Source organism: Dermacentor silvarum, chromosome 5, assembly GCF_013339745.2.
Source record: "Dermacentor silvarum isolate Dsil-2018 chromosome 5, BIME_Dsil_1.4, whole genome shotgun sequence".
Lineage (NCBI taxonomy): Eukaryota > Metazoa > Arthropoda > Arachnida > Ixodida > Ixodidae > Dermacentor > Dermacentor silvarum.
The window spans coordinates 17,764,378-17,885,194 of record NC_051158.1 but is presented as its reverse complement, the minus strand read 5'-3'; the positions used below and the strand labels follow the sequence as shown (position 1 = coordinate 17,885,194).

At 47.6% G+C, this 120,817-nt stretch overlaps 1 protein-coding gene across 1 annotated transcript; it reads right to left on the bottom strand.

Moving 5' to 3' along the window:
* Positions 1-6,823: 6,823 nt before the first annotated feature.
* On the bottom strand, positions 6,824-107,297 carry LOC119453974 (uncharacterized). Its single transcript, XM_049667452.1, has 9 exons — positions 106,974-107,297; positions 64,735-65,070; positions 23,398-23,477; positions 20,889-21,184; positions 19,582-19,912; positions 17,473-17,769; positions 15,671-15,943; positions 14,393-14,599; positions 6,824-10,782 (listed from the first exon to the last, which is right to left on the bottom strand). The coding sequence occupies exons 1-9, from the start codon at positions 107,014-107,016 to the stop codon at positions 10,672-10,674; spliced, it is 1,974 nt and encodes a 657-aa protein (XP_049523409.1). The 5' UTR covers positions 107,017-107,297; the 3' UTR covers positions 6,824-10,671.
* Between the last annotated feature and the right edge of the window lie 13,520 nt (positions 107,298-120,817).

Genomic DNA, 120,817 nt, shown 5'->3' with positions numbered 1-120,817 from the left:
GCCAGCATTTGACAGTCGTCTGCGGTCATTCAGTGTGATCTATTCATGTTTGCTTGTGCGCGCTGACACCACGCTTGTTAATTCAGTTAGTAAGCGAATGTGTCCAAGTTTATGCAGCCGATAAAACTACTATCCCTACTCCGAATGGCTCTCTACTAATTTGCTATCGCAATTAATGCTTCGCCTTTCGGGCGAAACAGCGACATTTTTTTTGAGTGACCAATTGTACTCAATGGGTAAACCAATTGGTTGGAATGACCAATTGCACCAACGGTCAATGCCAATACACACATTTACCCCACAAAGCAAACCTAAATAGGATTCCAGCTGTCAGAAACAGGTTTGCTATAGCCTTGGTACTGCATGCATATATAGCTATAACTCATTCCAGTTTGAATGGGTTCATACACTGGAAATATGATTTTCCAGTTGGTTGCATTCTAGTTTATTCCTATTGATAGTCCAATTAGACTTAGTAGTTGGGAATGTAAGGTCCTAGCTGGTTCAAACTGGCAAGTCCAATTGGACTCGATTGGTTGCATCTCTGACTCAATCGTAACCAATTGGAGGTAATGATTTCCCACTTGGTTGGAACCAAGTCCAATTGAGCTCAATTGGTTTCACTTTCACTCAATCGTAACCAGTTGGAACTAGGGATTTTCCAATCGATTCCAATTGGGTCCAGTTCATTACAATTGGAAACTCCAATTGGTTCCTCCCCTGACCCAATCGTAACCAGTTGAAGTAAGGATTTTCCAATTGGCTCCTGTTGGTCCGAGTTGATTCCTGTTGGAAAAGCCAATTAGAGTCTATTGTTGTTTTCTTGCGATAGCAATTATATGGACACTTCAACCGGATTTCTGCCGTCGGCGTCGCCGTCGCCGTGAGGTTCCCTATAGATAAAATCTTCGCCGCGTGCCGTATGCCCGAGCGGAAGCGTGCGGGGACGCGCGCTGCTATCACGGAGAGCGAACGCACTCAATCTCCCACGCGCAAGCAAGGAAGCGGGAAGCCAGCGCCGGAGAGAGCGGGGGGGGGGGGGGGGGGGCGCACTTCCACTCTGCCAACAACCGCGCTCGTCGCTCGCTCGCACCGTCTCTTATCTCCACACGGCTCTGACCTTTATGCGCCGTGCATTCGCCGCTCAGTTTCCGTTGAAGCGATAGACCGCACGTACCTTCGCCGCTGCGGCGTATCCGCTTGCTGCCAGAGTTTTGACGGTCGTTGTCTGCAGTCATTCAGTGTGATCTATTCATGTTTGTTTGTGCGCGCTCACACCACAGTTAGTAATAGTCGGGCCACATTTTCCAACGCACGCTACACATGCAATGCTGCCCGGATCGGCAGTGCAGCGCTACAGGTGTGTCCCTTCGCACGCGCTGCTCACGGGCAGCGCTTCTCATCAACACCACCGTTTCACACGCGCCTTCTCGTGGTCATCGAGTCTCTCTTCATGTCGGTCTACTTACGCCGCAGCACACCTGCTTACTTAATCAGCTCATGTTTACTACAATTCATATTGCTACCAAAGCCGCTCACCTTACTTCGTATGACATTGCTGTGTTGCTATCGCATTCATTGCTTCGCCCTTAGGGCGAAACTGTGACATTTTTGTTTTTTTTTTTTTTACTGGGTTGGCCGCGATGTTGTAGTGATGCCTTAATTCGGCTCGATTTCATGCCACTCTTATCGCCCATTGTTCTCTACCGGCTGATCCCTTTGATGGTATTCCAGTGACCTCGCTGGTCACCAGCGAAAGCGTGCGGGGACGCGCGCTATCACGGAGAGCGAACGCACTCAACCTCCCACGCGCAAGCAAGGAAGCGGGAAGCCAGCGCCGGGAGGAGCAGGGGGGGGGGGGGGGGGGGGGCACTTCTCTGCCAACAACCGCGCTCGTCGCTCGTCCGCACAGTCTCTTATCTCTCCCACGCGCAAGCAATAGGGAGCCTACATGCAACGCCGTTTTAGGGTGGTGACAGCCTTTGTAAGGGCACTTGCCGCCGCCAGCTAAATTGGCGGGTTCATTTTGGGGACCAAAATGGCGAAAGACCAGCCGACAGACCACACTTCCCGCAACCCTTGGTGATGTCAAATTAATTGACTTCTTTTAATAAACTTTGGCCTCAGCAGCCAGAGACAAATGGCGCGTCTGAGCTCCGTACACGGCACGTATACGTTTTAGTTAAACAGACTAGCAAGGACAGTCTTTATTACAGCACACTTCGAAAAGCACCCTTTATATATTATGTACAACTGGAAGACAACGACAATGCTTAATGCAGTTCACATTCTTGGCGTGAGATAATCCTACCACGAGCACGCCATCGTGCCTTATAACTTGTTGCTTTATATGTGTCGCATGACGTGCAATAGAAAAGTAAGTTTGATATGTTAAAATAAAAGGTAAAGACATCTAGTATATTAAATAAGTATGCAGGCTTCTTGTGCGCGTTGGCGCAAAACTAAATTAAAGAAATTTAATAGATCGCGTGCCAACATGAGTACATCAGAGCATGACAAAAAAGGCAGAAAGACTGGGGACCAAAATGGCTACCCGCCAAATTTGGCGGTAAATAGCGGTCAAAATGTTGCTGTTGTCACCACCCTAAAACGGTGTTGCATGTAGGCTCCCTAGCAAGCAAGGAAGCGGGAAGCCAGCGCCGGAGGGAGCGGGGGGGGGGGGGGGGCGCACTTCTACTCTGCCAACAACCGCGCTCGTCGCTCGACCACACCGTCTCTTATCTCCACACGGCTCTGACCTTTATGCGCCGTGCATTCGCCGCTCAGTTTCCGTTGAAGCGATAGACCGCACGTACCTTCGCCGCTGCAGGCGTATCCGGCTTGCTGCCAGAGTTTTGACGGTCGTTGTCTGCAGTCATTCTGTGTGATCTATTCATGTTTGTTTGTGCGCGCTCACACGACGCTTGTTCATTCAGTTAGTAATAGTCGGGCCACATTTTCCAACGCACGCTACACATGTAATGCTGCCCGGATCGGCAGTGTAGCGCTACAGGTGTGTCCCTTCGCACGCGCTGCCCACGGGAAGCGCTTCTCATCAACACCACCGTTTCACACGCGCCTTCTCGTGGTCATCGAGTCTCTCTTCATGTCGGTCTACTTACGCCGCAGCACACCTGCTTACTTAATCAGCTCATGTTTACTACAATTTATATTGCTACCAAAGCCGCTCACCTTACATCGTATGACATTGCTGTGTTGCTATCGCATTCATTGTTTCGCCCTTAGGGCGAAACTGTGAACTTTTTTGTTTTGTTTTGTTTTTTTACTGGGTTGGCCGCGATGTTGTAGTGATGCCTTAATTCGGCTCGATTTCATGCCACTCTTATCGCCCATTGTTCTCTACCGGCTGATCCCTTTGATGGTATTCCAGTGACCTCGCTGGTCACCAGCGAAAGCGTGCGGGGACGCGCGCTATCACGGAGAGCGAACGCACTCAACCTCCCACGCGCAAGCAAGGAAGCGGAAAGCCAGCGCCGGGGGGAGCAGGGGGGGGGGGGGGCGCACTTCTCTGCCAACAACCGCGCTCGTCGCTCGTCCGCACAGTCTCTTATCTCTCCCACGCGCAAGCAAGGAAGCGGGAAGCCAGCGCCGGAGGGAGCGGGGGGGGGGGGGGGGGGGCGCACTTCTACTCTGCCAACAACCGCGCTCGTCGCTCGACCACACCGTCTCTTATCTCCACACGGCTCTGACCTTTATGCACTGTGCATTCGCAACTCAGTTTCTGTTGAAGCGATAGACCGCACGTACCTTCGCCCGCTCCAGCGTATGGGCTTGCTGCCAGCGTTTTGACAGTCGTTGTCTGCAGTCATTCAGTGTGATCTATTCATGTTTGGTTGTGCGCGCTCACACCATGCTTGTTCATTCAGTTAGTAATAGTCGGGCCACATTTTCCAACGCACGCTACACATGTAATGCTGCCCGGATCGGCAGTGTAGCGCTTCAGGTGTGTCCCTTCGCACGCGCTGCCCACGGGAAGCGCTTCTCATCAACACCACCGTTTCACACGCGCCTTCTCGTGGTCATCGAGTCTCTCTTCATGTCGGTCTACTTACGCCGCAGCACACCTGCTTACTTAATCAGCTCATGTTTACTACAATTTATATTGCTACCAAAGCCGCTCACCTGACATCGTATGACATTGCTGTGTTGCTATCGCATTCATTGTTTCGCCCTTAGGGCGAAACTGTGACATTTTTTTCTGTTACCCGCCACGGTAGCTAAGTGGCTATAGCATCGCGCTGCTGAGCTCGAGATCGCGGGTACGATAGGATCGAAACGCAACAACTATCGTGTACTTAGATTGATGTGTATCTTAAAGATCTCAGGTGGTCAGAATTAATCCAGCCTTCACCTACGGTCTGCTTCATAGTTTAGGCACGTACAACCCTTGGATTTATTTTTCACTTTTTCTGTTTTCTCAATTAACGTGGTTAAAGGCCTTAGGTTTTGCATGTTTGCTGCCTTCATTCTAGCACATTTTTTAACGTTTGCTTCATGTTTTTTTCTTCGTGAAATACGTATAGACGCTACGACTGTACGTACAGCGCAACGACACATGTGCAGCTAATGGAAATGTACACCTTACAGGATGGTAAAATGACAGACCAAAAAAGGCAGTGTATGTACATGTTTTTAAGCACAGGCTGTGTGACCAGTATGGGTGCTAGATATCTAACAACCGTATAAAGCAGCAGAAAGAACTGAAATGCATATTTTATGGATATATCTGGATAAGGATCCGCACAGATATCTTCAAGACGTTTTTACAAAACGTTTTCTAGCCGTCTTAGCAAGATGATAGCGCGAAACAGCTTACCAAGACACCTTCAAGCTGTCCTTCGCAAGACGCCTTCGAGACGTACATATAAAGACGTCTTGTAGCCGTCTTGAATGGTAGACGTTCTAGTTAATTTTGGCTGGTCCAAGACGGCTACAAAACGTCTTGTGTTCAGTGGGCTGCAGGATGGTAAAATGACAGACCAAAGGAAAGGCAGCGCATGTACATGTTTTAAGTACAGGTGGTGTGGCCAGTATGGGTGCTAGATATCTAACAACCGTATAAAGCAGCGGAAAGAACTGAAACGCATATTTTATACATATATCTCGATAAGAATCCGCACAGATATATTCGACATTTTTACAAAACGTTTTCTAGCCGTCTTAGCTAGATGATAGCTTAGAACAGCTTAACAAGACGCCTTCACGCCGTCCTTTGCAAGACGTCTGCAAGACGTACATATAACGACGTTTTGTAGCCGTCTTGAATAGTAGACGTTCTAGTTAATTTTGGCTGGTCCAAGACTGCTACAAAACGTCTTGTGTTCAGTGGGACTATATTCGGTTTCTGCACTAAAGTATAGGTCACCGCAGATCGTGCGGCCTCTCAGTGCCATAAAACAGTGAAAGTTGGTAGAATGGTGAGTATATATTCTGGTGTGGGTTACCTGAAGCAAGCCGTTCCAAGGCCACGACAAGTTACACGGCTCAAAATATGCTGATTTCTCTGCAACAGAACGGAGGTGCCAATTGTCCCCAGGCGGCGTTCCGCGCGGCGCCACCATTCCGCCGCAGCGACATTGCGAGCTGCCGGTGTGTGACCATAATCCAGGCATTCATCCCTCGATATCAATTATACCCCTGTCTAGCGCTAGCTGATTCCAACTTGCGTTGTCTATTGTTGGAGTTCGCGCCATCTCAAGTTTCAGAGACAAGTTAAAGTGAGGGGCAGCACGAGCGAACGCTTCGTGCTGCCCCTCACTATTTCGACGTCAATCTCACTTGACATTGTCACATAACGTCATCATTTGGTCATGCGACCTTGCAACTTAAGTTTGTTACTTAGTCACACCAGCGTTGTGATGACTATTCGCGGTCATCGAGTGAGGTGTGCTCGTGTTTGCCTGTGCGTGGGTGACAACGCGCTTGCTAATTCAGTTAGTAAGCGAATTTTTACAGCAGTTTATGCTAATAAAACGACTAGCCTTGCTTCGTATATGTCTAATAATTTGCTATCGCAATCAATGCTTCGTCTTTCGGGCGAAACGGTGCACGCTTCTATAGATCCTTTCGCTGTTTACAAACATGCGCCCTGGGCTGCTTCCGGTTTGGCTCAATGACGTAGTCCGCTAAATATAGCGAGCAAGAAAGGCAATGGCGGGGATATAGATTAGCAGGAGTGTGCTTTGTGATCCGGCACAGTAGACTGATAAGGCCCGTGACCAGAAGTTTCTTGGGAGCGCACTATCATTGCTGTTATCGCGCGAGCGAAATCGTATATACCCGCACACCAGCAGTGCGCAAGTGCAAACAAGGAGGGCATCCACGCTTTTGTTTAAATAAAGATCGATGCCGTAGGGCGGAGAAGTCCCACGAAAAAAAGCAGATAACAATGGCGAGCCGAGTGCATGAGGCGTCCACGAAGCCGCGCCCTACACTGCGTAAAGATAACAGTACAATATAGAGATAAAAGTTTTAATGAAAGAAAAGATCAACTAGCTAGATAGGGAAAATGCTAGATAGATAGAAATAGATACAGTAACATTTGATTAGGTCAAGCAGGCTAGGTAACTATTTGTCGCCGCCCCGTTACGAAGGGGATACCAATAAAAATTCCTAAGAACACACTCGTATGCGCAGAACCACACGCTTTATTTTTGGTGATTTCACCTTTGAAAACGTCATCACGTTTCATTCGTGCTTCGTTGGAGAACTGTTTAGACGCATTCGCAATTTTCAGCTGTCGATGCCGGCAGGGTGCGCTGACGCTGCTCCCTCAGAATGACGTCAGACGGAGACTTGCAGCTCAAAAGTACATTTTCTTTTATTGAGCGCGCATGTGACATATACAAGAGCATATTCCGCTTAGGACACAGGCAAAGAATAAAAAAGATGGAATGCAAAAAGAAACCTTTCACACATAACCAGAGCATCACTGTACTGTACACTCAGGAGACGCACATGGTCAGATAAAAACTATCTTTACAAAATGCCGGAAAGGTCTCGTAGAGAAGCCGCTGCAGTTCACCTTCGTTAATAAAAACCTAAATTCGAGTGGTAAAATAAAACGGCAGGAAGCGTTGAAAAAACGCAAAATAAGTTCTACAGCACTAAAGTTATCAAGGAGCTCTAATAATCACGGACCAGGCAAGTTGTGTGGACGTATATGAGAACGAAAACAAGGACAACTCCAAGTAATCCAAGCCGAGGCTTGAGAGAAACATGCCTTACTTGATCGAAGCCCACTACGCTGCCTCAGCAATCCATTACTGTTTCTCTATTAAAAATATATCTCCTCAGGACAAAAATAAAACTGTTACAACAAAGATTGAAGGCAATTTTGGTCAATTAACACCATGTCAAGAACCTCGCGAAAAAAATAAGTGACGATAGAATTCTTAATATAGTTATGATCGTGTTCCGACTGCAGAACGAAAGTGGAGTGGAAATGTAGAAGCAGTCGGAAGCGACCGCGCCATTGTATGATACACATGTACATGCCCAAAAATGCCAAAAACCTCAGAATGAACACATTTTCTTCGTCGCATACCCAAAGCTCGTCAGCTGACTATTTTATGTTCGCCAACAATGCGATCAAATTTGTATGCTAACCAAATATCGGGAAGGTGCAAGCGAATTTCGGCTTGGACGAGCTCGTGCACGAACTTGCGTGTGAACTTGCAGTCAGAGTATAACTCCAAAGCTGTCTTGAACACGCGAGCTTCGAATTGAGGGCCGCATTCAACGGGAGCCTGCTCGCTGGTCCCACAGTAGTCGCGAAACCGGAGTCGCGCATTGCAGGCGAACATTGACTGGCCTCGCAGCGATTACACCCGAACTTGGCTGCTGAGCGAAAGCTGGCTCTGAAATTTGGTGGAAAGGGAATGGCTGCTGATTCACGAACTTTGAACAGGAAGACTTGATATACCACGCATAATCTGAGCTTTCGATTACCCATCAAATGCCTCTAATCTGGTGTTGCTGTATCTTTTCGATTTACAGCTTGAGTGGGCATCTCAAGCCAACATGGCACTACAACCTTCCAATCCAAATGTTTGTTACGCGTGCTTTTCTCATTAGAGTCTAATTCCCTGAGAGGTTTCGCGTGCAACGTTTTTCCAGTTGATCTTAGAATGCCTCACCTGATTCCTTGTTTGACCTAATGTCACCTCATCTCAAGCACGACAAAAAAAAATATATATATGTTTTCGTCTTTCTTAGTTCGATGCAACACTTACGTATCTGCCAGCAGCAGCCGCATCAAGCTCTGCACGGTTTTCGGTGAAAAAAAACCAACAACGCAGCGGTGACGCAACTTGAAAATGGAGGGCGCGATGAGAGACGAGCACTAACTTGTTTTTGTTCACCGAAAACCGTGATAACGAGCGGGGCCGGCTAGTACGTGTGAGCCAGATAATATCGCAAGGTAAAAAGCCTCGCTAACCACCTGCACACTACTACTTCAAGTGCTACGTCGCAGGCTAACAACGTAAAGACCGACGCTTGACATCGTATGCTAAAGAAGAAGAAGAAGAAGAAAAAAAAAGGAAGAAACTTTGAAATAATCGCGCCTTTCTGCTGCATTACCGTTGCGTTGTTCTCATTCGAAACTGAGCATGACGACAGTCTTTACATCAACCATGTTCTGCTTGCAGTGAAAGAAAGAAATGAGATGTTAAATGAGATGATATAAGGCTGCAGACGATTTGTAATAAAGAAGACTACAAGACATTTTTGTTCCGTATTGCTTGGCCGTGACGTATTAAAAATGCGATTACTGAATTACTCTTTGCGGCTGATTCCATCTCGTTAAAGTGCAGTTACAAAGACGTCTTGCATGTTTTATTCTGAAACCTTTTCTGCTCTTAGTCACTTAACTTAGTGCGCGTTCTTTAGTAACGTCGACTGATTTCATTGACATCGGTCACCCATTGCGTAACAAAGATCACAACGGGATAAGCGAACAGCAATGCGATCACCAAGCTTCACCCTGCGTTTCAAACAAGTAATGGAATGTGATGAAAATGTCAATTTAACCACACGGTAAAACGATCTCACTTCCTCCTGAAACGAGATGAATAAAACGAAAAACCGCAAGCTGCATGGTAAAAGGTAACCTTAATTTTTTTTTAAATTTTAATGTTCCGTCTGCGGTAAATTCATACCAAAGCAATACTGTGTTTGGTTCAATTTCCTCCTGCTTGCCTTCCAGCCTTCTCCTACCCTGTCAATGAAATGACGATGACGGATGCATGACTTATGGGCGTGTATTTAGTAAGATGACTTTCCCAAATCGGGCGAGCACGCGTTTTCAGGAGTTAAGTGCACGTTCTTGTGCCTATACACCCAATGGCGAGTCAGTATATATACTGAGCAGAGAAACCTTGCGGGTTAACGTGTGACTTGTGATGTCGTAGGCCGCGGTGGATTTCCTGGTTAAGAGTGATCGCGGCTCGCTCGTGACGTGGATTCTCGGCTATATGTTCAAGAGGAGAGTTGTGGCATCTCAACCTGCACTTTCGAAGAGCAGGACATCACCGTGATGCTTCACCTGAACCCACTTGCGACACAACTGGAGTGTACGCTGGTGCGCTCTAGACAGAGCGGCAGACACCTTAAGCAGACGAGCACCTCGACGGGAAGGCGCCATTCTCGGCTGGGTGAGACGCCAGAGCAAGGCACTTGGACTTGTTGGAACTTCGCGGTATGTGCTCTTCACAGACGCACATTTTTCGAGAAGTCGAGCAGGTGTGATGATGGTTATGCTCAGTGTCTTAGGCGAGCTTTTGCCACTAATAACCAGAACGCGAAAGCTTGCGAAACATCACTCTGCATGGTCATCATCCCACCTGCACGATTGCATTAAAAACGTGCGGAAAATAATTTGTCAGATTTCTATCTGCCAACTAAGTTTCGCTGATCAAGACCACCACAGCGTGTCATGCAGGTGGTCGACTCCGTTAGCATGTCCTTTTTGAAGCAATATTAACATCGCGGTCCCATATTTACGAGATATCTAGACACCTTTGAAGTATTTTTCGGTCTATTTGAAACTTTTTCTTCTGTGAGCATATTGTGAAGTATACAGTATATCGTCGAAAACACTCTGAGTCGTGGCCAAAAGGGTCGCTTTAAATAAATGTATATCAATACTGGTAGTAAAAATACCTTTGTCTATGATATTTTGATATAATATACCATTTGCACAGTAGTGAGTTCCTGTCCAACCGGTGTCAACAGACATCGTTATGTACGCGTTACATTAGGGGTCGTGAATAATGAACGGCTGTTAATTGGATCGAGCAGTCGCCCTGACGTCCTATATAACGCTGCCTGACACCGAAAGGAATGGCCCAACACCACATAATGCGACAGCAAAGTTTCTGGGCGAACCACTTGTTTGCCGACAGGGCGCCAGGGAAGACGTTTAACTTCATTTTGTGCATAACTTGGTCTATTTTGGCCCTCGGCGTGCCAAGCCTTGCGTTGAGGGCCTCCTCTGTGGTCTCACGTGGAATGCGCTACAGCGCACTAACATCGCGACTAGCGAAGATGGGCATCGCCGTGCTGTGTGCCGTCACTTGTCCAGGTGGCGCGATGCGTAGTGGGTGCAAGTGAAGTGACGTCATGGAAGCAGACAGGTCTGTCGGTGACTCAGTGGTGGTATGCGACTGCGTGGTGGTGCTGCTGTCCGTGCTGGTTGTGACCCAGACCCACGCCCTTCTCGAGCACGACGCCGAACACGACCCGTCCATTGAGGTTCACCTGAAAAACCGCCAGTTCGTTTTACGTTCGCCACGTGGCTTTTTTTTTTCTGGTTCAAAAAAATTGTTAAAATGTTCTAGTCATTCAGACGTTAATCACCGTTAAGAATAAGGAAAGTGACACCGGCAACTGATTTCATTTTATTTGTTTGATTATATTGAAAACGTCGGCAACTTGTAATTGTCTAATAAATACACAGAAATGATATGTAGAAATGGGCAAATAAGAACATACACACACAGTCTATGCACACGATGGCGACAGCCGAATGCGTTTTCATCTATGTGCGTGCTCCTTTACGACTGCCACCGCGCGCTGCATATTCTTAGCGAATGATATGCGCATGCTGCCAGGCGAAATTTTGTAAGATTATTTAGAGACCCCCCGCGTATTTTTATCCTTAGCACGATATCGATAAATTATTATGTGCAATTTTACACTGAGCGAGCGATTAGCTTATCGCTTGCTTCGTTGCAAGGCATCATATATTCTTACAGTGTACTATAATGCTGCTAGTACAATCGTCCGGCACCCGTCTTTAAATTAAGAGGGCTCAGATTCAGTGCCGGTCCAACAGAACGTCTTCTAGCTGTTGTCAAAACATTCCCAAGATGTCCTGCAGGACGTCTTCTAGCCGTCTTTAAGAAGACGTCCTCTAGCCGTCTTCCCAGGACGTCTTCTAGTCGTTCGTAAGACGGGTAAAAGGCGTCTTCCCACCGTCTTTAGGGAGACGTCTCCTAGCCACCTTTAGGAAGACGTCTTCTAGCCGTCCTCGGGAAGACGTCCTGTAGCCGTCCTTAGGAAGACGTCTTCTAGCTGAGTGCCGACGCCGTCTAGAAGAGATCTCTTTCAAAACGTTTTCTAGCCGTCCTGAAGAGACCGACTAGAAGAGGTCCCTTTTAGGACGTCGCCTAGCCGTCTCCAGCATGTCTAGAAGACGTCTTGTAGATGTCTTCATGACAAGGCATGCCATGGCCGTCCTAGAGGCGTCTTGTAAAAGACGACTCTACAAAACTTCCTCAGAGACGTTTTGTAAGACGTATAATATCCCAAATTTGGCGACGCGTTAGACGGTCTTAGAGACGGCTGCAAGACGTTTTAGGACGTCCGACAAAACCTTGGTGAGATATGTTGCCAAAACGTCTCCAAGACGTCTTGTAAACGTTCAATATAGTTTTCAGGACACATTGCTTATGTTGAATGAGCCCGGTTGCTACGTGGCGCATTTCACAGGCCACACGGTGGTCATTGATTGTCATGCTTATCATTACTGAAGACGGCTTATAGACCAATGCATGTTCAGTGGGGTTGTTGCTTCTTGGCATGACGTTGTGTGCAGCGAGCGGCAGAATTTAGGTGCTTGCTATTATCTACAATAGAAACGAGCCTGTTTATAGCACTAATACTGCAATGCTGCTGCTTACAATATCTCAAGCTTTCCATTCGAATTTCGCAACAGAACGCTGGAAAGAATCTCGTCTGTTAAAGAGCTGAAAGTTAGGCGAGCGGTGCTGCACGACCGCTAGAGTTCGCATTTCGGCTGAAGGCCGCGAGGTCACGAAAGCCCGTGGGCTGCGCTTTGTTTTGAATGTTCAGTGTTAAAATTATGGTAACGGACAGCATCGAAACACACGGCCTCACTGTCTTTTATCACTTTTCTTTGGGCCATGTTCCGTTCGCGCTATTGTCCTTTCAGTCATTGTATACCCGTTTTCTTACGTGTCGATGAGCTCCGTGCGCACTACTACTAATAACCTTGCGTGGCGGCCGAAGAGGCTCTTTGTTGAAAATATTATTAATAGATCCTAAGAAGATTTCAAAGCGGAAGAACCATATGCCCAGCAGACTGTATAAATATATATGAACGTGTGCTTACAAATGGTAAAGTTAATTTGATCGCTTTGTCTCTGTTGTCGTTTTCAGAAACATCTTTTTTGAGGACACAGAGCAGGGTTGCTGAGGTTCATACATTGGCACGGCGGGGGATCTTTTCCACGAAAGAGGAAACTTTGAGCTTTCGTAAAGCGTCAGCACTGCCGCAAAGCGGGGTTCCGACGCGCTTGCTGGTCGCGCATCACGCTAAGCTGACACTGCCAAAACACGCGTTTATTGAGTTTTGCCGAACACCATCGGATCAACCGCGTCCCGTTGCTAAGGCGAACACTCATCTCCCTTTTTCTAAATTGAAATTTGGCTCGTCGACCTTGATGCACAGTATCCGTGGAACAATATATCGCAGCTGCTAAGCGATGTCGCTATCAGAGCTCCACAAACCGACGTCGGACACGATACCCTGCGTAGTGACCCTTTCAGCTCGCTGGTGCACAAAAGAAATACAGAGAAAAAAAAAACCTAAGCCAAGAACCGCTAAGTATGCGACAGCATACTTAGCTGCATTTTACGGCCTACATTTTTAAAAGAGACAGCACTGCCTTCAGGATTGGCCCACATTTTTCTTCAGCCGAATACCTACAAAGTGTGTGAGTTCTGCCTAAACAACGATATCGCGTTAAGAGTCCTGTCCCGTTAACCGTTATCCGTTAACCGTCCCTCCCCGCCAAACCCGCCACGCTGGCCTAGCGGCGATGGCGTTGAGCTGCTAAGCACGAATTCGCGGATTCGATTCCGGGCCGCCGCGGCAGAATTTTGATGGGGGCGAAATGCAAAAGTGCTCGCTTACTTAAACTTAGGTGCACGTTAAAGAACCCCGGTTAGTCAAGATTATTCCGGACTCCCCCGCTACGAAGTGCCTCACAATCACATCGGGATTCTGCCACGTAACTCCCCAGAATTTATTTAAATTTTCCTCCCCGTCTCCTTCACAGAGCAGCGTACAGAATCTAGCTACAACCTTGCCGCTTTGAAGCAAAGTGCGTTTGATCCGGCCCAAGGCCCCAGACAACGGGCTGACTTGTTTCGAAAGTTCACAGTGATGATCACGCGTTATGTTAATGGTCAGGTGGGAGAATCGGCTCAACATGCGAAGTTAGACCCCGGTCGAGTGCATTGACAAATGTTTAAGCAACATATGTATGATGACAACATACACTTGACGCGATTTAAATCGGTTGTTACATGAGTGGTGTTACACAGCTTCACCGAATGATGCGATCAATCGGAAGTACGCGTTGTCGCAAGCCTAATAAGAACTGATTGGTTTGATCGTCACGAAATTATAAGTTGATTGCAAAATAGCGGAGGGGATAGCTCGTTCCGTACACTTTTCGACCACCTGGGGCTAGCCGAAATCTCAGCAAAGAGGCATCCTGCATTGCACGCCCATCGAAACGCGGCCTGTCCAGCTAGGAATCCAAAAGGACGGTACGTTGGGCACGTTGGTAATCCATACTGAAACCATTCACAGCGAGAAACGACAAGTGTGCCTTCACATTGTCATTTTTTCTGTTCTTGTCCCGTGCGTCATCGCTTCTTTGTATGTGTGCTTTCAATAAAGTTGTTTGTTGATAGTCAGCGCTTGTCTGTGTATCTTTTCTGTGTAGTTCCTCTCGTTTCGCGCTGTGAATGGCATCAGTAGGAATCCAACCTGCGACATTTTGCTGGGCAGTTCTCTGGGATGGAGACGCGTAGACAGCCACGTTAAAGTGCGCACCTTTGGCTTAGGCAGGAACGGCAGGAACAGGTTCTTGATGACGCCCATCGGACTGACGCCGTAGTCGTGGTGCGGCGACTGGTGGTCACCGCCACCGCCACCAATGGTGAAGGTGATGCCCTTGCCGTGGCCTCCTCCGTGGCCGCCACTGCTGCTGCCGTGGCTGGCGTACGAGTCGCCCGCGTGGATCTCGAACCCGCTGCGGTCCTGGATAAGCAGCACATTCGTCAGGCACCGTCACTTCAGGCAAGTTTCAAAAGCAGACATCGCCAATGAAACTACCCACAGGCACATCGAAGCATGCGGGAATCCGCCCTCTGTCTGTGCAAAAAATACTCCGGCTGTTGGGACTCTGGCCCCGGTAGAAATCAGCTCTCATGGCTCTACTTTTTGTCTATTTTCGCCGTGATCTATGGACTTGCTTTGTTAGTGGTTAGTGTGTTGTTATATCATTCGTAGACTTTTGGCAATGTTTTGTAATTTCATTACCTTTTTTTAAATTGGTTGAACATCGTTGTCTCTTGGCTATACTGTTTTCACGCTCTGTTATTCTGCACTTTTTCTGCTGAAATGTTTCTCTTAGCTAAGGTATTGCGATAGCCGGCCCTTCGGTACTTCCCCAAACTCCCCATAATTTCACCGCTAATAAAGAAGACATTGCTCGTGCTTTTTGTAATTATGTGCCTCGCGAAACACCTTCGATTCAGAGAAAGTTGCGATGAAAGATTAAGTACAATGTTTGCCGTGTTTTACTCCATGTTTACAATGGTCCAGCGCTTGAAAGGGGACCTTCCACAGCTTTGTACGACAAAGTGACTGACGGTAGCTTTCTGCCTAGATTTCATATCCACGGTATAAAGTGGATGTTTAGCACCTCTGTCCGAAAGAAACACACGGCATTATCAGGACCATGCACTAACACCATTTTCATGCTATACTGATGCTTATAGCTCTTATTTCTCTCGCACGTTAACTGAGTGCGATAATGCCACCGAACCTTACTTGCCACATTCCCAATAACGGTACTTTTACTGCATTTTGTGCATTGTTTTTGTTCGTTATGACGCGTTTTTGCGCCATGATGCGTCATTCCTCCCTGCCTTGTAGTGGTCTGAATTATTAAACAAATAAAATAAATGAACCCACCAGATAAGGAATGGTGTGGGAACTATACCGGGAATTCTGCGCATCCGTTTTCTCTCCGTAACATTGTACTTATGTCTTTCCTATTAATAAAATCTCTCTCTCTGCGGACTGGAACTGTCCCGTTGATAATACCTTGTTGGGGAACGCCGACTCCGAGGCAGGGTGCAGCAGTCCCCGCTGGGAGTCGACGGCGTCGTTGTAGCGCGACGGCGAGCCGTAGCGCGAGTGGTGATGGGACACCGGCGGCGGTGGAGGCGGTGGTAGCGGCGGCGGCGGGTTGTACGGCGACTGGGACTGGGCCGCAGGCGCGTACATGTCGTGGTTCTGCGATGCGCTGTAGCCGCCCACGGACTGGAAACCCGGAGCCAGGGGCTCCGGCTCGGGTGGAGGCGGAGCCGGATTCGTCTGCGCCAAAGGACAGCGTGTGCTCGAATGACGCTGGGCTTTCGTATGATCGGGAAATCATATCGCATCAATCGCTCGGTCATGAAGCCGGCGGCTAGATAGAGCCACGTGATAAAGAGCACGGAAGAATGTCCAGAACAGGGCGCTTTGATAAGCAGCGTCTGGTTGCATGAACCGGAAGGTGGCGCAAACACGCACCGTATTTTGAGTTATTGCTAGCCAGGAGAGAGGTTTATACATACTTTATAAATAAAAATATCGTTTATAAATACCAGCGACCATATAAACGTTGACCAGGTGCGTGTGTGAAGATATCAGGCAGCGCAGGAGGGCGCAGTTTATCGAGTTCTGTGTGCCATGCAATCAATTAATCAATCAATTGATCAAACATCGTCATTCGTGTTTGTCACTAGACAACGTAAACGTCTTACAGCAATGTTGCTCGGCTCTAACGCGAACGGGGACAAGTCGTGCCGCGACAGGTAGTCCGCACGCCAGAGGAAACCGCTGTAACCAGTGTTCCTGATGCCCGGTTTAATATACTTTGAAATATTGCAATATTAGGGTAAGTGATCTGCTTGAAAAGATTAATTACAACAAGTAGCAGGCATTGTTACCTAACTAGCAACGCCACCTAGTTCATAATCATGCTCATAATCACGCTGACTTGTGGCGATTGTTGTCTCCATCACTGCCACGTGGCTATGCTACGCGGTAGTTGGGATCCGTCAATGCATAATCCCACAGACACTTATCGGAGAGTATTGACGGTCACCGCACCGTGATATGTACCAGAGTTGGCCGGGTTAGTGGGCTTGTACAGCAAAAGCATGGGGACCGACGTTTTGCGTCCTCCAGCATAACGCTGCAAGATCTCGCAAACGTGGGAGAAAGCATTTCGGGCCCAAATACACTGCATGTGAGAACAAAAACTGTGTAACTTGTTTCCATATATCCTTTAGAGCGCAGTTCTTAGGAGCCCGTTAAGAGCGAACGCGTAGCGCAGCGGGATGAAAGACGGCGATAGCGAAGAGAGCGCAGGTATGTCGAAAGCGTGAGAATAAAAGCGCAAGACGGGCTCCGCGGTGACGACCGCTACGAGATGGCGCCAGAGTATCGTGCCATCGTCTGTTCACCGATGTCATGCGGCGAGCGCGTCCACCGAAACCATATATGGAAACAAAGCGCTGCATGAGCGGAGGTCTATCTGCGGCGGCTGCTGTGAATCGCGCCCACGCGTCACCCACGTGCTGCCTCGCGCGATCTCCCGACTGGCGAGGCAGTCGCGCCACATTTCGCTCCACTTGGAATGTGCCACACGAGACAGATTGTCCGGGCTAGCCAATGTATCGCTAAATGAAAACACGTGTAGAGCTGCGCTCATATTTCGCATTGGGGAGTATCGTAATCGTCGGTGAATTTTTTCGCTCTTTTCAGATCATTTCGCGGTTATTCGAGCTTGGCACGTGAACTGCGTTGTTAGCGTATTTTCATTTCCTGAAAAGCAAGAGCAGTTTTGAGGCCTGTACCTGGAATCCAGGCGGCGGCGGTGGCGCCTGGAAAGGGTTCGGGTTGCTGCCGTTCCTTCGGCTGAGCACCTGCGGCGCCGGCAGCAGGTACTGTTGCCTGGGTGGCAGCGCCGCCTCGTGCTGGTGCGGATGGTGGTGCGACGCCAGAGGGTGGTACTCGTCACGCGGCCGAATCGGCACCCTCAAAGGCACCGGTGGAGGTGGTGGTGGAGGAGGGTGCGACTGGTGCGGGTGCTGCATCGGCGCGGACATCACCTCCTGGCTCACCGGGGCGCCCACAGGGTGATAGCGAGTCGCCTGCGGCACAAGTACCCGCGGAGCATTGTCATCATCCGAAATACCCGCAGGTTGCAAAACAAAGACACCTCAAGATGCACTCAACCTACCACAGTCCGGCGCCAACCTCTGCTGAATGTTCGACTACATCGTTAATCTCATTATATTGTTATGAGCCAGTTGTCCGGCGGATAAAGAAGATGCTGAAGCGTAGAGCAGACAAGAGGAGGAAGAAGGGAGGTCTATGGTTCGTCATCTTTGTTGTTGCTGCCCCACGTTTAGTCTCCTTGTACATAACGTAAACAAATCGCCTTTTCTGTAAATGTTCCCGTAACAATATGCTACACGAAACTAATCCACATTCCTCGGAATTCATCCTGGTATTCCCTAAGTACGTAGTCATCCTCGCAGAAATCCACCAGAGCACCGCTGCACTATTTAAAGACGACTGGACAGTGTGCGACCACGTTTAATTGCAGGGTGAACGCTGCCATGCGTGCGCACGCATCACTTCCTTTCCTTTTCCCTTTCTTTCCACTTCCACTTCCTCCAATGTAGGGTAGCAAATCATGTGCAACTTGCCTAACCTCCCTGCCTTTACTTCTTTTTTCTCTCCCTCTGCGAAATCTAAGCACCAACCTCACGTGTTAAACAGCGCTTATCGCTCGCTTTTGCTATGCATAGGATGTTTGGCGACACAAATGTTGACCGACACGGTATCAACAGTCGAGAAAAAGAACGTTGGTTTGCTGTTGGGAAGCTTGCTTCCCGGTGTGAATAGGACCTAAATGACCGACGGTTATCTGTTCCACGTAAGTAGGTGTCCTGCTAAAGTCAGCTCCTTCCTTCTAATTTTAGCTGGTGCACAGCGAACTAGACTGTTAGTTCGATCTCGCCCCTACGCGCCTCGTTTTCTATCCCTTCATGCCCAATTTTCACCCCCGTTTTCTCTGCTGTCAGTTATCTTTCAAGCGCGCACCATGCTAAAGTTGTGCGGGCATCATCTCCGGTTTTTAGTGATATCTTCAAACAGGCAGACATTTTCTGAGTGAAAATATTGGGGTGGTCCCATCCGACGCTGGCGCAAAAGTCTATTCGCTCACTAGTGCAGTTCTTGGAGCTCATGACCGGCTCGAGTGACCGTTTATGTACTCCTCTTGTGCATACTCCTGCACGCGCTATGCTCACTTACGCTCCCAAAACGGAGGTTTTCTGAGCCGCGCCGGCGTCATACACTTCCATTGTAAACAAGGAGGCAACGGAGGCAGTTGAGGCAAGCAATGGACGCGTCACCACGTGATCAAACATGGCAGCGCCCATGGGATCGCCGCGAAAAGGGTCAATATTTGAATTTAACCAAAGGGGATTTTCACTCACTGGGTGGCCTTTGAAGGCGTGGCCGTTTATATGTCTACACCGTATTCGTTGGAACGCGCCAACACAAAGTGCAGTTCACGAGATTGCTACGGTGCAATGTGTGCATTGTGTGCGATGAAGGCTGGTCTTCCTCCTGGACACTGGCCTGAACTATAAAACATCTAGATGCTTGCTACCGTGCGTGTTTTGTGCTCGTCATTCGTGCATGTTGTGTGCGCATGTACCGAGTACGAGTTAACTGGCTCCCTTCATGCATCGCCAACGCCATCAAGCCAACGTGCTTGATCTCCAGCACCCTTTTAAAGAATGCCTTTATATATCCTTGCTTTATTTCTCTCTCAAACCGACGGAAACCCCTCGTTAGTCTCCTCTCCTCCCCTCCTTCTCGGTTAGCGTGCATGAACAGCATCTTTAGGCAGCTGGCCGCCACCAAGCAATGTTCTCCACGAGGCTCACCTTGGACAAGTGCTCTAGGTGTTGCTTGTTGTGTTCCGTGGGCATGGGCGCGAACACGACGAACTGGGGAGACCGGCCGAACCCGTTTCTCGAGGCGTTCAGGATGTGGTTCAGCATGTCGGCGAATTCGGGCGAGTGCGGGTTCAGCGTGGACGTCGCCAGAGGCGGCTCGCTCGGCGCCTGGCTCGTCGTCGGCCGCGGTCGCCGCGTCGTTGTCGTCGTCGTGCTCGTCGTCGTCGTTGTCGATGTGGTGGTGCTCGGTGTGGTGCGCCGCTTCGTGGTACTCGGCGGCGTGCTCTGGGTACTGGGGGCCGCACTCGAGGCTGGCAAGCTGCAGACGCACGGAAGAGCAAGGCGGGGCTATTTGCTTAAACACGGAGGAGGTTCCACCACAGCAAATCAGCGAGTACAAGAATTCTGCGCTATAGCGCGGAAAGAATGGCCACTCCTCACGAAGACGGAACAAAGGCGAAAACAGGGGCCATATTTTGCAACGATGCATTGTCCGTTATTATCGCCAGTCATCCTGAGTGACCGATGGTTTCCAGGAACATTTCAGGACTCTCTTATCATTGTGACGTTGATAATTATAGATATGTAATGCTAGCTGTAATTGTAAACTGTACAAAAAAACCCCATTCCGCGTAGTGCAAATCCGCGCACGTGATGCATGTGCGCATGATAAAAGGGAGCAGGGCACCGGCCGGAAAATTTTCGGGGATGGCTTAAGCCCGGCAGCCCCCCCTTCCCCTTCTCCCCCTGGATCCGTAACTGGTGCGAGCGTTGAGATGGAATAAAGTCGTGGACGGGTGCATGACCCGCCACGGTAGCTTGGCGTTGCGCTGCTAAGGTCGAGGTCACGGGTTCGATGCCGGTCGCGGCGGCCACATTTCGGTGGTGGCGAAATGTAAAAAAAAAAAAAAAGAAAAAAAAAAGAAAAAAGAAGAAAAAAAAATCACCGCTGGTGTGCTTAGACTTAGGCGCACGTTAAAGAACCCCAGGTGGTAAAAATTATTCTCGAGTCCCTCACGATGGCGTCACTCATAACCAGATCGTGGTTTTGACACGTATGTACGTAATAGCTCAGACTGTAATTTAATTTAACCCGAAAAGGGCGAATTGCTCCTTGCGATTAAGTTAATTCCCTACCTAAAATACGCACACTCACGCACATACACATGATATACGTATATACTGTGATGTACGTGGTGGCAAACCTAACCTCAGAACATGCGTTCGCCGCAGAAAAAAAAAAAAAAGAAGAAGAAAAAAAATGCATGCAACGCGGTATACGGCTGCACACGGACCTGTGGGTCGTGGTGGTGACCTTGTCGCGGCCCTTGGCGTCCTTGTCGCCCAGCACGAAGTGCACCACGTACACGGGCTTGTCGCCGTCGGCGCCCACGGTGGTAGCTTCGACGATGGCGCCCGGCTTGGGTTGTGCCGGGAGCACGGGCAACGAGTTGGACGCGTAGTCCACCGACGTTTCGGCGCTGCCGCTGCTGCTCTCTTCGGGCGGCGACGGCGGAGGGATCGCCTGGGACGGCGGGAGCTTCGCGTACGATGGAGGCTCGTCGAGGCGGTCGTCGTACGAAGACCGATCCTGCGGCGTCGGCAATTGGGCACTTCAATGCGCGTGCGACGCTCGTGTCCAGCAGAGAGAGACAGATAGAGCGTAGAAAGGTTTGTTAATGCAGGTAAAACCGAAATGTCGACCTTCTACACTCTTTACACCCTTTGGGGAGTACCTTTGTCCTACGACGATAATCGTCATCTGTCTTGCTTGCGTTTCCTTTCTTTGAAAACTTTGCGCTCGCTGCTTTCCTGTAAAGAATGCTATGCCACGCGGGTAACACGCATGCCGTTCGTGAGCTGGAAGTAATGGACGCGTACCTTTAAAGGAAGGAAATGCGCGCGCCTAGATGACGATAATTGTTGGGAGAAAAAGATACACCTTAAAGAGTGTAAACTGTCTTTTCAAGTATACCTTACACACAGACTGATTTGTCTTCGTTTCTTTTAAAGGGACCCTAAAGAGACAAATAACTTGAGCTGTATTAGCTTACCTATGTAGAATATAAAAAAAAAAGGGGGGGGGGGGAGCCACTGTCACCACGCGAGGAGGCTGGATAAGCGAGAAAAGACGCATAAACTAAAGCCGAGTGGCGACATCGCCTTCAAGTTCCCGCACCAGCCAGCTGTGAAAGCCGACACATTACGCTTCAAAGGAGCCGAAGACTGGACTGAGCAATTTTCGAGAATTATTACTACTCCACAACGGCCCAATCCCTTGAAAATACTTTGGAATTCGTGACGTCCCACTGACGTACACCGGCGCTGGAGTTGCGGCGAGAAATTCAAAATTGAAAGCTTGGGTGTTTGTTTTTATATTCTAGTAATTACCCCTTATCGAGAAATGAACAAAATTGTTTTTAAGTATTTTTTAAATCAATTTAGACTGTGTTAGTGTTTCTCTTCAGATCCCCTTCAAGTTTTGCTCCAATTGCATTTCCTCGGCACCTGCAAGTCATTGTTCACACGCGCCATTTGTTTGTGTCACAAAAAATACACGCCTTGTTTTTTATCGGCTCAATTTGCTCCTAGATTGCCTGAAGCATGGGGTTTATTCGAGTCGCCTGCACTTTCTGAACTAATTCACGAGGTGCTGCACGTCGCCATTCAGTTTCATCAGTGCAGGCTTCGTGCGGGTAGTTGACAGCATTTCCTGCATCCGTCAGAAATGTAGTGCTGCGTTCGTGCAGCAGGTATGTACCGTGCCGATTCCGCACGAGCGGGAACTGGCACTGAACAGGTGGGAACTAGTTCACGAAATGCAGGGCGAATCGAATAAAACTAAAGTTTCCTACAAACGTTACTAGAAGGAGATGTTTCGTACAAAAATAATACAAGGAATTTGCTATTGATTAGCATAAACTTTGTCCTTGCAACTTCAAACGCCTTCGGGACTTTCTTTGCAAACTGCTCATTTTCAAAAAATACTGCGTTGCAAATACAACATTTTCCAATGATTATGCATGCGCGCAGAGAGTATTTATTGCCTTGCTTGGTTTATAAAACTATTATTGCCTGGAAACTGGGAAAGATACAGCATAACCTAATAACGCAACAAGAACGTTTGTAGCCACATGCACAAAGATCAGACAAATCCACGTACTGTGTGCATCGTACGCATCTTCACGTTTGCGAGCAACGAGTGATCTTTGTATTCCTCCTTCCTCTTTTCGTCCCTGTATATCTCATCTGCCTCAGTGCAGGGTAGCAAACTGGACGTGCATCTGGTTAACCTACCTGTCTTTCCTCTCTTCTACCTGTCTGTCTCTCGCGCTAACTGCTATGGGTAGCAAGGGTATGTATGAAACCGTAAATTAAATACGAGAAACAAAACAAACGAAAAAAAATACGATCATAACTTATAAGAAATGAAAAAAAGAAAACAAAAATCAAGTACATATAAGCACATGTCTCGCAGCCTCTCTGTTTATAACAGCTGCACGAGAACAGCAGGACGTTGTTTCGAAGCCGTCCTAACACGTCGTATATTGACACAGCGGCCGCCAACACATTTATTACGCACATCGAGGCTAAGGTATAGCGCGCCAACAATGTATGAGACTGTAAGTAATTGTATATACAGGATTTCTCAGCTACACGTTTAGCAATTCGTGCTCAATTCAGGCATCCGCTTTCGATACACAAGTAGAAATTCGCCTGTCGTGATGCAACAAGACAGCGTTTCGAAACAGAGAGAAAGAAAAAGGAGGATAAAATCGTTCGTCGCATACTCACGTTGCTCACCTGAATTCGGATGGGGGACTCTGTCCTCTCCATTGCGGACGCCATGACTGTCTCAGCGCTCACTGCCCACGCAACAACCCCTGCGAGGAGGACAAGACAAGAGCTGCAGTCCCGTATCAAGCAAGACATGTACAAGTACTAACACGTCCCCATCAAACTTCTTCCCATAACAGTGGAGTAAGTTACGAATTTCGTAGCATACGCACTGGTGTTACTGAATGCGTTGTTACAAAACCTTATTGTGACATGGCCTTCACCTGGCGTTACCAAGTTATAGACTAGACCCAGCTGGCACTGCTGTCATTCTACTGCCAATTGTTTCTCAAGAGGCATTTAAATTTCATGGCACATCATATGCGCCTAACACCAACAGTGCACTCAATACTCTTCCCTCTGATATGGGCGCTATAGTGTTTGGAGAGCTTACCGCGAACCCCCCAGGTGACACCAACGTATGCGCTGAAGCGATCACCGTTCTGGCTAGCGTGCCTAACGACCTTCTTCTGCTAAGCACTCCAAGAGCTGACTCACTATAATGTGCTGACATGTGCTGACTTACTATAATCTCATGGGTCTGTATTTTTCACCAGTCAACGTGGAGAAGCCCTCCTTTGAGAAAGCCTGATTGACAGCAAACAGAAGACCGAGATTTTGGTTGCCCATGAGGTCTCCTGGAATCTGGATTGCAAATGTTTTTGCTAATTTTACAGTGTTCACATTTAGATATATTCCGTGTTGTTGATACCAAATTAGCATCAGAAAGTGTTAGTTTGAATAAATAAATAAATAAATAAATAAATAAATAAATAAATAAATAAATCGAGAAGCCTTGTGAACGCAACAAAAACAGCTACCTTCTACATCGTTTTATTTTGGAGATCACGCTGTATTTTATCCTGCAGAGAGAGGCGTAGGCTTCAAGAAACGGCTTTATTTTCTGTACTGCATACTGGCAGCGTGAAAGCCACATGTTGACAATAGTACAATACATCAACAAGATATATACACACCAAGATACACTCGCGCATGTGCAACAACATGGTGACATCACTGTAACTTCAATAGCGGTAAACACACGTGCCGCATTCCATATACCGACACAACACGCTGGGCAAGCGTTTTCGCATGCTAAGTTCTTGCCGCACAGCTAATCGGGTATGACGAAAAACGCGTAAGTCTGCACGTCGCGTCACCTGAAGTGGAACAACTCTTTCTTTGGCGTGAGAAACAGGCCGGTACCTCTGCCCGGAAACTTCAGTGCCCCCCGCTGTCATGCAATGAGACAGGCGCACGGATCTCACGCACCACTCGTATAATACGGCTATTCGTATGAAGCAGAAATCCCGCCGTGAGTGCGTCTATAGAAAGAGCATCGGAAACAAAGAAAGCGTTCGGTCGAAAGCCAAGACAGTAAATTGCGTGAATTAGTGACAGTCTAAAGTACAAAGGAGGAAAGGCCGAAGCTTTCGTTTTGAACCCGTGGGTTCTAATCACTTGAGTGGCTTTGTTCTTGTAGCAGACGACTGCGTTCGAGCGGACAAGCGACTCCACACGAAGGGCAGACGAAAAAAAAAAAAGAAAAGAAAATAGACTGCAGACGACAAAAGCGCGAGAAGCAATGACTGTTCGCGTCTCTTTCAAGTATCGTGCTCCGTTTTTCTGCCGCGTCCATGTGAAAGAGGCGGGAGAGAGGCCATTGTTTTCCAGCGGCTTGCTCTCCAACCGTGAAAACGCCAGCCAGCCTTCCGTGCTCGCCGTTTCGGGGTGGTATACGCGTGTACACAACCTCGCTTTCCCGCCGCTTCTCGCATCGCCCGATGCCCGTCAAATGTCTGTGCGTATTTTTTTTTCTTCTTTATTTTACGACCACCAGCTACGCGGTCGTCGATCCTTCTTTTGAATAGATAAAAGATGCGCGTGGCGGGCACGTACCTATATCCGTGCTCTCAAATGCGGCTTGTATCAAATGCGGCTGCCGCTCTATAAATATGCGGTACCTGCGATGCGGTGGGAGGAATGGCTACTCGCGTAGACAGAGATGTGGTTTTACGCCTTTCAGAGGCAGCGGCGCGAGTGGGAAGACCGCGCGGAATCATTTGTTCTTGCTTGTCTGCACTCCTTCTTTTCGTCGCGTTGCCGTTTTGTTTTCGGCCTCACCGCCCAGCCAGATTGTGTCAGTCGGGTGAGTATGCGTTGTCACGGTAAAACCGTGCAGAGCTAGAAGAGCTGGCGCTAGCTTTAGCCAATGACAAACGCAAGTAAGGTAACTGACTGGGCGTGATCCTTGGTGGCCATACTAAAGAGAAAACCGTCTGCTACGTAAAGACGAGTAGCCTATAGCAGACGACTGCATTTAGCAGACGACAACGTGGGCTATATATACCAGAATGCCGTCAGCTCTCGAGAGGAGTTAGCAGTGTCACTGAGCAATGCGTGGTTGGACACCTCGAACGGAAGCGCACGTGCTCACTTGCACTGCGCAACTCTGGTTGACGTTAACTAGTGCAAGGGCTTTCTTGCATGCACACTTTCCGACCCGCTGAGGGATGGGAACGACAGAATAGCCACAGACGCATTTGACGTTCCATGAGAAAGCTTACTTACTAAGCGATTTCACTCAGCGATGCGAAAATGCTCTAATATAAAAACATTTCCCGCGAGGAGCCCGTCAATCGAGCGGTATAGGGTGAAATGGTTCCGCAAACGCCAGCGAAGCCGGGCTTCATGCAGCTTTCAGCAGCGTGGAAGGCGGCGGCCCACTGCTTCTACCACAGTGCACCGTTTTCGTGAGGCGTAGTTGTAGGGGACCGCACTCGCTAGCGCCCGTCTCGGGCGTGTTCGAAGGTCTATGAATAGAGCCGAAGCGAGTCGGTTGCGGTTTCTCCACTCCGTACATGCTTGGTCGAGCGCCGTAGCTGTCAATCGTGAATAGGTGCACCGGCGCGATCGCCACTGGCTCGCATGAACACGTACGCGCTGCTCGCTCGACTGTTGCGCGGCCCAAGCACCGAAATGCACCCTTGTCGGGTTTTTCCCTGCGCTTCCTTGGGCTTTTGCGCAGTGGACAGTGATCGAGGATGCCAGATATGCAACCGCGGCCCGTTTCCTCGTTCCGGAGGTGGCCCCGAACGTGACTGCAGCGGTCTCGTCGTCGGTAAATATTTAGTCTCTCTGTAACAACGCGGCAGTGCTTTCTGACCCCACCATGCAAATAGAGAGGGAGAGATAAAATAAGGGATTGAAGGCAGATAGGTCAACTGTCCGGTTGGCTACTCTTCACTGGGGGGAAGGGTAGAAGAGATAAGGAGGAAAGAAGAGTAGATCCGGAGCTCCGGTTCAGGGGTTCGAATCCTGCAAAGAAATGCAGAAGCGCGCCGTGTGAAAGCAATGCGCCCTAACGCATACTAACAATGCATACCACATGGCCGTACCACTCAGATCGCGCGAGTCAGCTAGTGTTTACAAACAAGGGTGTGTTTTACGCCATCTTAACCTCTGCTGACTTCCACGAGTTAATCTGATCCTCTGGAAGGCTGCAGTCGTCTCGTCTTTTACTCTTTTCTTTGTGATCAGAGGTAATTTACTTATAAGAAAGGACAGTAAGTCGGCATGGTGGGCATTCCTCCGGTCAGATATTCTGTGGTAAGAGAAGAGGGAAGCTCCTTAGCCACAGTCGGATCCCCCCCCCCCCTTTTTTTTTGTGTGTGTGTGTGTGGGTGTGTGGGTGTCCAAGGAAATGTTGGTGCCTGCCAACGGCGCCGGCTACGCCTTTTCGCTTGATTAACATGATTGACAGATGTGCTACAAACGATGAAAACGTTTCAGGAAAAGAATAGAGAATATGACGCAATAGAAAAATACACAAAGGCTTCTGGTCACTGATGAAGTTAAAAGTTAATAGCAATTTATTCTTGTTATTGTTATGCTATCACCGTTATGCTGCTACACCGCGGGTCGCGCACTGAGGGGCAGCACAGCGCAGGCGACCGAGCCAGCCGGAGTGAGTGCCAGAACGTAGAGGTGCCCTGCTCCCACGTGACCACCTCCTGCGCCTATAGACATACTCCTCGTGGGAAACTAAACCGAAATTGCTTCGTAGAAAATGTACCATAGAAAAATATTTACGGCGCTTTGAGGGCTGCCTGCAATTTTTCTGGGATTTTCGAGGCCCCGGGCCTTTATGTAACTAAAATTTGAAATTAAAAATAAAAAAATGTCACAGTTTCGCCCTAAGGGCGAAGCAATGAATGCGATAGCAACACAGCAATGTCATACGAAGTAAGGTGAGCGGCTTTGGTAGCAATATGAATTGTAGTAAACATGAGCTGATTAAGTAAGCAGGTGTGCTGCGGCGTAAGTAGACCGACTTAAAGAGAGACTCGATGACCACGAGAAGGCGCGTGTGAAACGGTGGCGTTGATGAGAAGCGCTTCCCGTGGGCAGCGCGCGTGCGAAGGGACACACCTGTAGCGCTGCAGTGCCGATGCGGGCAGCATTACATGTGTAGCGTGCGTTGGAAAATGTGGCCCGACTATTACTAACTGAATGAACAAGCGTGGTGTGAGCGCGCACAAACAAACATGAATAGATCACACTGAATGACTGCAGACAACGACTGTCAAAACGCTGGCAGCAAGCCCATACGCTGCAGCGGGCGAAGGTACGTGCGGTCTATCGCTTCAACAGAAACTGAGCGGCGAATGCACAGTGCATAAAGGTCAGAGCCGTGTGGAGATAAGAGACGGTGTGGTCGAGCGACGAGCGCGGTTGTTGGCAGAGTAGAAGTGCCCCCCCCCCCCCCCCCCCCCCGCTCCCTCCGGCGCTGGCTTCCCGCTTCGTTGCTTGCGCGTGGGAGATTGAGTGCGTTCGCTCTCCGTGATAGCGCGCGTCCCCGCACGCTTCCGCTTAGGGCATACGGCGCGCGGTGAAGATTTTATCTATACGGAACCTCACGGCGACGGCGACGCCGACGGCAGAAATCCGTGTGAAGTGTCCATATAATTGCTATCGCAATAAAATAAAAATTCTGGGGCTTTACGAGCCAAAACTTGATTATGAGGCACGCCGTAGTGAGAGACTCCGGATTAATCTAGACCACCTGGGATTCTTTAACGTGCGCCCAATGCACAATACACGGGCGTTCTTGCATTTCACGCATCGAAATACGGCCGCCGCGGCCGGGATTCGATCCCGCGACCTCGTGCTTAGTATAGCGCAACGCGATAGACACTACGCCACCAAGGCGGGTTTTATGTAACTCAGAAAATTAAAAGTAGGAAATGTCATATCGCTACTCCTTTAATACCATGACGTGCCTTGAGTACTTACTGGCAACTTCACGATAGCAATGCATTAAGTGGTCAAGTGAAATGTAATCAATGAACTTGGTTTATTGGATGGTTAATAATCTATTAACGCGTTATTACTGATGCCTCCAGACGCGAATAATGTGTTACCGAACGAGTGCTTTCCATTTTTAGCGTACACATTCAGGAACGAGAGTCTTCGCCGGGGCACACGTATGCCGTGTTAATGTCGGCGCTTCTGAAGAAGCAATCGCCGCCACTAGCTACATCCGGGCAGCTCGCGTCGGGACATCTCGAAGCGCCGTTACGGCAGCGCCGCCGCGTTTTCGAGAAACATTTCCCGAGTGCTTTCCAGCTTCGTTGCACGCACATGCATATGCGGGAGTCGTGATTCGAGTGCGAGAGCGCAGCGCTTGTGAGCAGCACGGTGCACTTATCCGCCAGCCGGGCTTATTTCTGGAACAAGGAAATCGGGAAAGAACTGTGTATACTCTCGCCACTAGTTTCTTACACGCTTTATTTTTCTCTTTGCGTTACTGGTCTTTTCTTTTTTTTTTTTTTTTTTTTACTAGCTCGCCAGCGAATGTACCGCTCCCTTTCGCGTGCAGACTTGCACCTAGGTTGCGCGTACGAAGTATCTCTCTCTTATGCATTCTCGCATTTTTCCTCGTTCGTGGTGCTCGCGACGTTTCAACTCGCTCGAAACTGCTCTCCGGATAAGGGGTCCAGTCTTTCCCTCTATACTTCCTCCTCGCTCTCGGCAGCTAAAAAGCCCATTGGAACTACTAAAAAAAAAAACAACAACTCCCAAATGAACCAATAGAAGCGGCGAATTTCAGACGTTCAAAAATGCAGCATTCCGCATAACTTGAACACGACTCGCGCATATATACCGATTCTCTGCGACGGCGCTTCGTGGCGAAGCCCGCTTATAAGCTTGCCCAAACGAAGCGTACGTCAATGCGGGTTGGCGACACTCTCTTGGTGAAACAAAACGGAAGTCGATTAAACGGAAGACGTTTTCCTGCGCGCGAACTGGGACGCGCCGACTCCTTCTTCCGATGTGGGAAACTGATTAGTGCGACTCGTCGTCTCTTTCTCATTGTCTTTTGTTTTTGTTTTTTTCCGCGTCTCTGATTCTCACCGATTTGTCTTTGTGCTAAAAGCGTACGTGCGTTCACGTCTGGAGGAGGCCTCTTCTCCTACGGTTCGAGAACCAAAAAAAAAAAGAAAACAACAGAAGCGGCTCCAGAGACGAAGTGGTGCTGCCTGTGAAAGAGGAAACGTTTTCGGGCTGCGCCGATTGGGCCGATCAGATAAGCAGCGTGGTTGACTGTCCGCTCCCTTTTTTGTGGGCACCGAAGAAAACAAGAGGAAAAATAAGAGTTCTAATTGGAGGAGTTCCGCCACGTGGCTTATGGTGCTTTGGACTCGCTAAGGCGCATGTACCTCTTCGGCTTCGGCATCCACCGACGCGTTTGCGCTGACTGCGCCTTCGGGTGGTGACGAAACTTTATTGTCCCTACCGATAATGTACTTGTCTGGGCGTGTGCTGGTGCTGCTTTACCGTTAAGTGGAAACTGAGAGGGTGACACTGCAGACTGCTTGCTGCACTGTATCATTTAGACGGTGACGAGACGAGGTAAGAACGGCCGCCATGAATGATTGCTGTCTATAGGTCTAAGCGAGACATATATCGGCGACCTGCGCGTGATTTAACTGGTGTAGTCATGAATACACAGATGCACTTTAAGTGCTGCTGAAGAAAGGAAAAATGAGACAACAAAAGAAAACGAGCCGAACTAGAGGAAGAATAATTATAACAGACAGAAATATTCCATCCCACCACCATATATATATATATATATATATATATATATATATATATATATATATATACTTCAGCAGAGCACACACTTCAGCAGGGCACACACCCTGCTTTTGTTATCCTTGAGCCCCACCGTTCACGTGAATTCCGTACAACACCTCTCGCCTACTGGTACATTCACATTTTCCTTTTTTATACTAATTCTCTAAGAGAGCGCATGCCCGAGTCTAGTAACACGGCAGCAGAACGAGAAGATCATCGCAGACGACACACCCTATAGTCGTGCCCGTACTCTGCTTCTAACCAGTTTTCTGTATAAACAGAGTCACACAGACAACGCTGGGAGGGCGTTCGTCCTCCTCAAGTGATCAGCGTAACATTCGACGCTCGCATTGGATAGTGCTTTGTGCGCTTGCGCGAACTATCGTCGTTATACGGCGCTGACGAGTCGTGCGGTCAACGCTCGCGCTCTACCGTCGAAAATTCGGGGCCCTGTACATTGAGACGGACGCTATGTACAGCCTCATCCAATATGAAAGGGAACACCTCATCTGCGTTCGAAGCGCTATTCCTGCATACGTGCGAATCAGAACATTACTCACTGCTATTTGTTATGTTGTTCTCCTGTTGAAGAATCCTGCTCATGGAACGTCTTCCTCATTACGAGAACATACAAGGAAAATTGACGGCTTTGAACACTAATCCGGTGTTCCCCGTCACGTTGGCCGAGGGCGTACATTATGTAACGGCAAAATACTCTAAGTAATCCAGCGCTTCTTTCGTTGCAAATCCAGGCGAAGATTACTCGCCGGACTTTCATTTTGTGAAACCGATGACAGATGTCCGCCTAAATTCTCCATATCAATCAATCAATAAATAAATAAATAAATAAATAAATAAATAAATAAATAAATAAATAAATAAATAAATAAATAAATAAATAAATAAATAAATAAATCGAGCGAGCGAGCGAGCGAGCGAGCGAGCAAGTGAGTACAAAGGGTGCCAAAATATTAGAAGGCTAAAGATGGACAGCTGGAAGAGGCGACAGGATTGCACTAATAAGGTAAAGGGCGGAAGCATTGAATTCGGAAGACATCCAAGACGCAAGGTGGCGCATACGCGCAGAATGCAAGATGACAGGCAGAATGCGCAGAGTGAACTGGCTCGTGCTCTATGGCGAACGAACCCCGAGAGAAGAAGCGAGAACAGGGGAGCGCTCGTCTATAGCGACAATTCCCGTGAGAATTCGCGTGCATCTCGTAAGACCGATAATCTCTGACACCGAACCTACTGCTCAAGATGACCACACGTCCGGGAATCGAGAGTTCCCCACACCCACAATGCACAACGCGAAAAGCCTGGCTGCCTTTCGTTTAGGCTAACGCCGTCCTCCCACGACTGCATGAACACCGTGGTTACAGAAAAAAGAAAAAAAAACCCATAAGAATATAGTAGACAGGCCCGACATTTCCGTATATGCAGCGGGAAACATGCCTAAAAACAGGAAACGGCAGAAAAAGAACCGAAAGAAAGCGGCGTCCGCAAATGATCGTATCGGTGCTGCAGTGGAACGTAATATATAGCTACTCTCTAGCTGGCCGAGTGTCCAGTCACGACCTGGGCGCGGATATCACGGCGGCGGCGCCGTCGATGGTCCGGCGTGGTCTACTCGGCCCGGACGACGGAACCGCTTCCTACATTGGGCGAGGAGAGGCGGCTGCGAACCGACACACTGCCATGGCCTCGTATATTTCCTGCCAGGCAGTGCTTCTCAAAAGCGCCGTTCGTGGAATCGGAGAGCGAGAGAGAGTTCTCTAGTCAGTGAGTGAGTGAGAGAGCGAGCGAGCTTTCTTCAAAAATGTATTTTGAAAAATATTATGTTTTTTTTTGTGCAAGTGAAGGAGAAATTATCATCGTTAGAGATGCCGGCTATACCATGCTCTTGTGTCTTCTTTAGCAAAATAAAAAATGAAACTATGCGTCCAATGGAGTGCCTCTTGGGAACGCCTTTCAATGAGCAAATCACGTCGCCCTTCACGATGGTCAAGTGAGCGCAAAGCTTCATCGTGCCAGCCCGTGGTGTCGTAAAGTTTTCTTTGCCTGTTAATAATAATAATAATAATAATAATAATAATAATAATAATAATAATAATAATAATAATAATAATAATAATAATAATAATAATAATAATAATAATAATAATAATAATAATAATAATAAATCCTCGGCGAAGGACGAAACAGGCTAAGCAGTGACGACACATACGGGCGCTGCGTCGATAAGGATTGCAAATATGGCAATAATATTCAACGGCTTCTTCGACTTCCTACATTTGGGCTACGCCCTTCTTGCGCGCTGTCTTCGAATGGTGCTCAAGTGGTTGTGACCACAGTTAAACTTTCGGCGCTGCTGCAATCAAACTAAATTTGTAGAAAGAATTTTATTGCATAAAATTGGCTATGGTGTTCACAAGGCTTTCGCGTGCACATAACAAAGGCTCGAACCTTGACAGTATGCCATTTCAGTGCTGTTAGCTATCGTGATTGACCAGCGTGCGGTGCTACCAACAAAAGAGCGTAGCATCAACTTTCTGCGTCTCTTAACAGCCTAGTTTCACAGAGCCCTTCGTATACAGAGTTATCTATGCCAACGGTAACAAGAGCTGTTTCATTCGTTCTTGATTTAATATAGGTCAAACATGGTGCAGATGGGGCGCGTTATACACGTGAGCCTATGCAGCACTGATGGCAACGGTGCTCGAAAATACCGTTACACATGATCTGGACCCTGCTGGTCTGCCTCGAAATACGTGCTTAGTAGTACTCACTCGATAACAAATTGTAAGGAAGGCTTGTTCCGTAAGTTACAGGCTTGCCCACTCGCCCTAACAAAGATGGCCGACGTCGGGCTGATGAGCACTGTTGAGGCTAAAAGACACGTTGTGAACGCTTGGTTGGTGCGAGCTGCGAGGAACCAAGGACCGCAGGGGTGGCAGCAGTACGCCGCTCACTGACGCCTTATTTACGATTACAGCTTGAGGTCCGCCACCTTTGGTTAGGTCTGCCGTGGTGTGCGGTGAAGCGTACTCATGCGTTTTCTAGTAGTCTGATTTTAGAAAGAAATATTTTGCCTAACTGGGCAGTTTTTATGCAGCGATGCTACTGCCGTTTTACAAAACTAGACTAGCTTTTTTTCTTAACGAGGAGACAAGCTGGCAAAATGGAACCAATAAGATGATGGTATAAAAATTCCACGTTTTGCTTCCACTCTTGGACAAGACGAGCTCATATATATATATATATATATATATATATATATATATATATATATATATATATATATATATATATATATTGCACTTTTTGCGTACGGAATAGCCGGCGTCTCTTTCTAGATACGGCGGCTACTCTTGTTGCTTTTTAACCTCTCTCTCTCTCTTGTTTCGTTTTGTTTGAAATAATTGTCCTTCCCGAGAGTCCGTCTCTCGCGCATCCGTCTGCGCAGATGTAAGAGATGTTCTCTGGGCTGCTCGGAGATGGCGTTGCTGCTCGCACTCATCGAGGCGGCAGGCCGGCGTGAGCAGTGTTTGTCTCGGCAGCTGACCGTTCGTCGGCGGCGGGCAGCCGGCTATGTGGGTCAGTGGACCCGGCAAGGCTGCCTCGCTGCCGTGCACAGGCTTGGGAGAAGCCAGAGAAGAGGAGAGAAAAGAAAAAAAGAAAAGCGGGGAGAAGCTCCTGGCATAAACGGCCTACCCCGGGGGCAGTCGTCCAAACTCGAAATATGCGCGATCCATGCACCGCTGCGCTGGCTGCGCGCACACACACGCAGACTCTCCATTGACGCCGCGAAGGGAAAGGGAGGCGGCAGAGAGGCTCGACCGCTCGGCTGGACCGTTTTGAATCTGGGCGCTTCACCTGGTGCCGTTTTGCTGTCTGCCGTATATAACCGTTCCTAACACGACGCTGGAGAAAGAGAAATGCAAAAGAGAAGCCAGGTATTTTAATTAACCGGAAAAGGCGTCTGGTTGGCTACCCTTGGCTGGGGGAGGAGAACGGGGATATAGAGGAAGATTTACGGAGTTTAACGTCCCGAAACTGCGCGCTATAGGTTATCAGGGACGCCGTATAGGACACCTTCAATTTAGACCGCCTGGGGTTCTTTAACATGCACCCGAAGCACTGCACACAAGACATTTTGCATTCCAGCAACATCGGAACGCGGCATCAGCGGCCAGTGGTCGAACCCACGACCTCGCGCTCAGTAGCAGAACGCCATTCACTGATCCATCACGGAGAGAGAGATAGAGAGAGCGGAAGGGAAGAAGCAGTGAATGGGTGCACGAGCGTCGACGCCACGCAATCATAGGCTTTCTCACATACCAGTCGGCCATTTTGGGAAACGACCAATGGAATTAAGCTGCTCGGTTTAGCGACGCAGCTACGGAAGCACACCAGATCCACTGAAGCGAAGAGCACCACGGGCAGTAAAAGAATACTGGGACAGAACTTAGCACCACTGTAGCTCTCTATAGGCATGTGACAGTACCACTGAACCACAGACGGCGATAATGCAAGAGCGCACATGTGCTTGCGTTGTAGTGCACGTTAAAGAACCCCAGGTGGTCAAAATTAATCCGGAGCCCTCCACTACGTCGTGCCTCATAACCAGAACTGGTTTTGGCACGTAAAACCCCAGAAAGAAGAAGAAAGCGACAGCCTACTTAGATTGTGATTATTGTGACGTACTCGATAGCTGCGCGTGCGTGCGTCAAGGACGACCGTGCACGCTCGTTTCTCGTATCTCTTACAAACTGCCCGATTTCGTGCACACCGTGACGCGCTCGCGCACGCTAAACGCACTTGGAGTTTTCTGTTAGATAGCTCCAAAGTGGGTGAAGTCCACCTATGATGCCATAAAGAAATGCGTGACCGACGGTGGGATGGAATCGCTGTCTACCAGGAACAGCAGCCCAATTCTCTAACCATTAGTGCTCCTCTCGCGCAAAACTCGCTATTTCAAACGTCTAGCACATGCGGCACGTACTAGTTTCTCGCGTTCCTCCTTCGCAACAACTAGCGCTTTGCAACGCTTCGTTAGACTGCACTGCACTCGGAATTGGCCTACATTTTTAGGCCAGACGATGATACCTCCGAAGCGGGTGAAGTTCGCCTATAATGCTATCGCATTAAAGCACTTTGCTTGTAGGGGGCGCAAGATGTCGCACATTGAAGCGCAGGAGGAACTGCCGCAGTGGCTCAGTGGCTATGGCCTTCTGCCCGGAGGTCCCTGCTTCGATTCACGGATGTGGCCGGAGACCAGGTGGTCAAAATCATGCTTCAAATCCTCTTTAAGCCACAGAAGCAGCGTTCTTTTGGTACTGCTCTGAGAGGGAAAATTTGGAAGAAACACACAGCTTCGTTTTCAATTAAGCAACTCTAAAGCGTGTTGAAAAAGGTGCTACTTGCAGCGTACAGTATACCACAAACGTTTGCGGATTACGGGATCTCAGAAAACGTTCAGTCTGTAACAGTAGCCAGTAAAACTGTATACGACAATTTTGTTAGCATATTCTAATCGAGGCGTGAAATGCAAATTCCAGGCTGCGTTGTGAGGCTGCGGAGATATTCAGCTTCTTCTCATGTTTCATGGTCCGTAATATTTTGTGGTTGACTGTACGTTGAAAGACCCCTTCGAACAAACCCAAGCTACGAATTATGCTGGTTAGATTGCCCCGAGTTGACTATGGGATACTTCACGGTTATTTGATGATGGTTCCTTTTTTAAAAACTGTTATTTCCTTGTGAAATTCAGTTTAGTGCACCTTCACAAAACGCTTAATAACATTTCGCTACCATTCCGTCCCCTAACTTCACCAGATTACCGCGGCAGCGGGCCACCTCATTTTTCACGAAATGACAGTGAGCGCCAAAATTTGCTGCAAATTGAATATGAGGGACAAAGGTCCCTGAAGCCTTGCTTCGCATGCTCGGGTTACGTTTGTGGGCGGTTGTGCATTCGAATGTGCACGTGGGCAAACGAGATGGGGCACTAGGAGACGTGCAAATATAGGGCAGCACCCGGCAATTACTTATTCTATGAGGACGTCCCGGAAGAAAAATAGAGAGTCGGAAGAGCATTGTGGCAATTTATTGCTTCCATTTTGGAGAAGCACGAATATAGGCCGGGAGCGAGTCACGAGCGAATTGCTTATTCAGAACACTATAGTTTTGAAGCTTAATTTTATACTATACTGCCGTTCCGGCTGTTGCACGAACATATTCAATAATTGTAAAGCTAGGGTTATCGCGCGGCAGTTTGACAAAATAATGACGGCTTGGTCATTTTTGCAAACAGCATTATACATATGGAGGAAGGAAAAATATAGGCGGGAGCATACCGCAACGCGATTGTCGCCGACTGTGGTGGCCCAACACGTGATGAAAACGTCAGAGCACGGAGGACACGTCAGAGCGCGCGGTAGGTTTTAGTACCCCCGGCTGTTTCTTTTTTGTTTTTCGATACCCATTCGAAACCATTTGAAACTCTTGAAATAAACAAAAACAAAACCAATGAAAAAAACAAAAAAAAAAACAAGGAAAAATATTGTCCCTTTCCGCATGTGCACCGCATAAAATTACCGGTAACCAAAGGTCTTGGCAAATCTCGATTCTCCGGGATCCTGACGCAAGAGGTCACGTGTTGGGCCACCACTGCTGTCTACACGAAGCGTTCGCTGGCCAAGGCTGGCTGCGTGACGTAATGCTCCTTCCTATATTTTCTTTCCTCATGACTATAGAAACACAGTTGGCTTGTCTCATGACATGGAAAAAGTAGATGTGGATCTCGTGAAGAAACCATGCGGAAGAGACAAGCCCCAGAATGTGTTGCTGCTCGTGTTCATTCGAACTACGATCGGTGCCGCTATTTGTGGAGAACGTGCAACGTGCAATGCAGACATGCGCACTAGCGAATTAGGAAAAGGGTCATAGAAATGCGAAAGCAACAACACGAAATATCACACAAGAGGAAAGAAAAATACCAGAAGCAGACCATGTCAGCAAAAAGAAAGAAACTAAAAATAAATATCGGAAGTATTTTCATAAGTGTCCTAACAGCGTTGGTCTCCTTTAGCCAAACCAAATTCCAGTATAACTAGTCAGCGCTTTTCAGATAACTGGGTCTGAAACGCCTGGACGTTAGTTTGTTGCTGTCCCTGTCGAGGCTTATAGTAATCGAGTTTCGTTTGCAACGCGCCAGAGGCCCTCGTGCATGGCACATACCTCCGGTCATGGAACGGCCAGCGCAATACGGAACTCATTAGGGCCGGAATATGCACATAACAAGAGCGCAAGTGAGGGGCGACGTCAGAGGACGTTTAGGGGCAACTCAAAAGACTCCAATCATCGCTTCTCGTTACAGCTGCACGCCATAAGGCTTGCGGCACAAACCGAAACGAAGCAGAAAGCGTGGGCATTGAGAAGTTCCCAGTCAAGCCGCTAGGAAACGCGCATAATTCGGGCTCAGTGTGCCTGGCGCACTTGGTGGCGAGCGGTAATATGCGGCGTTACGCGCCAGTGCTTTACAATTGCGCCGCTGTTGTCGCTAGCTGCTTGCCCCGGAGAACGTCGCCGCCGCCGCTTTTCGAGACCTGTCAAAAGACCAAGCAGTGTCTGTTTTGTCTTTCCACTTTTGATGCTTTGTTGTTTTTCGCTTGATGGTAGTTTCACTTGCGTGTGTCGTTGTTGTTGGTTGACATTTTTATTTTTCTTTCCTTCTGCCTCGGTGTCTTACTCGTTAACTGCCACGCTCGGTTGGCGCCCAATGGCGCCCTTCACAATGGCGCAGGTGTTCCATTAGTGACGCCCGAGCAGACGCCTTTAGCAGACGGCGCGCAACTCAGCAGACGATCGGGTAAAGCGCGTGGAACACTGAGCCCTTCCTAACTAAAACTAAAATAAAAAGAAAGTGAGAAAACGAAAAGAAAAATAAGAAAGCAAGGAATAGAAGTGCATTCTGAACAGAACAGGAGAGGGAAAGCCGATACTTTAAGCTAGTTTATGGCGCCCTGTTCATTCTATTTCGAGTACAACGCAGCACTTTCGATGGCCCGATACTTCGCATGTTCGAACTTACGAAAAGTAATCGGTTAGAAAATTTTAAATGCACTAATAAATAATTACTCTACGTACTAATTAATTTTCACTCGCATTGCATTTCATTGCTTTTATTGTGAGGATATATTCTCCCTGGGCAGAAACAAAAGATAAACAAGTTCTTCTAGTTTTCCTTGATGTGGAGTCTCGTTTGGGATTTCTGGGGCATACAGTGTCATCTTCTGATTTCGAACAGTTGAGAGCAAGGTTTGCTATTTTTTTTTTTTTTAGGGACGTTCGGTCTAGTTTTCGCGTATACATAGGCATATCTTGGACAACGTATATTTTTAACGCCGACTCTATAAGAGGCGCGCGCCTGCGCAGTGTCTGAAGAGCGTGACGCGCGCACGTGGACGACGCGTGCTTGAATCATCGCCCGGGGATCGTGAGGAGGTCGTTATATCGCAGCAGAGAAATCTGGTCCCACCACTGCCCGCATGCGCAATTCGCTGGCCAGCCGAGGAAAAGACACAAGTGGCCCACTGACGCGTCCATTTCCTTCTTTTTGGGCTCGCTGATCCAGATAGTAGCACTACGCGCGGGGCCGCTCATTCATTGCTAAGGCGGTACGTGCGCCCGCAGATTCCCGTGAAACTCACGTGAATGTGGCCCCGTGACATCTGTAATCATTTTTGCGACTGAGCGGAAAGCTACGGTGAAATATAACAGCCGGAAAAGAAGTACAAGTTTCAAAGGGTGTTTGATGTTGTTGTCATTGTTGTTGCCGCCTTCATGGTTGCTGCTGTTGGTTGTTATTGATACTTTATTGATCGCATAATTAAGACCATGGTTATACGCATGTAACAAAGCGTGTTCTCGCTTCATTTATGATTTTTTTCCCTAGCTGACACTTTCAACACCTTTCTCATTTCACAAGTATGAACAAACTACAACTAAAGTGGCCGCTTTATCTAAATAATCCAGGTTTCGCAGAGACAATGATAACTTAATGAATGGCAGAAGAATGAATTCTCCTGCCAAGCGAGTAACGGGTAACACATGGCTTCCTTGAACAGCTTTGACAGTTCCTTGAACACTATTTCGTTACACAACTTTCCGCACCGCTGGTAACCAACAGGAGAAGCACGACTTCATGAAAAGAAGAAAAAGGCTGAAACGCATTCCATCAGTCATATGTTATCCCTGCAATTTAGCACCGGTTGCATATGGAGGCACTGCGGGAAAGTTGTAGAGGCATTTCGATCCGTGATTTTCTTTCAAGAGAGTGTATACGCACGGGTGAGGCGTCGTTCACAAATGCGCTGACCAGCCTTCGAGCAACCGACACGGCGCCGCGTGCATTTCTCACCGTCTTACCTCAAGCGTGTATACGCGATGATGTGATTCACGGTGAAGAGGGGCTGGCGCACGCCGCATGCCTATATGGATGCGGACGAATCTGTCCCAGACTATCTAGTACACTCTACCCAGACTAACGCATCGCACGTTAATATCACTATATACTGCATACGTACGTAGGCACGTATGCACCGCGTTCGCCGGCCGAGACGTGCACGTCGCTCGCAGAACCATTACCGCCGCGGTATAGCACCGTATGTATACGCTGTGCGCGATAAAATCCTGCAACATTGCGAGAGCGGGGAACTACGTCAGTCTAGCGCATCGCACATCGTTTCTAAGTGGCCACGTAGTCTGCTTTTTTGGGAATATGGGAATGCAACATTTCGCGAGGGGTGATGGGTTTGGGTACGGGCTATAGTTGGTATTCCATTGCGAGAGGGTAGGGTCGAATCGTCGTCCGCTACGTGGAAAGTCGTATACTGCCAACGCCTCCTAATAAGCAGGCCTGTCTGTGCACTCTGCTTTATGACGTCGTGCTACTTGGACCAAAATTACTCTGTCAACACCGGCACGATGAAAGCGGTGACGTCAAAATAACCACGGCTTACTTGGGAGCATCCCCATTAGATTCTATAGCTGACGACCTCGCAATCGCACAACGCATGCAGATATGCATTGTTTTATGGCGAAATATACGGAGGGCAGGTAGCTGGGGCGAGAGAGTGAGACAATCTAACATAGTCACTTGAGCAGAGTGAAGCTTCAGAGTAAACATCGGGCGGTTACCCTAACGTATTCTCGTCATGCGCTGAACTGTGGGCAGCTAATTGGATGACGCGACGCATGTTACCAGCAGGTACTTTACCACAAGCTATATCTAGCCCCTGACTAATGGCTCGAACAATTCGACAATCGTTACAGCTTTGCGCCATTCTTTAGCGGAAGACAATTTTTCACTTTGATGAGTTTGTTTGTCGTTTTTATTCTTTTCCCCTTAATATATTGTTATGTGGTAAGATGCATACAAGAGGCTATTTACAAGATTGTGGTCGTAAAACACGAGTGCGCACCAATCTCTCCTAGCGTTTACCAGTATAACACTATATACGTGAAGGTTCTTTCTATTTGCTATCACTGCGACCTCTCACATGACTGTTGAATGAAAAAGCTCGAGTTTGTTAAAAGGGTGACAAGACAAACTTCCTTAAGATTTGTGTCTTTGCTGCCTGTATAATTTTGTGCTCATTTTTCACATCAGAGCAGGTGAGTAGCCGGCGCCGCCTATACAGGCGCTAACTATTCCTTGAAAGTTATTTAAAAAAATAAAAGGAACACTTGCGCTTAGTTTGTATGTGGGGTGGTTCTTATGCAAAGGTTCCTGCGCCGATTTCGGACTCCACGCCGTCCTCAGCCTATAGGCAGCACAAGTATGTATCTCCGTGTGATGCGCGGACGCATATATATGGCGACGTGTCAGCCTCGTGCCTTTGCAGACTGACATCTCGTAATGGCCGCGCCACTTGCCGCATCTATAGCTTCTAATGCTGATATAAACAGCGACCGGTGCCGCCTATGGAAGCGCAGTGTCGATGGGGAACGACTCCTTTGTTCGTGTCATGAGGTTCCTAAATCTGCAGGCGCCGCAGGGCTCGAGCTCGATAGTTCCTTGCAACGTGTTGCCGATTCGACTACCTTGCAGTGTTTCAAACGTGGGAGTGCATCAACGCGGTACTTCCAGAGATAAACGCGAGGTCTGAATATTTCTGGCGTTATCGTGTCGACGCCTACGCATCGAGAACGCAATGTTCGTCGGGAATCTGTCTGTCTGACGCGAGCCGTGTCCCCCGAATTGAGATGATTAAAAAAATGACAAAGAAGTGTGGCGGATTGCGACGTCTTGAATGCGCACTCCAATCCTTGTTTGATGGACAACAGGTGTCGCGCCTGCGTCGTGCCTCTCTCAGCTATATAGCAGCGCACAGAAGCCGGATTGCAGCCGCGGTGCTCCAGATTGCTCGCGCTCCTCTTGACAGCAGGTAGTCGCTCGATCAATCATCCGCTACGGGCGGCATTCTCGGCCTGAGCTCGAAGTCGAAGTACTTAAAGAGGAAGGCGGGCGCATCAACCTCTATTCTTGAGCGCACAGCGAGGTCTGCGCATGCGCGCGCTCATCTCTCAATTAAGGGTGCGCCGTTCCGCGCGGCTTCTTCCGTGGCGTTGCGAACCTCGGATGAAAGTTTTGATTTATGCCCCCGGGCGGGGCGCAAAGGTCAGCGAGGCCCTGTCGCCACTTCACCTCTCCTCGAAGACTCGTTATTAAGACACTGCGCACTAGACGAGATGGAGAGTGATTATGTCGAAGGAGCAGGGAGACACCAATGTGAACGATCGCGACAAAGGCGTTGCCTTGGAAGGAATATGCCCGCTTGCCGGTGACGAAGTTTAGCGACTCTGTATTCCTCGCCAGCAATTACCGCAAATTTCACAGGCATCGATATTATTTTTTTAAATGTAAGATTTGGGTAATACATGAGCACCGAGACAGAATGCTATGACGCTTTTCTCGCACGTGAAACGATAATCGAGGCTAATATTTCTAATTGTATATTTTACTTATGTTAAATAAACTTTCAAACTTTCAATATTATGCACAAAACTTCTGAGTGGGCATCTGAGCTTCACTGAAGATGACGTGTTTCTCATAGCTGTTGCGACAGTGCCAGCGTTAACGTCGCGATGCAGCATTCGCAAATACTATTGCGCTCCTGTCGTCGAGAACCAGAGAAAACCAGCCCTTCTTCCACCATAGGGCTATGCTGTGCTAGCCGGTTCATTTTTGATTAGCAAACACTGCGCAAATAAACTCTCCACAAAAATAAACGAACCGTGCGATCGCAGTCCTGTCCATGCTTCCTTGTTCTCATTTATTTTTTGTTGTTGTGCGTGCATAATTTCTTCTTGCATTGTTTCTGTTAGTAAAAAGCCGTCCCTCCTTCTTCTTATACCACTGCATAATTTTTGGCTCTGTCTCCGCTACAAGAAAGTATACTATAAAGAGCCGGGTACTCAAACGCGCTAACTTCTGTCACCCACTTTTTTTTTCCCCTATAGAATAGCGAGAGCCTTCGCAAACGCAGCCAGAGAATAAAGTTCATGCACTCACGATGAAAGTGAAAGCATTCGGCTACACTCAATGGGTGTTCTCGAAGACTTGTCTCGCATAAAGAAACCGAGAGCGCTCGGCAGCGCATTCCAGGTATTTCGCATCTGCAGATAACCGCGGTCACACGCAACCTCAACGAAGGAAAAAGCAAGAAGACACGGATAACACCTGTTCTTTGACGCTGTAAGCAAAGTGCTCCTCGACGTGTATATATATATATATATATATATATATATATATATATATATATATATATTCATTTTCTCTCTCTCAATCGAGCGTGTCCTTTCGATTCTCTTAACAATTATGTACGCAGTGGCGCCACGCGGCTCTGCGCCATCATCGCAGACATGCACGCGAGCCCGCATCTCTACAAACACAGCGGGGCATGTGCGACAAGGCTGGAGGCGATCGAAAAAGATAGGGAAGAAATTGCAAGCAGGCAGAGCAACATCACGTCGTCGGCATCCTGCATCGGCATCCCGCATCGGCTAATGCATCGGTATACGGTGGTTCGCGCCGCGAGCGCTTTTCGAGCAGGGAATGCCGAAGTTGTGTGTTTTACGCGGGGGGACGCGCGCACTTGACCCAAATAGCGTTGCAGCTGCAGCCTACGTACACGCCCTAACGGGGCCCGATGTCTGGCACTGAGCGCTCCCCGGGACAGTTCTCGAACGTCGTTGGAGCATCGACAAAACAGTGCAGCGCCTTGGAAACGGAGTCACCATATATTACTAGAGAAAAACCGGGCAGCGCATCGCCGGATAGCCATAGGAAGCTTGTTCGAGGTCGGAAGACGGCTTCACGTACGCGGAACACATCAAAACTATTAGATGAGTGCGCAGTTTGTACAGTGTATAGGTTCACATTATAATGAGAACGGGAGAGTGTAGAGCAGATACGTATTTCTTTCCTTCTGGAAATTATGTAGAATCTTCGGCTTTGTAGTATAGATGACTTGCTGTTGGCGGTGCTGGAATTTTCTACCCCCCTGCCCAGTGCATTAACATAACTTCAGACGGCACTTGCAGCTAGAACACTGCCAAATATAGAGAACCGCGAATTAGACTGCTCCCTTTAATAGTGGACCACACTGTGCAGTCTGAGGCGATTTTAATGTGCTTTAGCAGGATGGGATAGCTGCGGTGGGTTGGAAATGCTATCATACTTCGTTGCAGCACGGAAAGACGCAGACAACAGAAGAAGCCGTGGTGTTTTCTTTCTCCGTCTACGTCTTTCCGCGCTGCAGTGAAGTGCGAAAGTGTCTCATTTTATGGCTAACTGCACATGTATGACCACGGCTGCTGCGCAGCTGACTATCTCCAGCAAATGGGACAATAACATGCATGAGCCTCGGTTTTCGGTTTTGCTGTACCGGCACCAAACCTTCGCGTTTAAGAGGACTTTAGTAGAAACGAACAAACGGTCGCTATGCTGTGCTAAATTGTGGAACTATAATCTGAATACACTACCAAGGCTCAGTATTAGATCGACTTTGTCTATACCCAGGTGATCGCACAAATGCATCTGGTGTCGCGCGGTTCATTACCATGGAGAGGTCGCACGCGACAGAACTGATCTTGGCTTCGATACAGCCGCATTATTATTGCTTGACAATGTTTTCGTACTGGTAACACTTGTGGAGTGAAAATAGGCGGTATATATCGTGCCACGTAAACCTTTGTTTTAGTCGTTGCTTGGCCGATCGCCGTCATATCACGTCGGTATGTACAGTCGGCAAACAACAGCACTAAAGATGTTCGAACTCGGCGCTGCCTTCTCAAGCGAACCAACTGCTTCAGGATCTTATTGCGTAGCTTCCGGCCACGCTGTACGGTATTAGTGTGTGCGCGCATAAGTTCGGGTAAGTACAAGGTACACGGGGCCGAAGATACAGGGGCGCACAGGGGCGGTCGGCTTGTGGCTTCTTACATTTTTTTCATTCACTGCGAACCCAGCTCGATATAGGGCGTCCTGGCGCACACGCGAAGTCTTTCTCCGGGGCATAACAAATGCGCGGGGCCCCTGGAAGGGACGCGAGGGTGCGCTTCTTGTGGTTCTCCCGGACACGAGAGAAAGTGCAGTGGCTGGCCGCCGTGATTTGAAATCGAGTGCATGCCGCGGGAAGGAAATTGAAAGTTTTAACGTGTGTGTGTGAATTGGCCCGCGGCACGCGGACCTGGCCTTAGAGTGGTGCCGAAATTCGATACACCCGAGAGAATGCAGCCGGAAATGATTAGCTCTGAAAAGACTCACTTATACAGCATAAGTAGAGAGAGTGATGCCACCTTGGCTTGAAGGTATTTTCACAGAAAATAAGTTTGTTTATTAAAAGGGAAATTCGATTGCGTTTTCACTTGCGCGTTTTCACTTGCGATGCATTCATGCACAGGTCTTGACTAGTTTTGTGAATATTTTGTTGTCTGCATAAAGGAAAATAATTGTGCTTTCGTTCCACGATAGTTTTCTTTTTTTTTACGCGAATTCAAGCGCAATGTCGCAGACGAATTTGGTACAAGGCAAATAGGATCGGGAATAGACGCTCACTAAGATGACTGCTGTACATCGTGTATGGAGGTGGGGCATTGGCGCACTTGAATAATTCGCAATGAGCTTAAGCAAAGCTGCGACATCACAGTTGTGAAGGCATCTTGGTCTCCGTTGATTTCTCTCCGTCAGTTGTCTTTTCTTCAGGAGTAGGAGCAGGAGAGCTGCTAACTGTAGACGGACTTAGCCTTGCAAAAGCTGTTGTCGGCAATTGCTCCACCCGAGCGCCACTTGCAAATTGAGGTAGAGCCAGAAGCCACTCAAAACGCATACAGGGACGACTAACTGCGAGGCCGGAGTTCAACCGGGGCGCAACAAGCTGCGCGTCATGCTTTGCCTAGATACTTCGCACTGCTATAGCCTGGCTATACACGGCTCAACAGCCACACTCCAGGACCGGTATTTTGTAGCGATGCCTTTCCGATGCTAATGCTTTTTCGCACTTTTCGTGCTCGGTCAGTGGTCAGAGCGACGGTCCGCTCACGTTATCAATGGGATCAGCCGGCCGTGAGCGGTGGATGATAAGACCAGTATGGAATAAAGCATAACGCATCGCTACAAAATACCGGCCCAGCACTCTATCGCGGAGGAATTGGAGGAGGAGCCGAAAAACCACGCTCAGCACGAACACTTCTTCTAAGGCGCGAGAACACGCTATCCCGCCTTTCGAAATTGGGAGCCACGTAGTATATATCTCGGCAACCTGAAAGGCCGCGATATGCAATTGGAGAGTTGCAAGCGCCACGCGCGCTGTCACGGCGCTATCTGAAGAGTCTATACCCGCGGACAAGCGTGTCCGCGATTGCCGCGAGCATCGGCGGTTGACTTCGCCATGAACGAAGCCAGGTGCCCGTCGTATAAGCGGTCGCAAAACGGACCGGGTTCAACGCTTATAACATCTCGTACGGTTCTTCGAGTGACTGCAGCCAGTGGGGAGGTTAGCGGGCCTCCAGCCGCCCGCACTACAGTCGTGCTTCCATCGCGTGTTCGCGCTCATAAAAACCCCAGACTGCGTATATACTATGGGGACGTGCATCGGTTCTGCTCCCTTGCGGCCAGGAGCGGTGGGAAACGTGGCCACTACACGGAGGGGCCACGAATAGCTGCCGAGGCCACTGCCTGCGTCGAGCGAACCGCCGCTCTTCCCGTTTGATCTCCGTATGAGGCGCATCATCCGTGATGCCGTGGGCATAATTCACGGAGCGCGACCTCTTCGCCAAACCTGCCGTGCACGCGGTTTCTCTCTTTATTCATCTTTCTCTTTTTTTTTTCGCTTTTTTTTTTTCGCAACGACTGCGCGGCACGATGCCTTTCCTCGGAGATTCGGGTTTTGCCAGTGGTGCCTTCTTGACCGAAGAAAGTTTTGAATTGCAAAGTAGAACCGTACCACTCAAAAAAGCAAACTGAACGCAGGTTGTAAGATTCCAGTGTGTTGAGCCTGGTCGTGAAGATGGTCGCGAAGAACTTAACAAGAACTAATGTTTGAAAGGTAGCGCGATCATCGACACACGAGTAAAGAAAGACACGGAAATACAGGGTAATAAGCGTTGACTTTCAGCTTTCCACTCGTTCTGTGCGTTTAGTTCGTCCAGCGTTGATGTTCGCGTTATCGTACCTGCCACCTCTCCCGAAATTTTCGTAAAGTTTACGAATTTGGGCTTCGTTTACGATTTTACGAAAGTTGTGTCAAAATTTACGACAATTTTTGTCGTGACAATTTTCGCACTTCCGCATTCGAAGACATTCTCCGAAATCTTCAAACTGTCAAAGGACAACAGAGGGATACTTTCTTCGTGCAGACTTAGTCATACAAATTTTTATAGCAGGTAAAAAATGGCAGCGCCAATGTCGCTGCAAAGCTAACTGTTATCTAAATAAAATTTGCTGCAAGCTTGTAAGTTTAATACTGTTTAAAGTTTGGTGCGTATTGTGTGCCGCATCTAAAGTAAAATGATTGTAATAATACGCGCATGTATTCCACAAAAGGTACGCGCCTAGGGAAAACTACAAAAAAAAAAAAAAGTCGGCAGAGACACTTAATATTGCTTACGCGTGGGAATGCGAAAGCATTATGATCCCTTCGGTGAAACCTTTAGCCAGTCAGATGGCTGCGACGTGACATGTGCAATGACGCACACATTAGGCACATCTTTAGTCAGCCAGAACAGTGAAGCCGCCGTGGCGTCGGGGAAGCGTGCTCGTGGACGCCGGAGGCCCGGGTTCGATTCCCACCCAGACTGAAATGTACCAAACTTTCTTTTCAAAGCCGTTAATTTACTTTGTCTACGGGAACGTCCCTGAGAAATTTCACGTCAATCCAAGCATTTCTGACGTGTTCTTATTCTTTGCGCCGTCGGCCATTTTTGGTACCATCGCTCGGTCACGACGCCGGATTTTCGCGTGATGGAGCATATAATGCGACGGCATTAATAAAGTGCTGCGACATTTATCGCGTCGGCGGCAGGTAGAATTATGTCCGATTGCCAATACTGTCCTTATTAAGTTATTGCGTGCCGGCTTTATGTATGTCTCCAAAGGAAAGCGGTAGCGTCGCATTCTGGAATGTTGTGACTCGAGATAAACAAGCGATGACGGAAAAGATCACCGTGTGCTTCAGCCGCATCACCGATGCCCTGGCCGAGGGCAGAGCTGGCGCTCTCTGAGCCTGGTCATCAATCAGGCAGACGTACTAGCACATGGCTCATCGAGATCATTAAAACGGTGTTGCAGCGTATCCTGGCCGAACGCATAGATTTATGATGAATACACCGCGGCACTCGGATTGAGCATACTTCGTCGACAGGATGTTCCTTAATTATCGCCTCACAAGATGCCGGTAAGGCTACTGCAGGTGTGTAAATCCATGTCATAATAGCACACCCGTCAATGTCCAAGCTTTCTGTTGTCTCATTGCCCTATATAGTCTCTTTTCCATTGATATACAGACATTAATGAGAAGCTGGAGATAGATGTTTGCACGTCCGACGACCCGGTACGCTACTACAGGTATTCGGTGACAAATATGATATACCCAGTGGTCATACGTATGCACAAACATCCCATACATGCCCACCCGCACGTACACACACTATTCGCAAGGTCTCAGTTAATCCACTGCATCTAGAGAGGGTTATCGCTGTGCACAACGCGCGAGCGCGCGGCGCCTCCCTACAGACTAACAATTCGTTGTTCACGCGTATATCTGCTTGCCTTTAAAATCGTTCCTATGAATTACAACAGTGTAATGTGCGTTCTTGTGTTCTATTTATGTAAGTTCGCACTTCCGATATGTGCAAGAAAAATGAGCAAGACCGATAATAAACGTGTAAGCCTACCACCACACACGAGCACGTACAGTTAAAACTCAATCTAACGAAACCCGATTTTACGACGTTCCCGATATAACGAAGAAATTTCCATTCCACGGCAGGTACCTTAGGGTTCAATGTTGTCATCAACCCGAATTAACGACACTAGTGGCCCCGAAACCCGATTAAACGAAGTTCTGTCCGAAATAAATGAGTAAAAAAAGCGTCGATTTCTTTCTAACTTTGACAGACGGGCTTTCCTTCAAGCGTGCGCTCTAACAGCATCGCGTGAAAAGATCTTGGCGCCCTAGCCAGGGCCCTAGCTTCATTTTTATGGGCCCAGTAACTTACTTGCTCAGTCCATCGGCAGCCTGTTATAGCTTCATGTGACCTTCTATACTTGGCCTGCATCGCACATCGTACAAACGATTCGGGCCACCCTAGCGGACTTCTCACACGCGCAGGCGTGGACTAGCGGCCAATACAATGCCGCGGGGTAGCTTTCGGGTGTCGCTACGTTACAATTTTAGCTTTCTAAGGACCGAAAAAATCTCTTTCTCGATTTTACGAACTTTCCGATTTAACGAAATAATTCGAGCGTGGTCTAATCTTCGTCAAATCGAGTTTCACCTGTAGCTGAAGTTTCCTTCGCAAGCGGCCGCTCGCCCACGTACGTTCTCGCATAAGTAGGTAAGTAAACGACTAAGTAAACAAACAAGTGAGTATATAAATAAATTAAAAAGAGGGGTGAAAGGAGGCAACTGCTAAGCCAGGTTCCCTGGGAATCACGTTCTCTCGCTCTACAGCCACGTTCGGCTTCGGTGGCGAAACGCTCGACTGCGCCGCCGAGCGAAGCGCGCAGGACGGCAGCCTCGAACAGTGAGTGACACACTTCGGGCTCGCAAGTGCAGCGGCGGCAGCGGCCAGGGTCAGGGTTCATCCCTTACGACCTTGGTTGCACCGACACGCTGTCTGTAGGACGACGCTGCGCGACACTGTTTCCGCCCCATTTTTTAACGCTTGCCGTCTTTGACGGGGCAGTCTTCTCGCCGCGCGCAAGGCACCAAAGTTTCTATGTGAGGACAGTTTTGGGAGGAGCTCGCGAGAAAAAAACTTTGTACGCACGCCTGAAGCAGGCCTGCGGCCAGACAGACCAGAGGCTCTCTCGCAGTATCTTCCAGCTGAGCTATAGCACAGCTACTAGATTTTTAGCGCAGAATAGGACAGAGGACAAAACTTTATGATTTCCCAGATGGTAGCTGGTAAAATATTATTGTTTTTCGCTACTAAAAAGTATTATTCGCGTCGGTTGCCATACGGAATAATGTCGGGATGATATTATATATAAGCATGTCGGCCCTTTTCATGGAGATACTGCAAAAGTATCTGCAGGGGCCACGGCCCGAAGTCTCCGGACTTCCTCCACAAAAGAAATGTTGGTGGCAGAGGCACAAACATGCGTATACATGTGCTCCCACTTCATTTGATTGGTTTCGTTTTCTCCTGTTTTTCTTGTTGCTGCGCGCATAAATTCATAGTGTCTGGCATTAAACATTATTTGGAAGTTAGCGCCTGTGCCTGTCGTTCTGCGTTTTGTCGCCCGTCCTTCATCTGCACAAGAAATAATTCGAGCGTGGCCTGCACTTATCTGCACAAAGCCGGAACCAACGTCTTGCTTGAACTAGCGTGATGCTACAGGTGGTAAAGATGACTATGGAGTTACGTACACACGCAATAAATGCATCCGCAACGAAAACTAACACGCAGGATCGAATGGCAATAGCAGCTTGGAACGAACTTCCAAGCCACATTGTTGAAATTAATAATCTGGAATCATTTAGAGAAACATTAAAAACAATGATTCCGTAGTCATGCGCACACGTTTGTTTCATTTGTACCATGTGACTTAACTGTCCTCATTCTCGGTTCTTGCAAGCAGTTTATAGGTTACATGTGTTTGCAGTTCTTTGCCATGAGTTTGATGAGCCGTGCGCGTTTCTGATTGTCCAGAGTGCTGTTGTTTTTCGTTTGCTTTATGTTAAAGGGCGTCTTTTCTTCATTTGTTTGATTTGTTGTAAGCTATGATCTTCTGTTTTCGCTACATGTTGTTTCTCTTACCCCCCTCAGGCAATACTCCAGTTGGAGCCTGTGAGGTATGTGTATAAATAAATAATAAACAATAGAAGCATTTGAAGACAGTGTCCAGTGTCTGAAGTGATCCGCTCCTGCATGTGCCACGAATGTCCGTGATCTACTCTGGACATGCCCCGAGACAAAGGCAGTACACGAAAGTGTAATTGGGAGAGATGTGAAATTAAGAACTGACCATCCTGACGACCGTGAGCGATGGCCGGTGGCCAGTACACTTCGTAAGCTGCGGTCGCAGTATCTGCATGAAACGGGCCTTCAGGCTTACATATTATCCTGCGTGGCAACAACAAAAAAGAATCGCCAGTTGAGAGCCGCGTGAATATAGTGTTGGCGACTTGGGACGGATTGGTTTCTAAAACTGTTGAACCATCGATCCGCATTTTACAGCTTCGTGACGGCAAAAGCTAAGCGTCAGAATCATAACTGGGGCATAACGTCCCAAACGTTCACTTATGGGACGTTGTTGCGGAAGGCTTCGGAATCCGAAGAGTGCTATGCAATACGAGACTCACCGCTGTGACGCGCATCCAAGAATAAAACTTTGGAAGTAGCTTTAGTGCGGATGGTGGCGTGCGCGTGGGCACGTGATCACTTTACGCGTCATATTTCTCACCCGAGACGTGAAATGGCGTGCCAGGCGATCAGTCAGGATAACACATATATCCCGTCTATTGTTATAACCAGCATATCTCTTTCTCTCTCTGTCTTTATAATATATCTATATATCTTTATTATTTCATGTACATTTGAACTTCCTCATTACCCCGTATTTCACCTTATTATGCATCCCCCTCCCCCGCTTTTCTTTTCTTTTCTTTTTTTTTCTTACCCGCGTTTCTTGTTGAGCCTTTATTACTTACGTTGAGATAGCTCGCTGTCCAGTAGTCTATATCTCCCCAAACTTTCAGCGTTATGAATAAGGAAACCCGAGGATCTGGGAGGGTATCTGGCTTCGTTTTCTGTTTCTTTATGTGGTTGTGGTTAGCCAACTTTAGTCACCTAATAAACAGGTTAGTGAAATTAGAGCCGCAAACCCATTCACATTATACCCAACGTATATAGGCGAAGTGAACCTTTCCTCTCCTTCTCGACGGCATGTCGTCTGCTTTGGAGGACGTCGTCTGCTCCTCCACTGCTCTGTTCTGCTCGCATACATTTATATGCAAGTTCCCAAAGAATGCGTCTCGCTTTTTTTTTTTCTTCCTTTTTTTACGTCGGGCGCACTTAACGCATCCCAGGCGAAGCGGAAACCGGGTTTATATACTTCACGAAAGACATTATAATGAACAGCGACAACGCCCGGCCAGCCCGAGCCGCTGCCTTTGTGTTTTCGAACGCGCCGGTGCGTTTCTTAAGCCTCACGCAGTGCGGTGTTGCTATAGTAGCTCGCTCCGCGACGATTGAATCGCGTGCTAGAAAGTGCACAGCGCCGTCGCTCCACGAGTGTGCGCGGAGCAAAGCGACGACTCGTGGTGAATAAATTAGAGCTTTTTGGACTGTGACGTTTGCCGTTTAAGCGCGTGTGTCGGACCGGTGACGGAAGCCTGTGACCATGCCTGTCGTCTCGTGACTCGTGGACCTGTCCACGAGCGCGCACAAACTGAAAAGGCACTTCCTTTATCTCACGTTCACGACAGTTTTCAGTTTGGATTCTGTCAGCTGTCGCGTTTGCGGACACTTTTTTGACTGCGCATTGCAGAGCTAGTATTCACCTATATCTAACTTCACAGAATGTGGAGACAGACGGCTGACACTATCTGTCAGGCATCTGCTTTTCTGTACACCCGTGTTTAAAAGCATTCCGCGGGGTAAACAGAGCATGCTTCTGAGAAGTATCTGTTGACAAACGCATACAGGTCTGTCGTCTGCCTCGTTGTCGCAGAGAAATTGTCCACTAGTCTACACTGGGCCAATAGACTCTTCATGCAGTTTTCGTGTGCCTTTGGTTTTGTACTTCATACACCCAACGTGTGGTTTTGCCAGACGGCGTTACTGGAAACATCAGCGTCATGCCAGCCGTGCCCGTTTGTGGCTTTGTTTGAGACTCTCTCGAGTCCCGGGACTTGCTTTTCACGCACTAGCCCGCGCTATATAAGACGACACATTCTTGATACGCATTTTATACTGTCTGTTTTTTCTACACATAAAGAGCTTCTCTGGCATCAAAACTGCGTTGAAAATGACGACGACGTGGCGTAATGTCCGGAACCTAGAAAGAATAAGTTTCATTTTGGATAAGCGCATGCTTTGTCAGGTATTCAGGGGAGACGTGTTCGCTATAGCTGCTCCTGGCAGTTTTAAGAGTGGAGCTGTTCAAACCGGGCGTAATGTATCTGCTGAATCAAAAAAAAAAAAAAACCTCACCGAGCGATTAGTCCCCTGGGTTGCCTAGCAACCACCTCGCGGAACGGCGTGTGCTTCGCCTCCTCTCCGCACCGTGCACATGTTGCCTTGACATGGCACATTAAGGAGAGGGCAGGAGAGCATGCGTGCGGGGCGCGCTAGGCTCGGGAGAGAGAAAGAGAAAATGAAAACGAGAGAGAGAGAGAGAGAAAAAGAAATTGTAGCAGCACCAACGAGGCAACGTGCAGAGCTGCTGCCGACGCCGTTCACGTTTTCCCGTTTGCCCGCGTTCGCGCCGAACGCGCGTGGTGTCCGTGACTGCAGCAGGCGCCTCTGGCGTCGACTCGGCAGGTTTCGACCAGACACGCCCCGGCAAGTGTGGAGGAGCAGCTTAGCTGTGACGTCACCGGGGAGCTAAAGCTCGGAGCCGCCGCGACGGCGGCAGAATTATCGTTGACTCTGGGGAGAGTACATGTACCCTTGACATGGGACGACCAAAGAAGATCCGGACCCCCGAAGAAGAAGCCGCTCATCTTGAAGCGCGTCGCGCGGCCAAGCGAGAATCTGCGCGTCGGCGGCGAGCCGATTCGGAATACCGTGCCGAGCAGCACTTAGCATTTCCTAGCAAAACTGAGCCAAGCCTAGTAAAACCTGGAAGAAGCTAGGTCGATCACCAGCTCCGCTGTTTACTCCAGCCTTGGACCACTAGTGCAAGCTGCCCACGTTTCTTCGTGTGCCTCTGTGCCATAGTATTGTTGGAGCTGTTTCCCAACATACAACAACTTTGCATGGTGGATGCTCACCCTGTGTACTTGACATGTGACTGCAATGTGTGCGAATATCACTTTACGTATACGACTATTTGTCTCTGGATTGGCGACACAACTTAACTTTCCTGTCCATGTGCAGTTGTACCGCAGTCATATGCATGCAGTCCGGGATATGACTAAGTTTTCACTGAAGTTTATTGTTTAATATACGTTATCAGACCATGCATGTACAAATGACTACTTTCAGACATCAAAAGCCTTATTTCATACGCCTATGACTATTTGTACACGCCGAGCATTCTAGCAATTTCTTGCTTCTTTTCCTCAGAAACATTTAGAGCGGAACCGCCTACAGTTCTTCCTTTTCTTCAAACCGCAAAATCCGAAGCGACGTTCATTTTTCGCAGAGTGTCGGCTGCCAACACGATTGATAGCCGAAGTGAAGTCAAGCCTTCTAATTACTTCACTCGACCATATTGATCTCACCAATTACGATTAACTTCTGCATAAGCGCTTATGTCGTAAGCAAGCATGCTCTGACACACGCAGAAGAGGACGCGATCAGCGTTTCGATGGCTCATTACTCGCATAGAGACGAATCAGACATGACAGCGGGAGGACACACTTTCGGATAGACCGGGCAGGCGCATTCCACGAGCTTCTATTTTCGGCAGCGGGCGCTCGTCTCGCCGGCACCACTCGCCAATGACATCAAATCGTTCTTCGTCTATACTCAATCCTTCGCGTTTTCGATTTCGCGGGCCGTCCGAAACGCGCGTACGATTGCTTCGCTTCGGGGTAGCCGTGGCGAGTTTGCCGAAGATCGCGTCGTCACCTACGTCGCGCCTTGCGGTTGTAGGTCGACGACGTTGATATAAGGCATGCCTCGAGCGCGTCCCTACAGTACACGGTTCTCACTTGCACTCTGCTTTCGGCGCGCAGAAGCCCGAAAAGCGCTCCCAATTGAGTTGAGCGACCCGCAACCTTGATTCGCTGATTGATAAATGGTCGCCTGCGAGCGAGTGAGACCTCTCCTCTCCCGACCACTCTGCCAGCCGTCGTTGTTTAGGTCTCTCCCTATATGTTCTCTCTTATTCCTTACACCGTGCTCCACTAAATGTGTGCAGCGCTGCAAGGGGCGCGGGTAGCGTCAGCCATTCGGAAACGCGCGCATACCGCATTGCACCTTACTCCTCTGCTGAGGAAGAATAGCGGAGTTTACGTCGTCTGATGTCGGGCAGGGTGTAAGCAGACGATGCTGCAAAACGTGCCGAAGTGTCGCAGTGCTTTCTTCAATTTGGTGATAAGTAGTGCTTCGCCATGCACTGTGAAAAAAAAAAAGAAAGAAAGAATTCTTTGCGCGACTGGCTATGACGAGCTGTGTTAACTTAGCGTCACCGCGTCGAAGTACCAGGAAGTGTTCATATTTAGCAGCCAAGTAAAGTACTTCCGACATGGCAGCTCCCATGATTCAAAAATAAGACCTGTGAGATATATCAACGTTCTGGTGCATAACGTAAGCTTATCACACCTATGGTTTATTGATTTTTTGCACGATAATCTACGTGCAAACACCATTAAATCATTTACTGTTGGTAAAGCGAATACTTGGCCGAGTTGGTGACCTATCGTAGTAGCATCGTCGTCATGATTTACTCCTACACACGTCGAAGCACAGTTGATCAGTTCGCCAGTGTTCCAGTTCGTGTGCGTTTGAAGTTTCAAGTTTAGGCTGGTAAAATGCATGTACAGTGGTGGGTATGATATCGTGCAGGAGGAGGTCCCATAGTGAAAACAATGTAGGGGAACATACAGTGTTAGCAGACGGCTGACATTAGCAGACGGCCAGACGACAGTAATGGCAGACGGCCATGCGAGAAAATATAGCCCCCCCATCACAAAGAGCGCCAAATCACATGTGTTAGCTGATCTCGCTTATGACCAGGGGCTGTTATTCGAGACACCGTTAAATTGCGTCATGATTGTCGGGTTTCACCTCATTGGCATTTTGAGCCAATCAAGGAGGCCGTGGCAGCCTTGTCAGCCAATCACAACTGACAAGGTGGCACGTTCGACAGAATATCGCGGAATTTGACAATCTCCGAAATATCCCCAGCGGCGCACACACATTGCTGTTTCTACAGCGGTGCACGGATTTGGTGCTTGGATTGCATCGCCATGCTCCTTCCTAGCCGTTCAGTAGCAGACGATCTGCTGGAGAGCGGTCACCACCACCGGGCGCGATAGATAGCAGACGACGCTCTCGGCGCCGCTGCTCACCTACATCCTAAAACCGGCCGACGACTCTGCGTTCCAGTTTCACATTTTGAGCTTCGTTTTTTTATTCCGCGGTGAGGAGGGAAATGCGGGGGAAAGGGGGCGGCACCTCCGTGTTTTTCGCCTCAAGTTGCGCAGAGCGGCGCCGTCGCAATGCCACTGCGCGTCCTCGCGTTTGACGCGCCCTTGCGTAGCTGCCTGCCGGGTCCACTTGCCGCAGGCGGAGTGTACCTCATGTGAAAAGGTCACGCGAGGGAGAATCCCGTATTAAAGGGAGAGAGACGAGAATAAGCCAGATTAGAGAGTGCGGCGGCTTTTGCTGTGGTGGCAGTAACAAGGAAGAGCCAGAAAGACGTGGAGTAGGAAAACCGAAATTGGGCAGAAGCCATCGAGGGCGATTGCCACTAAGCGAATATAGTGCGAACGAAACGAACGAACGAACGAACGAACGAACGAACGAACGAACGAACGAACGAACGAACGAACGAACGAACGAACGAACGAACGAACGAATGAACGAAATAAAGAACGAGCGGGAGGGAACAAACGAACGAACGAACGAACTAAAGAAAGAACGAACGAACGAAATAAAGAACGAGCGGGAGGGAACGAACGAACGAGCAAGCAAGCGAACTAACAAAAGGACGATTTCCTTCCAGAGTCCGACCATCGACCAACCACGAAAACGGCCGAAAGAGCCAAAGATTTGGCTTTAAAATAGTTCTTTTTTCTTTTTTTTAACCTTCAGCTTTCTGAAGTCTCGAGCACTACGACGTCATTGCGTCATTTGTGCTTGTTCAGCAGCGTAATACGCACAGTCGCGTAATACGGCATACTACGCCACGCTGCAAGTCGTCATCACTTTCTTTTTGGCTTTTGTGTTGTTATCGCTTCGCTTCAAAGTGGTGTTCAGTAGCGACACTTGTTGGGACCAGTATTATTTGACTGCTTATAAAGTCTTATAAAGCTGCAGTTACATTCTTCTTTTCATACGCAGTCCAGTGTATACCCCGATGCATTTAAACGCCGCTCGCCGAGCCACTGCTTGATTTTCGTCAGTTCCCTTATTTTCGTATTCCAATCTTTCTCGGAGTGTTACTGGAAGTGGCGACTCGGAATCAAAATGGAGCACGCAACGCCCGCCGCCCTATCACGGCAGAACAAGAAACCAGCGGACCAAAAAGCTGGAAACCCGGAAAGCGCTTTGTTGCCTACTTTGATGGATGACCACGAATAGGAGAACGTGCGCAAATAAAGTGGACGAAGTCGGCGCATGCATCGCATATTTATAAAGCCGCAAACCCGCACGTCCTGAACACGCAAGACACCTTTCTAGTGGCTTCTGCTGTACTCGCCGCAAATAGTAAGCATTCACAGTTTCTGGCCCATAGAGTTTCCTACTAAATTCACTAGAGACATGAATTATGGCGCTGTGATCCTTCCAGAAGCGCTTGGATTTAAAGTGGACGGAATCAACCGGTCAGCAGTCGAGATAAGCAAGTGAAGTTTAGAGTATTGGTAGAAAGAAAGCAGGGAAGAGATTGATACGACCGGATCTGTTCCAGTCATATGCAGCAGTACAAGGTAGATTTCAAAAAAAGAAAAAAAAAAGCAGATTAAGGAGATGTATAAAAATATGCTAGATAAAGAACATGTATAGCATACCTGATTAACTCAAGCAGGCTAGGTGACTATTTGTCGCCGCCCCATTTCAAAGGGGATGCCCTTAAATCATCATCATTATCATCACCATCATCCCCACCACCCTCAGGTACCATGGGAATGATGGTTAAGTACACATGGATTTGCATACGCTTCCTGCTCGCGACTTCAAACTTTCTTGTGATGCTATTTATTACGCTTTTATCTTTCTAAATTTCCAAGCACTCGTGGTTTCCTCAACATAGCATGGAAATTAGTCCCTGCGAACACGTGCGACCCCTGCGAACTGTATTTATAACGAAACATTTTGTTGGAAGTGATCGATTTGCAAAGCCACACAATCCGTTCGAAGACGCCAGTAGGACGAAGTTTAGTCAAATTCACGCGCTAACCTTCACTCCCGTGATAGCTGAACTTGCAGCTCCAGTAGAGTTCCATAGTTGCCGATAGTATGTTTCGCGAAAGGGTATGTGGTTTCTCGGAGTGGACAAACTCAACATAGGGCGCTGAGTTTGAGTACGCACCCCGTTTAGAATAAAGTGATTTGTTAAAGTTATGTTTCTCCGGCAGCCAATCAATTGCTGAACGTAAAAATTATTTTGACTACGAGACAATTATTTATTAACTTATAATGAGATAACCAAACATTACTATCTAGGACGCAGGCAATTCCCATTGCCACACTAAAAGCTAAACAGGGCTCAGGCAGTCTCGCTGCGCTTATTGCAAACGGGTACATACCCCACGCCGTACCACATTAACAAAATATATCCAGAGAGGGAGATTAGGATGGAATGTAATGGCATCATTGAAATAAAACATATGCTCGCGGGGGGCCCCGCTACTCTTCCCAGCCTCCTGGAAGAATGGACTCGATGGGAAAAAAGAATACAAAGCCCATTGCTTCAAGGCCAACTAAGGGCTGTCCAGAGGGCCCATGATGTCGCTGAAGGGCTTGGCCTGACAGTGCCAACGTGGGAGCGGCCCGCCTCGGCTTAAGTCGAGCCTCCGGACCTCTTTAAATAAAGTTTACACACACACACACGAGACAATCACTGCTTAGACCTGAGAGCACCATGGGGCCTGACCCAAAGGACAACGCTAAAGCGCAGCATAGGCGCCTTGGCAATAATAAGCGCAGACGGAAAGAAAAAAAAAAAGCATAAGAAAACTGATACTGAAAGGGCAGAAGATGAATTTCAAGAAAAATTGCATTTTCACGTAAAATACGAAGCAGTATCTGCGCTAACCTGCACCGTATTACGTGAAGTAAGACTGGCAGGGTTTCAGGCAGTCTCAGTCTCAGAAGGCATTCCAAGTGGCTTTACAAACAATCTTCAAATCACCGACTATGTGAAGAATAGTTAAAAGAGACGTCAACACGTTGTGTTTCCACGTGCGATCCGACATCCGACCAATCGTATACGACAGCATTGCAGACCAGGGCAGTCGCTAAAGCCCGGTTTCGAAGAAAACCGAATTGCTCGAAGGCGCTCCAGGCTTACTTTTTTTTCGCATTGGAATGGCTGACAACGCAACGTGTGATGAATGTGGTCGTCAGGATACCCGTTAACACATTCTTTGTGGCTGTGCTCGCTACAGTGGGCAGAGACTGCTCTAGCTCGTTGATCACAGACCATTGTCGGAACAAACTATTTTGGAATGCCAACCTCATAATCCATCGCAGCAGAGAGCGCCGAAAGCACCGCTACAATTTCGTAGGACAACAAAGCTGCAAGAACGGCTTCAGCTTTTAATTCATGTTCGCTGTGCTGCACGTGATACGGTATTGTGGTATAGTGTGCGGTGATCATTGCCGACTGTGATAGTATGTGATTCTCTCTCTCATCTACTTATCTTTATAACTCTCCTTCCTTCCTCCCTCAGCGTAGGGTAGCAATTCTGCAAATTGTTTAAACTGTGCGAAGAAGACGGGACGGGAACAGAAACATAGACGCATACACAAAGCGCTGTTCCTGTCTGTTCCCGTCCTGTCTTCTTCGCGCAGTTTAAACAATTTGCAGAATCAATGAACCGACTAGCCCAACAGCATGCCTTACTAGGGTAGCAAACCGGATTCCCTGTTCTGGTTTATCTCCCTGCCTTTCTGCTTTCCTTGCTCTTCCTTCTTCTCTTTCAATCCCCTGGCCCCCTTCCCCAGTGCAGGGTAGCCTACAGGGCGCAGCCTGGTTAACTTCCCTGCCTTTCCCTTAAGACTTATCTTGCTCTCCGGACTACCGGACTGAGCTACCGTCTGTGACACAGAGCAGATAAATTTCAGTACGTCGACGACATCAACACTGGACTTCCTCTTATTCTCTTAATATTTGCCTCCCCTGTTCCCCTTTCCAATGCAGGATAGCCAACCGGGCTCAGTCCTGGTTAAGGGCCCAGACTTTAATTTATACTTATATCTCTCTCTTCTGTCTCTCTCTCTCGCTTATGTCAGCGCGAGCCTTCGAAGAAGTGCGCACCACAAACAACCGAGCAGTACTAGCTGTGGCGTCACACTCTCGAGCGCTTCCCTTCGTTTCAATATCTCAAGCACAGCAGTACGCCAACACAGTCAGACATCACATTGTTTTCTTCTGTTGTCGTTAGTGCGCCTTTAACGAACGACATCTGTGTTTATCACTTCATCCTTTCGTGCTAAGTATAGCAATCTTTTGCGCCTGCAAATTTCCTAATTTCATTACCCCACCTAGTTTTCTGCCGTCCTCGACTGCGCTTCCCTTCTCTTGGTATCCATTCTGTAACTTTAATGGACCACCGGCTATCCCTCCTACGCATTACATGACCTGCCCAGCTCCATTCTTCCGCTTAATGTGAACTAGAATAACGGCTATCCCCGTTTGTTCCCTGATCGCAATACCAAAGCCACTACGCCCACCACGGCGTATTTGCCGAGGACAGTTCACCCCGGAAGAAAGACGAGTGTCAGGCCGGGCGACGCCTGTGCCCATTTGGGTAACTTGACGGGCAAAAATCACTTTGTTTCGAAACGCCGCTGTCTTAAAATGCGAGGGACTCACCGCCGAAACGCGCCGAGCGTTACTAAGGCGAAAGCCTTATACGCCTGTATGTCTCATCGTTCAGTCGACCTTCAACGTCCTTGAGCGAAAACCGCGTCGTCGACATGAAATCGTGCAAGCAAGTCACGTGACCCCTCAGGCGAGTTAGAGGCCGTTAGAGCGGGCTAAAGCGTGGCTAGGCATGCGTGGATGACTAAGCGAATTAAGAGTGATGACAAAGCGAAATAAGAGGGATGACCTAAGAGCGGTGACTCGGCGATTTAAAAGAGAGAGAGAGATATAAACGGGGTGGGAAAGGCAGGGAGGTTTAAAGTGGATGACTAAGAGAGTACGTCATGTGTCAGTCTTTAATGCATCGGCACTTCGGCTTTCGAGTTCAAGGCGTCTTAGGGATAACATAAGAGACCCTGTGAATTTTTCGGAGGGCCGGATCCGCTTTCGTCGACGTCAAGTTGGAAGCAAATTTCCTCGCAGAAAGTTGGCATCGGGAACCACCCTCGGGCGTCAGTGCAATCCGAGTCGGTGTCTCGAAGGGAGGTACGTGCGGCATGCAGATATCCTCCGCCCCCGTTTCTGTGTGCTTCCCAGCGCCGCTGTTCACCTTCGATGGCAACGACACACTTTCCCGGAGACCCCGAGTGCGACACGGGTCGCAGCGGATCGCGTTCTCTCGGCTCTTTCCGCGTTCTATTTACTTGTGTACCCACGCCTCCCTGCTGGTGACCCCGCGTGTCCGCTTCGTTTACGGACGACGCCTGTGATGTCACCGGCTTCGCCAAGGTGAAGACGCTCCCAGAGTCGTTTACCGTTTTTCTTGGTCGTCCTTAGTTCCCGCGCCGTCGCACCGGGTAAGGTAAACGAATTCTGGCATATCGATGCATTCAGCATCACGCCACACAGATGCTAATCCTAATCGATTGAGTAGCATTTGCATGCAGCAAGATCGTGTTGCACGAAAGCGGTAACATGACAACATTAACAATTCTATCGAAATCGAGCACTAGCAAAAAAAATAATAATAATCAACGCACGTGCACCAGTTACTAAACCATCAACTATTTATTTTAGTGGAATGCCCTTCAAACCTGAAATCATTTCTTTCATCGTGCGTAAAAAGCAAGATGCGATTAAAAAAAAGAAGGTATGAGGTACGAGAAAATGGCACAGATCCCACGCACTATGGGAATCTGTGTATGCTCGTATCATATTGCGAACCATCCAGCATTGTTTAGGGTTCGGCAAAGCTTTACGAGGTGGACCAACGCACTCGTGTAAATCGAGTAGTTGTGTGTTTGTGTGACGAAATCAGCAAGGCAATGACGACGGTGATCATCACGGCACGATTCCTACTACATCCATTCGACGCGCATTTATAGGACAGGCCGACTATTGCCTTCTGCAGAGGTATGTAACGGGCGTAAGCGGGAGATACACAAATTGTTACTTAACCTGCGACTAAGTGCTCTATAGTCGTACGTATACCTATGTGTGTGGCACGTGGTCTATACGTTAAAACGACAATGGCATTAGTGCTCCGGCGAAGAACTGTTAAAATGGGATCAACCTGACGATCGTTAATCGTGAAAGTGCTACAACGTCGCACAGTTACTACATAGTGTTAGATGTTACGAGAAAAGTACTGGGTAATGTGGGCCGATCCCGAACGCGGTTCAGTCTAACACAGCGTCTCAAAGCGCTAGCTGTCACGAGGAAAGGACATTAGAAACCGGCAAGTGACGCACGCGCCAAAGATCTCCAAAGCGTCATTTCCTCCTATAGATCACTATCATCATCTCCGAAGTCAGCTTTGGTACGAGAGGAGTATGCGCACTATCGTGGCCTAGTTGTTACAGCATTTAACTGGTGTGCAGAACTTCGATTCGATGGTTCGAAATGTAGTGAGGGAGAAATCTACCTATACCTAACTTCCGCAAAGTGTCTGGAAGGAGGCATATATAGAACGCTTCGCATTAAAACCATTACAGAGGGCACAATTGCTCCCTCAACCAAGCGCGTTGGCGCAGTGAAGTAAGATCTGCATACTTCCCTTCGCGGTTGAACGATCGCTCTAACGACGGCAGTGCCAGACTGCCGTAGAGGAATATTTGTATGAATACCCCTCAGACGTATATATGCGGCCTTTCCTCTTCTCTGCGCCAGCGGTGGAGAAGGTCAACGACTTGTGGCGTTGTCGCAATCGAGGCGGCAAAGCCCCCGAGAAGACGCCGCAAAGATGCCGAGAAATGAATAAATAAACGCATAAAGCTACTCCATATGGACGTCGCCGATCGCGCGAGGCATTACTTTTGCTATACGGCCAAGCTCTCCGTGACATTCGCTCCGCATGAGCGGCCGCTCGTTGGCGGTCGCCGTTTCACGGGGTCAAGAAAGGAGAGTTTGCCGCCAGTGAAAGGCGCAGAGGTCGGCTTTACGAATAGTCGGGAACTGATCATGCATTCCTCCGAGGAGACGGGCTTTGTCAAAGGGATTCCGAAGGGCATAAAGCAAATATATAGCGCTACGGTGGAGTTCTCGGACCCGCGAACGCAAGTGGTTTAAGACTTCGACGCCAGTCATAAGTAAAACTCCACTATAACGAAGTTGAAGCGGCACTATCCATTTAAGAAAATGCTTGCTTCGTGAAAGCGAGATCTTAAATCCGGCCAACAATATTGCCGCGCGACTGGCCGCTCGAGTCACTTTGCGTGTATTCGCGGGCTTCTTTCACGCTCAGAAAAACACTTTTATGTAGCGCGTATTAAGCAACAGAAAGCTGCATGGGGAGTTTTTCGTGTTGCTCTACAATTTTCTCATTGACACTTTTCATCTAATTATAATATTTGAGAAGTTGATTAATTAATTAAGACTAATTATGCTATTAGTCGAATGCAAAAAATAATCTGAGTATCTCCAAGCGACGGCAAACAACGTTACCTTGGTCCTGTCCAGATACGTGATATTTGAATATTTTTCAAAATATATATAGAACCCTGTATAGGATCCCGTATGAAAACCTGTATGTTCCCATATAAACCCATATGATCATATGTGAGTATGGTACGGGGCATGGGTCTTTTTTTTTTTTTTGTGTGTGTGTGTGTGTGTGCACTTCCTTCCTCTATTTTTTGGAACATATCTTTTCTGTTATATTTTATTTCCTTAATCCCTTTCCTCAACACAGGGTAGCCAGTCGGTCTGAGAAGTGACTAACCTCCCTGTCTTTCCGCTTATTCCTCCTTCCTTCCTTGCAATAGGGTGATAATTGTGACATCCGAAGTTGGTTGATTGATCTCATGCAAGATCCCGTATGAAAAGCTGTATGTTCCCATATAAACCCATATGATCAAATATGTTTATGGTACGGCGCATGCGGGTCACTTCCAGTGGGGTCACTGGAAGAGACCCTTTAATGATCACTCTAAATCCTCGGGCTCTTCGTCATTCTGGAAGCAGAGAGCTCGCGTGTACAGCCAGCCCAGCTGGCCACTCACCGATGACTCCCGCCAGCGCGGGCAGTATGAGTCCCAGCGAGATGAGGCACTTCATCCTTCGCCTGCGCGCCCGCGCCGCACTGGCCGCGCTGCCCGGCGCCGGCCCCTTGACCAGGGGCGCCTGTGGCCGGTAGGCGGCGCTGTGCACGCTGCTCGAGCCGGAGCCCCCGCTCGACGAGCAGCTGGCCTGTTGCTGGTGGTGCCCCACCGAGGGCTGGTGGTGGTGCGAGTGGGCCACGGAGGCCGGGTGGTGGCCCACCAGGTGGTGTGCGTGATGGTGGTGCTGGTGCGACGGGTGCCGGCTGGGCTGTGGCCGACCGCCCACGTAAGCCCGGTCTGCGAGGGATGAACACGGACGTCACTCGAACGGAATAGGCAAACGTAAAAAGAGAACTCATCAATGGCTGCACGATTTGGTGAAAGACGTACACCTTTACCTCTCTTTTCTATTTCTGCCCGCCAGTCAACTAGGGCCACTGCACACAATTAAAAAACATTTCCCGTTTACCGTTGCTCTGCTTCTGGCTCAAGTTTACTAGCAAGGTCGCATTTTACTGGCCAGATATTTCACTATAACACTTTGCACTGTTACAATTGCTGGACTTACAATAAAAAATTTGCGAGTTGCCTTCACCTAAGCCTTTCGGCGTAAGTGATGTCCAAAACATGGCGGCTATGACATCGCCTTGTCGCTTCCGTGGTTTGCTGAGCGGCAAAGCAGGGCCTTCGAGATTGGTTTTCATTACTCCTGGAGGGTGCATCCGAGGGGCGCAGGCGAAGACAAGTTCTCTTTTTTTTTTTTTTTCTTGACAAATCACACAAGTAATAGTGCCTAGTGTTGTATTGAATGATCCGGAATATGAAATGTGATCTGGCTTCAAAATTTGAGAAAGAAATAAAGCAGTGCTAAGCACTTTTTTTTTCTGAGGTGATGTGCAGAGAAAAGAGCACGCCTCTGTACGCCAGCTTAACACTTTGATTTTCAATAAACAGCTATCTATATCTCAATAGCGAGGAAATTGTGTGGTCACATCAGGACGCAATATCTAAGGAGAAGAGAAGAGGACACAACAGCTTTGGTGTTCATCTTACAAGCCGCCTTATGCGGTGCTTAGTAGATCTTCAATCTCTAGATGCACCTGTACGTGCATAAGAACCTAAGTGGTGATGGGCACATAGTGTATGCGCCGTGTATGCCTACTTTACACACTACTATGTGTGTCGTTCGCCCGCGTATCAACTATGTCGAATTTACCATTTCTAGAGCCTTATGCGTGCACGTTAATTACATGCCATCTTAGAGTTACGCTATTTCATCACAGTGCAAAGTCGAATCTCGTTATGATGAACTTCAAGGCACACAAACATTCGAGTGGTCTAACCAGGAGTTTGCTGGAACACGTGGACAAAAGGCGAGAAGTTGCACGATACGCAATATGGCATCCCGACACACACGCGTATAATGCATTCCGAATGCATGCATAAGGCCGCGATGCGATCCAAGATAGACAGGGGTCCCAGATGAAGAAAATACTGAAGCTTTCGTCACTTTCCGCTTTCCCAGTGCATGCCACTTGTAGCGCCCACCATCTAACCACTGACTAAGTTCCTCGCCCCGTCTCCATTTGATCATCCTGTGTGGTCATGCCACTTGCGACCACGTGCGTTGACAATGGCCTAGTCTCCGGAACAACACAGCAGTTACAAATGCAAAACTGCTGCAGAAATTTCCATTGTCTAGTACCATCCCAAACGGCATCAAAACTTGCATTGGATGTGAGTGGTTCTCACGTCGTCTCATCTAGTGCCCTGTGCAAGCACCACCTAAATATCACAATGCTTGTTCACTCCGATCAATGACGTCACGCTGCCTGGCCCAAAATTTCCATTACCCAGGCTGGCGTGACGAAAACGGTGACGTCAATATCACCACGACTCACTCCGGAGCATCCCCATTCGATTCTATGTCTGTCGGGCCAGGTAGCATGACGTCATGGATCGGAGTGCCTTGTGCCATCTAGGTGGTGTTGCCTGTGCCCGTCTTTGGGGCGCACTGCTAGTGCCACGAAGTATTACTGATTCAACAGCCATTCTAAGCTGAACCTCGCCCGCCAAACTGACCTCTTCGGTTATCTGGCAATCGTAAACCTGTTCAATTGGGCTCGTTGAAGAGCGTACAACGACCACGATACTCATCCACCGCTGTTCTGTTTTACCGGTGCGTCTGAAAACTGGCTCAGCCTCTCTGTTGAAGATAACTTACGAACGGTTTCGTTCGACTATGACGGCTATATCACCGTGAGTACGCCTTTCGGGAGCACAATGTTCATGCATATAAGCATAGATGACGCATTGTCCCCAATGCCCGCAGGACGTAATATCCACGTCCGCCTTCTACGAAAGGTGTGACCACGTCATTATTAGTACAGTAATCATTATCGACAAGTGGTAGATTGAGAACAACAATACAGTGAGTTCATGTAAAGGGCTGGTGATTTGCAAGATGGTCGAGCAGTTGACGTTATCTTGAAAGCAATATATTCCGACCACGAAACCCAGAGGATAACAGACACTGTAAAATGTCAAGGAATACCAGCTGCTTCTCCAAAGACATGAGCCACAGCGGCCTCTTTGTACTAGTCAGCGACCTCTGGGGGCTGGCCATTGTAACACGGACGGAGCATGCACTGATGTCGAAAGCCAGAGGATCACAGACGCTAGAAAATGTCAAGAAATGCCAGCGGCTGTTTCCGCGCAAGGATACAAGTCACCGGTGACCCACTTGACATATAGTCAGTGCAAGGGTGTCACTAGCGACATATGGGGGCTGCCCAATGTACCGTGGATTGCATGCTACGACGTCGAAAGGTCTCGGCGAAGGGATTATATCGGGGCGCTGAGACACTTCAAGGAAGATCGACCGCCGAGTTAACCCTGACCTGCAGAAGGAATGCCACGAACACACTGCCCCGATGAGGGGAATAGAAGCCTTGTTCGCGTACTGCTCATCAGATAGCGGTCGATTTCCTTATTATTTCTTTTGGGGCCAAGCAGGATCAAGAAGGAAAAAAATAAAAAATAAAACGCCAATTCGGCGTACTCGTTTCGCCGCTTTTTTTTCCTCAGCCGAGGAGGAATCGTATAGCAGCGATACAGTTCGGCAGCTTCTACAAGAGGAACTTTTCGTCGAGATAAAAGCCCGTCCACCAGAGACTTCTGGTGGAGGAAAGGGTTTGGAGAGGAGGGATATGCGGGGTGTGCAGTCACACAAGGGGGCGCGACGACGCTTCCACATCACGAAAGCTGCTGCGAACGCGCGCGCCTTCACCGTTGCGTGACGACTGCTTCTCGCACGACAGGGCGTGTGGGCAAGCAAAACGCGCCTGCACGCGCCTCTGTGCGCGCAAGAAACACTCTCCAGCCCCTCGTCGCCGAGTTGCCGCGCTGCAACGCCGTCCACGGTTACCTTCCTCCTCCTCCTCCTCGGAGCAGCAGAGAGCGAGGAGATGAATCTACTCGGTGGAATCGCACGTTTCGTCCGAGTAAAAAATGATCAGCGTTCTGGAAGCTATACGGGGAACTCACACACTGCCACCATATTGTAGCTTATACGAGTATATGGCGACCAGCTCTGGTAGCGTTTATTAAATCAAACAATTACACAATTAATCGATGAAATCGAGAGCTCGACAAAAACTCGTGTGATCGGGATTGCTCCTAGTCAAAGTAAAATGGACGCCGACCAAAAACAAGACGTTTCGGCTCCCGTACGGCGCCTTGTTCACAATGGGAATAAGCGTATTGGAGCTGAAACGTCTTTTTTTATGTTTTTGGTCGGCGTCCGTCTTACTTTTGACCAGTTAATCAATCACTCAATCAGATCAACTTTATTTTCCAGTTTACGATCTGTATGGTGATTTTGGGCTAAAAACTACGTAGTAAAGAGCTTGACACGACCCAGGCTGAGTACCGAGACCGAGACTGAATGAGTGCTCGACTCACTCCATCTTGTTGGCGGCCGTTTGACAAGTTACTGCTCAAGAGCACAAAGCAAAGGCACGAAGGGGATGGGAACAAAGCAACGTGGTTCGTTTGCATTATCGCAAAAAGCGGGAAAAGGAATGGAACACTACAGCACTATTATTCTTACAGCCAAATACACGAGAAGCATTCGCTGACCACGCCTTCAGCAAGGTGATGAATGGGGCCTATGTTTGATTGTTCATTTTTACTACTTGCTCTACAAAACAAAGAACACACGGCTACCCAACGGGATCACCATTGCCTTCTCTTTGATCACTCTCTTTATCAGTGGCTTCCAATGTCTTCAGTACACGTTCGAATTTTACACCAGATAATGAAACAGCATCTACGCGTTCACAGTATCGTGTTTTCCTTGACAATAGCTTACAGGCAGCCGTGGCAATCAGTGTAACCAGGACAATATTTCGGAGGCCTTCTCGGAGCCTCGGTCTCTTTTCCATAGAAGGATGCCTACACAGGGATGAATACATTTTAGTGAAGTGTTTTGGCGCCTCCACACATGCACAGGCTGCCTTCCTACAAAAATAACTAGAGAGAAATGTGCACGGTAGATGCAAACATGGCAGTTCAGCCAGCATGGGAATCATGGACAGTACATGGATTCGCCTCGACTTGTGGCTTTAAACGGCCTTGGGGATGTCACAAGTATACACATTTCAACGAGATATGGCATCATCAATGCAACGATTCACAACAATAATGCATGCGGGCGGCACCGAGACTAATTACCTTGCTGTGTCTGGTAAACTACGAGCGCTTGGAAGTTTAGAAAGACAAAACATTATAAAAGACCCGCCGTGGTTGCTTAACGGTTATGGTGTTGGGCTGCTAAACACGAGGTCGCGGGATCAAATCCCGGGAACGGCGGCCGCATTTCGATGGGGACGAAATGCAGGAAACACGCGTGTACTTAGATTCAGGTGCACGTTAAAGAACCCTAGGTGGCCCAAATTAATCCGAAGTCCTCCACTACGGCGTGCCTCATAATCAATCTGATGGTGGTTTTGGCACGTAAAACCCCATAATTTTTTTAAAACGTTATAAAGAGTGCTACAAGAATGCTTGCAGCTCCAAACACGATGCTTTTACAAATTCACGTGAAGCTGCGAGCAAAGGTATGCGTACCACAGGGTCGCCGAAAAAAAAATTATTCATAATTCAGATGCACAAACTGAAATTGACGAGTGCACTGGAAAGCTCGTAGCACGAAGTTTGACCTGCAGTCCTCAATTTCATCGTAGTTACATTATAGGCGGGAAAAAACATCGGCTTTATCGCGTAATTCTTGGTACGCATGCTTGTGCTCGGAGGAGTACTAACTATTCTTTTTGTGGTAGTTGAACAATTGCAGCACTGGAGTTCTCTTCATGCAGTTTTATAGGAAACGATACGGTTGCGCAGGCAAAACGCCTGAGAGGAACCCTGAGTCGTGGTTTCTCGACTGGCTGACGTCAGCTGCATAGCTTGGGCAAAAGCTGCACAGTTTTAAACGGGGCAGGGCATGGCAACCAACTCCGAGCCTCAGTTCTCCCCATTCATCACCACGTGGCGCGTCAAGAAACTGTGCACCCACGCAGCCGTTATCGCGTGTGCGCAGGGGATGCACACGAAAAGCCGCGGGCGAATTCGGGCAGTGAAACGGCTCAAAGAGCACCGCCACTTTCCTCCGAGTCGCACGCGAAGAGGAGGATCGCCACGAGTGGCTTTCTCCGCGCAGCAGGGCGAAACAGCCTCGGCTCAGGTGGGGGGAATGGCTGCGGGCAGCAATTAAAACTATTTGCCGCGGTTTAACGCGTTTAAACCAAGTTTGTCGAGCAATAGCACAGCTTTGCTTGCTTTGGGAAAGGACACAGACGCTACTCGGCGTGGCAGCGAGTGAATTGACCTTCATGCTGCGTCTCGCTTCAACGCGAGCTAAGCGTCGAAAGCAGAGCGCATGCGAAGCTACCAGCACTCGGCGCACTTTGTACACATCGCAGATCGCTTTTAAGATATGGGCGCCCACGCGGCGTACGCAGCAGCCGCCGGTATTGGCAGGCTAAGTCCGATTTTGACCTTGGCTGAGCTAGAAGGTCAGATTTACGGAACCAGGCGTTATCTGGGTTTGTACCTGGAGTAGTACAAACCAATTAGACCAAGATGTCGTCTGCTAGGAGAGGATAGACAACGGACGCCAAAGCTCGGCTCTAAATGTCGTCACAGGTCGCTCTAATTAGAAGAGGATACTAAATACTAAATTAGAAGAGGATACTTAGGCTACTAAAGAGGATATCTAAATCCGAGGCTAAATTGAGTAAATTTCACGGACTTCCAACTGTATATAGCCGAGCGATTGCAGCGCTATGCCGCCATCTGTAATATTCGTACAACGCTCAACGAAGTCTCCGCCGACCACAATTGAGAGGGTGGAGCACGTGTGTTGGAGGATGACCTTACCGATATCCAAGGTCAGCAGCTCCACGCGCGCTTATCGAACGAGTAGGCGTGTCACTCAAACGAGACGAATTGCGAGACAGTCGAGAAGCAACAACAAATGATCGTCGTTGACCCTCGCTACCAGTGGGCGGTACAGGTCGTCAAGACCAGAACTCCAAGCCGGTAATAGAACTGTCATCACGGAGCTTTTGGAAAAGGTCAGGCCGACGTCGCCGTTCTCCTCTCGATAAGTTAGTTGTCTTCAGAAACAATAGCCCCGAGGGTATACACTTGTTTAGTACATCACAATATTTAAATGTCCTAGCCATTTCTTTTTGAAGCTTGCCCTGCGGCATAGCTGTTTATTTAAAGAGTATTGTGGTGGCCCTCCTCATGTAGAAATCGCAGCAGTGGCTTAGCAAACTTATTATACCTAAGTCGACGCCTAGCTATGATTGTATCTCTGATGCGTTCGTAGTTTGGCAGCTCTCAGTACCTGGAAAGAGCCGCAGAGGCAAATTGGTGATTTAGCGATCTTTTTGACCATCTATTATTTTTTTCTTCCAGTCACCTTTTCCACCACAAACACTGACAGACGTACATCAACTAGCCCAACATCACACTTTGATGAACTACACACATCTGCCCGACGGTCGGTGGATATTTAACTTTTGGTTAACCGCAACAAACCGGAACGAAATGGATTCGGTGTAGCCTAGATTTCTCTAAATTCAACAAACCAAGGTGTGGCAAAAGAAGTCTCGCGCGAAAGCAAGCACAGCTATCGTACCGGATGTTTTTTTTCTCCCCCCCCTCCCCTTTGTTTTTTCATTTTTCTGAGTGAAAGTCTGTTACACTTATTACGAAAGAGATATTTTTGAAATAAGTGTTGTCTGTTTAGTTTGGGAAATTTTCTTTTCTGAAGCACGTTCAGTCATAGAATGAGGTGTGCACCGGATTGAACAGTAACTAAAATCTCGTAATATGATAACCGAAATTGCGAGTTTTCCACTCAATAGCAAAATTATTACAAAAGCGAGAAAATGTCACGCCTCTGTTTCATTAACAGGTTATAAAAATAAGCAGCTTCAGTTATTTGCAGTGCCGCGCGATCATTCGTATAATATCGACCCGCTCTTGTTAGTACCAGTTAGGAAACTGGTACAAAAACTTAGGCTCACTTGCTCCTGAGACGGAAATATTAGTTCCCCTCACATTAGGTTAACAGGTCTATGGAATTCAGCCCGTATAATGAAGCACGCTGTTGGGCTGGTTTGCGAAGGTTGGTGCTCGAAAATTATGGGGCGAGCAAATTAAATAGCGACGATGAAGCCAACACGAAGAGGCACACTGACCCCGTCGTCTTCATCTTTGGTGTTTATTAAAGCGCATCTTTCTTTGCCTGCTACCCTCCCTGGTTTGGCGTGGTTCTGCTGGGCATCTCGGTGGATACATTTGTGAATATATATACGAAGGTTAGCAGTGCGCCGAGTGCTAGTACCAACAAAGGGGCTTATATAACCCTCGCACGCTGACCGACAAATAGCTACAGTAAGCATACACCTGTTCTGGGTAATAGAGAACAAATTCCTATACAAAACATGAACTCAAAATGTCGGCTAATAAGTATCTCTAAAGCACGTCGACTTCTTAACGAAATAGCGCATTATATTCAACGGATTCTTTGGTTTAGCCATTCGGTTTGTGCCCCTCAGTGTGTGCGCCTATTGTCGGCGAATTTTCTAGAACGAGCGGGTGCCACTATGGCACAAGAAGTAAAAAAATCTTTAAATGTCGCAACACATTCGCCGTACTTGTCTGTGCATACATCTGTCATCACGATTCGTCCCTCGACAAACGCCATGCATATCCTTCGTCCTCGTGTATGTTCGCTGCGTGGACACACTGTGCATCGCGGCCTAATTTAATATTTGCATTTCGGCATAGCTCGAGAGCGGTATAGTAGTGCGCAAAAAAAAAAAAAAAACTGCATGAGAATGAAGTTGTGACTGACCTTTATGGTGGATAAAGGTAAGCATTGCGCGAGATTTTACGTTGCATAGAATGAAAGAAAATACCGTACGCATCGCCATCTAATCAACCACTTCATGAAAGCTTCACTCTGCATAGATTCTAATATGTGGGTTGAGTCTGAATAATTCTTTTTTGCTCGCGCCACAAGCTTCTAGCAGACACACAGAAGCTGTCCCGAAAAGACAGTGTATATAATGGCCTTCAAGTCTATGTGTGACATCTCATGCGATCGGCTGTTATATCAGCTGCTGTTCTGCCTTTTAGGTCAGGTACCTTCTTGCTATAGGCGTAAATTACAAAGAAATTTCTGCATGTTCAAGAGCGATAAGAATATTGTACGAGAACAGTGAAGCAGACGAAGTTGTCGTCTGTTTCAATTTAAAATATTTAAGAAACACAGTGCAAGATACAATTATAAGACCTACGGTGTTCGGTCGTCGGCGTTCTGACAACCGAGCACCGACCGTGTTTTTTATATCATTTTTTTAACAGCTTGGCTAACGTTAGCTGGGACTCATTATATACATAAATACTAGACTTGAAGCTAACTTGAGTGTGTCGCTTACGTGGGAAACCTATATACGTATACAACGAAGGGCATGTTTCTTACCAAGTTTTGTTCGTTCTTCCATTTTCTGAAGGCGTCATGCATCATTTTATTTTCTATATATAAAAAGCGCACCGTAGCCGGTCTACTCGAACTTCTTCGCTCGGCTATTTGTTACCCAAATACGTTTGGTCAGTGAGGATGTAGCGAGTGGTGGTTTTATTTTAGCACAGCATTGGCCGGCGCCAGGACCTCGTGGCGCTCGGAAGTATCCGTGCGCTAGTTTTGGGACTGACGCATTGGGACCCCGTCGTATGATGCACGCTCCACTGCTGCAGCGAGCGTAGAGAGAAACAGGACATAGACTGGCGTACGCGCCCTCCTTTCCCCATCTCCGCGCTCGCGCACTTCTTCAAACTGCGTCTCTTCGTCCGAAGAAAGCAAATGCCCGTCGGTTCGGCTCAGTTTTAGCCGTGAGAATGGACGGATTCCCTCCACACTGCTGATCCTTCTTTCTCCGCAACCTTGGGATAACGATCCCGTAGATTTAACGGCACGGCTATTTGTGGAGCCTCCCGCTGGTTTTGAAATAGCCCAAACTACCACTTTTATGCGGAATCGTTCGCTCCGAGCTGTTCTTCGCGTTGAAGACGGGCGAGTTGCGAGTTTATTACCCCGAGACATTATGTACGGTCTGGCCTGAACATTAAGTGTGACGAGGGTGGCGATGTGGGCTTGTTGGTCGGTCATGTGGAATGGTATCTGGATAGCGCAGCAAAACACGGGAAGAAGCGACAGACGGAGACAAACGCTTGTCTCCGTCTGTCGTTTCTTCCCGTGTCCGTGTTTTGCTGCGCTATCGAGATACCATTCCACGCGAACATTAAGCATTGCAGTTACGTGGTCTGTGTATTAGGCGCTGAATCAACCACACATCCGCGGTTCCTGCTCGTTCTACTGCTCCTGCGTACAATCATATGGGCCGCCCGCTCCACTTGTGACACTCGCGGCTGCAACGTTCCGTTCTCGCACTTCCTGTGCATCTGCCCACGTTATAGCCAGGGGGGGGGGGGGGGGGGGGAGCAGGTGTACACCTGCCCCCACAACGGAGGTGTGCGCTAGAGGCAGCCGGAGCTCTAGTTCGCCTCCTGCGAGACAGGCTGTGAAGGTAGCGTGTGCCGCCGCAGGAATTTGTGTGCCGATTTCCGTTTCGCAAATCTTTACCCCTTCTTGTATCTCTAAATCAATCTTCCCAGCGTAGCACAACCAGCGTAGCAAAGTGAGGTTTTTTTCTGGTCAACCTCTCAGCCTTTCCTTTGTCTCTCTCTCTCTTTCTTGACAGTGTCTTCCCCTTAGGCACCCGGCCACACCATCCATGTAGTCTTTAACGGTAGCAGAACATTCAGCGACCCCATACGGCTGTGACTTCATACTGCTGGAGCTGCAGCAATTATGGTGTGTTGGGCAAATTCGGATAGCCAATCTATGACATAAAAGAGAGAAAAATAAAATAAAGGTCGTCCGTTGTTTCAGACTCAGTGGGACTAAGCGTTGTTCATACCCATGCGATCTAACTCCAGTAATCCTACAAAGCACTCTTTTCTGTCCCGACCAAGTAGATCATAAGAGACATCAACAGAAGAGGATCGGACAAATACAAGCTAATGCTTTGTTTCTATTGTCGTTCACAAACGCCGCTATTGGAAAGGTTATCCACACGCAGTCGAAAAGCAATGTAAAAAAAAAATGCGAGCTTTGTTTGGAAAGCATGACTCGGGCAGCCTCAGTGCCCATATTCACAAGAGAAGCGCTTACGTTGGAATTGCTCGTAAGAGCGAATTCCAGCCAATCCTTATGCTGGTCACATTATTAGCGAAGGTCACCGGTCAAGTAACAAAAATCACTTACGAACGGAGAGATTTGTGAATTATGTCCCGGAAGATGAAAGCATAAGGAGAATGAATGAAAGTAATGATTAAGTAACGGTAGAAGAAGATAGCAAACATGGCAATGGCAATGGACGATACTAACTTTGGCCCGCGACAGTTAATGCTTCAAGCTTGCCATTTTCGTTCTTTTGAGCTATCTTTTGTTTTGTGACGCCCTGTATTTATGTTTATCTCATTTTTAGTACGTATTCACATTCTATGTGAAAAGGAGAAGTCGGCTCCGCTTAAGGTTACCAACATCTCTCAATTATTATATGCTAGAAAAAAATGTTGGTGTAAATCCTGATCGTTTCACCAACCTACCGCCAGTTAACGTCATGTCTGTCTATATCATTTTACAGAAGTTGCGTTTTCCCCCTTGTCATGTTTCAAGAGATACGCGTAATTTAGAGTGCAGCTGCCAAACAAAAGAACTTTGTGTGGTTGTAACAAACGCTAGCCCCAAAAGGTCCCTGAAAGCACAATCGTTTGCTATAACTAAAAAATTGAAATATTGTATGCGTTGCGTCGAACCAGAATTGTCTGACATGAGCTCCACTTCAAGCGTGCCGCTTCGTTGCCATAGGTCCAAAACGAGACAACGCACCTCGGTCTGAGTATTTGTTGATGTCATAATTAAATAAAAATGGGGCAAGTTCACAGACTCGATAACGGGAATTCATACTCGAGCTGACGCTATCTACAGCATTCCGTGACAACTAAAACTAAAAGGAAAACAAGAGCGCTCCATTTCTGGCATTGACATCGTTACCAACATCATCGTCATCATCAGTCAAATGAAATCTGAACTCCGTAATGAGAGTGCGTATATATATATCCTCACCAGATGATGCAGACGGTTTTCCAGCCACAGTGGACTTGTGCGGAGTCACGACACCACAGACGCAACAGATGAATTACAGACGATCACCACGTGCAACCAAGGCTGCCACTTCGAGTCGTTATTATCCCAGTGCTGCCGGTAATGCACAGTTGTGTCTCAGGTCAGCGTCACGATGCACCAAGCGCATACGAGTACCAAGGGCATACGAGTATAAGCCTCTCACTGTCTAGAACACCCAACGAGTAACTTACGACGGGACGATAAGGCCTAGCGACTCCTGGTCACAAGCAGACGACGTGCGGTGAGGTAGCAGACGAGGTTCTCTCACCAGTGAGCCAGCCGAAAATCTCAGTTCCCGTTATAAAAGTGAAAGCCCGGCTGCCCGCCGATTCGATGCGAGCGCCCAGCTGAGGGAGGGGAGGGGGGGGGGGGGGGGGTTAGAAACAGTGTGAGTGGTATCCCCTCTTCTTTTCACCCTCCCTGCGTGGCAACTTGTTTCGTTTTGTTTCTATTTCTTTCATCGCATCGCCACGCCGCGCGAGCGCGCAGTGGACAAGAAAAGGTGCCTAGCGCTCCTCGGTTCCTCGTACGAAAAGCCCAGCCGAATTCGAATCGGGGACAAAGCATGCCTTGGCGTGCGCGGCTGCAACAGGTGAAAGCCCTCTTAAGAAGCTCTCCGACGCGTTCGGTCCGGCGGCATAAATACACAAACAAACCCGGCGGGTGGGTGAGTCTCTCCTCCCTGCGCGCCCTCACCCGCCTTCTGGCTTCACCCGTATCGTCCCGTAGCTTGCCGCTGAAGGCGTTCCACCAACAAGCAACACAAGGCACACGCACACACGCGACGGTCATTGAGAGAAACATCTCGTCAGGTGGGCGAGCAGGTTGCAGGCTGAGTAACGGTCGATATGAGGCTTCGGCGAGAGTGCGGGACGCGACGGCGAACCAAAACCAGATCCCGCGAGGGCCGTCTGCACCCTCTTGCTTCTTCTTCTGCTTGTTCGTCTGCTTGATTATTTCGGCATTACCGCGGGCAGAGGGTCGTCTGCTCCGCAATTCGGCACTTCTGCTTTCTTCGCGGTCGTCTGCACAAATTAGGCTCACCCCCCCTCTTTTTATTTTTTGTGCACGTGACCCGAACCTGCCAGAGCGGCAGTTAGGAATAGTGCGCTGCGGCTTTTGCGTATAAATGCCTGTCGCATCATTTCTTTGCCATGTGTCGCACGCGTCGTGAATTGGCAAATGCACGCGAGCATGCAGAGCAGACGATACGAAAGCAGGCACACTGCGCTTGCTTTGTCGCTTACAGCGGCAGCCAGTCGCAGGCGGCACAGCTCACGATGTGTGCATACACATCTTCTGTGATGTGTGGGTGGCTTCGTACGCACGAATGTCACGGTTCGTTTGGCTTTTACCGACTCTGTCAGAAAGGAAAGCGGATGACCTTTCTCTTGAACTGCCATTCTCGTCGGCAGGGATTAGGGTAGGACCGCCAGCCTTGCAAGCTCGCCTCGTGGTGGATATAAGGGCGGTTCGATTTTAAGACGTATCTTTCCCGTACTTGCTTTATTCTTTTCTTTTCACTTCTGTTCGTAAAACGCTACTACCTGTAGAGAATACAAAAATAAAGTGACGCAGAAGCCTCAGGAGGGAAAGACATGCTTCCTCACACGAAGAGCAAACCAGGATAGCTCGTATCCGGGGCAGTCGTGAGAGAGATTAATGCTCAGTCGCCGTAGGCGTCCTACGAGCGGTTCCTGCTTCAACTATAACCTTTCCCAGAGGAATGTCAGGATACATTTTACGCTGCTGCAGCTGATTCGACAAACCTTCCTGTCTCATACATTGTATCCCGTAAGACACTGGTGCTATATCCGGGTGTCTGAATCGGAGCGATTTCCGCGTACAACTTCACTGTACGACGGGGGAATGCAACTGCGCGCGATCTGATAACGAAAACTCCAGCGAATCCATTTTACTCTGCGCAAGCTAAATGTCGTTGGCTGCTGTGCTCAGGAAGCGCTCGACACCGTTTGTTTGCCGTGCATATCCGGAAAGCTCTTCAAGAACGATCAGACTGATTTACAGAAGGGAGAAGCTTTTTTGCTGGCTTTTGCGGCCATTACTTCTATATCTGGTGCTGCCGCTGAAGCGATAATAGATTGAGTGCTTCAACACTACGGCGGAAGGGTGCCATCTACGTCAGATAGTGACAACATATAGACAGATCGGAGATTTAGACTAGGCACAAAATAGCGTGACAATATTGTTACGCGCCTCAAGCGATACCACTCGGACGATCTAGCAATCATCGGGACGGCGCCTTCGCCCCAGGGGGTCATGTCACCAAGCAATGCTCGAGACAACGCTGAGGACAATACAGAAGACGATGACGTTCTCTGATTCCGCGCGAACTGGTTTTGCGTCTCGTATGCCTTGTATGCCAGTGGACGCATTGTAAATATTCTGTAAATGTAATTTAAACCTCTCTTTCCACGTAACAATATCAACATATGCACTGTGAACATGCTGAAAAATTTCGGAAAAAGAAAATATTTACTATATGCCACATAGGGCTTGCTTATACTTGTTCGGTATAATATACTGCTTAGATACGTTAACAATGACATATATGACGATGAAAGGGCAGTATAGAAGAGAAAGACCCGATTGAAGTTTCATTGACCTTGGTACATAAGAACTGGAAAATTGACTAATTGAAATAACACGATGTTGCACAACACCGATGACGGCTTTGCTATTATGAAGCCGCACTGATAAAAAACACGAAACAGTACAAAACACACAAACATTATTGAATGACGTTATTCCACAAGTTAAGCAATATACTAATCCCGAACAAAGAAATTAATAACATTTCTTTTAATTTTTAACGCCACGGCAGTTTATGGACACTGCTTGCTACCAACTTCTTGTGAGAATCTGTAACGAAGCTAAGTAGTCAGTGTTGGCACACATTTGAATCATTGAGTCGAACTTTAAGTGAAATGGTCTCTCAAAGAGAGTTTCCCAGCCTTAAAATAATTTGTCTGCCGTAACTACGAGGACGACGACAAAGAACGTGTCAGATGGCTTCACCGCTGCCGCAATAGTTACAGGCAGCAATTCCGATGTGGTAAGCAAACGATTTTGTGGAAGCTAGTTCAAGTCACAAGTGAGGGGGAAAACTATAATTGGTTCGGGTCAGTCCAGATATGAGGCGGAATTTTATGACAGTCCAGACGACGGCATACGGGCATGCTGAAAATTTGTCCCGTTTCACACGAACCATGCTGCGAAGTTTTGTTGCTTTTTCATTTGAGCGACCACGCGAAGCTTTATTGTTGCATCTGTTCTTGACAGCGGGATGGCTGCCTAATGCGCTAATGCGCAACTACCTTATCCTGCACAACGGAGCGTTGTGACCTGTACGTCAGTCCCCTCCACGACTTTGATCTAAATGAGTGTCGTTTCAATCATCATCATCTTATGGCCGTGGTAGGACGATGGTCGCTGCCACCCATTTTGAATAGTTGATGTCTTGCGTCAGCTGACGCCATCCTACGTGTCTAGTAGGTCATCATCATCTCTCATCACACCTTAACGTCCTATTATCCCTTCCGCATGACAGGGTAGCTGGTTAGAGCGCGTTAGCTCAAGCTGACCTCTCTACATTCTTTCAAATAAACTCTCTCTCTCTCTCTCTCTCTCTCTCTCTCTGCACCTTATGCCTGCATATCTCTTGATCTCATCACACCACCTAATCCGACGACGTACGCATTTTCCAATCCTCGGCAACAATTTTGTTACCCTAGCAAATCACCGATTACCCGACCTACACGTTATATAACCTGTCAAGCTAAAGTTCCGCCACTTAATCTCAACCATAATATATATATATATATATATATATATATATATATATATATATATTGTGTTTTACGCACCAAGAACCACGATTTAAATTATGAGGCATGCCATGGTGGGGAGTTCCGTAATAAATCTGACCACCCAGGGTTCTTTAACGTGCACCTAATGCATGGCACACGAACGTGTTTGCATTTCGACTCCATCGAAATGCAGCCGCCGCGGCCGAGATTTGATCCCGCGACCTGGTGCTTAGCCGCGCAACGCCTTAGCCACTAAGCAACCACGGCGGGTAACTAGAATATTAGCTACCCGTGCTTTCTCAAAAGTAGCTATTGCGTCTCTCTGTTCGTTGACATTGATTCTGTCATCTGTCGTTCCATCACTGGTTGCGTGGTTCTCAGCATCTTGTCAACTTCTCTTCGTTATCGTCCAAGTTTCATTCTCATGTAGGTTAGTACTGGTAGAATAAATACGATCTCTCTATTACACTATACATTTACTGCGGGCACAGCACGCTATCATTGCAGAGTATAGTATCCGCGCATCGACAGTCAAACAATCATAGCCAGCAGTGCAGAGGGCAACGGACGCCAATGGTATTCTCACGAACGTGGAATGTCTTCCTCATTTCTCGTTTCCTTTATTTTTTGCCTTCTTTCTTTCTTCTTCATTTTTTGTACGCTGACGTGAGCTTCGGATGCACAGCGTACGTGTCAATGGTTTTCTTGAGTGTAACCTAATGGTCGCTTTGTCGAAGTGTGCTAATGCGCGCAGATGCGTTGAGTCACAGTTCGGTTTCCATCACGTCCTCCTGCGTTTTCTATCTCTTTCGTGTGACATGGCTGACTACAACAACCTACTACTATAATTTCGTTGTTTTCTTCTCTGTGTGAAAATTCATTACATAACCACACGCACTCACGTACTCTCGGTAGCCTTCTTTTCAGGAGGTATAGTTTCTGTGATATACGTATATGGCTGGTGGAGATAGAAGCGTGTTTTCGCAGCACATTTTAACTCTTTTTCGAATAATTTGCAGAAACACGTTCAGATTTCGTTTCTCCAAGTATTGTGGATTTATTGGGTGATTGTTTAAAATGAAATTGTATGTACATGCGTATTTGTGCAGGAAACATTTTATGAAGATATAGTGGCGCAGCACGGAAGATTGAAGGACATGACGGAAGGAAAGATAAACAGAGTGTCAGTTGGTGCTCCTTCTGTTGCTCTTTAGTCAAGTGAGATTGCATATATCTCTTTGAGTATTGACTTTCTTATGTGTGTCACGCCTTGTAGATAGCAAGCCCGCCTTTTTTGAACAGCAACACACCCCTCCACTGAATTGACATGATACCTTTTATTGTTTCGTTCTTTTCTTGTTTTGCTCACACCTTTGCACATATGTGACCTGTGGTAGGCTAATAAACATTATTGCAAGCCCATGTCGTCCTTGTGGTACCTTGTCACGTGCCCTTGTCTTCCTGGTTGTGCCCATTCATTGCTATAAAATACCAAAATGCCAAGCCTGCCATTTTGCTAACTTCCCCACATACTATATGGCTTTCTCTATATCTCTCTCAACTTGCCCGAACCTCCCCACTTGCATTCAACGAGAATTTCGCGCGGATCGCGCCCTAATCTAGCCTTTGTAACATTGCTTCAACAAGCGTTTACTTACGCCTTCATTGCTGGCCAGTGCGATTGAAATGTTTAAAGGTTAAAGTTGAATAAGCAGCCGCAGCTGCACTGGCATTTTTTTTTTTTTTTACACGCTAGAGCCCAAATAGTAGGAATATAAATGCGCATGACTCTATTTGTTGGATAACATAGGGGCCAACTGTTTTGCGTGCTTGAAAACTGTCGATATTGCGATGGCTCAGTAGTAACGCTGAGTAGTAACGCCTATAGCATGGAATGCGCAAAAAGGCACATGCAGCAGTTGTTTCTGTTTCTTTTTCATTTTATTTTCTTTTGTTCTTTTTGAGAGAGAGAGAGAGAGAAGGCATAGTTGTAGCGTGCAAAGAGCGTTAGCGTCAAAGAATTTCGGAGCATTTGCGTGCCTTTCCTCGAAGATTTAAAGTAGCATACACGTTGCTTTTTCCTTAAAAGTAAAACGCTTGGACGCCCACATAGAAGGAAGAGGAAAGACAAATGTCGGCGATCGTGGCTCTTAAGACTGAGCCACAACACCGGTATATACTAAATGCATTACGTACAGACGTGGCTCTATTTCGACCCACAATAGTGGACACTTTCAAGTGGCTTTATTGACGCTTCGTTAAAAAAAGTAGTCCAGCCTGCATTACTTAATGCCTCCACGGCTGCATCGCGGAGGAATGCCCTCCAGTATACCCGAACAAAAGGGCTGTGTAAAACCTTGAATCCCTTGACCTCAGACCTAACCTGGCCTTCTCCTCTGCGCGCTGAGCAAGTCGGCAAGCGAGCAGTAATCCTGCGAGTACATGCGGTACGTATTTATAGACATAAGTGCTCCCTCCCGGTATAATGACGGCTGCTGTAGCCCTGCTCCGCTGTAAGCAATTGTCTGCTCTCGGCCTTCCTGACTGCTGTCTGCGGTTATAGCGGGTTGCTTTTCCCCGCCGAACTTTTTTTTTTTTTCATCGTCTGCTTCCCTCGCGTTCTTTTCTGGTCGTCTGCTTTCTCAGTTTTATAGCCCTCGCCGGCATTGTCTCGTGGCGTCCCTTGTCGTCTGCTCCTAGCTCCAGACGCGCGTGCCGTCCGTTTCATCTGCTTACGCATACCGCGAGATTTCGCTTGCCTTTTTTCCGCCTTCCGCTCATTTCGTTTGCTAGCTAACTCGTTCAGTTGTCAGGCCCAGTTCCTTCCTTACCAACTGGCGCCACCGAACTGAGACGGTTCCGGATTTCCCGGGTAGCCGGTATAAAACTACGCTTCCGTGTCGGCAGAGTAAATCCCCCCATCTATAAAGCTCCATCCACTCCTCATTCACTCTCTTTCCGACTTTCCTCTCCCTCTTTTTCTTACTGAAAGCAAAATAAACATACGACGCTTAGTCACTGTACGTTAATTTGTCAACGTCTACTATATGCTATAATGCTTTGGGCGCAACGAAGACACTGTATTAGTCTTCCTCCGAGATCCCGACCTGAACCGGACAATAGTAGCCTGTTACCGTACGCGTATGTGCTTGTGCTTGTTAGTTGCATGTGCAGGCTGCGTATGAGTGTGTCATTTCATACAACATCCTTGCCACCTGGAACATCAAATTAGGCGTATGGCCAGACAAACATTTCCAGCAGTCATCAAGAAATGTATTGAAATCAAGAATTTGATGAAAACCCGTCTGGTCAGCAGGAGACATTGTAAGTAGTGGAAAGTTGGACACCGACTATAGAAATTAGAAATAAAAAAGACGTTTCTGCTCCCGCAAACGACAAAAGGAGCAAACGGGACACAACGCTGTGTCCCATCTGCTCCTTTCGTAATTTACGGGAGCAGAAACGTCCTTTTTATTTCTAATTTTTATGGTCGGCGTCCAGCTTTCAGCTACTTACAAAAATACATTATTTCTCCTTCTCAGAGCAGGCGTTGTTTTCACTTCAGAGATGAAAACAAGGAAATAAAATATAAAAAAAAAACCGCGACCACCTCACTCCCCTGCTATCGTACTACAAAATAACGATCATCTCCGCCCTTAATACATACGTTCAATATCCGTGCGCGCGTCACAACCACGCTTTTATGTGTCGGTTTTCGATCGGCTGTAATGTCAGTAATGTTCCCTGCCGTTCGGTGCAATATCAGCGTGCGTGACGGGACATCATCGCGGTGCGCATTAGTTTGAAGGCGGTACGCAAAGGCACCGCCTGCACTATAAAACCCGGGTCTGTTCTGCGTGCTAAAGAAAGACCGGAGACAGGTAGAGCAGAGGAAAGTGGATAGTGCGATATGTAGGTCGTTGTGCGACCGCGAGGCTGTCAGTTGTTGAGCGCGACGCGCGCTCACTGCCCTTCGATGATAGAGTACCGAAGACACCGGGAAGCTAGAATCTGCAGACCTAAAGATAGAAAGGACCTCGTGTCGTCCGTGAAGGCCGTTATTTGCGAAGTAAGCTTCGAATATCTGTATCTTCTGTCACGTGCGCGTGCGAGCTGTCATTTAAGACATAAGAAGACAACACAGAACATCGAGACGCGTGAGCCATGGAACCACTGTCAATGGACACTTTTGAATCGCACCTGACGCCGTGGTACATTCAAAACTCGTGCGGTTGTGGCGCCAAGTATATATACGCCCCTATTTTCTCTCTTTCGCGGCCAGTGACAAATGTCTAAAACAGCTACGGACGTGAGTTGAACGCGATTTTGAAGCTAATGTCATTAATAGCCAGTTTCCCCCACTTTTCCGTATCGGATACTGTGGGTTTCTAGCCCTTCTTTGTGGGCCGATCCCGAAGATAGTGAAGCCTAAAAATGTCGGCTAATCGCGAAGGTAGCGTAGTCTAGAATTATGGGTCTTTCCTGTGGGTATGTGAAGTCTAAAAATGTGGGCCGATCACGATGATAGCGCAGCACAATATTTAAGCAGTCCGGCACTCCTCTACTCCCTCCAGGTATGGGGTGAAACAATAGAGTGCCATGCGCAATGATACCGTCCTATTCTGACCCCAAGATCGTTCGGGAAGGCATTGTCTTGATCGACTTCAAGTAGAGGTTGAATTGTCTTTCAGTTCTTGGTTCATTACATCGATTCTAACAATGTTCCGTCTTCTAACACTGGAATGCAACGCAGGAATTACAGCGCGCGTTTAATGTGATCAGTCATGAGTTCGTTTACTTAAAATGAAGCCCTCTAAATTTACTTAAACCAGATGTTAAAAGAATCCTTCGTATATGCCATATACACATCACGAGGTTTAGAATGTATCGCGCTCTTCCACATCGAAACAAAAGAGGCGAGAATTATTCCGTCGTGCGTGACCGAACGACCAAACCTCTGAAGGCAAGCTTTCTTCTTCGTTGGAAATCTTCACGCCAAGTTCTTCCGTACTGCTATGCCCGTACCACGATTCACACTGTATCCTCTCGTAAATGGCTACCAGGCAAGGCTACAGTGACAGAGTAAAAAATTCAAGGACACCTAAGCATATCTTACGAGTTGGGAATGCGAAAGCATTAATGGCCAATTGAACGCAGCTGAACGGTCCTTCGATTTATGAACTCCTCGCGGTCAAGCGAGCGCGTTGAGACGCTTGGATCGTTTTGATTTGGCCTTACCGATGCGCAGTGCTTGCGCGGACAAGAAACGAGCGGATAACACAGGCTTCGGAGAGCGAGGGTGACGTGGCGTCGCGGCAATGCCCTCTCCCCTCACGTAACACTTGGCGCGCTATCGAACTAGCATGTGTTACCTTTCGCCCGCTCTGCTCGAGACGCGCTCCGAGACGTGGCGTCGCTGCCAATGGAAAATTGGGCGCCGTTTCGCTCCTTTTACGCTCAATGGGGCCATCTGACGCTTTCGCATCAATAAAGCAATTAGTCGTGAAACGTACCCGCAACCGTGTGCCTCATCAGTTGAGCACAACAAAGTGCTGCCCAAAGAGTGCTGAAGTAACGGGCAAAACACGGGCAGAACGTTTCCGTTAATTGTGCTTCGGACAACGCCCATTTACGGCCCACTCTCTTTGGATTTAAAATGCTACAAGTTTCGTTCTTCTTTCTTTTTCTTTTGTGTGCGTGTTTGGTGTAAAGGTCGCCAGGGTTTTTCTTAAATGGAACGCTTTGAGTGTTCATTCTAATATACAGTTCGCCTAGTGCCTGTTCGACGACTACAAAACGCAGTCAGTACTGCCTTCCGCCGGTAACACAGCAGTCGCAGGTCTCATAGCTGTTAGCAAACAGATATGGTGATGCCAATATTTCGCACGAGTGCGGTGTACATTTTGTGTCTAACTTCGTAGGTTGGTTTAGAAGACCTGGACTGCATGTACACCAAAGCTGACTTAACCTTCTTATTCAAGCTTCCAAATGGTCTTATTATTTTAACGCAGAAATGTTACACAGTGCTTATTTAATAGTGCCGCGGAATTTTTAGAGCGTATAGGCCTCTTCATATACCCACTTGGTGTCTCAAAGAATACCTTAGCCAAAACTCTGCTGCAGACTTCCAATGAACGTTCACACGAAATTGACGTATACTTATTGGCGTATTTCAAACATTTGCCCACGTTTCAGTCAGCACTCAGATCCATTTCATAAGCCTAGTTTTATTATTTATTAACATCATTTAATTATTCAGTAATGTGAAAGTTGGACGAGTTGGTGATCAATCATCATACCGTATTGGTGAAGCTGCGTGCTGACCAGGACAAAGTGAAGAGACACAAGAATACATGAGTGTCCAATACACAAGCAGCGAGTGTCGTGTATTCTTGTGTCTGTTTACTTTGTCCTGGTCTGCGCGCGGCTTCACCAATACGGTATGATGATAATTTAATTATTATTTGGGGACATGGAAACGCAGAGAAAGGAGCATGCCGGCAACTGCCACCGAAAGGGGCAACACGCCTGCCATGCGTTTCAGTATAGACGGATGGAGAAAAGACAGGAAATGATGACACGCCAGTAACACTAAACTAAAACTACCACAACAAACAGGTCACGTATACGGTAGCGGGCACAGAAAGAAGGGACAAAGTCATCGCAAGTCGCACTAAATGAAGATGTGAAAAAAGAAAAAAAGAAAGAAGCACATAACGATACAAGAAAAAAAAAGTAATCCGAGGTCTGGTCCCTCACTCCACAGACAGCATAAATACGAAAAAACGAAAGAACGCGATGTACATGAGCACATCGATATGAATGGATATTGGCATGCAGTCATTCTTCAAGGATGAAAATAAAATTAAGTCATGGGGTGTAACGTCCAGAAACAGATCATTGGGTTATTTGACTGATGGGGGACGCCGTAATGGAGGCCTCGGGCTATTTTTGACCCCCTGGGGTTCCTTAACGAGCACCTGAATCTAAATACATGAGTGTTATTTGCATTTCGCCCTGAGCGAAATGCATGCGGCCGCCGAGACTGGGAATCGAACCCGGTACCTCTTATACTCGACAGCAAATCGCCATAGCCACCGCGCCACCACGGCGGGTCTTCAATGATAGGGCACACGAAGCAGACTACAGCGACGTCCAGACGACGAGCAGACGTGCTCTGTACAAGAAAAGCCGGGCACTGCGCCTTCATCTGCGCAAGAGTCCCACAGGATCCGCAGGTGGCGCAGAGCGCACTGTCCACATGCCTTTCTGGGTTCAAACTCTGGGACGCCAGAACACAACCAACCCTTAGCCTGAGTATGCGAGTGCCCAAGGGTGGCGAGATTAGCCTCGGCTAGTCCCGGCTACAAACACGAGGACGAAAGGGCCCAGTGGCGACGCGCTGTTCGGTGTGCTGCACCAGAAGGTAGGCGCGAATCAACAGACGAGCGTCATCACGCTGGCACAGAATCTCTGGGAATTCGCAGCCGTTGTGAGCACAAGTGAACGGAGGACAGTCAATCAAGCGCTTCATTTCGGCGGTCTGTAAATACAGCAGGCCAAGAAAACCGCTCGAACATTCATTAAAGAACATCGAACGCCTTTCTCTGTCTGTTTCTGTTAGCAGTTCTGAACACTGCACGCCGCTTCGTTCTATTAGGTACTTGACTCAAACTTTAGGAAGTACTGTCCTCTAACATCGGCAGCAGAGTTCACAAAGCAAAGTGCACATGAAGCAGGTCGGAATAGCCAGCAACCGTGCGCTCACGTGCTTTTAGAGGTGTCGATGTCAGTATACGACAAGAACTGTTTGATTGATAAACGTCGAGAAGGAAAAGGAACTAAAACGAAACAAGTCACCATGTATGAAATAGCCGTAACAACCTCTTCTTTGAAAAACAGAAAAAAGCCACAGTACAAACTTGGCCGAGAGTGTGTTTGCCTGCGCCATTACCGGCGCATACACCTTGACTCACCAATAACGGACAGCACAACGCAAAATATAGAGCGAGCTGCTTCAGCGCTGAGACCGCACTATAGTGTTCCAAGCACGTATACATCCTTTGTAGGTGTGTGAAATCAACAACAACAAGTTGGCGAAAGCCGGCTGCAGGTATCCAAGCCGCTACTTCAGTTTAATAATTCCAGAAGTTTCGAAGACAAGCTGGTGAATTGCACAATTGTGACCGCCCACGTTCTGACATTTTATTTATTGTTGTTTAATAACCGTAGATAAATTTGAAGGCAGGCGACGTTACAGGTCGGCAATCTCAAGACACAGTTAATCTAAACCCGTTTTCCTATATAACATGCACACACATGCCACAAATATACTAAGCACATACAAAAAGCGTAGATGTAAAGAAGACAAAATATAAAGCTAACTAGGAGAAGCGACCCATATGCACCAGCTTTAAGTAAACCTTACGTCCACTGTTCAATGAAAACGCTATTGTAAGCGTAACAGACGAATGTCATTGTCTAAGTGGTCCTGAAATCAAACGCTTAATACACGTAGTCTGTGATAACCTAAATATGAAATCAAAATGCATGCTGTCTACAAAGAAACTAATGGTGTTACGTGGCCCGATGACATTGGTTCTCTTGAGAGAAGTTCGAGTACAAGAAAGAACCTGGACAGTGCGCTGTTTGGCGAGGAATCGCTGGTCGCTGGTATATCCATGCGTGCAGTATGCAAATGCTGTCGAGTTCCGGCGCTAATATTTCCAGGTGCAAGTGAAAGCCTGTCTTTAAAAAATACATTCAGGAGTTTTACATGCGACAACCACGATATTATTTTGAGGCACGCCGTAACCAGGGATTCCAGGTTAATTTCGACAATCTTGAATGCTTTAACGTGCACCCAATGCACGCTACACTAGAGTTTTTGTATTTCGCCCCCATCGAAATGCGGCCGCCGTGGCCCGGATTTGAACCCGCGTCCTGGGGCTTAGCAGCGCAACGCCATACTCACTACGCCACCGCGGTGGGTTTGTGAAAGCATGCCTAAATGTACGTCTGTAGCCTCCACGACACTGAACAGTATTCGCGAGTACAAGTGGGTTGCGCGCACATTTCCTTCTCTAACAGAGCTGTTCTCATTTCAGTGGTGAGAACTGGACGGTCACTCCACTTGCGCAAATGTCGCCTGCTGCTGTGTGCGTTTTCCTTACGCGGAGCGTGCGGTTGTTTGAACGGCGGCACTCTTTGATTCCAGGTTTGGTCTCGACGGCAGTCCGTGCTCACCTTAGCAGAACGCAACTACTAGTGCCAACTATCGGGGTGGCGACCACGTGAAGAACGCCAACGTATTTCTGCAGGCATCGACCGAGACGGCGGTAAACGCGGTAGTTCTAAAAATGAGTCAGCGTTTGACATCTCAGGGGGAGCTTTGCGGGGACGTGGAATGGGGAATGTATGTTGTACAACGCTGTCGAACTCGGGTCAAGCTGTGAACGGCACGTGGGTGAGGTCGTTTCAGGTAGACTTACTCAGGTGGGTGCGCATTCCCAATTGCCTGTACCTTAATATGCGCACGACAACTGCGCGTGTCTGCAAATACTGCGCGTCGTTGGTTAGCTGTGTGTGTGTGTCCGATGGACTCGTATATACGCATATATTTTGTAAAAATGCGTACTTTGTACAGCTATATTAGCACATATTTCATTAACTACACGTAAATACCTCCTATTGAGTATTCAAATGTGAAATGTGAACTCAATTGAGCTGTTACGTCATCTCAATCGCCAACAACACCGAGCACGTCAACCTCATCTCACACATTTTCTACGTCGCTGTTGCTTATTACCTGCGACAGAATTGGAACTCTGACTGCTAATCCTCCCTTCCCCCTCCTACCACCCTTTCCCAACGTTAGAATATCGTAGCTATAAGAACGCTCTAAATAAGAGGAAAATAAAGAAGCAATGAAAGAAAGAAACCCTTTGACAATGGCCAAGAAAAAGAAAGCAAGAACACAGCTTTAGACTAAAATCATGGCACTGAATTGGAACTATCAAGCGTAATTCTGAGCCAGCGCGTGAGTTGTTGCGAGCATAGTTAGCCTTTAATTACTCTGTATAGTTGAGTTCACAAACAAGCGCGTGGAACGCCATTTCCTACGTGTCAATTCTTCAATCTTAGCATCCAACTGATTCGCAATATTCACGAAACGAAAAGCCACCTGAAGAACACGCTGCGAAGCAGATCGTCCACCATTTCAAAAGGACACCGTCCACTGTGCAACGTGGAGGACTCGCAAAAGTGTTATTGATATTGTCAGCAGTGTCGCCGTCTAAAAGAAAAAAAATAATGTTGGGAGTGTTGTAGCGTTCCCCGTTGCACATCCACCAGATGGTGAGGTCATAAACTGCCATGCCGCTGTTTTGAAAATTCAAACGACCAGAAGAGCAGGTCAATTATGGGCGAAGAAACTGTGGATGTCTTACGCCGATTCACAGCGGCATCAGTGGTTACGTAATCGCAGAATATTCAGCAAGACGACTGCGCATTACTAAGTTACGAAGTGTGATTATTGTTATGTCTACAGCCTCTTCTTGCGAATAAAAAAGAAAAGCTGTCCAAACAAAATAGCTCCACGACTTTATTTCTTGGCTTTATTTATTGACTATTTATTTATTGTAGCTGCAAGGTTGCTCAGTATACGCACTTGGTGCTTTAAAAGCTCCCAGGTATATTTCTTAGGAAATCGAGTTAGAAGCAGTCAAACCATGGAAGAGATAAATAGAGCCAGGGCTGTTAGAGGCATAGGCAACTGTACAATATAAAAAATATAGGTTGTAATGAAGAGAAATCTCATTGAGAGATAGGTAAGATGTTATAAATTGCTATGGATACAGTAAAGCCCGATAAGCTCCAGTAATCTAGGTGACTGTCATCATCAAACAACTTGGAGTATTTCCTTCTATGAGTTAAAAAGCACAAGTATGCCTCTATCGCATCTTATCACGACCTACTGCGTTTCACTCTTCCTTCACGATTACTGCAGAAGTTGCCACAGCCCAAACTTTGCCTATTCATGAGCCCTCCGCCACTGTGAACCGTGAATCCAGTAACTGGATTGGAGAGAGTCGAACATGTACTGCACGACTGCAGACCTCTAAACCTTCTACCACAGCGTTCTGGCACTGTCCGGGGTCAACAACCAGGTGAGAGTGAAGCGGATATCACGCCACTGCTGCCCTATATATCCGCACTAACACCCGCCATCACCCCTTCAAATAGTCCTGGGCGCAGGGCAATTTTAAATAAAATTTTGTAGTTAGTCCTCGTCGTCGTCTTCATCATCATCATCATCATCATCATCATGTTCTTTATATCCACTGCAGACCCGCCGTGGTTGCTCAGTGGCTAAGGTGTTGGGCTGCTGAGCACGAGGTCGCGGGATCGAATCCCGGCCACGGCGGCCGCATTTCGATGGGGGCGAAATGCGAAAACACCCGTGTACTTAGATTTAGGTGCACGTTAAAGAACCCCAGGTGGTCCAAATTTCCGGAGTCCCCCACTACGGCGTGCCTCATAATCAGAACTGGTTTTGGCACGTAAAACCCCATAATTTAATTTTTTTAAATCCACTGCAGGACGAAGGCCTCTCCCTGCGATCTCCAATTACTCCTGTCTTGCGCTAGCTGATTCCAACTCGCGCCTGCGAATGTTCTGATTTCATCACCTCACCTAATTTTCTGACATCCTCGACAGCGCTTCCCGTCTCTTGGAACCCATTCTGTAACTCTAATGGTCCACCGGTTATCTACCCTACTCATTGCATGGCCTGCCCAGCTCCATTTCTTTCTCTTAATGTTAGCTAGAATATCGGCTATCCCCGTTTGTTCTCTGATCCACACCGCTCTCTTCCTCTCTCTTAACGTCAGACCTAACATTTTTCGTTCTATCGCTCCTTGCACGGTACTTAACTCGCCCTCGAGTTTCTTTGTTAACCACCAAGTATCTGCACCATATGTTATCACCGGCAGAATCCAATGACTGCACACTTTTCTTTTCAACGACAGTGGTAAGCTCCCAGTCAGAATTTGGTAATGCCTGCCGTAGGCGCTCCTACCCATTCTTATTCCTATGTAAATTTCCTTCTCGTTATTATTTCTAGTTAAAAAAAGAAGTGCATCGAAATTAAAAGCTGGCGCTCTTCTGTTTGCGCTTATACTCGCGTATCTAAAAGTTCAGTGTTTACATTAAAGGCCAGTTATTGCTATATTTTTTTGGATCTGACTTGCGCAACAAACTAGCTGAATGTCTCAAAGTCACGTAGTTCACCAAGGAGCGGGTATTCGAAGGCGGGTTCATTTTTTCCCTCTGACTTGCTGATTAAAGGGATCGATACGCCAGCGCCTCGCATGGACCAGATATCAAAACCTTGTTTCCGCGCACTTGCTTCTCGGCAAAGTCGACTGCAAGGACACGACCGGAAGTTACTCGAAGCCACAGGCTCACTGCTCTACACTGCGTCTGCGAAGCCGTTCTTCTTAAGCCTGACGGAAGCGCGTGCACGTTGGACGCGGGCTTTCACAGCATACACACTGCCGCATATTTCTTTTAGGCAAAAATATACCGACTGCGAGCGAAGGAAATCAAAACACGAGCGCGAACGGCGTTGCAGGGCGTGGTGAGAGCGAGCTCGACGTGTCGCGCTCCGCGTTCACTCCACTTAGCCTCGTGTAAGTGTGCGTGTGCGGCGAGCCCATTCCACTTTGGGACCTTAGCCGGCGTCGCGGGAAAACGCCCACTCGTAACAGGTTTCCCTTCGCACTCCAGTGGTCACAAACGTCATTTGGGAAAATGAGTAGCGCCCGGTCTGTTTCGGCTTTCCTGGTCCATTCGTCTCTCGCGCAGGTGGCGCCAACGCTCGCCTTCGGGGTGCTTGGTATGCCACAGCGGGCGGTGTGTTGACTAAGAAAAACATGCAGCTTGTAGACATGTGACCAGTCCTATATGGACCAGATTAGTTCCGGCACCTTTCTCCAGGTCACCTCGTGTAACCTGCCTCGGCGGTAGCTTTATACCGCAGCAAAATTAAGCGTTTATATCGAACGCTTCAAGTGGATTTTTTCTTCACTCAAGATCCTCTCCACTGGCCGACTCCGAGGGTGCTTGATCGTGTTAGACATTACAGCTAGGGTATATCCTGAATCGCATGTGGCGCGGTAATAACCATAAATTTCCCCACTAAAAATAATAAAATAATTCGTACCTTGTGGTTGTTCAGCTACAATGGGACGGATGAAAAGAACACGTGAATTTGTCTAATCTTCGTGCTTTCTAGCTTCAGACGTACTTGTAGCATTATTTATTACGCTTAATTTTTTTTCTAAATTTCCAAGCACTCGTAGTTTTCTAAACGCACGAAGGCAATAAATCTCCTCGCACATAAATATTATTTTTATGCATTTCCTTCATGCATATGATTACGTTTTGTTTGCATAGTTTCGTAGTTCCTACAGTTACTCGCATTGATGCATATTGATTTTCTCATGTATATGTGTGGAGGGGATACCACTGTATGCCATGTGGTATCAGGTATGCTTGAGGTCAGGTATGCTTGGGCTTTTTGTCTGTGCTCCACAAAGAAGAATTAAAAAAAGAAAAAAAAAAAGATTCAATATTCGTTGCGAATTGTGGCACTTATAACCCTATCATTCGCTGAAAGTGATCAATTTAGAAAGCTAGGAAGTCTTTTCAAGCCAGAATGACGAAGTTTAGGCAAATCAATGCGTACTACCCGTCATTTCCACGCTAACTGAGCCGGAAAATTTGCAGTTGCAGTATAGACACTGACGCCACATTTCTCACCACTAATTATTTGCCTAAAACTCTACGGTAATAGCTCTATTGGCAACCACAGAAAAAGAAGCCGGTAGCTATAAGCACTCTGAAAGAAAATTTCTTGTCTTCACACCGCCACGCGAGCACTATTTCGATCGAGCGTCTGCCCGTAGTTGTTCGCCAGTATACACGAAGAATGACTGACACGAGACTTGTGTGCTACGAACACGATAAAACGCCCGTGTAAACGCCCATTGTTCTACCTTGTTTCATAATGAGCACATGGGCAAACGAGTGCCAAACACGACTGGTACGAGTATGTGGTTTCTTCCAGCTGAGTTTCGTGCCCTCATCGGCATTTAGCAATCACCACTCAGGAAAAGCTGGTGTCAGCTGGCACAAGACAGGGGAAATTGGAAAACGCTGGGAGAGGGCTTCGTTCTGCAGTGGGCATAAGGATGATGATAGAAGGCGTCACCACACCTCGTCATATTTAGCCGGGCTAATCAGCACACGGGCAAAAACGTCGGCCACTCTGCCATTGTCCGAAAGCCCGCATGAAGGCTCGATAGGCCACTTAGCACTGGCCTACAAAGTTAAATCAGCAGCGAGTGTGCTTTTCCCGTTGTTCTACCTTGTTTCATAATAAGCCACGGAATCTGATCGTCCCAAAATGAGATCGAAAACACACTTCGCACTCATTACCTGAATTGTACAGTAAATGGTGAGACCATCGTGTTTCCAGCATCAATAGCACATGCCCTTGCAATTTTGTTGTTAAGTTTTCGTTCATGACTCAATGGACGAGGATATTGTGCGCTCGGCTTACGGTTGCCGCACCCGAGCTCTCAAGATGCCCCGTAACTGTATACTATCTCCCAGACATGTTTAAGTTTAAGTTTCGTATAAGCTGATCACGCAATTCAATGCGCGGTTGCTTCACGGGAATGTGTTTCGCTCGGTATTAGGTGGTGATCAACATGTCCTTGTAATTTGCGACCTGCTTCTGCGGCTGATGCTTCTTTCTCGCCATTGGCGTTGTGTGGCGAAAGAAACAGGCCACTGTCTTCCAATGACGCTGCTCGTGTTCTAGGCTCGGCGTTCACTTAGGTGAACACGAATTCTCAACGCGGAGCTGAAATGCGCCACGGTGCGGAACCCAGTTTCAAGACCGCGTAACGCCTCGCTTCTTCGTGTGGATTCGCTTCGGTCGGTAAGCGAAGGGCAAGTCCGTAAAATCGGGACGTGTATATATGTCTAGCCAGCGCGTTTCGGAGTTGTTTACCCGTCCAGAAGAGAAAACAAGTCGAACGCCTGACCGATATAGCGTCGGAGCTACTATGTGCTCGCGAATTGGGTCACCGTCGCGCTTTAGGCCGCTAAAAAGCCGCCGTTGACTAAGTACGACCTGAATGCCGTCTTCCTGTTCTCGGTCGACGAATCGGCGAAACGGTATCGGATCGCGAACGGAGCGGCGAACGCGGCGCGGCCTGAACTTGATTGCGGTGCGAGGCAGACTGCCGTAACGCGGCGCGCTTACGCCGTCAATGTCGCGGTCTCTCATCTTCCCGGTGAAGATGATTGCGACGAGCGGAATGCGAAAGCGCTCGCGTCCATGTGTTCAGATGTAATGAAGCGAGCGATAGGCCTTAATCAAGGAGCACCAGCTCGCCCAACTTGCCCTACTTAAAATACAGTGCGCCAAGGTGGATACGTTGACAACTCACGACATTCATCGTGAGAACTTTTAAAACACAGCGAAGAGACGGGGAGCAGAGGAACGCCAGAACAGAACACTTACTCGCAATTAAAGAACTTACTGTATACATGGCATGTTGTTGGGCTAGTCGGTTCATAGATTCTGCAAAATGTTTAAACTGCGCGATGACGACGGGACGGGAACAGAAACATAGACGCACGCACAAAGCGCTTTGTGCGTGCGTCTATGTTTCTGTTCCCGTCCCGTCTTCTTCGTGCAGTTTAAACATTTTGCAGAATCTAAAGAATTTATTAAAGAAGCTTTCCATATATACGATATAGAAGTGATCGCGCATGCAGAGCCAATGCAAGGGCATAAAAATGAAAATGATATAGCGATACTTAATCGCGAAGAAACCTGAAAGTTTAAAGCCAACATACACGTGCGCTACACGTCGCAACCATACGCTATGAAAATGCTCAATATTTTCGTCTCTGCACGCAGTTTCTGCAGTTTTAGTGCAGGTGGCTTTCCTTGGCTGCACCAAACGTACACGTGGTAGGTGGAGCCACCAATGAAGGTCCATTGTTTCCAAAAGTATAGAGGCCCTGCATGTGTGATGGCCGAGAATTACGACAGGTCATTGCGCATTTTAGAGGCCGTTCACACGGCGACGTCCGTGCTCCCACGTGTCGGCCCATCTCGCAGAGGGCGCTCAAGCTCCATAATGTAAAATTGATGGAAAAATATATGGATGAAAAAAAGAAAAGCAGGGAACTAATGGAGCCGGTGCCGTTAGAGCTACGCGTATACCTTTACAATATAGAAATTTACGTCTTAGTGAAAAAAAAGAGAAAAAAAAAACAATATACAGTAGAGAGAGGAAGAATGCTAGATTGCAATAGATGGTAGTAAAATCTGGTCAGCTCAAGAAGGCTAGGTGATTATATGTCACCGCCCCGGTTCAAAAGGAGTGTCATTAAAAATCGTCGAATCATCATCGTAGAAACGCATTACTCATCAGAAGAACGACCTCCAAATATCGAATACTTCCTTATTTTTAAACAAAATTAAATAAGTTTGCGTAGAGTCTATCTGTTAAAAAATAAAATAGAGAGAGAGAGAGAGAGAGAGAGAAACGTGTTTGCGTTGTTTGATACGTGCATGTAATGCCGTTCACACGTTAAAGTCCTGCGAACAAGGAATCTCGTAGTACCTATGTGGTCGACAACTTTTTGGCCTCTCCAGTGCGTTCGCTGAGGAATTGAACATGGTTAGCTTCACAAAGAGTGAAGAGTATGCGATATATGAAAGAACTCTTGGGCTTCCTGAAACCTTGTAAGTATTTCACTAGCAATAAAAATGTCTTTGCTAAGCGAGATGCATCGTGGGGTGCGCTACAGAGAACACTCTCCCTCGCTAGTAACATCGCGGCAACTGCAGTTGTGTGCGCTCTAGTGACATTCACAGTGGTTCTGTACTAAACGGACAAGGAATTAGGCAAAGAAGAACCCGAGCCTCTAAGTCCTTGTTCGTTTAGCGGTCAGGCGTTTTCATGGTGGTTGCGCCAAACAGACGTTTTCACATCATATTTTCTTATATTTCCTGCCCTCCCCCACAGTGCAGACTAACCAACCAGACAGCTACACTGGTTATAAACGCTATACCTTTCATCTCTTAGTTTCTCTCTCCGAGTGGGATTTTAGGCAGAATTAAGCACCAGTGGCGATATCTATCGAAAAATACTAATTAGTGGCTGTTCACATGGAATCTGAGCTGTCATATTTATTAGTACTGGAACGAGAATGATATAGTTCTAAATATCAGCAACCGGGCGCCTACGTATACAGCCTGCTTGCTTGCATTCAGATAATAAATATTTCCCCACGCTTCCCCGTGCGTAAGCCCAGGTCGCCGGAGCCAAATATTAATCTATCAAGTTTCGGAATCGTCGCGGGGTCCATCTATGCATACGTGAGGCTATCCTTTCGCAGAAGTAAAGACAGTGTGAACATGTCGCGTTCAGTTTACGTAGCTCGTTGGTCACAGCCACGCCTCCTCCGAGAGCCAGAGGCGGCTGTCGGATGCCTCACAATGCGCGTCTGTCTGCGAGCGAGGCCTGCTGGCGGGCGATGCTTCGACAGTCCGAGGAAGAGCCGGGTCGCATTGTTTGCTCGAGAAAGAAGGTCAGGAGCGAGGAACTGTTCAAGGACGAAAGGGCCGTTAGCGCTGCCCGACGAGTACGGACCGACTCTGAAGCAGCGCGGATTCCGTATTCGCCGCTGACCTCGGCGTTCTTCTTCTTACTTTAATCGTTTCAGGGCGCCGCTCTTTCTGCTCTTTACACTTGGCTCTCACGCGGTGCGGGTGTTTTTTTTTTTTTTTTTTTTTTTTCTCGCGTCCTTGTTATTTGGCTTTTGCGGCATCGCCTTCTAAATTGTTCCGCGGCTTCCGCGGGTTCTTCATTTCTACACGAGAACCTTGTTTGTACAAATGGCTGAGTCGCTATTGCGTTGCGCTGCCGAGTGCGAGGTCGCAGGTTCGACTACCGCCGCATTCCGATGGGGGTGGAATGCACGAGCGCTCCTGTACCGGTGCACTGATTGCACGTTAAAGAGCCACAGGTGGCCATGGTTAGTCCGGGGTCCCACAGTACGGCGTGCCTTGTAGAATCCAACAGAACTGAACACAATCGGCAATTATCGGGATGACTTTGGATATCATGCATAGTGTTTGCTACGTCCTGAACTCTGCTGTGGTGGTGTTATAAACGTGCTGAGGTATAAGACGAGCAATGTTGGTGTATTAAACATATGGTAGCTCAATAAACACCCGTTTGCACACTACAACGACGTACGACCGGGTGACATGTTGCAACATAATCGGACTTCTTTTGTAATGCACCCGGATAGCAAAACGGCCGATCCTAGAGGCAAGACTAAGATGTTATGTAAGGAGTATGCTTTTCTCAACGTTAGACTGCAGTAATAGCATTAAAGTCATGACAACCGACTTGCTTTCACTATGGATGCTGCGTGAAAGAACGAGAGTAGAAAAAAATACATAAAGAAACAGGGATATTAACCAGAAAAGCATTTGATGGGCGCTTTTTTCGATGGAGAAAGGAGGAATTCCAGCGCATTCACATGGACGGCATAGAACTCGGCGTCTATCACCCTTGCAAATAGTGCAAGTGTATTCGAACACTCATAGGCTCTCGTTTCTCTCTCCCTACAGTATTTAAACAGAACTACGAACTCTTTGAAGTTGGAGTAGGAAACTCTAGCTATTCCTAGCCAATAGGCACAGCAACTTGAAGCGGATTAGTAATACGAATTATTAAAGGCGAAGCTAGATAACCCAGTATTACATTTTTTGAGCCCTAGGTGCTTAAACCACAATATTTGCGGAGAAGCCCACAAAGTTGAATCGGTCGAATTGAGGTCACGATGTTCAGCCAAGCAACTACTACCCATAGCGAGCAGTAACATAGGAGAATGAACTTCTCAACTTTTTAACTCAGGTCATTTAAACCACTAAGCGCACAGAACTAACCCTTGTAGTGTTATGTATAGTGGTATGCGCAACCGGGGAGCGTCGTCGTGTGCACCTAAAGTGTGGCATGCTTAATTCTGCGTTTGGCGTTGTGTAATTCTTCCGTCGCATTTTCTGTTTGCATTCCATATTTAAGAGCAATGTTTCAGTTCCTGAATTTACCAAAATCGACACGACGAAGCCCTGCGACGTAAGGACAACGAAGAGCTTGACCCTCCGCAGGGCCATTCCGCCACATTTCATATATATAGTAACTGTATTTTTCAATGGGCCAAGCGTATTTAGAAAAATGAAAAGCACAACTTCGCGGTTATCTTCGATCCTAAGATAACCGCGAAGTTGTGCTTCTCATATATATATATATATATATATATATATATATATATATATAATATTATAGCCGTTGTTAGGGGCTTGGTGGTTGATTCGTTCAGAGTGTTTACGTTGACTAACCTCTGGTTTTGCACTATATTAGTGTTTCTCAGCACTAGCGAGTGACTACAGGTGAACGGGGGAAGGAGGGCAAAGGCTAGGAGTCGTTTGAGACGCGCAATTACGCTGATGATGATGACGATGATCAATATTTGTTATGCAAATTCGCCCGTCATTGCGCATAAGTGTTGTGTGGGCGTTAGGCCGGGCAACCTGTCGTGTTAATTATGCTGAAGTGAAATTTAGTAAGTCTCTGCGAACATCCCTCTCCGTGTGTCTCGTTGACGAAAAACTACCTCCATCATTTTTTCCCACGAAAACACGAGTGATCAATAAGAACTCCTGATGACAACAATTTTCGTCAATAAAAATATGCTTTTTGTCGTAATAAAAAAGCTACGTAACCATGTTTACGTTTGTTAAACTTAAAACAAAACTATTTGGTAAACAAGTATTGAAAGTCAAATCTATAGGTGTATAGAAATTCACGATTCCTCATCTCACGAATCTTTGACACTGCACATATAATTCACGCGTGGCTTCGAAGCAATCGAAACGCAGTACATCTGAAATGGTTGGAATGTGACACATACTCTCCACCATGATGCTTCGAAGGGTGCTTTATGACTTCTGAAAGTGCAACGAAACGATCGCGAGCCTTCTTTGCGAGTGCCTTCGTTTCGACCCTCAAAGAGCAGCCGCTCTCAGCCACGCTAGACCAACTGGACAATCGCCCACTCACGGAAATTAAATTTCTTGAAAACTGGCCTGCACGAACATTAGCGCGAGCCGCTATGAAGGCGCTGCTGCGTTATTTAAGCGATACCGCACTGGTTGACAAGTTGTGACTGTGCACTGCGCGACGGTGAATGCATTAGTGTATGACGTTGATGCCCTCCATGAATACGCAACGCCTTCGCAGACTGTGTGACAGTGCACAAAAAGAGACAGTTCTGCATTGTTTCTTTCGTGTTTTTCTCTCATCTTTATCACCCCCTTCCCCAGTACAGGGTAGCTAACCGGAGATATCCTTTGGTTAATCCCCCTGTCCTTCTTTTGCCTGTACCTCTCTCTCTCTCTCTCTTCGAAGGGTGGCTTTGCAAGCTGTCATCGGAGGCAACGTATTAGGTACAGTAACTATAACTACGGTCTTCTTATTATTATTCAACACCATCGTGGCACGTCGTGATCGCCAGTTTGTTTTATGCTCACTGCAGAACGGAGGCCTTTCCAGCAGCGATTTCCAATTACCCCTCTCTCGCGTCAGCTGATCCAGCGAGACATCCAGACACGGGTAGTTGCACGAGCTTCAGACGTCATCGAGAAGCACAGCCTGGCAGCCTACGCAGCTTAGCCTCTCTTACCCCTCACCCCTTCAATTAATAAAGTTGTTACTCACTCACTATCCTCTTCCTCACCCGAAGCTCAGCAGAGGTCAGTCAGCTACTATTATAATGTTGCAGACGGGATCTTTCCCGTCGCGGGGCTTCCTCAGCAGGATATACTCAGACGTGGACCCTGGTTGTCCCGGCTGTAGTGAAACCTTTTGCTCAATGGCTCACATGCTCTGGCAAAGTCCCGCGTTGCCTAACGACCTTCTCTCCAGCGAAGCCGAATGGGAGGAGGCCATCAGAAGCATGGGTACTCCGAAAGCAAGCCCAGGCTATCCAGAGGGCCCAGGAAAGGGCGGAGCGTCACGGCGTTCTGTCCTCTACGTGGGCGCGGCCAGCGGTTACAACGGGCTCCCGTTAGGGGGTCTTGACAGTAGCCCCTCAGGATCAAATAAAGTTCGTTGTCTGTCTGTCACTCACTCACTCACACCACCCTACGCCTGCAAATTTCATATTTTCATCACGCCGGCTAGTTTCCTGCCGTCCTCGTCTATACGGTCTTAGTTAGAGCCTAATAATATACCTCGATATCAGCTCGTTCTTAATCCCTCGACTTCAAGGCATCACCGCTCAAGGAAACGTCAAGAGCAGGACTAAAGCACACACAAGGATTGTTCGCGTGATCCTTCCAAGTATCTCTCTCTCTCTCTCTTCAAATGCGCCAGGCAAGCGCGGCTGATCCTGTCAAGTGCGGTCAGCGCTCACGCCACACGGCGTACCCGACAGCGCGAGGAACATGGCCGCGCCCAGTGAGAGGCGGAAATTTCGGGTTTCTCGGTCGTTAGCATGGTTTTCCTCGTTTAGCGGCCGCCGTGCGTCGTACGCGCCGGCCGCTGCAAACCTATCGCAACCTGTTTCGGAACCTCGCTCTCGGGCCAGATCCCGCGGCAGGTCGTTTTTAGAACACGTCCGCGAGCGCCTCATCGCTATTGCGCACCCCCGAAACCGATTCTGGCGTTTGTTACAGGTCATCGCCTGCGCTGGGCATATCGCTGTGAGAAGCGCTCCGTGTATTTCGGTTCGCAATGCAATAAACAATTGAATATCATGTCGCAGGAGGGGGAGAGGCATAGGAGACGAAAGCCGGAAAGGTTTAACTAGACTAACTGTCTGGTTACACTATAGCAAACGTTGTCTTGATAGGCGTGATTGAACGTGAATGTCGCTTACACACGAGGCATTATTTATGTACAATCATGAGTCGTTTTTCCCGCACGCCATAATGTCCCATTGTGTCCCGGACGCTATTGTGTCGTCAGTATATGCTGTTTCTGAAGACGCTTTACAACATGAATGGCTGGATTCAGGATGAGCTCCCCATGTGCGACACGACACGTGACTTCAGGCTGCTGCACGTCCTTGGACCGTGATAATGCTCGAGATCGGAACTCCACTCTACGAAAGCACTTGTGGCATTCCTGCGAGACGCAGGCCTCATTGAGAGTCTGTAAACAAGTGCATTTGTGTTAGTGTATGTGTGTGCCGTGTTTTTGTTTTTATCTTTCGTTCATCCCTCGCCATCTCACCTGGAGTAGCATGCCAAGCCTCTCGCCAGGCTAACCTTATTAAATTTTCTCTTTATCTTCCTGACCGGTTGGCTACTTTGTACTGATGGCATTTCTCAGTGCAAGTAGAAAATAGAATAGAAAAGATTAGAAGAATAGAAGAGATTATATGAAAACAAACATGTTGCAAATTTGCACTGGGGTCTACGGGGTAGGCAGTAGGGGAGTGCTCCGGAATAATTGTAGCGGCCTTTGTTTATTTCACGTATACCGAATTGTTTCTACGCGGCCGTATTTGTATTCCGCTTACGTCGGTAATCGAACTCACGACCTCGAGCTCGTGAGGACGTCATAGTCACTGAGCCACTGCGGCGCGTTCGTCAATTTATACACGGCGCAGTAGGTCAAACAAACAACAATCAAAGCAAAAGAAAACAAAACAAAACTTTTTTTTGCGTTATGTAGTTTGACAAAGTGCCTCGAAGATGCTGAAGCTGCATTACCGAAACGTTCAGCATCCGCACCGGCGGAAAATTTTCAAGAACGAATTCATATATCTTACTTTGTAGCAATATGCGTGCATCGGCAAATCGGCGGAATATTTGTGTGCATTTTAAACGCGGCTTGGGAATGCGGTGAGGGGGTTGCGAGGGTGCCACGATCATGAAAGGAAAAAAAATGAGTTTCAGGAAGACGCAAAAAAAAAAAAGGTTGCTTGAGGGCCGAACATTGGTGTTGTAAACGGGATTAGCAGATGCAGTTTCCCCATTTTTGTACCAACGGCCCCATTGTAAATGATTGCAGATAGTGTTTCTACATGTATTCTTTGGTGCCAAAACATTCGTCTATGCCCCCAAAGCTGTCAACGTCGACTGTTTATTATAGTTTCATTATGCATCTATTTTTTACGGTTTGTTAGCATAAATTGATGAACGCGCAGGCCGCATTGTCAGGTATACCTCCATTTACAAATGTGCCCGTTCAGTTACAAATCGCTTGGTGTGGACAAATTGGGGTAGAGTACATCGATTACTCTATTTCTCCATGTTCTGCAGCAACAAAAGCAAGAAAATAAATTAATGATAATAGTAAATGATAAATAAGTGAAAAAGGGCAATGAAGATTATTAAGATTACGATGCCGCAGCGGATAGCTCACTCTACACCTAATGCATGTCAGCGCCACTACCCGAATGACATTTGGAGTCTTTAGCCGTAGGCGCACGAAACCTCAGTGCACCGGCATCGATGCCAACGAATTGCTTTGAAGCAATGTCATTCACTTACAAAATTTAAGCTCCTACCTTTGCAAAATTAAGAAATGACAAAACTATTATCAACTCTACAGTGTACACATTTCGCATTTTATTAACGTTCGCCACTTGTACTTATAAATATCTTTTACTGTTATCTGAATATTTTACTGATTTTCATGACCATATAATCTTTACAATGTTATTGCATCAATCCCGGACTAAATTTTTGTGCCGACGTCTTTTTTTTTTTCAGCCTTTTCTTCCTGTAACTCGCTATTAACTTATCTATCCGTGATATAGTTTTCCCGCGCATATTTTGTCCTTTACACACACATCTAGCTTAAACACATACATTTCTAGACATCCTCCTGTATATTACTGTGACTATGTACTTTGATATTTGTCAATAAAAGGGAGATATGACTTGAAATTTATAAATTCAAAACTAAAATTAAAATTTATGGCAGATCAACACGCACAGCTAATTTCACGTTAAGTCCACAGTGGAGAGCTTAAGTGCGTCATTTCGTACATAACTCTACGGGACCACTTATCGCAAGCACTTATATAACCACGTATTAGCTGTATTACGCATTCCTTTACATTAACGTACCCTTATCAAACATGATCTGCCCATTTTTTCTGCCTGAAATGAACAAATAATCTTATTTACTGCCACATTAAGGCGCACCAATGCAGTCAGCTTTGTGCAGACTGTTCAAGTGTCTACCATTGCCATGGGTATATTAATACAGTCCAGGATTAATTATTCCAGCAAGAACTATCTGTCAACTTTGTCCAGCTCACAAATAACTCGCATGTTGGATGTGATGATATTCAACCGTGCTGGTTTCAAGTGTGCTCGTTGATGCGTATTTAAAGCTAATTGCTTGTGTTTCTGCGGGCTAAATATACTGAGACGCACTTGAAAAGACTTAACTGTGTCAAGCGGTGTGCCAGTTGCGAGTCAAGTGTTCTTTTTCACAACTGCGCCTTCCTCGGCAATATCATAAAAAAAAACACGACGCCGGGAGTATTCCGGCTATTGTGTCCAACCAAGGTACGACAGCGAGGTAGTCCGGTTAGAAATTCGTGCGTGAATGTGAAATTTGTGCGGTGGATTTCCGGCGTAAAATTCCGGGATAGTTGAAAGACAAGAGACACCATAGCTAAAGGCGAGCGTGGAGGCCGGAGCGAACGGTGCCTTTCACGACCGCGAGACGCTTCACACCACGAGAGCAAGGGCACGGGCAAGGCGACGGGAGATTATTAAGAGGAAAAAATTAAGGAAACGTCTGGCCTCAGCCCTAAAACTCAAGAGGCCAATCTTTTTTTCTTTATTTATTGAATATATTGCTGCTTGCGTTTTCACATTCTAAATGCGAAAATAAAAGCTATGGATCACACGTAAAGCGTAAAATGATAAATCAGCAGTCGCAATGTTAAAGAAAGTAAAGAGACAATTTTGCTGAATGTAGCGTAAACTTAAGACAATTTACAACAATTTTTGATCAGTCTGTAACGTATAAAACGATTCTTATTGACATATGTAATCGTCAATAGGAATTCGCAAAGCTGGTAATTCACAAAGCGCTTCGTGTGTGCTGATTTCCATTGGTCGGCCATCATTGCTAAATATTTCGGGTACGGTAGGTGCGCCTTGCAAGAGCGATAACTTGATAACAGTGACAGCAGCCGGTTAAAAACGGTCACCAGCAAAATCAAAACACTGTATGCGTGACGATGTGTCCAGCACCATGATTGCCTGGCATTTCCTATTATATGTACGACCATTTATAGCATAAAAGTTTTTTTTTGTGTGTGTGTGTGTGAGTAGGGGCCAATATCGCCTTTAATTTTTGTTTTGTTGGTGTTTTTTTCCCTCTTTTTGGAGTGTTTCCGAATCAAGCTTGCGAAGCACGTTCAGTGTCGTAATCCAATCCAGTGGGAGGTCAACGAAGATTAGGGTTGGTAACTCAGTAACACACGGGTTCGGTCCACATCCTAATGGGGACAGAGTGCAAGAGCGTTCGTGTACCGTACATTGGGTGCACGTTAAAGAACCCCAGGTGATCAAAAAGTTAATCCGGTATCCCACTCTACGGCGTGCCTCGTAATCGGATCTTGGTTTTGGCACGCAAATGTGCCAGACCTTATTTACTTCTTTTGTAACTTGAACCGCAAGTGATCGTCCGACACATGATGTTACACTGTGTAGAAGTGTGTAACACTGTGTATAGTTCCTTCGGTGTGCCCACGGCTATAACTGGGTGTACTGAATTAGGCCTGGAGTTGAAGTTACCCACAATGCAGCTGACTGATGCTGATCTTGTTAGCAAACATACGTTGTCTGCAATATTTATAGACACGCGAAAGTGACATATGTGAGCGCCACAGCATGACATTGTGGCGGCATTACAAGCATTAACATACGCTTTCCCTGCCTTCCTTAAAAAATAAACATGCCAGTGAGCAGCTCGAAAAATAAACCAGAAGAGAAAAGAAGTCCCGGCATTTATTGAAAAACCAGACACGTTATTGTTCTGTCTCGGTCAGTATCTCTACTCATATTATGACGCTGCCACATAACGTCGCGAAGAGATCAGTTGTTTCATAGGAACAAAAAAAATAAATAACTGAGTAACCTAGCAGCAGTCTTAAGCGTACGCTGTAACCAACCAACCTTTGCGCGTTCGTAAAATAAGTAATTTCAAAGGCAAAAGTCAATGCGCGGCTAAATAGGCAAATAATAGCTGCAACACGTCGCGTCACCATCAGTTGTTTTTGTGCGCATCGCGAGACGAGCTCAGTAATTATGATCCTACTAATTTCCCTCGCAGTTTTTATGGTCGCGAAAGAACACAGAAAAGACGAACGTCGAAGAGAGCACAGGAAAAACTCACCATAGAATTCGGGTGGCCGACACCTGTTGTGATTGGACCTCATGTCGGAGGCTTTTTGCGCAAAGGAAAAGCGCCGGCGATTCTAGGTGGCCGCCCACCGGCACTCGTGTTCTGTACAATTCCACGGCTCCACGGGAACGCACCACATTAATCACTCGATAATCACTGCTGTCACACCGCCGAAGTCGGCGCACACTGCCGGCGTAGACACATGGATGATCACCGCGACACGCGGAGCGCAGCGGCTCCTCGGAGCAGACGACGACGTCGATGCGGAGCAGACGGACAGACGACGACGGAGAGCAGACGACCCAACGCGTTTCTCATCTGCTGCTACCTGCTCGGCGAGCAGACGACGCCGCAACTGTTTTTTAGTTGGCCCGGCGTGGACGGCGAGGGTGGGCTTCCCAAATAGAGGGCGCCCGGCCTCACGGCGAAGCCACGTTTTCGGTTTGGCCTCGATTTCGGGGGTGCATGCAGCGAGGGCGAGCGGCGAGTCGGATTCCTGGACGCGCGTACGTACGTGTTGCGCTCGTTTTGGGGGAGCCGAGAAAATGATGACGTCGTGCGAGGAAACCCCCTCGAGGCGCCCGCCGTTCTCTTTCTGTGTCGCACCGCCGGCAGATGGAGAGGACGCGCTCATCCCGATGCTCTCATCCCCCTCTCCTGCTTTCTTACCGAGCATAAGCAGCAGACGTCACAAAGTCTGCTAGTGACGTCAGAAATTTCTGAGATCGAGGAGAATAGGTGCCTGAAATAGGCGAGTCTTTCTCGTTCTAAAGAATGCACGGCGACCTTAAGATCGTGACTTTCCATGCACCTTACCACAATGAACGTGTAAAGACAAAACGAAATAAAGTGAGTCCATTTTGTCGTTACAAGCTCCACGTTTCTAAGCCTGTAACGTTACACGTTACGTACTCTCTATAAACATTACGGGTACGTTACGGTTATCGTGACAAATAGGAATGTAAAACGTTTTACTAGAAAGTGTAACTGTAACGACAAAATTTAACCGACAAAAAGGAGCTCGTTCGATTCCACTTCGCCATTACTCGCTTACAATGGTCGATAAACGTTTTGCCCATTCGTGTTCACTGTTTTACACGTTACAAGATGAAATGCATACAGTCACACCTGAATTGGCGGCGTTCTCTAAGAAGTGTGTTAATCTAACCGTGAGCACTTGGCGGAGGGCTTGTTTACAAAAACCTACGGTCTTGCTTCAGTTACAAGACTCAAATTAGGCCTGCTCTAATGCGTATTTCGGTCGATTCAGCTAGAGGTTTCTTTCTCGTACTAGACGTACCTGCAAATAAGAACTATATGCGCACACTAACATAATTAATTGAAGAAAGAATGCGAAAACTTTTAAGGTAAATGAAAGATTACACTCCGCTCAAATTACTAAGCCTGCAACTGTCATGTCTCATTCTTCCAGTGGTAGTTTTGCATGCACCAAGTCGCAGTGGTGCATGTTGTGTACGCATGAAGCTGTCATCACTGGAACTCCATGATGCAAAAGCCTTCTCAACTTGTATCTACCGCTGCTTACGACAGAGCCAACAGGCGGTGTTGGTCTGGCATACTCGGCTGCCAATTGTTCCACCCGAATCTCATGCGTTGTTAACAGTGTGGACAGTGGTCGAACAAGAAATGTCGTTGGAGCAAACGTTTCAGCAAGGAGATCAAAACGTTGGCCTCCAGCGACGCTGCTTCTTCGACTACGGTTCATCACTTCAAAGGTCCATGTTCCGGTGAACTTCGGTCTTGTTTCGTTGTTAACGCGGGTGTGTCACCAACCATTGATCCACTCGGTGTCTCGGAGGACGGCAATCAAAATGCGCAGAACTATTTTCCTGTTTACTTCGAGATCTTCAGGGCACACTAAAGGTGTTCTGAAAGTTCGTATGCGGAAGACCCCTCACTCGTAGGCTGTGAAGCAACGCTTATCTTACCACGTCGAACTTCAGGCACAACACGACGAACCAAACAAACTTGGTTATTGAAGAGATGGACGATCCGCTTGCCCGCTTTGTTCCTCATCTGGTGAGATCCGCGATGTGGAACACTCCGCTGTTAAGTAAAGCGTGCAGGCCGTTGCACTAATCATAGATTAACTGAGCCCAAATGATCCTCGACCGGTGGAATGTCGTCTAACCTTTTGTCGCACTGTCGAGAATGCAGATGTACATTCGATCATGGTCATAACGAACAGGCTTATGCGCTAAAATTAATTCGATATACCAGGTAATTCGACATGCCCGGACTCGCTTACAACGAACTTAAACGAATGTTTGGGATGCGGTCGTAATATACGGATTCGTTATTTCCAGTGTGAAAAAAAAAAGCAGCAATGAAATCCACCTACCGAAGAAAAAAAAAGTACGTATTGTAGGCGGCAATGTTTGTCTGCGCCTTGAACTCTTTCTCAGAGTCACTAAGAAAGGCGTTTCCGATGCGCGATATTGTGTAGACCTGCTACAGTTCACTTTTCTTAGTGTCGGCACAGTACCAGCTCAGCACATCCACCATAGAAAATAAGAACAACACGCTAAATATAGCTCCATGGAGGGCTGCGTTCGCGGCATGCAAGCGTCTTTATGGCATGCCCCGAATTCAAAATCCAACATATTGTCACGGTGTGGCCTGCGCCGGGACGAGAAGACGAAGACAGACTGGATTCGGGAGCGTGTGCGCGTTACGCTGTCTGCCGCTGCGTTTAAAAATACATCCGCGTAGCTATCAAACATAGTAGCACACGGTGTGGTCTGTGCTGGGACACCAAAGTGAAGTAAGACCAAGACAACATCAGACATCCAGTTCGTTATGAGGGAGTTACTTCACGTGACTATCGATCAGTAACTTTGGCGTGTTCGATTTAGAGAATAACTTGTTTCATGCGGGTTCGCTATAATTCGTGTTCGAATGTGTTGCCACTTTTGAAGACAGTCAGTCATATCCAGACACGGGAATGAAGAAGTTGCACAAACCAGTTCTGCGGAAACTCGCAAGATGGAGGGAAGTTCGTGAAAGGCGAAATTGTCATTCACCCGACTGCAGCACGAAGCTACAAAGGAAACTCATTCTGGATTCTCCGAAGAAAAGCTTCGCAGTGGAACAAAAATTCGTTGTAGTCCGGGGGGATCGAACTCTGGACCAATACACTATGGTCGCTCGACCATAACAATCCTGGTTAACTCATATGAGCGAACCAGGGGCCATATTCACAAAGCTTATCTTTAGTAAGTTCGCTTTGCCATTACCTGGCCGCCTTCGCTAATGATATGTCTGGCATCCGGATTGGCTAAAATTCTTTCTTACGAAAAATTCTAGCGTAAGAAGATTTTTGTTCGTAAGAACTTTTTCTGGTTGGTCGGCGGTCTTCGCTGATGATAAGTTTGCTGTCCCTATTGAACTGTTATTGTTCTTACGATATAATTTTTTTCATAAGAAAGAATTTTAACCAATCCCGATGCCAGGCATATTATTAGCGAAGGCGGCCAGCCAATGGCAAAGCGAACTTACGAAAGAAAAACTTTCTGAATCTGGCCCCAGCATCGCAGATCGCAGAGCCAGACCGAATGACTCGACGACTCGAAGCACAGGGACACTGAAATTCCTATGAAGCACGATCTTGGGGACACTGAAATTCGCAAGTCAGTTGGAATGAAGAAGTACGTCTTAGGGTCGATGGCATGCCACATCAGTGATAACGGCAACACGTGCGTAAGTCGGCCTTCGATTATGTATCTTCCATTGAGAGGAATTCTCATGCATAACGATCTATGTTTCAGGAGTGCCCATACGTGTTCATGACTGACGGGGTGGCGCTGCCTTCCCATGAGCATGCGCACTTAGTGTTTGCCTCGCTTCCTGCCCGCCCCGGTGTGACCTTCCAGTTGATAGACGACGCACGCTTCTGTTGCCCTTCACACGCATGTGCACAAGCCCTCTTTTCCCGTACCATATACTCATAAATTCCTACCGCCTTGCTCGCAGATTTCTGTCGGTGTGAACACGTGTACCCATTACGTTCTCATATCATGAATCAATAAATAAAGAAATCGATTTATTTCAGTATCAGGGACACTTGGTGAGTGCAGACGAAAAGCCAGCCATCAGGCTTGACAGGGTCGGCACCCACGAACGTTGGCAAACAGGGCGCGTGATAGTACAGTACGTGAGCAAAATAAACTGAGCATCAAGCAGAAGTCAGGTGTCTTAATTAAAAGGATAATAAGTCAGTGATAGCGCCTGAAATTCCAGTAAAAAAAATAAGCATTGAACTACTGTGAACATGTGTAAAACAAGTAATGCCTTTATTATTTATATTATTATTATTATTATTATTATTATTATTATTATTATTATTATTATTATTATTATTATTATTATTATTATTATTATTATTATTATTATTACCCTTTTCTTTACTGTTGCGCGTGTGATTCTTCATTGTATTGTAAATATTGATTGTATATCCCTTCCTGTAATGACCGTTCGGAGGTCAACAGTATCAAAAAACAAACAAAAAGCATATTAACGAGTCGCTGTGCAGAAAACGCTAGTACATGGAAACAAGTTCACTTGAGTACGCGGTCAACACATTAAATTGCACATTGTTTCGCGATACAGTTAATTGTTCAGTTAATAACAAGAAACAGATGGTGAATGGCTACAGAAAAGATGCATGTTTATTGGTGGTGGGAGCGACGCGTCAAGCAGTGCAGTAAAGCGACTGGTTATGTGTAAGCAAATAGAGCAGACGCGCATTTGCCCTCAACCTCTTCGCATTCGCTGCTTTCAAGCGTTCTCTTCAGAAGGACCTCCTTGAATACTTTCCCCAAGTATTAATCTCGTCATCCGAAAGAGCTCACGCCAGTTGAATTTGTCGCAATCATGTCAATTATTTCAACAAGCGCGTGGATGCACGTCGCATCACTAAGGGACGGGCACCCGTCTTTCACCAAAATTGAGGGCTAGATGCCCCGCCGCGTTATGACGTCACGCTCAGCAGCAACCCTGCGCTGATAAATGCCAGTGCGAGTTCACGCCATCGGTGGCGCCTGAGTGATTTGTGGAGGAAATTAGAACAACAATTACTAATTTTTCGTTTGCTCAGACGCGTCAAAGCATCAGGCCTGAAGTACGTATTGAATAGACCTTGCGGGAAGCGTCTGCAGCCTTGTGGCCTACACTGTCTAGATCTCTCGAGATAATCGTACTCTAAGCTTCGTTAATCACAACCATAAAAGCCAACAGATAATGAAGCTGGGAAGAGCATAGGGGTAGTTATTCGTTGTATTTAATTGTAGTGTAGAAATGATAAGTTAAAAGGAAATGAAAGTGGACAAAAAAAGTATTGCCGCCGGTGGGAGCCGAACCCACGTCCTTTGCAATAGGTTTCGTGTTTGATATCTTGTCGTCGTCGTTGAAGTAGAGCTTCTTTCTATTAATGTAATTAACGCGTTAGCAAACTTCCTTCTGAGAATTTCCTCAGTTACTTCACCCTTCTGACAGCAGTCAAAATAGATTACCTGTGTGACCGAAAGCGGAAGTGCAACATCATATTACCGTAAGTAAAAGTAACTCGTCAGCCTTAGGAATCAGTTTCTCTCGTCAAACTGCACCACAGGCAAGGTTATATCTGGCTCGATCACGAGAGAAAACAAAACTAAAAAGGCAGGAGAAAAAGTCTTGTCATTCTGTCCCCACGCAAAACGTCAGAAGCAGCGCTCTCAATCTCAACCGAAATTCGCCAAGCGACCCCTGCGCGCGACGCTCCAGAGACCATGCATGATTGACAAAAACTTAATTGCGCGTAAGCGTCGTCTATCAAACCAGGAAGATGCAAGCCCGCGCCAGGTATATAAATACGTACTACGCCTCGACTCGCCGTAGCTGGCGTGTCCGTCGCTGGGAAAAAAAGGCACAGCCAGGACAGAGCCCGCAGCCAAATGAGCCCATCGCGTTCAACTCGCACGCTAATCTCGAGAGGACCTCGCACGCCCAGCTCAGGAAAAAAAATAAAGAGTGGTGTGGTCCGTACACAATCTGACGTGTCCACTCAGGCCAGAGTGTGACGTCGCGTGTGTGCAGATAAGCGATTCGCGGTCATATCCCACGGTGGCATATGCTAAAGCCTCCAGCGGCGAGTCTGAGGAAAGTTCAAAGACAATTTAACTCTCTCTACTGAAAGGGGCCCTGTCATTGTGGCTTGTGCAGATCAGCCACATTAGAATCGTGCAGAATTGTGGAGGCTATACGAGGATGGCAGAGGCAGACATCAGCTGCACGCAGTTAAATCGTAAGTGGCGGGCTTGGGCAGTGGTTGCAATCATCATCATCTACTGCATGCACACGCTCAGTAAAGGAACAATAAAGAAACAGCCGATTCCGAGAGCTAAAATCCAGCTGCTATTGAGCTGCTAAAACCGGGAGTCCAGTAGGACAATGTTGTTTTGGAGAAAGAATTTGTAGCAGTCAAGGTTAACTGCCGGCGGCAGTACGTTGCGACTCGTGAGCATGCGTCAGTTGCATGTTTTTTTTTTTTTTTTTTTTTTTTTAAGGGAGGGGGGTTAAGAGCGGTGAAGCCAAATGAACCACCACTTGTACTTAACACCAGAAAACGTTAATGCGAACGCATGCTCCGGTCGCTTAGAAACGCAGTGTGTTTGTTTATAAATTCATGAAGCATTATAGTCTTCTCTCTGTCCTTTTTTTTATTCATTTCTTCTTTTTTTTTCTTTTCTGCCGGAAAGCACGGGGAAAAGACGGACAAGTTTGCACTCGGTCGTGGAAAGCTTAGGCATAGCGAATCTATCGATCCTTAAGTCTTACTGGCTGCTACTGCTAGGTATTAACTTGGTTGCTGCAAGGTCTTAACTTGGTTTAACTTAACTACGCATGTAGGAAGATATTCTCGAGCGATCACTTTCGTAGGTACCTTCCCTTTCGCGAAATTTCGCGAAATCGTCGGCACCTATGAGCGACAGCGTTCCTGGCTGCCCACAAACGCAGGCAGGCTAACCAAGGTTGGCACAGTGCCAAGAACGCTGTTGCTTGCGACACCGAACGCGTTGGCGACATTTCGCGTGACTAGCGCTGGACGCGTCGACGCCTACGAGCGACAGCGTTCCTGGCATGCCACAAACGCAGGCAGGCTAACCAAGGTTGGCACAGTGCCAAGAACGCTGTTGCTTGCCGACACCGAACGCGTCGGAGGCTAGCCGCTCGATATGAATCGGCCAGCTTCACTGTGTCTTGAGCTTTGCGCAGCTTAGTGCAAGCTTTCGCTATTTTTTTTTTCTCCTGGCTCAGCATGCCGCGGAGAGAAGATGGGCGGGTGTCGGGTAGGGAGGGAGCTGGCGAGGAGGAGATCGCGTGCGCATGCGCCGCGCCACCCTCCTCCGCCCTCCTGGTTGCCATGGCTACGGCGCGGCAGTTTCTTAACTACAAATTACGGCTGGCTCAAACAGCGTCGCTGTTAAAAATTAAACAATAGCAAACGTGAGAAAATTACCTTCCCAAGCCCACATGAGCAAACATGTCAACTCAGATGAAGCCAACATTAGGTGATTAAGTTATTTACAAAAATTGTGGGGTTTAACGTCCCTATAGGCTATGAAGGATGTTGTAATGGAGGGCTCCGAATTAATTTTGACCACAGCTAGGTGTTCTTGAACAGTACACGAGCGCTTTTCGATGTCGTCCCCATCAGAATGGGGCCGGCAGTCGAGCCCGTTTTCGCATGCTCGGCAACACAACGCCATATATCCTCCAAGCCACCACGGCGGATATTCGGTGATGACAGGAAAATAATAGGAGAGTTGAAGTTTCCTTCTTTTCTTATCTCTCTATTCTCTTCCATATAGGGCATGTTACATCGTATTAGAGCCAATGAAGAGACACAACGAGCAGTACTAAACCTACTTCGGAAGCGGCCCCACTACGCGCAAAAAAGAAAACTGGCAACACAACGAAGACGCAACGTATAGTTGGTGCGCCAAACATCGGTGCACCACCGATTGACTGATGCCACGCTCGGGCACCCCCCCAAAAAAACCAACCTCTGCACGGTTTTATAGCGGGCCTCCTGACAGAGCCGCATGCCGGCCCAATTAAAAGTGCCGCCTCGCGTCATGCTTCCCGGTTTCTAAGTCGGGCTGCGTGAGCCGCGGCGCGGGCAACCGCACAACGTTTTACGGCTGCGTGTTTCTCGCTAAGTATGCGCAGTAGCAACAGCAGCAGCGGCCTCGTAAGCGAACGCCCTCGCGAGCATTTCACACAGGCAGCGAGGAAAGCGTCCTCGTAACTCGGCGGGCTATATCACCACGGCGCCCGGGACGTTGCCCCTCGTTCGTGCCTGTCACAGTGCGCGAAAAAAGTGTTGGCGTGCGTGAACGTTGGCGTGTTATCCCGCGGGGTACGCTCGTGGTCGTTCCCGCGTAGCGTAGCGTGCGCTCCCGGAAGAATCGGGTATACAATCGAACGCGTGAGTATCGAAAACTCCCGCTGCGACGGTGGCTCGTAAAGAACAACGTCGCCACTGGATGCAGTCCGTGCCAGTAGCGATGTGGCCTGTAAGGCCAGGCTCAATAACGCGAGCGCGAGAAAAGGAAGGCGAGAGGATATATTCAAATGCCGGAGAAAAACTGAGGACAAAGAAATGGAAGACGAAGAGACCCTCGCAACGTACTTGTTATTGAGGCACGGTTCTGGACGGTATCCCTACCGAAGCCCTACGGCATCCCTATATATGACGGCGTTAATTGCCTATCGCACACGTGAGTTGTAGGCTTGCGGAAGCTTATTTATTTTTTATTTTTTTTAGAATAAATGATCAAGCGCAGCTACAGGGATCGACGATTCTTTCCTGTACTGTAGTTTCGCCGTGCTCCAGCGTAACAATGCAAAATCTCAGAATATATACACTGCCCGTGCCCAACAAAATCTGTTTTTTATTTCGTGCACCCCCCCCCCCCCCCCCCCACACACACACACACACACAATCTATCTTTCTTTTCGAAAAAGTGTTAAGCAGTGCTAAAAATGTTTCACACATATTTTCTTATTATTACTCGTATTAAATAGCAGCGCCTAGTTCTATTGCTGAGAATGAAGATAATGGAATAATGGAATGAAATGTTTACATTATTCCACCGAACGAATAAATCGCACTGCTGGAAGCAAGAGGTCACGATATTCCTGAGCCAATATCGATGGATACAACCCTCCTAGTGGACAGAGCTTCGCTTTCATCTCAAGCTCAATAGCACGCGGACAACTTTGGCCAAATTCACAAAGCTTCTCGTTCGTAAGTTGACCGGAAACTTTCACATGCAATGATATCTCATGAGGATTGGCTGAAACGTTCTGTTACGAACTAGTCTAGCGTAAGAGCTTTTTGGGATGTTCGTGGTCAACCAACAAACATTGCTTGAGGTTGCATGCTGCATAGGATAAAGGTAAACAACATTGTACGCATCGCGGTTAGTTGTACAAAATTTAGCTCCACTTGACTAATGCTTCGCATAGATTCCAAGATGTGCGTTTAATCTGCATAATTTGTTTTATCAATGTAGTGTTGGACCTCTTTCTGCATACCACTATACAATTCGATTATTTTATTAGTATAAAATACTAATAAAATACTACTAATATTAAGCATTAAATAGGCCTTGCATAAACTGCATGAAAATAGAGAGAGAGGGAGAGAGTTTATTGATCTGCCGATTAGATTATCGCAGCAACACGCATTTCTGGGCCACCAGCTGTTCAAGGCACACCAACTGTCGTTTGCGATTCTACTCAGACTGCGAAACGGACAATCACAATGCAAAAAGAAACCCAAGAAGAAGAGCCGCATGTAACTCGCAGCGAGGAAAGCGAGGAACGGACAAAGAATGCAACAAGACCGGGGCCCCCTTTTTTTTTTTGCGCATACCTGCTCGTTCGCCGTTTTCTCATCCGCTGAGAATTGGACGGCCCGACTACAAGCCTTGACAACCATTCATTAGGCGAGGTGGTAGGTACGTCAACAACTCTCTGCAGTCGCCAGCAGCGCTTGCCCGTCATCGTAGTGCATGCGATCTCCGCAATGGCGCTGCTTGACGTCAGCCCTGCCGCAGGAACCTGATTGGCCAGCAACGCCTTCTCACGCTACCGGTATTCCTCCTTCGTCGCTATGTCCTTCGGTCGGCTGGCTTTGAACACGAGACGAGTCCCCTCACATTCCATGGTTTCCCCACGGGCGTGTCAGCGCGCCTCTTCACGGGCTCGAAACAGACTCGGCCCGCTGATCACGTGATCTGTTGCTATATTCTTTCTTTGCCGAGTTGCGCCCCAAGAACGAGAACAAATCGGACGAAATGCACGCGCAGCAGAAAGGCTCGTCTTCGGCACCATACTTAAAATACATTCGGATAGAGAGTGAGGCAGGGATGGTAATCAGAAAAGCCTCGTGTTGGGGGACGGTAACAGGATAATAGAATAGAACAGAACAGAGGAATGCAATAGAACAGGGGAATAGAAAGCTGGGTGAAGAAAACAGGGGAATAAGAAAGATTAGTGAGAGCATGAAAATATATATGCACTAAAACTGTCTTCACAGCCTTCTGGGCTGATGATCGGTGATGACGGTGTTCCAGTAGCGTCTGCATGGACAGTGGGCGATCGTCTAGTCGCCGCAATGCATTGGACGTGGATTGTCTTTATATAAAATCGAGGGAAGTGGCACAATAAGTGGTTGAGTTCTCTTCGCAGCCGCAGACATCACGTGCAGCCCTGTCAGCCATCCCAGTTAGCGGCGACTAAGCTCTCGTGAAGGCAATTTCTAACTACAACCGACAGAAAAGAGAAGAGATAAACTAAGCCGGAACATTTAAACGCTGGTATAGGCGCTGGAAAGAGGAAGTTCAAATCCCACATTCGTTTCATGTGCGCTTTTTTTCTATCGCGTTAATTGCCACACTATATATATATATATATATATATATACTGCCACGTGATGCACTAAATTGACAAGGAAACAGTGAAGCTTTCTTAATTATTGCTTCTCTTCTTTCTTTAATGTTGCGATCACTCGTTTATTGTATTTGTGTTGCCCTAAACAGCGTGCCATGACAGGATCAAAGCAAATAATCATAGCGAATAATCATATCGTAATGTCTTACGCGAGATCAACGCGACTTCCTCTCAGCGTTCAGCCTCGCGGTCAGTGCGCGGAACGGCCAACCGCAAATTTCTGCCCTTTACACTATAATGTTAGCCAAACTCAGTTCGATTTATCTTTTGTAATTAAAATAGAACTGCGAGCATTTCTTCCGTGAAATCTAATCTTAGTCTTCCCTTGTTGTCTGTTCGACGTAGAATGGCACGTCTAGTGCTCTTTCATAGGTTTTATCATCATCGTACACTGCACACGCATTTCTTTACCAGACCCCATTATGTATCACACCGTATTGATCATTGTCATGAAGTCGGGACCTATCTATGTAACACAAAGCAGTTTTCCCAGTCTTATTTCCCTCGAACATGTATAGATTGGAACCACCTTCCCGCTGATATTGTAAATAGTACTGATAACAGCCTTTTTCGTGAAACCTTAGCTAACATTGTGTAACCAGGAATTTATTTTTTGTGACACAGCAGCTAACAATCTATTGAAACCTGTTTTATTCTAGCAATGTGTTTTGTTCGTATTAATCACTACATTTTGTTTACTTCCGATGTACCACACTTGCTTTTGTACCACTCCCCTCTATAATGCCTTTGGCCGTGAGGGTATTATAAATAAATAAATAAATAAATAAATAAATAAATAAATAACAGGCCGAGAAGGACCTAACCTAAGTTAAAGGCCAACCGGAACCAATTTCACGTTGGCTAAATTTGTAAAAAACGAGTGGTATATATATATATATATATATATATATATATATATATATATATATATATATATACCACTAAAGCAATCTTGGCAATGCCGTGGGGCTGGTAGTTGCACAGTTTTCTTGTTACCAGCCTCAAAACAGCACCTAAGAAGGCGACGCGTGCACCTAGTGGTTGTCGTTGTGACGCACGTCCCAGCACACCATGACCGCCGAGAAGCCGCGAGCTCTATAGGGTGACGCATCACTTCCGACGAGCCGTAACCGAACGAACGAGCGCAGCGAAGGATGAAAGATGCGAGGAGGAAACCGGATGAGGAGGGTGAGGAGGGTATGGCGAAAGCGTGAAGGAAAGCGTAGTGCGGCGGCAATGGCCACGAGATGGCGCCAGAGTAGCGCGCGTCGTCTGGGTCTGTGGCGGCTGCTGTGAATCGCGCCCACGCGTCACCCTCGCGCTGGCTCTATCTCCAGATTAGCGAGGCAGTCGCGCCACACTTCGCTTCGTTTGCAACGTGCCGCACGAGACAGATTGTCAGCGCCAACCAATATATCGCGAAATGAAAACACGTATTGAGCAGGGCTGAAATTTCGCATTAGGGAGTATCGTAACCATCAGTGAATTTATTTAGTTACGGTATCAAGAACGGCTACTTTTGCAATCTTTTCGCGACGCTTCCGCTTGTATTAAAAACATCCAATTTTGCGCTGAGTATATTTACACTATCTTAATCTAGCGTTTTTGTGTGGTCCAAAATTTCGTTGCAGTCGGCCTTTAACCTCTGGCTAACCTCCTTGTCTTTCCTCGCTTACATTTCTCTCTGTCTCTCTCATAGCTTTCCCAGCTAACCCAGGCCGCAGTTATATACTTATATCCTACACAGTGCTTCGCTTGTTATCGACAGAGTATGCAAGAATCAGCTCTTACAAGTGGTCATTCTAATGTCCATAACTGTTCGCCCAGTCACAAACTGTAGCTTGTTGAGAGCGGCGCAGATACTTTCTTGTAAACTGTATCAATGAGTCACATAGCAAACAGAGTTCGACGTGGTAGACGTCAATCAGAGCACTCGCTCCTAACACCGCCTCGATATCGCGCAATATGTGCCTCAATCACGCTCGTCCCTGTCTTGGACTACCGTGAACAACTGTGCTGGAGAATCATTTGAAAGTCAGAAACTTACCTCTATGTATCAGGAAAGAAAACCGATTTACATCCGTAGAAATAAAAATGTGAGGTCCCCTAATCAATCTGTTGACGCTAACATGGCACATTTTTAGTCGACACTCGAAATCCAAACACATCGCGGCAACTAGCCCTCGCGCCGGATTTCACCGGCCTGTTCGCAACTGCAGCGCTCTGAGCATGCGCAAACTGGGAGACATGTAGTCAGGGTTACACCGCGGTTCATCCACTCGCAAAGTTAGCGTTGCCTCTATACTGGAGGACGCATCAATAACTATATGAAAGGATGTGCATATTATCTAGCGCACAGCCTTCAACGTAACAGATGTGCTGCCAGCGTTAGATGGTCGTGGATCTTATTTCTATTTTCTCTCTCTCTCTCTTTCTTGCTTCTTTTGTTTTCGTTTAATTGTAGCACCTGTCTCATTTTCACGCGTACCCCAGCCCAGCCAAACAGAACTTCAGCAGCAGACAAAATGGAGATGTGCACCAGGCGGACACGTACAGCATACTACACCACCTGGCTTCCGCTGCTGGCACGAGCATTGCGCCCACACAGGTTCCTGCTGAGGGGCTGTGTGCTGAGCGGAACGGAACGGACAGAGAACGTCGCGCTATCCACTCCTGTCATTGGGCGCATTCAAACGCCGATGATCTTCGGTTGGTCTCGTCTCGAGCACCGTACGTCTCACGTTGACGCCTGCAACGCCAGCAGCGCACCTCATCACGTCAGTCGCCCCCCCCCCCCCCCCCCCCCCCGCGTATTA

Excerpts from the sequence above, each read along its gene's own strand:
- LOC119453974 (XM_049667452.1), bottom strand. The coding sequence starts at position 107,016 with ATGAGGTCCAATCACAACAGGTGTCGGCCACCCGAATTCTATG. Across the intron at positions 23,478-64,734 it reads CGCGCTGGCGGGAGTCATCG|GGGTTGTTGCGTGGGCAGTG; the intron begins GTGAGTGGCCAG and ends TCCTCCTCGCAG. Across the intron at positions 21,185-23,397 it reads AGTCCCCCATCCGAATTCAG|GATCGGTCTTCGTACGACGA; the intron begins GTGAGCAACGTG and ends CCGACGCCGCAG.